We start from the raw sequence: 144179 nt of genomic DNA on the forward strand, positions 1-144179 counted from the left end.
ACCGATACAGCACGTGAGAAGCTGTACGAGTAGGTGAGGCATGTGCGGTCCAATCCACAGGGACAGTCAAAAGAGGTTTCAAAAAAACAGGTATAAAATAACTCTAGTGCATATGTACAAGTGTCTTTCAGGATTTCAACACCAAAGTAACTGAAGAGCTCAACCCAATTTATACGTTTGGGGATACTTATTAAGTTCTCTGTTCTTAACTTTAAAATGTTGAACACTTTGCATTTAAAATCTTCTTTAAAAACTCAAATTAAACTTTTCTATTAGTGATTTAGGGCTTGAGAGAGAAAAGTAAGACGTGCTATATACATAGTCCCTATTCCTACAAGTATTAGGTATAAATAACAATCATGATCAAACTAACATGAATTGTAGCCACCACCTCCCCAAATAAATTTGTCTCCATGTTGCTCCTGCTGTCAGTTCTGGTTTTCCTGCTTCCTTCACGCGGAACAGTATAAGAAACCTGCCATTTTCACTAGAAACATTAAAAGTCAAGGGACACAACAATTAAACTTTTAATTTTGTAGTTTAAAGTTTCACACTACTCCACCTCTTCACCTTCTAAACAACCTGCAGCTGAAAGAAAGGACAGAAGAATCTGGGGACCGTTAAAAAGTAAAAATTAAATCTATCATGTTATTATTTGAGCTCTGAAAGTGTTGCAGTTTGTAAAATTGACAAGGTTCTTTAATTTTTAATGCCTCCCCAAGTGCCTGTCAATTATATAAAGCCATGAGTACTGAATGGCGTAAAACACAGTTCCAAGTTTTATTTTTTAGTGAGTATATTTATTCCATGTTAAAACATCACATTAAAAATGCTACAATAAAACGAACAAAAAATATGGAACTTTTTCCAACTTATTAATCCTTATCTTTGCCTAGGATTTTCACACAGCTGATGTTACTTTTCTTTAATCTATTCTGACTAGTACCTTCCCTTACTCATTCTTTACAGTGTTCCTATATAATCTTCATCCAGACCAGCACAAGCTGCAGATGCCTCTGTTGGTAGTAAAATAAATACTTCTCATCCGGGTTATGGGAGAATTAAGGGGATGGAGTTAGTGAAAATTCCAATTAAGGGTTTAATAACATAGCTCCAAATAATCTCTCCAGGATTCTCCTTTCTCACTTTCTCAAGACCCTCAAATTAATCAAAAGGGGTTTAAGGTTACAAGCTACTAACCAAATTGTTTGAGAGAAAACTGTAATAAGAGTAAAATAACAATTTGGCTATCACTTCAATAACTTCAAAGTCAAATTAGCTTTGTTTTCCACAAAAACTATGTCGTCAGGGTAGTATAAGTGTAAATGTGTAGTGTTATTACGAGTTGACTTTTTTAGTTTTTGTTTCACGTTGTTAGACAAAAATATTTTTAAGATTGGATTCCAAATTTCTACTTGATAATATAAAACAACTTTTACTACATTTTCAATAGTTCCTTATACTTATAGTATATTTGCATATACTATATGCAAATTAGGACTAAAGAAGTTTCAAATCATCTAATTGTTATGCACAGTTGACTCTTGAACAACAAGGGCGTTGGGGAAGTCTACCCTCTACGCAATCAAAAATCTGCATATAACTTTGGATTCCTCAAAAACTTATCTACTAATAGCCTGCTGTAGACCAGAATTCTTACCAATAACTTAATGCTATGCAACACATTTTTTTTTTAGGTTATAGGTATCACACACTGTATTGCAATAAGAAAAGAAAATGTCATTAAGAAAATCATAAGGAAAAGAATATACATTTACAGTACTGTGCTGTAAAAAATCCATGTTAAAATGGATCTGGGCAGTTCCAGGCAGTTCACACCTATGTTGTATAAGGGTCTACTGTATATGTATGCTATATAAAACAAAAGGACAGGGAGGGAAGAAAGAGACAAAGAGAAAAGGGGACATTTTTTTCTTCTGTTTTAAACAAGAAAACTTGAAAAAGGTTTTTTTTTTTTTAATTGGAATTGAGTTTCTCAAAAGAGGAAATATAAAGTATGTTTTATGGGAAATCACTTGTTTTAATAAAAGGTAAAATACTGATATATGAACCACAAGGTGGTGCTATAATTCCATGTTGGTACTGATATTTTAGAATATAAAAGCAGTATTTTTTCTTTTATGACTGTAATATCTTGAGTTTTATAAATCTTTTATAATTGAAAAATATAGCTAATTGGATTCACCAATTCTAGAGATATCTAGTTAATACAATTTTTTAAAGTTGTAGGCTAACTTTAAAAATTCTTAAAGTCTAATAACTATGTACTAGAATACTAAAAATACTGAAAAGTTATTTCCACAGAGAATTTTAACGAAACGTTAATATTTCACGTGACAACTATCAAATTGAACATATAGACTATAAACAGATGAACAAATAAAATCTAATTAGATAATCTAAATAATAATAAAAAAGAAAGAATACTCCTTTTTTCCTTCAAAATAATGTAGTCAATTTTCTTATAGATTACCCAGGGGTATTATTACACTTTCTAATTTATAGAGATAAAAAAAGATAATTTCTCTAGTAATTTCAAGTGAATTTCATTTTTTCTCTTGGTTTAACTTCATCTAAGACCTTTTCTCTCTCTAGAAAAATATATAACTTCCCATCACCTAAAAAACCCAAAAAGACCTTACTGTGTACCTTGTAATACTGGATGGCCACCATCTGTGTCTGCGCTGCTGGTCTTAAAATGTGTTATGGAATAGAGCACTAAAATACTCAACACATTTCTCATGGTGAACTTTCTGACCTATTTCCAAACACAAAAGGAGAATCATACCCTGACCTTCTCAGTGTTAACTGAAAATGTACTGCTGCTTTTTGATTAACATTAAAATTATATTTTTATTTAATTTGCAATGAGCATTTTTGATTTTTCATTACAACATATTAGTCAGTACAGATGGCAAGATGGTATGCACGAGAGCCTCCTGGGTACAATATGCAAGTCCCAGCTGGAGTGTTTCCAACAGGATGTAAACCATGGTCCACAAGCCTCTACTTTAAAAAACATATTACTTAGCACACTGCCAACAAATGTCAACACAAAAATACAGTGCTGTAATGACTTCACTCTGTAAAAGACACGTACTGGCACATAAGTTTTCCTTAAAAAAGTAAAATACAGTAAAGCAGTGTAATCGTAGCATAAAAATATTTAAGTATTTACTCAATATCGAAAAAAACTCATATACCAAATGGAATTCAAAAATTCTCCATAAAAATATTGCAGTATGTTAAATTTATAGAAAATCCTTAAAATATACAACATGTACAGTAGCCAAAGTCCTAGAGAAGTTCACGCAGAAAATTCTATAATTAGTGATTTGGACATTTCAGTAACTCTGCAGTTTCTTCAAACCTGAAATATAACAAATAAATAATATGTTAAGTAAAAAAAAAGTCATAATGAGGCACAGGATTTAAGTGGCTGAAAATTATGCTTTTTGAGCCCAAAATAAATTTCAGTACTTTTCTTATTTACAGGTATAAAAGATAAATTAAGTATATACCATGGCCAGAGGGGAGAAATACCACTAAAGTCAATTTTGAGTCTTTAATTCTTAGAGCATGAGTTATTTTAGTACTTATGAAATTTCAAAGCAATATAGTCCCCTGAAGTAGGATGCTGCATAATCATCTTACACAAGTTCATTTCATATTTCCTTTCAACTGCTTTTACTATTTCATATTCATACAAGACACAAGTATCATTTTTAGTATTATTTTACCAATAACTGAAAGACTAGCAATACTTTAACAATACTTAAAATGTCTCCAAACCATCCACCTACATATATTTAATATTTTGATAAATCAGTTATCAAAGGTAGATAATACTTTTGATTAACTTCAACCAGAAATATCTCTGCACTGTTTAATCCTACAATTAATTCCATTAACAATGTTTTACATCACTTGTTGGAAACCAAAATAGTGACTCATCTCACAAACACATAACTGTAGGGGGATTTATTATCCACTGGAGTCCTGAAGGAAATTCCACACCTGATTGAGAGACCTTTAAGGTTTGAAACACATATGCACTTTCTATATATACTGTAATCCAATACAACTCCCTACAGAGAAATGAATTTCTGTTCCCCCTTTCTGTTACTTACATTTTTTTCATCCTTTCCATTTTCTGGATTGTTGTTTCCTTTAATTTAAAAAGCAACAAATTTAGGCGATTTCTCAAAGTAAACCATCATCAAAGATGGACCGTGAACATATAAAACAGTCTAAAACATTGCATTAAGTACTGTTTACTTATCATAAAGAATTTTTACGAGAGATTAAGATTTACAGTTTCACTATTTTTCTTGCCAGTGCATCTACAACCAAATCTAGTGCTTGCTTATTCTCCTGCCCTTAGAAAGGAAATCATCTAAGCAGTTGCCAGTTTTTCTTACCTCTGAATTCTCTTTCAGACCACAGTAACAAACCATTGGGGTTCTGGGAATTGAATCTGATGACACTGTACTATAACCAGAGGATAGAGGAACACTCGTTTGCCTCTCCTCTTTGCCTTTTCTATCTGTGGAGAAATTAATATTCAGGTTATCTTCACAGTGCAGTCACATCTAAAAATTTTATTTGTAAATGGAAGAAAAACAGACATTTTAATATAAAATGGCTACTGGTATTGACCCAGATAAATTGTTATTATTCTTTTAAGATTATACCTAGAGATCTAGATGTTAAAAACTGGCCAGTAAATATTATAAAAGGTACTACTATCTTTATCCTGATAGTCCTGATAGCAAGTAGGCAAGCTCATAATTTATTTTTAAGTATCAGCTACTGACTCATGAATATTCTTTTCTGAAGATGGTTGCAACTATTACTAATGCTGAGTATACTTTTGAAAAATCAATAAAGATTCCATCCTAAGTTAACCTGTATGGAAAAAACAATGCCTAAAATTCAGGGTTTAAAGATTTTTTTTTTTCTAAAGAAGTGAACAGCTTTCCACCTCGTACACTGATACCATTCATGCGACAAAATGATGGCAAATCTTTCCTATGACTAAATCAAATATAGAACATCACTTATAAGACATGCTACTATTAAATCAATCCCATTAGCCCTATGTTTTAGTCAAGATACATATGACCGCAAAATCAAGGCCAGAAAAAAAAAAATAAGTACCCATTTAAACTGGTTTATATGAAGACAGTTTTATTGTAAGCCTACATAGACAACCTCAATTAGGGAAAAGGTATTACCACCTGAAGACTGAAACAACTGGAAAGACTTCTACTTTCATTTCACACAGAGCCAGTCTCTTTTGTCTACTTTTCTCACCTATTTACTCCATACATCTGCTTACTTATCAGCATGAACTTGGAAGAAAAAGGCCAGCCTAGCCCAGGCTCAACATCTTGACTGACTCGGTATCCTAATTCCAAATTCCCAAGGGAGAAAAAATGCTCTGGCTCAACACCTTTTGAATTGGCATTCCCTGGATTAGGTGTTTACTCTTGATTCAGTTGGTCAAGCTCAGGGATCAAGATCACATAGTACAATTTTGAAGATTATCTATACCCAGCTCTTTTAACAGGGGCTTTTGGCAATAGGTAATTTCAAGGAATAACCTGAAACTAGGCAGGAACTATATCTACCATTCCCTAATCTTGTATCATTTTCCATGGATAGAGATGAGTGTCCTTGGAAAGAGCTGAACATTTTTTAAGCTGTTCAAAAATAATGAGGTTTTAAGTCCTAGGACAGGAAATAAGAAGTGGGAAGACAGAATGGAAACTGAATGGAAGGTGAAGGAACAGCTTTCTGCTCTGCTCTCTGGGGCCTAGACTTGGAAGTATCTATCTAGCCTTCAAGGGTATATACCTCACAATGGGAAAAAGCTGGTATTAGGCAGGCTATGGAGGCTATTGGGAAAGCCACATAGGGCATTCCAGAGATTACAGAATGGGACATATACAGAACACAAGCCATATTTTAATAGCCAGATCAATGAAGTGTGTATTACTTTCTGTGATGATTTTTCCTATTGCTTTCCTAAGTCTTTAGTATACAGTCTTCGTTGTTTAAACATAATGGCTTTTAACTGTGCTATGGGAAGTTGAGAAAAGATTTGGCAACTAAGTTCAGGTTGGAAAAGATGGGGTGCCTGGGTGGCTCAGTTGGTTGAGCATCCAACTTCATCTCAGGTCACGATCTCACAGTTTGTGAGTTCAAGCCCCATGTCGCGCTCTGTGCAGACAGCTCACAGTGGAGCCTACTTCAGATTCTGTGTCTCCCTCTCTCTCTGCTCCTCCCCCACTTGTGCTCTGTCTCTGTCTCTCTCAAAAATAAATAAACTTAAAAAAAAAATTAAGCTCAGGATGGAAAAGAAAGGGAAGAGTAGTAGTCCCTAGGGCAATTATTGTTTACAGTTTCAGAGTCATTGCCAATAGATCTCTATGAAGAAAGGGGATCTGTAAGATCTAGATTTTCTAGCCAACTTCCCATGACCTTTAATCTTTAACTGACAACTTTGGAGAATTACCTTACTGCATTAAGAGAACTAGTTAGGTCCTTTGCCATTTAACTATACAGGTATCTCCCACTTATCAAAAGTTCACATTATGCCACTTTGCTTTTAAAGAAGATCTACATTAGTGCCTGTTTTTGCTAACCAAAAGAAATCAAGGAGGATTTTCACTTTTTTTGAATAAAGGAAAAAAAATGAAAATAGCATTCAGCACTTGTTTCACAGCAAGTTATTTTAGAGGCATCACACACCTGGAGCAGCGAGAGTGGCCCGCAAAGCTCCTTCCCTGGGAGTTACACTCAGCATCTCAGCATCAAGCCGCCATAGCTTTGAACTGTTTCTGTGAGCAACTGCTTTATCGGGACTTATTTTGTGCATTCATTGGCAAGATGTGTCCTAAGGCATCAAAAAAGCCTACAAAAAGTTATTTTTGAGGTGTGGGAATGCTCAAAATATTTTCCCTATAAATTCATGGTACTACTTTGCTTTATGCATTTAGGCTTATGAAAGGTTTCATGTTAATGCTCCTCTTTCCAATAGCAGGGAAAACTAATTTGTAAACCAGTCCTTCCCAATCAAGGGAAAATATGTCCGATTGATTTTTGGATATTTTGTCTTAAGTATCTCATACATAATTTCATATTTTCAAAAGTGAATCCATTTTTCCCCAACTTTCTCCTTAATTCTCTACTAAAGAGTACAGACTATGTACCCAATCACACAAGTCAAATACAAGTGGTCCGTTTTGACTTTTTCTCTCTCTTTCACCACAACTTCTATCAGCAATCAAGAGCTATCAATTCTAACAACTAAGTAATTTTTTTCTTAATCCTTACTATCATAGCCTTAGCAGACACCCTCATTATTCTGAAATAAAGGATCTGAAAGACGCTTCAAATTACCGCCCTTTCCTGTGTTACTTTCCTATAATGAATCACTTTTCTGTTTTAAGATGATTTCTCTGAAATATAAATCTGATTGTATTTACTTTGCTAAAAACCTATGACCCCATATAAACTCCATGATTTTATCTTTCTACTCTTCTGTTTCAACTTCCTTCATATGCCCACATGTACCCTTCCTTCTAGTCATACTGGATCCATACACTTGTGACACTATGACTTTATTAATTTTTTTCTTATGAGGAAAAAGGCACAAAAAAAGCAAAGCAAAAAACAAAGAGTGTTCATGGTCATGGCCTATCCAATAATTAACAACCAGGTCACTGTATCCCCAACTGAACATAATTATTTATGTTCATAGAAAACCATCATATGAGGTCACTTCATTACCTTGATGAAACAAAACAAGACCAACTCTGTCATGTCTGAATACAGACAAGGACACCATGTAAGCAGCAAACACACAAAGGACCAGCTATAGTGCTCTCCCGACTAATATCAAGTACTTCTTTTCCACTGAAAATTTCAGCATTCATTCTTATCATCATCATCAAAGTGTTCCCGCTTCCTAACAGAACACAAACTAGAAGAACGCTCATTTTAAACAGTCTCCAAAATCTCCCAGTGTAAGCGCAATCCTTATAATAAAAGCCTCTCCTCACTGATTTTTTACCAAACACAGAGACGCCTTACAGCCCCCCATGAAAACACTATTTCTAATAAAGGGAAAACAAATCTGAAACTTCTCAAAAACCATTCCCAACTTAACATAATCCTAAAATGAGATTGGTGAATTATTGCTCTCAACTTCCAAGTGAAATCAAACTCTCTGGTTCCATGTAGCATGCATATTTAAAGGACAAAGTGTAAGAATTTATAAACTTAACTCTTTTAACTGATCACTGTTAGATTACAAACTTCTTGAGACCAGATATTTATCTTGTTCATAATCTACAACCCATTTCAGATGATGGCCTATCTGCCTATCACTCTAAGTCTTAGTACATTGGCTTATGTTTGGTTATGTGTTAACTCAATGGGTTAAAGGTAGGTCTGTAAAAATGTTAATAAAATTATAATTGTGAACATGCAAAACCAAACTTGGAAAAGGCAAGCGTTTGCAAATAGCAGGCATTCAATACTCTTACACTACATACAAAACTGAACTCCATTATATACAGATATTGGAGCTAGAAGTACAGACCTAATTTCTGTCTGCTATGCAGATCATAAGGTAAAGATCCTGACCTCAAAGATCTCAGAGTTGAGCTTTAACATTTGCTGAATAAATGAATGAATGATAAATTTGAAGAGGAAACATTTACCAAACCTGAAATCTGTAGTCTAATAAATTTATTGCCTGAAATAACACTTCAAATCATTATATAGTAACCTAATCATTGAAACTGTCCTGCCATAAAACTGACATGTATACTAAATATGTAGTAGTTAAGAGAAAACTTCAGAGCCAAGTTCCCCAGATTAAAATATGCTCCATTATTCAATTGCTGTGTGGTCTTTGGCGTATTTATTTAATCTCTCTGTACCTCAGTTTCCTCTTCTGTAAAATATGGATAATTACAGTACTTGAATGTTTGAGAATTAAATTTGTTAATACAGCAGTTAAGGACAGTGTCAGGTACATAGTACTATAATGTTGGTGTTGTTATACACAGTAGCTGAAAGATTTAATGATATTAAGCATCCACAGATTTTAAAATGTTTTTTTGTTATGAATTCTCAGTTGGACAAAATATCTCTTCTGCAAATATGATTTAATTATTAGCATAAGACAAAATCTAGAACTTTGTCTATTCAAAAAGTATAATAAAAAAATAAAAGCTATCACCGAAAAAAAGCCCAGAAATATTACCTTTGCTGCTCAGTCACAATGAAAATGTCAGTAATCCAGTGGAAGTACGTGATATGGAGAAGACATTATCATCATTTAACTGATTAAATTCAAGAGGCTTGTAATACATTACAGGTTACTGACAAATGTTTTTTTTACTTATGTTATTTACAGAGGTGGAAGCTATCATAAGTTTAAATTAAAAACTCTGGAGTTCCATGTTTATTCTAGAGCATTTAGCAATTAAAAGAGTAAAATAAAATGCCTCTATAAAAGTTTGCAATTTTGTACACGGGACTTTATTCAACCACTACCTCGTGTAAGATATGTAAACCGGCTTTATTAAGCAATCCTTGGCTTCAGTAGTCCATAATTTCAATACTGTCTTTTTTCCTAGGAGATTTGCAGCTTCTAAAAAATAAGGCTTGGGACTATTAAAATTATCAAATACCTATAAAAATCATCTTCCTGAAAACTCTTTACCTTACCACCAATACCACTGCCATAATATTACAACTTACCAGAATTCAGAATATCCAAGTCATTACTGGATTCATAGTCTTCATTCACTTGACCAAAGTTTATATATTCATCATTCTGGAATAATATAATTTAGTATTTAGAATAAAATGAAAAGTGTTCTCATTTTATATTCTTACTATTCTATACTATATTCTTACTATTACTATTCTTACTATTAAGCATAAAAGATAACAAGATAAATGTTTAAATTTTAATTGTTTGTAAAGCAATACATAAATACCACTATGAATATGAAATAACCTTTCAAATGTGGAAGCAGAGGTAACATTCTTGAATCAACTAACTTTACTGTTAGGAAGGAAAGATAGACTAGAACCAGAAATTGAAATCCTAAGCAAATCAAAACAAATTTCTCAGACTTCATAAGGCAATGGCAAAGTTGGTAACTGTTTCCAGAAATTTATAACTTGTAAATAAGAAAAGGAAGTCATAATTTTAATTGTTCCTGTTCTGTCCACTTTTTTCTTTTCACTATAAAAATAGGACCTTTGTACAATTAAAGAATATAATTTCAAGCTCTTCATAAAAATCAAACATTATCATACCTTTTTTTAAATGCTTACAGTATCAACAGCTCTAAAAGCTGAACCTACAGAGGCTTGCCAGATTATCTCAGTTGCTAAAGAGAAAAACAATAACCACAATAGCAGCAACAAAATGGGCTACATCTAAATAGGGCCTCATTTCAACTAAACACTTTCCCATTACCTAAATATTCTTTCAGTTTTTCTAAAAGAATACACACTTAACAATGTATCTGAGATATCCCATAAATGTTAAAGATAGGAAATACCTTTTTAGACAAAAGCATTTCTGTTTCAAGAAGAGTGACACGACTTAGAAGATTAGCCCAGGTTTTTTCATTTACCATCACTTTTCCTTTCATTTTTTCTTCCAAAGAGTCTAATCTACTTTCTACCAAAGTCAGTTTCTTAAGTTTTTCTTGGCATTCAGCAAGCATAGTCTGTAGTGCAGTAATCTCATGATTAATTTTAATATCCTAAAATGATTAGAAAGGTTAAAAATTGTATTAGACAGACTGAAATTGTTTTTAAAATCAATGTATTTCCATTTCCACGGCGTTATTTCAATAGTTATAACAGGCATACGGCATGAGAGTTAAAAGACTATGATCTATACAGGCAGAATGCTCAGACACTGAAACTACCTCTTCTGAGATGTGTGACCTTGGTGTTTCAATTTATATACAAACATGTGTGTGTGTTTGTGTGTGTATGTGTTTGTATGTGTGTGTATATATACACATATATGTGTATATATACATATATATATCTCCAAGAGTTTGTACTTCATATAGTTCATCTGAAGATTAATTCTGCATGAAGCTATTAGAAAAGCACCTGGTAGTATAATAAAACTACCACTAACTAGCTATTTGTAACAGCACCCAGCACAAAGCTAAGAGGGAATGACCAAAATATGATAGTGCTTTGAAACTGTTCAGTTTGCTATTAACAGGAAATCAGCCTAATGACCATGTGATAGTTTTTATAAATGCCAATTATAAACTGCGGTGTATAGAAGTTACAAGAAATAAAAGATAGAAAAGGAAGTCAGCAGAGCAGTATAGATAAGACACTATAAGAAGGTCTGTGGCAATAAAGTAATAGAAAAGGTATTCTAAAAGTAAGAGAAGAAGATAGCAAGGTCCCAAAAAAGGAAATAAAATGGCAGGAGGGAGTGTGTACCAGTTTTTTCCATTCTTTAATGAGAGGGATAGATGATACAGAACCTTCACTGTACAAAGCAGTGTATTTCTGTCTCTAACCAGACTTTAAATTCCTTGAAGCAAAGTACTGTCTCTTATTCATCTTTGCATTACCCATAACACCTGGCCCTGTACCCTAAACATAAGCAGCAAATAGTATCTGTTGAATTATAAACAGTAGACTTACTTATTCTTAAATAAAGTGTTGTGTCATAAGTAATAATGCAAAAAGCTAGAGATATTCCAAAGTTTAGGTGCTGAAGTAATCATGTACATCAAAGTAAGAAATACAGGCATCTGTTAAGGAAGTCCAAAATTCTTACTTGTTGTTCAGACTTGATTTCAGGGAACTTTACTTCAGGAACCTTTATTTCAGTAGTCTTTAAGTCACACACATCAAATGCTCCACTAACATCTGTTACTGTACTTCTCGTATCTTCAGGAATGTCAACACCATCTTCATTATACAGGTGACGGATCACCACAGCTTTTGTCTGCATAGAGAAAAATATGTCAGAGCTGCTTCAATGTTCTCCTCATACAATTATTTTCAACATATACATAATTTTGCAGAAGAAATACCTTATCTTCCGTTTAAAATTTATGAAAGTTTAAATTATAACAGTAAGGTATATATCAAACATTGATTAAACTGTTAATATTACTAATATTTTATGATGAAATTGCAGTTATTATTTTTGGAGCATTCTTACATAATAGAAAAATTGAAGTAACTATTTAATAATGTCTGGGATTTGATTCATACTGTTTCAGAATTGGGGGGAAGATGTTGGAAAAGTGGTTATAATAAAGATGAAACAAGACTAACAAGGGGTCGATAATTTGCTGATACTGGGAATTGGTACTTTTATAAATGTTTGAAACATTCTATAATAGGTTGCCACATAATTCACATAAATAATCAAGAATTGGCTCCGTGAGTAGGACCCATTACAATTTTTTTCTATTAAACAAACCAGAAAATATCAGCTCTTCAGCTAACAATTCAAAATTAATAATGACAAAAGTCCTGAGAATAAGGCATTAGGTCAAACTATGCATTCAGACAAGACTCTCCTGCCCACTTCCTTTACCTTAGACTGCATATGCACTATAAAAATATATAATGTAACACAGAATTCACAAATCATACTCTACAGAAGGAACTGGGAAAAGAGATAATTTGTTTTAGTACTGACTTAATCTCTAACTGTAAACAAAGGAATGTACTTACTGATTCCAACTTTTAATATTAAAATTTCTGATAGAGATCCGATGCAACTGATTAAAATTTGACTAATAACAAACAATACTTTAAGAAAAACAAGTCTAAAATGCCATGAAATTTTGCACCTTTCCTTGTTAGGACAATATATATTACTACTCAGCCCCAAAACTGAAATAGAAGATTGAAAAACACATTTAGTTATATCAGCTTATATTTAGTAAGTGCTTATAGTGCCTGTACTAGGAACAGGAAGGTTAAAAAAAAAAAAAGCAGTATAGGGACACCAGGGTGGCTCAGTTAAGTGTCCAACTCTTGGTTTCGGCGCAGGTGATGACCCCACAATTAGTGAGACTGAGCACTGGGTCAGGGTTTGTGCTGAACATGGAGCCTGCTTGGGATTCTCTTGGTGCCAGCTTGGGATTCTGCCCTCTCCCTCTGCCCCTCCACCACTTGCATGCACTCTTTCAAAATAAATAACAAAAACATTTTTAAAAAAGATGTAAGAAATTTCTTGTTTATATTAATTCTTATATATTGGGGAAAGATACTAGATATAAACCACTTAAAAATTAGAAAATCATATAAAACTAACAAGAGTTAGGTAAGAAAAGTTATTGATAGGAGGCGCCTGGGTGTCTCAGTCGGTTAAGCGTCCGACTTCAGCTCAGGTCATGATCTCACAGTCCGTGAGTTCAAGTCCCGCGTCGGGCTCTGTGCTGACAGCTCAGAGCCTGGAGCCTGCTTCAGATTCTGTGTCTCCCTCTCTCTCTCTGCCCCTTCCCTGCTCATGCTCTGTCTGTCTCAAAAATAAATAAAAACATTAAAAAAAAAAAAAAGAAAAGTTATTGATATAAGAATGCTTTTCCTACAGTAAAATGTCATTATCTGTTATAGAGGCATAAAAGTAGCTTTTTAATAGATTGTGATAACTCATGTACATTGTACTAGGAAGAAATAATTCTCTGGATTTTACTTCCACCAGAAACTATTCACATCCTTTATCTAATTGCATGTTGATTATTTATCTGATATTCTATGCTTTAATCTCAGAAATGGTTTGCCCCAAAAGGAAGATTGGTAAAAGTATACTGATCATTATAAAGTAATACCTTGAACTCAATTTCTCTTGGAGATAGAAAAGCTATCCCTAAATGCATGGGACTCATTAAGCCACAAATGCTCAGAGGAGATAAGGGTAGGTAAATATTTACTAACAAAGAGAAAATATTAAAAAAAACTTACCCAAAACCAGATTATAGATTTAGAGACTATCAATCACTGGATAATATACACTCATGGTACAGAGATAGGAATTCATGCAAATGAATTATCATAATGTATCACTATAACTAATGGTATGTTCCTCATACATTTCCATGTTTTAGGAAGACTAGATACATAAATAAGAGTACATGTCATGACCACATTATACAACCTTCCCAAATCATCACTATTCTATCTGGGAAATGAGGCAGATTTAGGAAATAGAAATGTAAAAACAAACCTTGTTCATTTTACATTTCTATTTTATATGAGGACTGTTCTCCAGGTAATGTACAGTATACATTGTCAAAACTCCTTAACCAAATCTGACTAAAAATGTTTTACCAGCTACTAGTCAGAAAAGTGAATCCGGTACATTTGATTAATTAGGTAGATAAATCTTTAACACCTACGTATTTTCTTAGTATCTTCCTACCTTTCCTGAAGTCATAAATCTGCCAGTGATATCAATGCCAACGGATTCTGTAGATGTCTTCTCAGTGCTTGAAGAAGGTTCTGACTTAACAGAACTGATTTTCTTTCTTTGTTGTGATGGAATCTAAAAAAAAAAAAAAAAAAAAGTACTGAGACTAAATGTATGTGAAAGCTGACATTAAAATTATATTATATTTAAATTACATTATTTGAATTTTCATATATGAAATATGACTGCCAAATAATAAATCTAATGAGATATGTCTCCTGAAAACTAAAAAGTAAGGAAAACGCATTATGTTTGAACTGTTACCTTAGCTAGTAGCTCAAAGTCACAAATTTGTAAAAACAAATGACCAGTATTTAATAAACAGGTCCATCTGACTCCAAAGAATGATCTCTTTTTTTTTTTTTTTTTTAATTTAAATTCAAGTTACTTAGCATACAGTGTAGTCTTGGCCTCAGGAGTACAACCCAGGGATTCATCTCTTACATACGTCACCCAGAGCTCATCCCAAAAAGTGCCCTCCTTAATGCCCACCATTCATTTAACTTACTGCCTCACAACGTACCTCCCCTCCAGCAACCCTCAGTTGGAGTCTCTCTTTTTCAAAAAAAAGTTTATTTATTCTGAGAGACAGAAAGAGCGAGTGGGGGAGAGGCAGAGAGAGAGAATTCCATACAGGCTCTATTAGTGCAGAGCCTGACGTGGGGTTTGAACTCATGGAACTGTCAGATCATGACCTGCACCAAAGTTAAATGCTTAACCAACTAAGCCACACAGGTGCCTCGGAAGTGACCCGTATTTAAAGCAAACATCAGGCATAAGGTTGCCTAAATCTGTGAACAATGCAGTAATTGTACTTATGTGTTAGTTGGCTATCTAGAGTACTGAATTTGTCCGCTAAAATACCAGACAACTTAGAGTAAGTTAAAATCTATTAATAAAATTACCTTCTCAAAACTACTCAATTCCTTGTGCTTTTTCATCACACAATTCAAAATATCACAAACAATTTGGATTTTCCATTCTGCAAACCCACACTGGAGAAACTGCTTTTTTGTCAAAACTGGTTTATAATTAAATTGATCACGAAGAAGCTGTAAAGAGGAAATAGATAAAAATCCAAAATGATAAATGGTCACCTGGTCAGGAATGTAATACCATCTTCAAGAAGGAGGAACAAGGCATTAGATGGAGGTACTAAAGAGATTTGTAGGCATGGTGGTAGTCAGAACCAGGTAGGAGGTATCCAGGTAGAAAATGGGCAGCTAGGAAGTAGCAGGGAATAGATGCATGTCCAGGGAGATAACAAAATACAGTCAATGATCAAAAGGTTCAAATATCCTCATAGGTACTAGAAAAACTCCTTAACTTAGTAGAAAATAAAGAATGCCATACCAGATGTTAGAAAACAACAGTTGTTTAGTTGTTATTTGTTTGGTTCTTCCACTATATGATTTCTTAGGTCAGTAGGCCTCTGAGTTCCAATGTTTCATTTGTAAAATGAGAGAAACAGACTAACTAGACAACCAATTTTCAAAGCCTATGCTCTAGAACCCTAGGATTTCTTAGAAGTGCCTCTTAGTCTTTCAAGGAAGCTGCTGGTGTTAGAGGCAAAGACAGGGAAGATTAAACAGAGACTCTACACATAGAAAAGATCCCATGTCATTAAATGTAAACTCTCAAAAAAAAAAAAAAAAAAACAACTTGATCTGATAAATGGGTTTTATTATTTTAACAACAGTTTGAGATAACCACTGCTTGACTAAAAATTAATAATGATCAGAAGGAATTTTTTAATCATGAGATTAAGTTCAGTCCCAATATAGTACAAGTATAGATACTAGAATAGATAGAAGATATGGTCCCAGACGTCAAGGAACATGAAATCTCAAAGCTATAGTTCTTTCTTACTAACAACTAAGTTACTCATAATTCTACAAACCACAAAATTTACTCAACAGTCACATTTCTAACTTATGCCAACATGCCAAATTTTACTAAAATTTGATATAAAAACAGTAAATGGTAACCACAGGCAAATGTTTACCAACTGCAATTTATTAGATTATAAAACATAAAGGGGACTTAAATTATATTTTGATTATAATAGGAACTGTCTAAATGAGAAATGCAGATGAAAATACTGTCAACTGTATGTGCTGTACATATATTTAAGGAGTTATTATAAAACATTAATCTTAAAAAAATCATTATGACTTCTGAAATAATGTTTCATACAATCAAGTACCTTGTAGACAGTATCTATAAAGCGTAAGTCATTCTTCGCTATGAGCTCTATATTGGATTCCATCAGAAGTTCTGCTACATAAGGTGAGTATGAGGTAAGGGAATAGCTGATGATGGGCAAAGATGCAGTTGTATCTCCCTTTACCAAACTATTCGGAAGAAAAGAAAAAAGTTTTAAGGAGCATAATTCCACAAAGTTAGATAGAAAGGGAAATAAGATGCCGATAATTTGTAAGTTAACGTTATAGCCAAACAATTAGGAGATACACAAAAGTCTTTTGATTCCATCTCCTACTCTAAATCAGTATAGCCAGATTGCTATGAAATAATAGCTCATTTAACTTATTAGTTAGCATTTCAGTCATAGTACGGTCTATTCACCACAGTATTTGATGTTCCAAAGCTTAGCCTTATTTGAGCAGTCCATTTTCTCTGATTAAACAAATGTACCACCTTATAGTGCTCCAGTACACTTTACAGTTTGGCAAACACTTGTTACATTACCTCATTTGCTCTTTACAATAAACCTGCAAAGGTAAAATATTATGAATTTTAAATTACAGAGAGGAAAATAGGGCTAGAAACTGTAACTGGGCTAATCAGTTTGCATCTTCCATTTATATCAAGCTCATTAGAAATCTGTGCCTTAGATTATGTTAATTCTTCCAGTCTAGAAAGGTATCCCATTCTTTTCTACTTGTCTGTTATTCACTATGAATTATTTGTCAAGTTTCAAGCCATCCATAAAGCCATCCTCAACTTTCTGATCCAGACTGATCTCTTCCAGAATGAGTCCCAGGGTATTCAGTGTTTGATGCCTCAGGTTTTGTCTTGTACTGTTTTCTAATTGTCTACACATATGGGCATTATTTTCTCAATGTGAAATACCTTCACTGATTCTGCCACAACAAAGCAAGGAGGTATTTGTTCAATTATCCAGTTACATCTGTTCAACTGAAGTAAAAATGTGCTTACACAAAACTTGTTTTTCCACAAAATTCAAGACATAAAATTCCCCATCATCACCCAATTTTTTTTAAGAAGGCAGAGAACAAGTACATATTAAAATTACATTTTATTTTTCAGTACAAATATAAATCCTCTTTTATATTTACGGGTATAATAATATTTTACCCAATGATAAAACTGCTGGCAATATTGTCTGTCAGTTCAAAACAGGAAATGAGAACAATACTTTTGAACAGCAAAATCTGTCCATTTTATGCACGTTATGACTAGATGACAGCCAGGTATACATTTAATACCTCTTGTTTTTTGGTTGTTTTTGAAAATTCATTTTACTTTGAAAGAGAGAGCAAGGGTGGGGCAGAGAGAGAGAGAGAGAGAGAGAGAGAGAGAGAGAGAGAATCCCAAGCAGGCTCCACGCTGTTAGCACAGAGCCTAACATAGTCCTCGATCTCACAAACCATGAAATAATGACCCGAGCTAAGACTAAGCGTCAGACACTTAACTGATTGAGCCACCCAGGTGCCCCTAATACCTCTTGTTTTAACTCAAAAATCTTTGTTATCTAGTTTCTGAGAACTTTGATTAGACACTGTGAGAAAACATATTACAAGTTGGCATACTGGCCCCCCAAAAAATCAGATGCTGAGAGAAAACATTTTCAAAAAATGGATAATAGAAAGAATCAAAATATGTGTGGGGGGAGTGTGTATGAGTGTGAGGGGGGCAATCTGAATAAGCAGCAGCAAGCAGTGTTATCAATCTCAATAGACTCTGCAGAGTTACTACGTTGTGAAATAGTCTAAAAGCAATTGTTCTTAATGATACTCCTGAGACAGAAAATCAAATGTTTAAATGCTATACTCAAAAACAGAAGAATTATCAGTATATTTTAGAAGTATTCCTATCCAAAATGTGTCTTAAAATGATGCTTAAAAGTAGTAGGAAGAAAACTTGGCTACTCAAACTGGTTAAATCCCAGAAAGACTAGATTTCCCTGTTTAAGGAACCAAGACATGATTAGTACATACTATGGGACACCTTCTGTTTCTCACACAGAAGGGCTATAATAGGTCATCAGAACTCAACTTTCTCCCCACTCTCCTCACTATCCTTTCATTTGTAGCCATCTCTTGGAGTTAACTCTCCCCAGTGTCCAACAGAACATTCATTCTTGTATGTAAAGCACATTACTCCAGGATTCTCTTTTTTATTGTTTTAACCAAGTTTCACTCCACTCCTTGAACATATACCTAATCTGGACTTGTCCACTGTCATTGAATAAATGTCTAATTACCTGCTAATATGTACCAGGCACAATTCTAGATATGGGGATACTGCAGCAAACAAAACAAAGTACCGGACTTCAGTTGTATTCTAGTGGGGAATATTTTTTTAATTTTTTTAATGTTTATTTATTTTGGAGAAAGAGAGAGAGCATGGGGGGTGGGGGGTAAAGACAGAGAGGGAGTCACAGAAACCGAGGCAGGCTCCAGGCTCTGAGCTATCAGCACAGAGCCGGACATGAGGCTCTAACTCACGAATCATGAGATCATGACCAGAGCAGAGGTAGGACACTTAAATGACTGAGCCACCCAGGCACTCCCAGTGGGGAATATTTTTAATCAATAATCCCAGATAAGAAGAAAAAGGAAATATGGGACAGAAGATGACAAGAGTACCATTAGGTTAGCATGAATATAGAAGGAATGCATGTTGCTACATTTACAAAGGAAAGCAGTCATATTAGAAAAGCAGAAACTAAAGCAAAAGTTTCAAAGTGGCGTCTATTAAATGAGTTAGCTTGGTAACAATCTTTGAGCATGGTGTAAGTTCTCATAAGCAATCTATTAACTAGAATCTTCCAAATCAAAAAGAAATATCATCCAACCCAAAATGTGAGAGGATAGAATACCGTATAATTAATGAAATCCATTATATTATTTTTTATGAATTTAAAAGTTCTACAGAAACTATGCCTTATACTGGGGTATATGTTGTGGTTCTACTTCTAAGAACATATTTTAAATCTCTTGAGTTAGATACAATTTTTCATTAATTCATACTTAGTGAAAAAAAAAACCTCCTGTAGTTACTTGCTGTCTAAAATATTTTAAATATTAAGGGAAAATTTTCAATTGACCCAGATAAAACCTGTCTATTTAAATACCTCCCCAATGTCAAATCTTACCTCAAGTCATTGCCAAAAAGAACACAAATAACTTTGATACATAGCTTACCCTACACAATCCACTTCTTTAGGATAATTTAGCGAGCGAAGCACTTGTTCTAAGTTCCGTAAGCTTCTTTTTAAGTCACCAGTTGCCATTATTTAACATCACATTCAGCTCCAGCTTTTGAAATGATCTGATTTTTCACCTAAAATTAAAAATCCATAAAATGCTGGTTAGGTCTGTCTATTTCTGAATCTTCTATTTTATTTGCATCCCTTATAGGAACTAACCATATTTATCTTAGCTATTTCCCTACTAATTTGACTTCCCTACTGGGCTAGTACTGTCTTCTATTGACAGTATAGTATTCCTGAATCTAAGATATGTTTTACCCTAAATATTTTTTCCTTACAAAAAATGTTTGCCTTATGTTCATGTTTTCAAAATATGTCCCATGAGGGACACCTGGGGGGCGCAGTTGGTTAAGCGTCCGACTTCGGCTCAGGTCATGATCTCACAGTCCGTGAGTTCGAGCCCCGTGTCAGGCTCTGTGCTGATAGCTCAGAGCCTGGAGCCTGCTTCAGATGCTGTGTCTCCCTCTGTCTCTGCCCCTCCCCTGCTCATGCTCTGTCTCTCTCTGTCTCAAAAATAAATTAAAACATTAAAAAAATAAAATATGTCCCATGATACTCTACCAAATACTGTATTTTGAACAAAGTGCCATTTGGGAGGAAACATGAACTTGAGATAATCTCCAGAAATGACTATTTTAGATGCTTATAAAGGTTACATTTGAAAAACCCATAAAAAATGGAGACAAGGGAATTTAGCACAGATTTAGTCATTATTCCTAGGGCTTTGACCTCACATAGTCGCCAATAGGATGCTTTGTTTAAAAAATAAAATGACAAGTTAAAAAAGATTCAGGATTCGGCTGGTAAAATATGGCAGATTAAGTGCATGTTATCTTCATTTCTTTTCTTTCAACACTACTAAAATGAAAGTAGATGATTAAAAGCCATGTATACTCACCAGGGCAAAATGAACTAGAGGGGATTCCACATGACAGAAGTACTAACAAAATTTTGAAAGACTGAAAGCAGATGAAGGAGTGATAACCAACCTAGCAGAGCAGAAACAGGCTAATCCTATCTATTTACAAGGAAACCAACAGCAGCAAGATAGTTTTAGAAATAAGGGGCCCTTAAATGCTTAAGAAAGGCTAAGGGATAAGGCCAAGGGGGTTGAAACATGGATGATGATTTGAAAGTCCATGTAAGGAGCTGCTAAAGCTAGAATTTTACTCCCCCTGCCCTCCCATAATTTGTTCAGGTGAGCAACTACCTGTTTCCCTGGGTTTAGCAATGACTTAGTATCAGAGCACAATCAATAAAGTTTTAAAAAATGGTAAGTTGTACTTCATTAAAATTTAAAACTTCTGTTCTATAAAAGACATTATTAGCAAATGAAAAGATAGTCCACAGACTAGCAGAGAATATTTACAAAACAAATACTGAATAAAAGAAGTGTTTCCAAAATATACAAAGAACTCTTATAAGAGTAAGAAAACACCCAGTTAAAAAATAGGCCAAATAGCTGAACATACATATCACCAAAGATTATATACAGATGACAATAAGCATATAAGAAAACACACTCAGTATTACATATCATTAGGTGACTGCACATTAAAAAAAAAAAAGATACCAATATACACCTATTATAATGGCTATAATCCAAAAAACTGGTGATACCAAATGCTTATGAAGAAACAAAAGAGACTCACTTATTGTTATCATTTAGTCATTTTGGAAGACAGTTCAGCAGATACAAAACTAAATGTAGTCTTACCATACAATCAGCAATCATGTTAACAAAGTTTTCACCAAATAGAATTGAAAACACAGGTACATATAACATCCTGCACCTGAATGTTTATGGCAGCTCTATTCATAATCACCAAAAAATGAAAGCAGCCAAGATGTCCATCAATAAGTGAATGGATGAAAAATGTGGTACATCCATACAATGGGATATTTATTCAGCAATAAAAATAAATGAGCCATAAAACCACAAAAAGATATGGATGGACCTTAATGTATCTTTCTAAGTGAAAGAAACCATCTGAAAAAGCTACACACTGTATGAGTTTAATTATATGGCATTCTGGAAATGACAAAACTATAGTGAAAATAAAGACTATAGAGATCAGTGGTTTCCAAGGATTCAGAAGGAAGAACACAAGTTTGAATAAGTAAATACAGGGGAATTCTTTAGGATAGTGAAACTATTCTGTATTATACTGTAATGGTAGATACATGACATTATGCATTTGTCAAAACCTATAAAACTTTATAGCACAAAGAGAACCCTAATGTATATGACCTTAAAAAAACATGCAAAAGCTATGAAACCCCAGGAAAGGATGCAGACTGTGACGAGAAAATCAAACTATATTACCAATGTGTGAAACCACTTCATAGAAGGCATTGGATGGAAAAGGTGCTAACTTTGGAAATGAGTGGAGCTTGAGAGACTAAAGACAAAATCAACTGCATGTAAACACTCTACTCTAGTTTATAAGATGTTCCCCAAGGACTTATGAGGTAATTCTGATACTTCTATGCATATACACTGGAATTGAAAAATTAAGTAAATAGATGGTAGAATAGGAGTCTGGTTTCTCACTGCTGGAGTGGGAATTTACAGATTAGCAAGGAGAGGAGACTAGAATGAGCCATGCTTACCTAATGGATTAGTTAGAAACATCAGTATGATGAACTCATGTTTGAAACATCAGTACGATGAACTCATGTTTAGCTTTACATAGATACAGATAGTTATATATTGAAGTATTTCAAGACAGCTTAGCATACACATTTCGTTTCTCTGCCAGCGGGAAGTGATTGAAAGCAACAACTCTCCAGCAGTAAAGAGCACACCTAGCATTCAGGTCTTGGTGTGTAACATTGTTCTCCAGTAAAAGGAACCAGGACTCCCTGGAGAAATGGTCAATTCTAAGACTGGGACAGAAAATCTGTAAGATAAGCCTGAAACTTTATGTAGTTCCGGAAAGTAAGAAAGTATACACAAAACAAATCAATCCCAAATTGGTGGGGTATGCCAAAGGGACACAGGAGACAAATGAAACAGTTCCCAGTGGTCAAAGGTGAAACTCTTTGAAAGACAAAAGTAATTTAATAATACTGGATTAAATGCAAAGTATGAGCAACACAAAAATTGAATTACTACACTTCAATGCATCAACAAATAAAGGACAAAAGTGTTATTATTTAAATACATGCGGAATAGGCATTTCATAAAATTCAACATTCACTAATGATATAATACTTAGGACGTTAAGAATAGAAGAGAACTGCCTGCATTTGATAAAGGGTATCTACAAAAAAAAAAAAATACAAGAAGAAATAAAAGGAATAAAGACTAAAGAGGAAGAAATAAAAATATCACTATTCACAGATGACATAATTGTATATAAAAGAATACAAAAAATAAGTGAATTTAGGATGATTGCTGGGTACAAGGCCAATATATAAAAACCAGTTGTATGTCTCTATATTCCTCAGTTAAAAAATTTATTTTAAAAGTTATATGTGTAGAAATCAAGTAGCCACAAACATCACAAGCATGTGACTAAGTCTAGAATAGATGTATAAGACCTCAAAACAAAAAAACATAAAACTTTATTCAGATATATTAAAGAGGCCCTAAATAGAAAACTATATACTTGTTTAAGGATTGGAAGACTCAATAAATTGATCCACAGGTTCAATGCATTCTACCACCCCCACCCCCACTGAAAAAAAAATATCTAAAGGATTTTTTGGTAGACACTGATTTGAAAATGTATATAGAAGTGCATAAGGTAAAGGATAACTAACACAATCTTGAAAAAAATCAAAATTGGAGGACTAACCACTGGATAGCAAGACTCATTGTATAACTTAAATTTGAATTCGTGAAAATATGTACAAATAGAACAATGGAATGGAAGACTCCAGAAAAATGACCATGCATTTATTGACACTAGGATTATGACAAAGTTGATTCTTAAGAAGCTATGAAGAAAGGATGGTCCTTTTCCATAAATGGTTCTCTGTCAACTTAATATCCTGATAGAGTAAATAAATCTTGACCTCTTGATGTAAATGGTACTTCACATCTTTTACAAATTAATTCCAGGTTTGTTGAAGATCTAAACATAAAATGTAAGACACCTAGGCTTGCTGGAGATCACAGAGGAGAATATCTTTGATCTTCAGATAGAGAAAGATTTCTTATCTTAATGACTATTAAAATGAACCTCATTAAAATTAGCAACTCTGTTCATCAAAAGACATCCTTGAGCGTGGAAAGACAAACTATTGAGAGAAAGTGATGTTGTGGATAATGTAAAACCAACAAAAAGATGTGTATCTAAAATATGTAAAGAATTCCCTTCAGAGCAATAAGAAAAAGAAAGACAACTCAATAGTAAAAAAGGAAGGAGACCTGAACAGGAACTTTACGAAAGAGTAAATGTGAAAAAAACATTCAGTCACATTTATCATTAGGAAATAACCAAAGGAAGCCCAAAATGTGGAGCTCTAGAACATTTGAAACACAGTGCTGGGAAAGGGTAAATTGGTACCACTACCTAGGAAAACTTAATGGTGATATCTACTAAAGTTGACATATACTGGGACTATGAAATAGGAATAAAACTCCAGAAAATATATGTTACAAACAGTATGTGTGTATATATATATATATATATATATATATATATATATATATATGTGTGTGTGCACCAACAGACTAAAACAGTATTTGAGATTTTAAATAAAATAGGTCATTTTTGTAAATCTCAAAGAAAATATCACGTAATTATATTTTTAAATGACTCATTGCATACTTGTAGGGCTTTCATTAGATTCTCAAAAAACATTATTCCCAAAAGAGACTCATAAAATAAATAAATGTATGGTAGGTAAATAAATGTTTATGAACCTTTGCTAGAAAGCGCTAAAAGGCTTCTAAACGGTAAGTAGTCAATCAGTAAGGCAAAGGTCAATAAGGCACTTGAAAATATCTATTTGTAACTGACCGTGGTCATTTCATAGAAGGAAAATATATAACAATACCTTGAAAAATGAATCCTCTGGAAATGAAGCTCCTTTAAAATGAAGTCATTACATTAAAAACAAAACAGAACAATTTATAAATCAGGCAGAGATAGTATAATCTTCCCCCTCCCCGCCAGTCAACAGTCCAGCAGTTGCCCAGGATACAAATCATCTCCTTACACACTTTCTCTGTTATCTATGCATAACTATATTTGCAAAATCCTAAATTTAGTAGGTTTTCTATTTTAAGCCCCTAGCCACACAATTCTGTCCCCTTTTCTCCCCTCTTTAGGAACACAGTAACTTCCTGTTGCAAGACTCCTCTCCTTTAGCAACATGGTAAATAAGATGTTTTTGAATACAATTTTATACACTCATACTTGGATTTCAGTTTGTGTTTTCTAGCCAATCAATTACTTCTAAATATTTCAATTTTTAGGCAGAGGGAATTTCAGGTACCATCAAATGAGAGATAACTAGAAAAAGAGGAAGTGATCCTGAAATCACATTATACAAAATACTGGCCAAGAAAATAAACCTTATTTAACATCTTTTAGGATGACCTGGGGATAAATAGATATAGGGAAGCAGTAAGAGAGATGACTTCCAAAGTCCAGCCTTTACTTTCCTGGGACAGAGGAAGTGGTAACTAATCTGCTTGTAACTTCAAAAAAACAAACAAACAAACAAAAAAACCACATTCTTAGGTACTGTATAGGCCAGAATATTATTGCATTAAGTTCCAGACCCACCTATTTTAATATGATTCTTCTCCTGGTAACTTTTCCTCTAAGACATTCTATAACTTTAATATAAATATATCTCTTTTCAAAAACTTCCTTTAATTCTTCTAGATGTATATTCCATCTTTCTACTACATGCAACTTTGCTTTATTTAACACTTTGTGGTATCTTTCCTTTCTCTGAAGTCCTGGAACATATCAATGTCTCATATTATTTCTACCTCTGATAATGGAATTTCTGACAACAAAGTATGTCCTTGGAACACATCCTCTTCAGTACCAGCAGAATAAATATTTTGAAGAAGAGTAAGATACAAGTACAGGTTGGATCTGTAGGTGAAGGAGATAAGTAATAAAACGGGATAGAAAAAATACAGGGATAAAAAATTGTATTACACACACAAAAAAATCACAGTTACTGCTACACATTGTCATGAAAGACTGCTAAATCTTTCATTTATAAAATTTATAAAATTATAAAATTTTCATTTATAAAAATGAAAAACACTAAAATTAGGGTATTAAAAGAAGCCAATCTACAACTTAATCACAGTTTAGTATAGTACTTTCAGAAATGGAAAATAACTTACTTTTTAAAAAACTGATTAACATTTTAAATTTATAACCCTTAACAAAAGAAATTAACAGAAAGGATCTATTACTCTGCTATTGTAGTATAAATTCAATCATTAAGATGGAATCAATGTTGCTTCCTCCAGAGAGTTTCTCTACAAGTCATATCTGCCCAACAACTACATTTATGGGGGGGAAGGTGATGAAGGCATCGATGGCAGTTTATGATTTTTAATCTAGTTTACCCGCATTGTTCTCACAGGTGTTAAGTGATGCCTCCCAATGGAATGCCATTGAACTCAGTGATTTTTGTTCAGAATGAACAAGTACACTAACTTTAACGATCGTGGTCCATGGCTAAGAGTTTGTGACATAGCTTACAACACTAGATAGTATCTAAAACCGTGAATCAAAAATAAAAGGAGGAGTACATGTGAGGAAAAGCTAGGTTTATGAAATTTTAGCAAAAGATATTAAGGGAAACGCTGCTCTACAACAGGGAGAAAGATCTGGAAAAGGGAAAACACTAAGAAAACACAGAAAAACAGGCAGTACGGAACAAGAATAGAGCTCTGTAGGACTGCTGTGTTCACAGCTAAAACTGTCAGAACGTTTGTGGGTTATTTTAGCAAAATAGCGTACCCATAATTTCGGAATCAAATGCCAAGACTGATATTTTCACTGAGGGGAAAAAAATCGGAAGTTGCCTAGAAAGATACGGAAACCCAGGGAAATGCGAGCAAAGAAAACTCAACTACCTTCACCTCTTTCTTCTAGCCAGCCCTTCGGAGGAGTGGGATCAGAGTTCGGTGGTTCTGAAAGAACGAATCAGTCTGTAACTTCCCAGCCCAGACCCTAAACTGTAACCAAACCTGAGAGAATTAGCTTCCGCGATTCTTCCAACTTCGCGGTTTATCATAAGGGTATGCCAGTTGAGTATATAAGCAAGGGGTCTCCTCCCTCCATTTGATTTAAAAGGATGAAAACGCAGACCTGGTCATTCGCTCCCGCCCGTGGTTTCGGTCAAGGCAGCAGGAGAGGCTTCCCCTGCTTAACCTGGGGCGCAGCCTCGCCAGCAGCCGCCAAGCAAACAAGTGGGCCCCGACGGCCTCTGGCCCCGCACAGCAAGGACAGAGGGAGGTAGCATACGCGACCAGAGGTAGCCAGTGGAGCCCAGACTCCAGCAACGCGTCGCTGTGTCCCGACGCCGGCACCGAGGCGCACCCCTCGCGACGACCGTTTGTATTTAAACAGTGGGTCGCGGCGCGCCACGCGCCCGGCCAGCCCTTCAAAGCGGCAGACTCCTAAGTGCTTCACGATTCCTCGCTGCAGATTCCACACTACTTTTGTCCAGACCCCTGAGGTGACTGACTCTGCAGAGGGGCTTTTCAACGGCCAGTCCGATCCCAAGTTACGGATTAAAAGTTTGTCTAGTGTTCAAGCTCAGAGGGGCTCGGGCTGCTAAGCGAGAAACAGGGAATCTATAGCGAATCATAAACATCGGGGATAAAAATGCTTCTTCTTTAAGGCTCAGAACCCGAACGTCACTTCCGGCAACAATAGGAAACGTCAAAAGTCGGGCAGTCCGCAGCTCTGGCTGCTACAGCTTGAGGCGAGCTGAGTCCAGAGGAATCCTGTGCTGCTTCTGATATCCTCACTGCTGTCACCACTATCGGCGTGAACAAGTGAAGTTTGAACCGGCTTCTCCATGGCCCGGGCACCGGTTCCCGGCTGAGCCATTTTCTTTGTGACTAAAAAAAGCCCCCGCCCAGAGACCGATTCGTCGCGGCGGCGGTGGGGATCGCAGGTCGTTCAGGTACAAGCATCAGCCTAGATATGTCAGAGCTCTTGCCTCTCTTCTTTGCATACCCTTACTTTTCTTCTCGGAAATAGACAACGGGTGCTTGCCAGTTGGCAGAAACTTGCCAACCAGCGAGACTTTGGGACCAATAGCTGTGCAGAGCATTTAGAGTGACAGCTGTGATGGCTTATTAAAATGTGGAATCTGTATCAGGAGGCGGGAGTAGGTGTGTTCCTTGTGTTTCTAGGCCACTGGAGTGTAGGTGAACTTGGGACCCCAGGTGATGACCCGGCCTCATTATGAAATAAAGGCAAGAAATGGCAAGGAATCCTCTTTCTAGCCCAAGTGTTGCTTTTCAAACAGTGGTTTCTTGATGCATAGGTACCATTTTCGGTTCTTTACTTACTTTTCAGTAATAAGAATGCAAACACTTTTTAGTTAAGGTTATGATGGATTTGCCAGTTGCTCCAGCAGTCAAACTTGTATTATAAATCTGGCATATTTTTTAATCTATCTCTTGTTTGTGACTGGGGTCTACTCTCTTACGGTGAGCGTTCCAATGAAATATTGTTAGGTGAAAATACATAAATTAATTCCAATCCTCAATGAAGTTTTTGTTCTTGTTTTTAGGATCTGTATGTATTAGTAATTTAATAACTGAGTCTACTTATTTTTTTAAAATTGAACTTTTATTTTCTTGGATCCTAGATGTTTCTCTCCAATACAATATATCATGATCTTTATTACTGCAAAGTGAAGCTAATTTATGTTTTGCATTTGAGCTTTCCTTTTAATATTTGGAGTTTGGCAACCGTATTTATGAGATAGGAGGTTTTTAAACCCCCCAAGAAAATGGTTTACAAAAGTGAGCAGATCTGAGAATGAAGAAAAAAATTTATTCTGTTTTTCAAGTTGAGTTAAGAAACTTGCCATTTTTATTCACTTTAACTTGATATTTTGTCTGATGAGATACTGTATTAGTTATCCATTGCTGAGTGACAAATTACTCAAATTCAGCAGCTTAAAACCACAAACATTGATTATCTCACAGTTTTTGTGGGTCAGAAACTTGGTTACAGCTTGGTGGAGAGCCTCTGACTCAAGGTCTTTCATGAGTTTGTAGTCAGGCTATAGGTGGGGACTGGTCTTATCTGAAAGCTTCTCTCAGGGGTAGAAGGATCCGCATCCACGCTTCCACGTGCACTCACATGGTTGTTTACAGACCTAGGTTCTCCACCACATAGAGAGTACAATAGAGAGTCTTTTGTCAGTAGTCTTTTATAACCTAATCTCTGAAGTGGTATTTGCCACATTGTAATAGAAGTGACTCAGTAAATCCAACCAAAAGTCAATGTAGAGAGGAATATATAAGGGCACCAGTTCCAGGATGCAAGGGTCTTTGGGGGCTATCCTCAAGACTGCCTAACACAGACAGCCTGGCTGATAACTTTTAAGAGTTAATGGATGGGCGGGGGGCGGGGTGCCTGGGTGGGTCAGTCGGTTAAGCTTCTTCTGACTTTGGCTCAGGTCCTGATCTCGCGGTTTGTGAGTTGGAGCCCCAGGTTAGGCTCCGGGCTGGCTCAGAGCCTGGAGCCTACTTCAGATTCTGTCTCTCACCCTCTCTGCCCCTCTCCTGCTTGTGTTCTGTCTGTCTGTCTCTCTCTCAAAAGTAAACAAACATTAAAAATGTAAGCGTTAATAGATGGAAATAACTGAGCAAAAATGCATCCACGTGAAATGCAGTCAGAGGAGAGATGTCAACTTGTAAAGAAATTTGGGCAAGTATTACCTCTCTGCAAAAAGTTGGGCTTTTGTTTGTTGTCTTTTGGTCCTTCTAATTATCTGAAGAGGGGCCTACTATTTTTCTTGGGAAATTCTGCCTGAGGGCCAATGTGTGTGAGAGGAGTGTTTGTATTTTTAGGGTCTACATGAGCAGAGCATATCACAGCTGGAGATTGTGTACTCTTTACCCATTACCATCTTATATAGTTGAAACCGTATCAAAATACATGTGAGCAAAGATAGCTCTCAAGGAGGAAAGAAGTTAGGAAAAGCTAGAGGTGTGCTTTTCTGGTATAGAAAGAATGCAAGTCGGTGGCCCTCTTTATGATGGTGGAAGATCAAGTAAGGATAGGAGAGGGGAATCTGAGAATAGAAGTGTACTTTGCAGGTCTGTTTTTCAGCATTATTAGGTGGCAGGTACCTCCTTCTATCAGCATTTCCTGGCTGTGCACCACCAGCACAGATTGTGTCAATGAATCGCATAAGCTTATTAGGAATGAAAGGTGCAGGCTTTCAGGGTTTGTTGTGACACTCTGTTGGCTGTGATCTGCTGTAAAAGTGCCTGTGCTCCTTCCAGGTTTGAAAGATGTTGTAAATCCTTACCCGCTCGTAAAGTGTAATTCAGGTTTATCTTCTATACCTTAAGTGTTTCACAGTAGCCTAAATGTGTCAATTCTCAAATTACAAGTTTGGCTTTTAAATTGGGATTCTCTGTCAGGCTAGTATTTCATTTATAGTAGGTTACAGCCAGTTAACTAATGTGATGTTGGGCCCTTAGATATATGCAAAATTTTAAACAGACGCTTGAGAAAATAATACAGTTGAAACACTTCCACCCACAAAATACCCTATAGTAATAACTGCTAAATACGCTGAAACAGCCATTATAATTTCTTGTATGTGATCAATTTAATAGGGATTTTTTTATGTGTTTACTGTGCTTTTATATAGGTTAAAAGATAGTCATTTTCCTTACTTCACAGTGTAAAATAAAACCATTGAGTCACCAAGAGATTATCTTCTTTGATCGCAGTGCATTGAAATTACTGAAACGTCTGGTTTTATAGTTCAGTACTTAACCAAGTTGGGTACAACTGTCTTTTTTCTATATTTTGATTCAAATTTGGAAACTGAGGCTAATCCCTTGGCTGGCCTGTGATAATGCATCAAGATCATTAATACTGAAGTCCGAAATACATCTAACTCATATTGCTTTTTCATTAAATTACTTAATAATTTTAAAATGACTTTAATGAAATATAGCTACTTCTAGAAATTGCTATTCCTTATTTGTTTTTTCCTCATCACTTTGTTTTTCTGACAAATTTATCGACATAGATTCTATAATAAAATTAAAACATCTTGGCTTGAATAATTTACATCGTACTTGTGGCACATACTTTAGTGACAGAGATGAAAAAAGATTTGTGGTTTCAGGTTTAGGCATTAGGTTTAGGGAGTTTAGCTCTGTGTTCATGTGTTAGTCAGGAATAGATTCCATAAGATTTCATAAGCTCTTTGAATGAAGAAACAAGATTTTAGTTAGTGAGCCGTATTAGGAGAATCCCTATCTGCCCATACTGAGTAGTGATTTGTAGAAGTCATGAACACAGGGGAAAAGAATGGAAAGAACAGATGCTTAGACACACACACTCTATCACCTCTTCATTTTATTTTATTTTTTAGGATTTTTTTCTCATTGTCAGAGAAAAAAATTTTTTTCTCATCTCTATGTCTCAGAATCATAGAATTTTATAGCTAAAAGAGACCTTAGGGATCGATCATCAGGTTCAAAACTCTTGTTTTACAGGTGAGGAAACTGAGACCTCGAATTTAAGTGACTTTCCCAATACAGCTAATAAAGAGAAGGAGCCCAAATAAATCTATATTTTCTGTCTGTCTCTTTTCATGACTGGATATTTTCTCACCTCATTTCTGTCTTTCCTTGTATTCTGGCTGCCCTCAATATTTTGATTTCTTGTTTTATTTGTCTACAGGCAATTCAGTGAGAATTAGTTTTTGTTTTGTTATTTTAATTCCTCAACTGTCATAGCAATGGACATTTTGGTCCGTGGGCACAGAGCATGGTGTGCCCCAAGGAGGTGGGTTGAGATATGCTGCTGTGGCAGTTGCTGATTTTCAGTGGGCTTGAGTAAATACTGCGGTTAAGTAAGAACCAGCGTAATTAACAACAATACTGATGAGGAGTGTAATAATTCTTTTTGTTTAAAAGTTAAAACAGGTGAGGTATGATAAATGTATTTTATTTAAAGGTTAAAATAAAACAGTGGAACATTTCTTACAAAACAAGCCAAAGAAATTAAATAAAGCTAAAATTCTCAGCTTTTTTTGGTCACATTTAAATGACACATTTTAATTTTTAGATTTGTTTAGATGCCGTTTGGTGGCCCTCATTATAGAATCAAATTAAAGAACTGGAAAAAAGCTTCAGAAACCAAAGTGATATTGTAAATCTTTTTGAATTAAAAAAAAACAACTACAAATGGTATGCCTTTTAGTAACAAAAACTGCTCTTGCAGACCAGATCTTTAAATTTAATGAGTGTGGGTTTTTTTTTTTTTTTTAATGTGTTTAACGTACCTTGTGACCTCTTAATACTTAGCTATTTCCCTTTTCTTAGAAAGACCTCCTTGTGGACCTACCCTTCTTTCCCTCAATCGTTGCCATTCAGTTTTAGGGATGTGATTTTGGTTATCACATTTTTTTTTCTTCTCTTTTTTTTCTTTTCTTTTTTTTAAATTTCTCCACCCAGTGTGTTCTGAACTACTTTGGTGGTCCATTCTTTTGGAAGTGGAGAAATAAATGCTGGGCTGCCACTTGATTCTAAATGTCTTAGAGAAAATATTTTCTCACAGAATTTCTGATGTTCTTATGCCATTGAGTAGTATCACATGATATCATTGAAGGATAAATGATAACATAATCAGAAAACCTAAAATAATCAAATTCTAGTTGTTACTATCTAATTGAAGAATACCGAAAATTTCTAAGAAGATAAAAGTGAATTTCCTCATCTTTAAGTCATAATAAGATTAACATTTTCGGACTAACTTTTCTGATATAACATTTTAAATCTTTATCTGAGATAGGAAATCTCTCATTTCTGAATTCCACTATTCAGATGTTTAGGAATTATTGAGGAAAACTAACTTTCTATGGTGAGTTATTTGAATGAGATTATTTATATGTCAATCATCACAAACCAGTGATTCACAGTGTTTTCTCAGGAAGAAATTTATGGAATTGGTTTGCTTCAAACCAAAGTATTTAAAGAAGTAGGCGTTTTTGATGCCTCCAGACTCATTTCTGTTTTTCCCATCTCCCACCGTGTATTTTCTACCTAAATGGTATGTAAGCCATTCTTTATTACGTGGAGTTATCTCCACAGCATGTGGAATGTTTACTGCCATGGAATTACTAAACGTACTAATTCATTTACCTTTTTCTTATAGAATAGTATTTCATTTGATGTTTGTTACATAGGGATGTTTTGATTAAAGCTGCTTAACATTTTACAGATAAGCTGTATATTAGATATAGCAACAGCTATTACTAAAATAAATAACTCTTACTTTTTGTGGAAATACTCTTTTGAAAAGAGAACAAGACATTACAAATACAGTCAGTCAAGAATACTGTCTGTTTTAGAAATGTAGCCATCTACTAGACTAGAAAAGTATTACGGTTCTCATACCCTGTACTAAGTTGGTGACTAATATAGTTGATGATTAATTTATTCTGGCCTCTTGGTGGAAGTGCCATTGTGCTCTGTTTTGACTGAAACTGTATTTCATTTGGTAAAAATGAGAAAATTACATCTAAAATCATGTCAGAAAAGTATTGCTATTTCTGTAATCTTTGCATTAGAAAAAGGTCAGGATCTACATACTGCTTTACCAATTAAAAGATGCTTTTATGTCACAGATATATATATATATATATATATATATATATATATATATATATATATATATATATATCTGTCTCATCAATTAAGACTTAAAGCAATCCTGTAAAATAGACAGGAGTGATTTCCCATATTTTATAGGAAACAGAAGCTCACAAACCTTGTTTGAAATATCTAAGGTCATACGACATATGGCATAATTGGAGCTGTAACTTTAAATTCACTTTCCATTGTAACAGTGTCAAGAAAACTTACACATTTCTCTCAGGCAGACATCATATAGCCTACATTCTCCAATCTCAGCATAATAAAACCCAAAGTTTAAAACCCAAAGAGGCCTAAACACTTATTTTTTTAAAATAAGCTTTTCCAAATAACCCATCAATACATAATAAAAGTATGTATTATTATTAATGTCACCATTATTATTTTAATAGAAACAAGGATTTTTAAGAATATAAGAGATGTAGGGGCACCTGGGTGGCTCAGTCGGTTGAGCATCCAACTTCGGCTCAGGTCATGATCTCATGGCTCATGAGTTAGAGCCCCAATGTCAGGCTCTGTACTGACAACTCGGAGCCTGGAGCCTGCTTCAGATTCTGTGTCTCCCTCTCTCTCTGCCCCCTCCCACTCACTCTCTCTCTCAAAAATAAATAAAAATATTTAAAATTTTTTTTAAATATTAAAAAAAGAATATAAGAGGTTTAAACAAAACTTACTCTGATTTTTAAAATCATAGTATTTAATACTTATTATTAAAATCTTCTTAGTAAATTATCAGTATTTCTATATATTAGAAATAAGCTTATTTGAAGCAATCCGAATTAAGTTTATGTACTTTGATTTTTAATAAGTAATTATACCAGTTTTCTCTTTAATGTATTTTGCATTTCCATATTTATTAGATCAAAGAGGAGACACACAAATACCAGTTCTTTAGCATTTATACCTTTGCCCAATTATTTTTTTTTATTTTTTTTTAATGTTTATTTACTTTTGAGAGAGACAGAGCATGAGCAGGGGGAGAGGCAGAGAGACAGGGAGATATAGAATCCAAAGCAGGCTCCAGGCGCCAAGCTCTCAGAAGCAGAGAGAGCAACACGGGGATCGAACCCACAAACCGCAAGATCATGACCTGAGCCGAAGCAGGACGCTTAACTGACTGGGCCACCCAGGTTCCACTTCCCAATTATGTTCTATCCAATTATTGATGCATCCTATGTAAATAGTCAGAACATAGGATTTATATCTTTCAGGATTTGTATTCCTTGATCATGTCTTCTTTTGACCCATATAGGAAGTCCCATGAAGTCAGAGATGATTCATAGGTTATAGATTTTTAATGATTAGTTGAATTTCCTGAAATTTAACATAGTTACTATTTGTCAAATGACACTAGACTTGCTGCATCCTCTGTCATTCTCTTTAGAGCAGGCATTAGAGTTTCTCTCTGATTCTTTTTTTAAACCAGTTTACTGCTTTATCATTCACATATCAAAATTCACCCATTGTAAGTGTACAATTTTACCCTCCCCCTTTTTTGAGGTGATTGTGGATGCACGTGCAGTTGCAGGAAGTATACAGAGAGATCTTTTGTACACCTTGGCAGGTTTACACGGATGGGGACATTTTGCAAAACTGTAATCTACTATCACAACCCAGACATTGATATGAATACAGTCTGTCAATCTTATTCATATAACCCCAGTTTTATTTTCACTCCCATGTGTAAATAGGTATATGAAATTATTCACAGGTTCTACTATCCAGCACCACAGCCAAGATACTGAACAGTTCAAGCACCACAGGGATTCCTCATGCTGCCCTTTTATGGTTAGACCCACTCCCTCCTGGGTAATGATATATTGAATGTGTCACCATCTGCTTACGTGCCATTTGTTATATCCTCTTTGGCAAAATATCTGTTGCTTCTTTTTAAATTGAATTTTTTTTTATTGTTTTGAGAGTTGTTTATGTATTCTAGATAGTGGTCCTTTGTCAGAATGTAGTTTTCAAATATTTTCTCTCAGTCTCTACACAGCTTGTGTTTTCATCTTCTTTACATAGGGCTTCAAAGAGCAAGAGTTCTTGATTATAGAGATATATTTTATCAGTTTTTACTCTTACGGAGTTTTACTCTTATGGATCATCCTTTTGATGTCAAGTATGAGAACTCTGCCTAATCCTAGATCCTTAAGATCTCCTTCTATGAATTTTTCTAAAAGTTTTACAATTGTACACTTTACATTTAAGTCTGTGATCCAATTTGAGTTAATTTTTAAAAGATACGTGAAGTTTAAGTCAAGGTTCATCTAATTCAGTTTTTTATCATTGCATGCCACTCATCCATTTGTTCACTCAAAATATTTACTGAGCACTTTATAGGGATAAGGCACTGTATTTGGTACTGGATTTATACATGTAGCCTATTGATTGCAATCAATTCCTCGTCTTAGTACTTAAACTCAGTTCCTACTTTGCATGGTACCGTTGTAACTGAAATGTGCATATTAGAGCTTTTCACAGTCCCATGGTCACTGTTAATAGTTAGCACAATGTTGTACAAAGCAAGGACTGCCTATATACAGGCCTACCTCGGAGATATTGAGGGTTTGACTCTGGACCACAATAAACTGAATACCACAATAAAGCAAATCAAAGGAATTTTTTTTGTTTCTCAATGCATATAAAAGTTATGTTTATACTCTACTGTAGTCTATTACAGTGTGCAATAGTATTATGTCTAAAAAATGTGCACACCTTAGCTACAAGATATTTTATTGCTAAAAGATGCTAACCATCACGTGAGCTTTCAGTGACTCATATTCACTGATCACAGATGATAATGAAAAAGTTTGAAGTGTTGCAAGAATTGCTAAAATGTGACACAAAGTGCACAAATGCTGTCGGGGAAAATGGCATTGATGCACTTGCTTGATGCAGGTTTGCATCAGTCCTTCAATCTGTAGAAAACTAAGTATCTGCCAAGTGCAGTGAAACAGAGCATGATAAAACAAGGTATGTATACATTTTTAAATATTTATTTCTTTTACTATATATAATATGATAAATGTGAAAAATAGCACAGTGTAATAGGTTGTTCCAAAGGTATTGTCTTAACGAACATGTTTGAATAAATATTAGTATTCCGTAATTAAGAAATACGCTTAAAAATATGAATCTCAACAATTGTAACATTAACTTTAAAGATCTAATGAATTACCATGCTATTCACAAAGTACTTTAAAATTTAAATTACTGGTGATTGCTGATGTTCTAGAGATCTATAGTAGAAATTTCCTCTTATTAATTGACAGATTTATTTTGTCATGCTACCAGAAGTGACTTTGACATGTTGAATCTTCCTATGGAGTCTTAAAGTTTTCATTTCTAGAAACATTGATGATGATTAAAGATGATGGTAGTGTTTAACTGCCAAAAAAGTATCTCTGTTACCACTGACTGATGACTAAGTACTTGGCCTTAATTGTCAAACTTTGTTTTTATATATAGTGTTTCAATCTAAGCAAAGTTAGAATCTTTTTCTTACTTTATATATTCACCTAGCAAAGGTAAATGGCATCTCTCCCAATTTCTCAGATCCTAAATTAATGAAATTCAGAAGCAGGACTATAACCACTCACTAATTAAATCCAAAATAATCAGGTTAATTTGAAATGGAAAAAGCAACGTATGATTATCATTTAAAGAAGTTTGAAAGATGGCCACGAAACTACCTGTTACTCTGAATTAGGTTCTTTAAATGTTATCCCCTGTAAGTCCCATGGGATAAGAATTATCCATTATCTTACTGATGAGGAAAATGAGGACCACAGTCTATAGGTGAATCAGATTCTGTGTTGGAGTTTTAACCAGATCTGTTTTCTCATCAAAGCCTGTGAGAAAAACTGCAGCCGGAAACAACAATGGAGGTAATAAGCAGTAACAGGAAAAAGAGATGAGAGCCAGCGCCGAAGAAACAGATGGGAGATTGCCTTTGCCATCTGTGGGCTCTAACGGTTCTGGGCATAAGGTTTGGTGGTTGAGAATAAAAGCTTTGGACTCACATAGACCTAAGCTTGAATCCTAAATTTTACATTCGCCAGCTATGAGATCTTGGGCAAAGATGTTTAACCTCTCTGGGTCATAGTTCCTCAGCTACAAAATTAGAATAATAATCTCTACCTGTTGTGGTTGTTGTGAGGATTAAAATGAGGTAACATAGAAAAGCTTTAACAGAGTATTTAGCATAGAGAAAGTACTAAATAAATGTTTCATGGTATAAAAACAATATTATGTTTAATATTTATATTATTGAATATTATCCACATAATGTTATGTACAGAAGGAGAGAACACAGCCATGAATGCCAAGTCTTAAAGATGAACACAAAAAGAGTTAAAAGGGGCGTTTCTTTCTACTTTCTTTCAAACATTTTCTCCATCCTTTAAAATAAAACTTTTTGTCAAAAATGGCACATCCGTTTTGATGTTTTCCTTGACAGGAGTCTCCTACTACTGTTAATCCATAATGCTGGGCATTTATCTCCTGATTAGTGGTTTTCAGTCTGTATTACAGTAAACTCCAGAGCAGTAATTTTAAACCGAGTGCATATCAAACCAAGAGTTTTTTTCAAATTGACATGCCTGGATTCCACACCAAATTTCTGTTTACAGAGATAGACGTTACTATTTTTCTGAACCATCTGAGACTAAGTTACGTATGGGATGTCTGAAGTGTGTTTCCAAAGAACAATAATATACTGTGACAGAGCCACTGCACAGTTATCAAATTCAGGAACTTTAACAGTGATATGATATTTGATCCAATCTTTAGTCCATGTGTTTAGTCTTTCGGTTATCCGAATAATGTTCCTGAACTGTTCCTCAGCCTTTCTTTGACTTCATAGCATTTGTGAAGGGAAAAGTCCTATCATTTTAGAGACTCCATTTGGTTTCCTCTGATAGTCCTCATGGTTAGCTGCAGTTTATACATACATTTTTGTCAGGAATACTGCACAATTGATTCTGTGTCCTTCTCAGAGTATTGGGGCCAGAGGCACATGATATAATTTGTCTCCTGTTGATAAATGTTAATTTTGGTCATTTGGTTATATACTGTCTTGATAATTTTTTTTGTAATTTAGGAGTCATATGTGAGGAATCTTGGGAAACACTATAAATATTCCATTCTTTTTCAAATTCCAGATACAGCATCCACTCATAATCTTTGCCAGAATTATTTTTCCTATGATGCTTGTGAGATGATTCTTCTAATACCCCTGTATTCCTTTTATCTGTATAACATTTTTCTGTAAAGAAGAGCTTTTTGTCTCCTTTATTTATATGTTTATTTATTATCAATGTAAACACATGGATTCTTTTTGTTATGTGATGGATTATAATCCATTAGTGTGCTTATTATTTGGATGCTCAAATTTTCATATGGGTTGGCCAATAGGAGCTTTTTCACATCCGCTCCTAATATTTCTTTTGATATTATTCCATTGCATTTGTTTTGTGTTGATTATCTTCTAGCTCACTGGACATTCATAATCTGTATTTAAGAAACACTGCTTTAGGATTTTCTGGGTAGCTCTTGAGGATGTCCCAAGTGGACTGGAAAGGTTAAAGTTGGGAGAAAGATGTACCCTTCTGCCATATTTATACAATGCAGAACTTCAGTGGGTTCCTTCTGTAAGCCAACTCTCAAATATGTAATATGTAGAGTTTATGATTTTATTTATTAGATCAAGATTAAAATTAACTTTTAACTCTTGTTGAAGAGTCACTGGGTAAAATAAGGAAAATAAGCCAAGTGATCATTGTGCAAATGCTTCAGCATTTGAATATGATTCAATGATTAATGATTGAATGTTAGATCTTTGAGACAATAAAAAGTTGATTTGTAGATGTATGCACCTATATAAAGTTGGTGGCCCTTGCTTTGGGATGATTGGTTTGATAGCCATTATGTTGGGCTGCTTCTAAATGTTACAAGGGGAATCTTTTCTCTAGGGTTCAGTTTCTTTAGAAGAAACACTTCTTCATTTAACCCAGATAAGGGAAAGGGGTTGGAGTAGATGCCTAATCATTCAAGACACTTGTTGCATGTGTGTTGAAGGATAGCTTCTGTTGTCTGTTGTTCCATTTTACTTCTTAATAAGATTGTAAAGGGGCTAATTTTTGTCAATATTGTGGAAGGAAGGAAACAGTGACCCAGTGATCCCTTGATTTTTGTTCCTCATTTTACTCTGAATTAATTCCTTACTTATGCTGTGCTTTGGACCCTCAAAAGACTTTTGAAGATTCTGCAGGATAGATAAGCTTCTGTTTAACCCCATGCACTATTCCATACTATCTTTCTCCTTCCTCTTCATGGCTTCACTAGTAACCACTACTCCTTCCAATGTCATGTTACAGAAATCTGTTCAAATGTTTTGTTCACTCAACAGCCTGTTTTCCTTCTCTTTCAGGTTTTTAAATTTCTCTTTTTTATTTCCTCTCATTTTAATAGGAAGGAAAAGTGATAAATATACGTATTCATGCTTAAACTTTTAACAAGATGCTAGGAATTGACCATAAAAGATTTTTCCAAAAATGAGTTAGAACATTCTTTCTTTTATCTACTATCCAATTGATATCTCACAAACCATGTTAATGAGATGACACCCTACCATATATATTTATCCTGCTGCTGGCTTAAAACCTGTTTCTGAAACCATATTAGCATGCATCAAAATAGTGTTAGAGTTGAGAATACTAACATCAAGCGATGTAATACCAAAAAAGCTTTTTTTTGGAAGGAAAAGCAACATATATACATAATAACCGTGGATGTAACATGCCTAAAATGTTGTCAGGTAGAGGTGCAACAGATGATTTAGAGGTGATAGTGGCTATTTTCTCTATAAATGGACCTTTGGCTAAGCAAGAAGTTTTATTCATGCTTATTGCTCAATATTTATCAAAGACTATTTTTGAAAAATGCCGGAATCTTCCTAAAGTAATGTTAATTTCCATTTTTTTTATTCCAACTACTGTGCCACGGTAGCATAGGACTTTAGGAACACAAAGTTAAATTTGAAGTGTAAGATAATAAACAAAAATAGGAAATTCTTATGCATGCAATTAAATTAATAAAACGGTTGACTCTTTCAGCTAATGTGACATATTTATCCACAGTACCACTGAGTGTTCAAAGCGGCTCAGGTTGGTTACCCATCCCATAACCAGTAGTGCCAGGCTTCTGAGTTTTCTGTCCACCTGAGACATTTGCATGTATATGAACTCATGTACATGAGTACATCTGCAAATAGTGGAGAATTGAACATAAATCTTTGGCCCTTACATGAAAACTGTATGTAATAGCTCTGAGATGTAAGGAGCATTACTTGACCACTGTATTAAAATAATCAAAATTAATTAAATTGATAGCTATGTTTGCATAATTTCAGGAAAAATGAGATTCTTGAATAATATCCACTTGCATGTTTGGCCATTGCTTCATTTGAGAGTCTTCATCCAATTTAAAAAGGAGTTCTGGGATTTATTTTATTTTGCATTGACCATTTTCTGTAAAATGTAAATTCACACTTACTAAATAGTATCTAAATTTCTGCTTTTAAGTGTCAATTTTATTATCATTCTGAAAAATAAGACACTATAGCATCCGATTTACCTTGATTTTTTTTCCTATAATTTTTTCTCTTTTCTAAAAGGAAGAACTTCAATTTTGAAATCTTGTATGGAATTTTTATCAGTATAATTTCTCCTGTAACCTATGTAATTATGGCATTTTTATTTCCATCGGATGGTAAATAATGAAGCACTGTTTCTACCTTTGGAGACCAAGAGAAAATATCTTTGGTTTCATTTTGAAGGTCCTTAGAAAAAATCTTCTAAGTCTCCTGAACATGATAAACTTTACAGAAAATAAATTCAAATCTGGAGGAAAAGGCATGGGACCTCTTCAACAGTATTACAGCAATTTCCTAACTTGCAGATTTTGTATCTGTGATTTCTCCTACTTGCTAAAATTTATTTTTTGATCCCCCAAATCAGGACTCCTGGCACTGTCACAGTCATTCTCAGACAAGTACAGACCTGTAGAAAATTTGCATCTGTGAGGTGCTGTTCCCAGCTAAGGTTAAATTAAGGCAATGCTCTGTTTTCCTGTTGTAGCTCTGATATTATAAACAAGTGTCCTTTTTGTGATCTGTATAGTGGCACATTTGTACGTTTTTGTCCTTTTGTGTTGATGATTTCACTGTTGAAAATGCCCCCCATAATTGCTACTCACGTGCTGGGTAGTGTTCCTAACTGTAAAAAGGCTGTGATGGTGCTTTATAGAGAAAATGCCTGTGTTAGATGAGCTCTGATCAGGTTTGGTGAGTTCAATCTTAGTGAATCAACAATGTATATTAAACAAGATGTCTTTAAACAGAAACATGCATAAAGCAAGATTATGTATTCATCAGTTGGCAAAAATGCAGCCAGAGGCTGTAGTAACCTAACGGCATATATCTGCTAGGAACAATGGTTTAGTATTTGCTAATTCACTGTATGCAGTGACTTTATCCCACCAAACTACCACAAATTACAAGAATTGACCATATTTCTTTTATTTGTACATAGAATAGACTAACTATGCTCTTAAGAGTGCTGTTTCCTAGGAGTAAGTATCTATATTTCTCAACCTGTTTTGAGAGAATAAAATTATCAGCAGTGATTTCATCACAAAATCTATATTTATACCCAAACTATTTATTTCAAATACACAGACTTCTTTGGTGGTTAATTTTTTTCAATTTTAAACTCTTTGTATATTCAGTAATCCCACTGTGCAACTTGATATTTTTTAGACTGAATTGGCACAAATGACAGAGTATTGTATCTTTTATGATGCTGTTTTTAAATTGTGAAAATCTTTATACTAACATTTATTAAAACTTTAAGACAAATCTGAATATTTTGTACTTTGAAGTCAGTCCAGATAACTATTTTCAGGAATTTGACATCATGTAAGACCCCAGCGTGAAGCTATCATATTTTATATCTCTTTTAGCACCAAATGTTGACAGATTACTAATAATAACACAAGGACCTGTTTCAGGCCTTGTTAGTGGCACTATCATAAGGCATGCCGAGGTTTGAAATTGTTTAGTGGACACAACACAGTCTTCTTTGTTTTTCAGGTTTGGGTTTACTTGGTTGGTTGGTTGGTTGGTTTGGTCATCAATATAAACAACTGCATTTATGAGGGAAAGAATAACCATGGCCGAAATATGAAGTAACTAAAAGAGATGAAGAATAGTGTGCATCAGCATGAACAAATGAGTTTATTAAGCAGGCATAACATCTGGACAACTGCAGTGCCATTAAATAAGTTTGGCCAAAGTGCTCATCAATTTCACTTTATGAAAATCTTTTCACAACAAACTGATAGCTGATATTTTCTTGATTATTAGCTGTGGAATGAACTTTATAAGCATTATCTCATTCAATACAATGATCTTTTGAACTATAGATATTACTATTATGTAATATGCAAATGATCACATACATATAAAGAAGCTAAAGCTTAGAATAGTCAAGTATATTCCCCCAAGGTCCTCTGTAAGTAATAACTAGTGGAGTCCAGATTTTAAACTCAGGTCTGTTCAGTTTCAGCGTCCACAACATTGTGTTCCCTCCATGACTCAGTTCACAGCTTCTGCAATGGATATCGTGTTGTTTTGAGAGTTTTAGCACTTTTCTGACAGTCCACCCACATTCCACATCTCTGTTATCCTAAGGAAGATGGGGAATGGGGATGGAACTCTATAAACACCCTTTCCTTTCTCCAAAGCATAAATTTATGATATGAATCTTCCCCAAGTGGTTTATCGTTTTATGTTCTTTCCCAGTATGAAGAACTGCCCCTAAAAGAAAGGGACATTCCAAGAGGGCAATTTGTGGCATTATTCAGTAGGAGAATAGAAAATGCAGTTTCCTTTGTCTGAATTATGCTTATATGAGCCTCAAATTTCAACCCCCAACCCAAGAGCCAGCTGCTAGCTTTACCTCTTTCTACCTGCCGGATGCTTTCTGAATCACATTATCCAGTGCTCAATTTAAGCGATCCCCATTAAAGTCCAGAGCCTAGGGAAATCACCCTGATTCTGTGTTCCCTAGCAACATCCCTGAGACTAACAACAGCTGCTTAACAGCTGCTTAACCAGAAAGATGCTGTAGGGAAAATACACAGAAATTGGTATTAAATGCCTTAAATCTTGAGATTTCAAACATTGTAGTTACCATGTTGTATTATTTATGTTTAGTGGTACAAAAGCAAAAGAGAAAAATAAATGTAAGTAATCATCAAAAAGGATAAGATATGCTAAATGACCTTGGCAGGCAACATGATTTTAGATATTTTCTTGCTAAGATAAACAGAAATAGCCATGATGGAAATAAAATACCTTTCTTTATGATTTTGAGTCATTTTGAAACATTTGAACATTTTGAAATGTTATGGTTGTCAAAATTAAGTTATGCTTACGTTGTTGTATGGCATGGCATACTTAAACATTAACCAAAATTAAAATTCCTTACAAATTTTGTTGATATTCTTTATTTTTCTGTGTTAATCATATTTATTCTCTGTAGTTTGCCTTTTCCAGAATGTCAAATTATTGGAATCGTACATTATGTAGCCTTTTCAGATCATTTTCTTCCACTTAGTGATACGCATTTAAGTTTCCTCCCTGTCTTTTTATGGCTTTGTAGTTCATTTCTTTTAGTCCTAAACATTTCAGTGTATGGATGTACCACAGTTTATGCACTCACCTTGGTTGCTTACAAGTTTTGATAATTGTGAGTACAGATGTTATAGACATTTGTGTGAAGGTTTTTATGTGTACATAAATTTTCAACATATTTGGGTGAATACCAAGGATCACAAATTCTGGGTCATATGGTAAAAGCATGTTTTGCAAGAAACTGCCAAAGTGACTGTCCCATTTTGCATTCCCACATCTTTGCCTGCATTTGGTGTTGTCAGTGTTTTGGATTTCAAGTATTCTAATATGTATGGTATTTACTATCTCATTGTTTTGATTTGAGATTGTAGAATAACATGTGGAGTGTCTTTTTATATGCTTATTTGCTATCTATATATCTTTTTTTTGGTGAGGTATCTGTTGAGATTTTTTGCAAATTTTTGCATGGGCTGTTTTCTTATTGTTGACTTTAAAGTTCTTTGTATACCAGTACTTTGTTAGATAACTGTTTTGTAAATATTTTCTGCAGCTCTGGAGCTTGTCTGTTCAATCTCTTAAGAGCCTATATAAAAAATACAAATTTGGGGTGCGTGGGTGACTCGGTTGGGTGTCCGACTTCGGCTCAGGTCATGGTCTTGCGGTTTGTGGGTTCAAGCCCCGCGTCAGGCTCTGTGCTGACGGCGGAGCCTGGAGCCTGCTTTGGACTCTGTGTCTCCTCCTCTCTCTGCCCCTCCCCAACCTGTGCTCTGTCTCTCTATGTCTCTCAAAAAATAAGTAAATGTAAAAAAAAAAAAAAATTAAAAAAAATACAAATTTGATTATTATATTCTAATCACCAATTTAAGCACTACCGTTATTGTCGTGTGTGTTATGGGGATAAAAGATTATTTTTTGTGGTTTCTTTGTAAATAAATCTCCCCACGTTTGAAAATTATTAATATGTCCCTTCTCTTTGTACCCCTCATTCCTTTATACCTTAAGCTGTTGGGGTTGCAAGCAGTCAACTGTAAGGAGGAAGAGTGAAAAATTATCCTGGACTATTTTTCTGTTTTGATCAATGAGTAACCTATTACAGTGTCCATTATCTAAATAATAGCCAATAACTCAGTAAACATAAATGTGGATCATGTCTCTTTAAATCCTGAAAAAATATCTTTGACATTCTTTGAAATTCTATTCAATTTTCAAATTCCTAAGAATTTTCAAAATTTCTATTCACCCGTGGTGTTTTTCTTTCTTTCTTTTTCTGTTAATTCTCATTGTAAACAGCTCATTAAAACTATTTTAAGGTTACATGATGCTATGAAAGTTACTTTAATGACTTTATATGAAAAATAGTTTTTTCTCCCAATTTTTAAATTGCATGCACATACATATATATTAGCAGTCAACTTGGGTTTGTAAAACAAGAATATTTTGGAAAAGAGATCATGGAATATTTGTGTTAGTTAAAAGCTCTTCCTGATTTCATTTTTCTCAATAAATTTATTAGCCTGGGAGAAGTTACTTATTTTGAAGCCAAGATCAAATAGGAAGCCTAGGCCAGTAGTTTCCTAATATTTGTATAGTGGCAGTCCAATATTTCTAACAGATAAATGTAGAGCTGCTCTGGTTTGGAGGTCAAGTGAAGGTAGAGGAGGCCCGGGGCACATCTTCTTCTTCTCCTACCTTTTTCCAGGTGCCTCTGAGGAATCCATGGGTCTGGAGAAGAACTGGAAAATCAGTTTAAATTCTGATTTTTATTTAAAGAAACAACAAAACCAAATAGTCATTACTAAGCTATTTATCACGGAGTTCTAGGTGTCTAATTTATAAGGTTTCTGAATTAGACTTCAGGGCCTATGTTACATTTTATTACAGTCTACAACTTAAGTGTAGACTGGCAAGAATTAAAGGAAAAGCCTGTTTCACAGCTGTTATGCATCTGGGAGTTTGGTTAAAAGGGGCTAGCTTAGCTTAGCCCGAGTTGTGATAAAAAGCAGGGTCTAGAGGCCTTTTAACTAAAGTCCTGTGCTCTGATCAGAGCTGCATTTAATACTGGCCCATAAGTCCACATAATTATAATTTGTAAGAGTCTTTAGGACATCAGTAACTTTTAAATCTCACCATGTGAAAAATGATTATGTCACCTGTGGACTTTAAAAGCAGCTAGCAAACTGGGATAAAGGTGATTTGATATCGAATCAAATATTTCTGCAACTTTCTCTGTCGAAGTTTTGTACTTAGGAGGTTCCAGCTCTTCTTTGTAATCTACTACTCCTTTTAACATGCTTTAATGAGGAAGGCTAATTCTGGTAAATTAGTGCTTCGGGTCAGAGTTAACCTTCTTAATACATTCTGGCTTTCTCCCAGGCTTGCAGATGGGTCAGGGGCTGTGGAGAGTGGCCAGAAACCAGCAGCTACAGCACGAAGGTTACAGTGAGCAAGGCTACCTCAGCAGAGAGCAGAGCAGGAGGATGGCTGCCAGCAGCATTTCTAACACCAGTCATCGGAAACAGGTCCAAGGAGGCATCGATATATATCACCTCTTGAAGGCACGGAAATCTAAAGAACAGGAAGGATTCATTAATTTGGAAATGTTGCCCCCCGAGCTAAGCTTTACCATCTTGTCCTACCTGAATGCGACTGACCTCTGCTTAGCTTCATGTGTTTGGCAGGACCTTGCAAATGATGAACTTCTCTGGCAAGGGTGAGTTCAACCTAACACATTTGATTCAAGCATCTCTAAACACAACCGTGCTTGCATGTTCTCTTTGTAATGGATGTATATGTATTATGAAGTATTTCTTTTAAACCTGGTTTGTAGTTTGGCCCTTTATTAAAATCTGGAAAGACAATGGAGTTATCATCACAGTCAGGTTTGGTAGTGGGAAAAGGACAGTTTAAAAGAAAATTTTACAGTTAGAAGTAACCAGTCAGGAGGTGGCAGTTATTGTAAATCAGAAATGACCAGTTTAATCTAAAAATACAAGCTGTTGCGGTGCCCGACTGGGTCAGTCAGTAGCGCATGCCCCGCGTCGGGCTCTGTGCTGACAGCTCGGAGCCTGGAGCCTGCTTCAGAATCTGTGTCTCCCTCTCTCTGCCCCTCCCCTGCTCATGCTGTGTCTCTCTCACTCTCAAAAAGAAACACAAAAAAATTTCTTTTAAAGAAAAAAACCCCATGGGTAAATAGAAATTTTGAAAATCTCGGGGTTGTAAGTGAATGTAGAGATTACCTTAAAAATTAAAAAAATCTAAAACTTACAAATTAAGTGAGAATTTATAATCCAAAATTTAGAGTGTTTACGTCCCTGGTATAGTTTGTGCTTCCTGTATGAAGATTGTGTGTTTACTTATTTACGTATTTCCTCTATCATAGGTGCTCGCTAACATGAACTTTAAATGTTTCATCTGCTTTTTATTTTTTCTAACCAATATTTCATCAATGAAGTAGTCAGATAGTAGAAGGCAAGGAGATAATCTCCTTGCTGAAGTGAGGGTAGATGATAGAAATTATAGCAGTGATTATATCAGTTTAAATTTAACCTATAAATTTAAGAATGTTTGGAGTAGAATCTGTTTTATGGAACTGACATTACTCCTTACATAGCATCATATACTTGGGTGTGAAAATGTTACCAAACCTAAAAGAATCATTGGCTATTGAGCTTTCTAGCATTTTTTACTAAGGTTCATTTAAGTCTCATTCTTTTCTTTTTTTCTTTCTTTAAGTCTCATTTTTTAATGGGACTTTAATTATGTAAAACATATCTGAAAACAAAGGTCTTTTTGTGACTATAAAAAATTTCTAAATGAAAATGAAAATCTAATGAGAGAATTAATAAATTATCCAAATAGTCAAGCTTTAATAAAAAGGCATTACCAACAATGGCATTTCTAATAGAGGCTTTCTCATGCTACAAAATTACAGTATTATATAATTTCTCAGCCTCTACATAGATAAAAATCATCAGCATCATCTTATTCTCTCATCGTCGTGTTATAGTTTAGGTACTGTGGACGTAAGAGGAAATTCTATTAATTCGTAGTGTTTAAATTATAGTTATTAATTCCCTAACTGGCAAAAAAACAAATAAAAATACTTTAAAACTGGCTTATTATTTATTTAAAATTTCTTTTCTGCATTTTAGTATTCCTAGCAATCTTAATGTGTAATTCTGTATATGAACTTTGAAAAAAAAAAAAGTTTATTTCTAAGCTTATCTGAATTCAATCAGAATGTATTCTTCATCTGGGATTTAAATCTGGTGTTCTTTTCTGGAAGAAGTGCTTCCTTTATTCTTACCACATTGTTATGCCTGTTTTTATGACACTTGGATTTTTTTTCCTAGTGATAAATTGCTTCAATTTTAAATTAAAGGCTACCTTAATTTTATTTTAACTTTGGATGTGTGGAATACTTAATATTGAAAGGTTCTGTTACATAGCTCAGTAATAAAGGTCAAAAGCTAGAGGATTAAAGAAGCTGCTAAAATATTGATAATTTTCTGAAGTTCCTAAATTCACTATTTTAGAATCAGTGACTACGTTTGGTTGCTAAAAATAATGCAAGGATATAAATGACCTATTAAGAAGTTACTGTCATATTAAATTGCATATTTTACCCAGTATCCTCACAATTTTGATGTTACAGGTTGAAACAGTAACTTTTTCTTTTTAACTTGTACATTATATGTGTGTGACAAGAAGTTTGAGCCAAAAATCAATTGAATGTCAGAAAATGAAAGTATTTTAATGTCTGTTACTAAAAGTAGGTGTTTTTGAGCACACAAAATCCGATAATTTTGAGATAGTCATTAAAAGTGCACTAAAATAGAATTTCAGTATTCTGTGTGTCTCTAGAGTAATGCACTTAGATTTCATGATCTATGGCATATATCCAGAATGTCTGGGCATTGTAATTATATAAAACTTTAGCTTTAAAATAACCAGTAGCTAATCTTTGCACAGAGTTGGACACAACTATCCCAGTCCTCAAAAATAGTGTGTTTTGATATGAACTATTTGCATTTTAGGTTTCATAGAATTTTTAAACAATCGTGTTATTGTGATAGTAAAGAAATAGTATTTTGAAGCGGGATCTTAAGCAGCTAAGCTTAATGACACACACAACTATGTCTGTTCTGAAGCTATAGCATTATAATTTCTATGTTTAGTTTGCCTGCTATCACTATATGTATTAAAAAAAAAAAAAAAAAAAAGGTTCTCTCCCTACCTAGCAATCTTTACCCCCACACAATTTTACTTTGTAACGGAGACATAGCAACTTAATCCTGTTTAGTTGTTTTGATTAAGATTGCTAACTCTGGAGTAAAACTCCTTGGATTCAAATCAACTTTTTAATCTCTTACTGTGTCTGTGTTTCTTTACCTTTAAAACTAACATCATAGCATTGTTGTAAAGATTAAGCAAGTTAATACTATTTCAATGTTTTAAATAGTGCCTGGCATCTACTAAGCACTCTGTAAATGTTATAAATAAATATCTGTCATTGCTATTATTAGCAATAGGTTATATTTAACTTCAGATAAAACTCATGAATATTAATCTTTATAACTCAGAATCTTTATCAGAATCGCCACATTGAAGGCATTTGTCAATCATACTCTATAGGCAAACAAACAAGTACAGAAGTTAACATTTTCAACATTAGAGCTATAAATTACAATTTTATTGTATGTTACTTTTATAGCGTGTATATACATATTTAACTTGCATAGTAATGTTTTCTCATCTGATTTCATCTTATAGGTTGTGTAAATCCACATGGGGTCACTGTTCCATATATAATAAGAACCCACCTCTAGGATTTTCTTTCAGAAAATTGTATATGCAGTTGGATGAAGGCAGCCTCACCTTTAATGCCAACCCAGAGGAGGTAAGTGGAGAACTTGAATATTTATAATAGTTGAACTTGATTACCACCTTGTCTCAGCTTTGCTGCAATATAATATAATAAACTTGCAAGTAAAGTAACAGGTCGTTGAATGTTTGAAACTATTTAATTACCTCTTATTGTAATATATTAGAATGATCAAAATGTGAAAACAGTGCTTTCACTGATTTTTTCCCCTACTTTCATTTTGCTATCATTCTAGAAAATTTCAAATTCTCGGAAATTTTTTTTTTCTCAGAAATGTTTAAATGTCTATTAGACTTATTCTTAGAAATATAATGGAGGGGCTCCTCGGCCGCTCAGTTGGTTAAGCATCCGACTCTTGATTTCGGCTCAGGTCATCATCTCAACAGTTGTGAGATCGAGCCCCGCGTTGGGCTCTGTACTGACAGTGCAAAGCCTGCTTGGGGTTCTCTCTCTCTCCATCTCTCTATGCCTCTCCCCATGTTGGCACTCTCCCTCTTTCTCTCAAAATAAATAAACATTAAAAAAAAAAAAAAGAAATATAATGGAAATTACACAGCACTCAGAACTACTGCTTCTAGGTGACTTATTTTCTGTGGAATAAAATAACTGGCAGTGATATTAATTTAAATTTTCAAAAACCAACTTTTTTTCATCTCTTGTAGGGGTATTAAGAACTATTTAAATCATGTAGCCAAATACTTTTTATACACTTTAAAAAAATTTTTTTTAAGTTTATTTATTTTGAGAGAAGCAGAGACAGCACAAGTGGAGGAGGGCGAGAGAGAGAGGAAATGAGAGAGAATCCCAAGCAGGTGTCATGCTGCCAGTGCAGAGCCTGACACAGGACTCGAACCCATGACACCATGATAACATGACCTGACCTGAATCCGAGTCAGACGCTTAACCAACTGAGCTGCCCAGGTGCCCCGCAGCAAAATATTTTTAAAAATATCTTAACTTTTGCTATGTTAGAATTAGAAAAATGTTTCTCCCCCATGCACAATATTTTAATATTGGACAAAAATACTGATTTTATAAATGTGCTTATCATAATACAAATGACATGTTTTTAAAGTTTATTTTGAGAGAGAGAAAGAGAGCAGGGGAGGGGCTGAGAGAGGAGGGGATAGAGAATACCAAGCAGGCTCCGCGCTGTAAGTGCAGAGCCCGACATAGAACTCAATCTCATGAACCAAACCGTGAGATCATGACCTGAGTCAAAATCAAGAATGGGATGCTCAACCGACCAAGCCACCCAGGTGCCCCAATGCAAATGACATTTTTTTTTTTAATTTTTTTTTTTTTTTTTAACGTTTATTTACTTTTGAGACAGAGAGAGACAGAGCATGAACAGGGGAGGGGCAGAGAGAGAGGGAGACACAGAATCCGAAACAGGCTCCAGGCTCTGAGCTGTCAGCACAGAGCCCGACGCGGGGCTCGAACCCACGGACTGTGAGATCATGACCTGAGCCGAAGTCGGACGCTTAACCGACCAAGCCACCCAGGCGCCCCAACATTTTTAATATTAAATTGATTTTCACTTATTACAAGCGATTTCTTAAATTTTTCTTGTACACAAGTAAAAAATATAACACCATGCATACATTATCAGTTATGTCTTAGCACCACAAATATAACAAAACATATGTATTATAAAGCCTGATATAAATATTTAAATTAAGAAATTTGTTCTCACTACTGTTTGTTTCGACTTTTCAGTGAATAGAGGACTCTTAATTTAGAAGGCAAATGAATGGATAAACTAAACTATCATAAATTTAGGTTTTGTAACTTGGCCCTTAATTGCAATTTTGTTCTGATGCATTTTATCATAAAATACATGTTTTTACTTTATTTTTGGTCAAATCCAAGTTCTCTTCCATCTAAATGTATAGCAATAGTGAGCCTGTCACTTTTTGATTGTGCTCTATGGCATAGCTACTGTGTACGAGAGATTCTTCTATACTGACATGTTTGAAGAATGTCATAGTTTCAGAGACTTCATTATTCCTGTTTGTTCAAATTAGACATTACTTGTAGCTAACTAAAATAGTTCTTATGACGAACTTTATAATAAGATACACATTTTGCATTAATCTCTTAAGTTTAATCGAATGATGATTTCTGGAGAACTGAGGCAGAATAGTACATAAGGATGACGAAAGGCAGCTAACACCAGCGCCAACCCTTTATGTCCAATTTATCAAGGCATTCTGGTTCCTGTCATGAATTATGCTGATAATGAGTAAAACTGTCATCTCCAATTCATATCACTTGCAAATGTTACATTCTAAGGGAAATATAACTTGGTAAGTACTGAGTTTTAGATTTACAAAGTCAGAAAAGTTGGATGTAACTGCTGATGTTGATTATGGTAAGTAGTCATGCCTTGCTAAAGGAGTATCAATTTTTAAAACAAATTATAAACCATCATTTTTATGCAAAGATTAAACCATAGATAGGCCCTCATATAATAGACTATGATATCGATAGTTTTAAATATCTAAATTGGAAAAGCTAGATGTCAAAATATGTTTCCATCTTTGCAGCTACATATATCAGACTACAGAGTTCTTGTTACACCTCCTCTACTGTGTTTGGAGGGGTGGGCAGAGAAAATAGGGTAAAATTAAAAGACCTCTTTTTATCTCACAAAACTTAAAAAAAAAATTTTTAAGTCGAATGTTTACTAAGAGAGGGGATTGAAGTTATTAGGTAAAATAAGATTTTAGATCTTCAGATTTTACTTATCCATCCTACCTTCCATTATTATTGAGAGTTGGCTGTATTTTCTTTTTCTTCATTCCCTTGCCTGATATCCTGGAGCATTCCAGAAGTATTGAATTCACTATTCTGAAAGGGGCACATAGTGCCAGGAGGCATAGAGCTGAACCTTTCAGAGTGACTCATGGTTCCAGAATTCTGATTCTATGCTTTTATGAACATCAGTAACTTAGCATGTGTTGCCTGATAGCAAAATAGAATCCCATCTTTATCAGAATGCACCCAGGTTGTAAATAGACAAAGAAGGACATTGAAATATACTTGTAGATACAGAGAAATGAGGGAAAGTATTTTAATGACTATAATCTTTATTTCATTGACTAATATACACAATATCAACTTGGTTGTTTATCTGAGTCAAGCCTTCAGAATTGGAATCATGTAATTCAAAGAGTTATCCTAATAGATATTTTTATATAGAATTATCTGTATGAGTCATACTTTTAGCCAGGTCTTAGAATGACTCTTGCCAAGTTTTTTGAGTGCTAGAAATCAGAAAGTACTTTCTGGATGTTTTTTTCTGCCCTCATTGGAGCACTGTCATGAAATGTGTTATTTTGGGTTCATTTAAGCCTGAGAAGTAAATTAGTTTTGATGATATGTTTAAGTATGTGTTGTTTATTGTTAGTACCTGAGATATGATGTGTGTAATTATTCAGTGTTATAAAAACTCTACTTTTCCATAATTTCTAGTTCTGTACTTATCATTTTGATAGCAAGCATCATTAAAATATTATAAAAATAAGAATACTTACAGCCACAGGGAACAAGATTCTCCAAAGGACATCGTTCATGTCACGGATATGGGTAACCAAACTCCACAGCAACTGCTGGCAGTGGCTCATGGGGTGGGGGAGAACATCTGCACAGTTTGTGGTACGATTATCTAGCACGCTGCTGTTATCTGCATGACATTGTGATCTCAGCTGTATGTAAAGTCTTGATCTTGTGCATGAGCTTGTGTACTTTGTGGCAGGTGACCACATTCTAGTAAAGGAATGTGCTGAAAACCATCCATTATGTTAGGCTGTTTTCCCCCTGCATGTACAAGTTACGTGTGTTGATTTTATTCTGCTAGCAGTATTATAATAAAGTAATTTTTTCTTATCCCCCAATTAGCTATATTCCTTGAGCTCCATTTAGTATGAAACATTTTCTTGACTTAGCAAACATGATTTAATTTCAAGATATTATAGGTTTTATTTTTGCTTGTGTAAGCATGTTTTTAAAAAGTCTTTTATATTCTCATTGGGGTCAGGGAAAAGTAGTCTTTTTTGTAACTATACAAGCACATTTTCTTTGTGTTCATAAAGGATGGCCCACAAGCATACAATTTTATGCATAGTTATTCGTGATGTGGGGTAGATAGAGTCTATTATGAGAAGAAATATTTTAAATTTGACCTGTGTACACATTTTAGAGGGAAATGCATAAGCAGTTTATTTTAAAGATAATGATTCTTTTTGTTGTTTGTCCAGCTAAAATATAAACAGGAAATTGTAGTTCTCCATTATATAAAGGAACTCAGAAGTTTGTACTCAGATATTAAATCTTAGTTTTTGCTCTAATATACAGCAACAAAATGCTCATTACCATTACTTCATAGCATAGCAACAATGATGAAAATTATTTTTATTCCTAAGGATAGAAAACCCTATCAGAAATTGGTGTCATCAGAATGTACAGATAAGCATTTCCCAAATGTATTCTTTGGAATAATTGTTCCACAGGATAATAGATAATCAAAAGAGTTCCCCAATCTAATAAATGACATGTTATGACTAGCTGGCTTATTTAAAGAATAACTTTTCAGAGCCTTTATTATATTTATATACAGTTTGAATATGAAAGAGGAAGTTATTGTATACAGTATTATTCAAATTTATCTGAAATAGTGGCTTTTGGAGTTTTTTGTTGTTTGGTTTTTTGATAAAATAACATTTGAGGGGACTCATTCTGTACATGCTAGTATAGATTATCGGTAATCTTACTATGTGTAAATAAATATGTGTTTCTAACTGGATAGACACCTAGCTTGAATAATTGAAATGCCCTCTTGTTCACTGACAGTTAATCTGGTACCTATTTTACTTGTAATCCTTTCTCTTTTTGAAAGTCTATGAATCTATATCTGTTCTGTTTTGTATGATAGTATTATAAAAAAAAAAACAACCTTAAAACTGAGAGTTGTGTCTTGAAAGATTGAGAGATTTATCTATGTTCTGGATTTTGGTTGTCATCTAATATGTTAAAGAAAATGTTACTTTGGAAAATAAGGGCAGGACAACAAACCTGATAGACATATTGAATTCAAATATTCATATATGATATGAGCAGTTATCCCACAGTTATTTCCATGATACACTGACCATATCATGGACTCTCAAGGTGTGTTTACTTTTGCCTTCTTTTGATAAAAAGTTGTCCACCACCACTCAAAACATTACATGCTCATATGAAAGTATCCTCACCACAAAGAGCACAAAGAAATTCTCTTCAAATTCCTTACGCTTATTAGGAAGAAAACTATCCTTTCAGGTGCCTTCAGTGTACTTCTGTTGATTCCTAATGGACATACTGAATCACGGGAACATTCCTAGACCAGTTAGGAACAGAATAGAAGGGATTGCATGATTGGCTTGGAGTTAATCATGACTGAGCAACCGTGGCTAAAATTCTAAAGACAAGGAAAAGACTGAGATTGCTTTGGGCTAGGTCTCCAAGCACCCGCAACATTAGTTTTACTAGTGAGCCACTTGTAAAATTTGTTATTCTGCCTCTATTATTTCTGGGCTCTACTGGTTTAGAAGTCTTACCCAAAGGAAGAGTATTGATAAGAGGCACAACAATTCAAATCGGTTGCTGAGACGACCTTCTTGCCACTTTAGGTCCTCCTACCACTGAGCAAAGAAGATACCCTTCCCCCCAAAAAATGAGGATCAGTAATTATTCTGTGGTTGAAGTAATTAAGCCTAATTATCAGTGGGAAATAGTTTCCCCCACAAAGTGGGGAAAACAGAAGGATATAAGTGGAACTCAGGAGATGTCTTCAAATTCCTTTTACTACTGCTATATCCTATTGTAAAAGTAATTTTTAAAAAAATCACACTAACCCTATATGGGGAAGGTTGAAATCACATCACTTAGACTACTCGCTAGGTAAAGAATTTGAGCCAGCTGAAAGGATTGATCCATTTTCAGCCTCAGAAGTTGAATACAGATGATTCCAAAACCATCATGTTAATTTTATTTCCCTTGGCTCTCATGGCATCCATGCAATTCAGTTCTGGCCTGTAAATTGGAGGAAATATGTGCAGAGAAAATTTTAAGTTTCAAAAAGAGACAAAAAAAAAAAAAAGTAGTACTGTGGAGTATCTATGTGTATGTGTACATACCTGTCCGTGTGTATACTTCTGGCACTAATATATGAGCATATAATGACGGGAACAGAAGCAGCCATCTTGCAGCCATGAGGGCTATTAATAACAGTGCTAGTAGCACATTAGGAAGAAAGAATTGGGTCCATGAGGCTAACAACTGTGGAGCCAAAATACTTTACAATTTGTTTGTTACACAAGGCAACAAATCCTTTACGGTTTTGAATTGGGACTCCTGTTGCTTGCAGTCCAAAGGATTCCACTGCATCGTCATCACCGCCATCATCGCCCAGACCCATTAAGAGTTTTATATGTAATCCTGAACAAATTATTTTTATAAAAATAAACAATACTAATTTTCATTAGCAAATTAATTTTATCCCCGTTTTGCTGATGAGAATTTAGTCAGAGCAAAGGAGCTAGTTGACACTGAGAGGCATCCCTCACTGAATATAGCTTAGAAAGCTTTCTCCTCTATTGGAATGATTTACCCAAAACAGCTAAAATATTCATGCTGATTGGCAAAACCCCTTCCCCTTGATTAGCATTAGAGTCAAAGTGAAAAACTATGCCTCACAGACACTAAATATTATCCTCTGGCTAGATAATTATGACTAGTCAGGTTGTACTGAACTGGAAGCCATTTACTTTTTTGCGGGCAACGTGGCATGTGTATAGGTACGTATCAATATATCTGTTTTTAATCTGATCAATCATGTGTTATATTTAAGAAGGTAACGTTATCCTATGTCATTCAGGTCAATACCCTGCCCTGACCATAACATATCTTGGCTACCCTCCCATTCCTTTGTCTTCAGGAGTCCTTGGAGTACCTGCTATAGAATCACTCCATAGAATTACATGGACTCAGGGTAAACCTTTTAGAAGCTTCATAGGGAAATAAATTTCCCAGCCCCTTTTGTCTTAATGTAATTGAAAGAGAGATTCAGACCTAGAGTATCCTATAGTTTATTCATCAGGCAAACCACCTGATGCATTTTGCTTTTGTTTTCTATAGTTATCACAGGGGATATTGTTATTTCATTTAGTGTGAATTATCTAAGGGAAAAGTAAACAAAAATTAGTGGAAAATGTATTGATCTAGGACCTTTAAACCAGAAGAAAGAATAAAGTTAGAATATTTTAGTACCACAGCACCCATACTACAAACTCTTAAATTTTAAAATGTGCAAAGCTAAAATGAGCAAAAATTGTTCTTTGTTTGAATTTTACTTTTGTTGCCAATTTAGATAAATATATCTGGAAAGTTTACAATATTGTGTTAATATTTTAAGAACATTTCAAAGATAAATCTGTTTACCTCTTACTTCCTTACCATGTCCTGACAACCTCAATAACCTCCATGTTCTTTGTTATTTGATGTGTCCACAGTTTCAGTGAAATTTGACAACACTTTCTAGATCTAAGTTCTCAATCTTAATGTCCAAAGTAGTTGTCTCTCCTACACGTCTTATCTGAATTTAGCAATTGCTAACACCAATGTCACTCTACAGTATGAATTCTTTATCTGAAACCTAAAAAACAATATATCCTCAGTTGTAGAGCATCCTTTGAAATATTGGAGTATAAAAGAAACACTACATTAAATGCAAAAGTTTGAACCAAAACTATAGTATACATTTATTCCTAATGTTATATAACATTTTCATGTCATAAAATTTTTGAAGATGCTTTTATTATAAAAGTGATAAGATCATTGTAACCCCTTGTGGCCATTTGTTAGCAGGTAAATATAGAATCATAATGACTGTTGCTTTTTATTATTTGTACTGGTGACTCTGACTTTTGAGAGTTTACAACGTGAGGCATTTCAAAGTATACTGGAGTTTTGATCCAACTCATAGGTTTTTGTGGTGGTTATCTTCTTTTCTTTTTTAACTTCAGTTTAATTATGTAATCCTTAAAAGTTTATAGCTTCTCTTGAAAGCCAGCTAGAGGCCTTGTACAGATTCATTCATTTTAAAAATACTTATTAAGTATCTCTCTAGTTACTAATTATATGACTTTGACCTTGGCAAATTATTTAATGTCTGCACTCCAGTTTCCCCGTACATAAAATGGGGACAATAATATTACATATGTCATGGTGTTACTGTGAATATTAAATGAAATAATAAATGTTAAATACTGCCTCTAAGTGCTTCCCAAAATGTAGGTTTCATTTATACTAGAGGTACAACCATAACAACTTACACTGTCAGGAGCCAAGTACTGCTGTAAACTGTGAGGTTCTTCCTCTCTTGGAACTTTTGGATTCTAGTAGATAGATATTTGACACCTGAGTAATGGCCCTTCATAATGTATGTATTGGTCACACCAACATCTCCTAGCTTTAAATGGTAATACCATTTGCCTTTAATATCATTTCCTAGTATGGGATGAACAATCTTTTGCATATACAGTAACCTTTGTGCCAGTGGTGATACTTAGTGTAATGGTTTTTTTAGGACATTTTAAACAATAATTAGGTGTCCAATATTATGTTTAAATTAAAACATGTGTCGTGGCTGAATATCGTGATGAATAGATACTTTACTTACGTGAGTAAGTACACACATGTGCTGGCAATAAAAGTACCATTTAAATTCCAGCTTGCTTCTCTGCTTGTCTACTCTTAAGATACGAGGTTTTTCTTAATGTGTATTTCAAAATTGTTTCAGAGCCGTCAAAATATATTTATAAATGTACATGTGAGAATCTAGGTAATATGAGAAAAGTGCTTCTTATTTACCAAAGTGGAGTTTGTCATTTAAATATATACATATACACACATATATTACTGCGAATGCAATATTTACATGTAGTTTTTATAAAGTGGGGATTTAAATTAGCCAACGTTAGTATTCAAATGGATCACTTTCTCATTAGTTTGAGTTGTTATTGATTGTACCTTAATCTAATAGAGTTTTATTTCCAGATTTTGACTAGAATGCTTTCTTTTTCTGATTTACAAACAGTTTCGTGAAAGAAGGGGCTTTTCCCAAAAGCTGAAGCTTACGTCAGCTACCAGCAACTTGTCAATAATATTAGCTATTAGTACTTACTTATCATTTAAGAATTACCTTCATGTTCTTCACCTTATTTACTTATCCCTGTCATGAGAGTGATACTTTTGGAGACTACTAGAACTCAGTGTGATTCTTTTTCTGTTTGAGTGTATTAGAATTAATTAATAGGAACTTTTAATTGTTATTTAAAACCTAGATAATGACATTTATGTTATTTTGTCTGATGTCATTGCTTTCTCTCCTGTGAAAAAGAAGCGCAACGATCTGTCTTACATTTCTCCTCCGTTTTCCCTGGACTCCATTAGAAGTATTTTCCGTTTTTCTTTTGATTTTCTTTGAACTGCCCCTCCTTTATGTAAGATTTCCTTTTGACATCTTTTGGCTGCAAATAATTTAGGGTATATATATATGACTATTCTTAGCAGTTCATCAACATTGTGCACTTCGATGTATGGAAAAGTCCTCCATAAATTTGTTCCAGGAAGCTGAAATCCAATCCAATTTCATTCCATATTCCATACTTAAAAAAATGAATAGTATGATTCTTCACTATTCTCTAGAATCTTTTATTCTGAGCAATTTCAGTAAGGAATTGGCTGCAATATATCAGCATTTTCTCTTCACGCCTATCACTTCCTCCACATAAGCATGGACAATGTGTGCTCTGTTTTTCCTAGGGAAGAGATAAGACAAATCTGCAGTTCAGATTTCAAACTGACATCAACATTATCTTCACATTTCTTTCCCAGTTGTCATTACCTCCTTTCCTCTTATTTATAGCTAAGTCACACAGAGGCTTTCTGTGAATAGCCTACTTACAGGCACCTCAGTAAGAGGTAAACTTCATTTACTACTCTTATAATCTTTTCATATAGGACAACTTTAACAACTTGAGCCTAGTTTTTACTTTAGTCTTTGAATCTAGTAACTAGATTAGGAATAATGATTATAATATGTATAAATAGACTAAATTTTAATGAATAAATGAAATAACATTACATTTCTAAAGTACATGTGGTAAGTCCGTGTTACAACAGAGGAGAGTGGTGTGGATACTTCCAGAAGAAAACACTGCAAAAGTTAGTGGGTAAAATGAAGTGAAATGACACAATAAAAACATTGATACCTAGTCTTAAAATGTGCTCATTAGGTAATCTTCTGCATTTATTTTGCTGCAGCTAAAAAGCACCGTGTTGATTTATTACTTGAACAGTATATATGCCCAAATGAATCTCACCTGTTCAAGTTCTATGTGGGTTTTTTCCCCCTTAATTATAAAGTGAATACATATTCTCTGATTAAATATGGAGAGTGAGAACTGCTGATTGAACAAAAATTAGTAGGTCTTATATTTTGCTTCAGTGATCCTGAAAGTACTGTAAAAAAAGAAGAAATAATATCAGAGCAGTCGTCTGAACCATTGTTGCTGTTTTCTAGCAAGACAGTGGGGTACTCCATGTGACCTATGGAGGGCTGCCCCTCTGAACTAATTATTTTTACTATCCAGAAAATAACCATCCATAATAGTTTCTGTATCTCAATTTTTACATTACTTTTAATGCAAAACGATGACATTTCAATTGCTCATTTCACTGAGGTTAAAATGCATATATGAATATTATTATGTCAATTCTTACTGAAAGAAAAAGTAGAAATCTAGATTGAACTCTTCTGTCTTATAAAAATTTATCGTTAAAATTTAAGGATCAGTATTTTAAAAGTCCTCTAATAAAGTCCTCTAAAAAAATTAAATGCAGTGTCCGTTTTGCTTTCCATTATATAATTATATTAACATTATATTATGCTGTAAGGGCAGATTTATTGCCTGAAAAGTAGTAGCCATGGCAAATTTGAGCAAAGGCAAATTTGAGCAAAATTAGCTAGAACCCATCTTTTTTCTAAATTTCTTTATTAGGCTGTTCTGAAGGATACAAGGGTACCCCTTTGTCACAATTTTGCTATATACACGATTGTTTTTTTTTTTAATTTTTTTTTTTTTAACGTTTATTTATTTTTGAGACAGAGAGAGACAGAGCATGAATGGGGGAGGGTCAGAGACAGGGAGACAGAATCTGAAACAGGCTCCAGGCTCTGAGCTGTCAGCACAGGGGCCCGATGCGGGGCTCGAACTCACAGACCGCGAGATCGTGACCTGAGCCGAAGTCGGCGCTCAACCGACTGAGCCACCCAGGCGCCCCAACACGATTGTTTTTATTGATACAGGCTGCTACACGATGTTTCTGCCAAGCGTCTATGCAAATAGCCAGTACTGTCGGTACCAGTAGTCAGTGTTTGGTTTTTTAAATTAAGACTTTATAATTTTTTAAGTCAGTTTTAGGTGTGTAACAAGAGTTGATTCTTTTGCATTTGGCTTTGCATACCTAGTGTTTTAGAATTCACTCTGTTCCTAAATGTATGATTTCTGACCCTGAACATAAGTATGGTAGATTTGGCTTTTGAAGTACACCATGGATAATGACTTTAATCGATAAGTAAGGCTTTATTAAAAGGGGAGAGAAAACGTGGGTATCGATGTAATAGAAGAAATGAAACAAAGTAAAGGTATCTTAAAATGAATTCTGTGAAAAGAGCCATTCTTACAGTCGTAACATAGATAAATTACATAGGTGACTAAGCCCCAACACATCGTTTTCCTCATTTTGAATTCCTTCTTAATATTGGCGTAAGCTGTCTATTCATGATTTCTTGAATTGTTTGTTTGCCTCCTAAACAAATTACATCAAAACAGCTCACTACTCTAATTTGACTGTGTAAATCTTGGGGCTGTCATTTGTATAACCATTTTTAGTGACATATTCTGTGCTGTCTACTTTACAAAATTTCTTAATTGTTCTCTCTTGGATTACTGTAAACATGCGTTCTATTAAAGAAAACGTAACATGAATTGACATTCATGTCACCTGGGTTCTGGCTGCCGCCTGGTGCTCCTTTTGTTTATTCCCTGTTGTGCCTGGACCATTGTAGATAGACATCTTCAGCACTTCACTGGGAGATCCAATTCAGCTCTCTTTTCCAACTCTTTCTAGATGGTTCGTCCACCCGAAGAAGAAAACCAATATGCACTCTGCTTTTTGCCTTTATCACTTTCTTAACGTAACCTGTCTCCTAACCGTTACTACTGCCCTGTCCTCCAGGCTCAGAAAGCATTATCAACTCCCTGTGTCTGCTTTTGGTCCAAGATTTTTCTTTCCTTCTTCTGATCAGCTTCGTTATTTCCTATTATTCTATCTTCTGTCTCACTTTTTTGTTCCTTTGCTTTTTCCATCTTTATGGTCTTTGCCTCCCGTTGGTTTCGAATTTCGGTTACCGTATTTTTTACTTCGGCCTGGTTTTAAGCTCTTTTATCACTGTGGTAAGGGACTCCCTGATGTCTTCTGTGCTTTTCTCAAGGCCAGCTAACAATCTTATGACTGTTACTTTAAATCCTGGATGAGGCATGTTACTTGGATCTATTTCAATTAGATCCCTGGCTGTGACCATTTCTTGTTCTTTCTTTTGGGATAAATTCCTCCATCTTGGCATTTTGTCTAGGTCTCTTTCTTCTTCTGCATGTTAGGAAAGCTGTTATGTTTCCTGCTGCTGAGAGTAATGGTTTTATGAAGAAGACACCGTACGATGTCCAGGGCCTGGCGCTTCAGGAAGTGTCTCTGGAGCATGTTGTGTGTACTCCGCAGCTGTGTTACCTCCGCTCTATCCCTCAGGCCGGTCCTCCTCTGCAGGGATTCTTCTTTCCTCCAGTGGGGAGTGTTTAGACCTCGGCCAGCATGGCGAGTTGTAACTTTTTTCAGTCCTTTCCCCTGCTCCCCTTTTCTCTACCTTGCTACTCCCATTATCTCCTCCTGCTCCTTACGTCAATCTTTTACTCACTCTGCTGGTTCTCTTTCTTTCTTTCTTCTTCGACGTGCATGGGTCAAGATTTTCTTGAAAAACCGTGTCTCCCTTATTGACCTTTAACGTTGCCGTTTATTTTTCCCATCTTTATACTAATAAATTTTTCAGGTGAGTGGGCTATCAGTTTCATTACCTTGAGCTCATTCCTTAGCTTTCTTCTTAGACTTGAGCCCCCATTACTCTGAGGAAAGAGACCTTGAAAGGTACTACTTTCTCTTTCTTTTCTCCCTGTCACCAAATCCATTACCCTCTTTCCACGTGTTCATCTCTTTGAGCTCCCTAAAAGAAAAAGGAAACCAGCCTTGTTTTATGCCAGACACTTTCAAATCTTCACAATAGCCACTTAAATAAGATTTTTACTGATTAGGAAACCGAGGTTCCAAAAGTTTGCGTAAATTATGTTCACAAGATCATGAAATGGCAGGGCGATGATTTGGTCTCTCTTGGAACAACTAGGCTCTTTCTCTTTCTGTACTTTGGAATTGCACTGTATACCCTTTTCTTTACATTTCAAAGACTTTTACCCCCGGGACATTATTGTATCCCTGCGTTATTCATTACCTACTCCTTTACCGATTCTTCTTATTCAGGATCCTTAATCTGTACCTTCAACCCTCACTCACTTTTTTCATTATCTTATTACATTGCCAACTGCTTCCTCTGCCTTTCTAGTTGTACCTATCATCACCTGAAATTCAACATTTCAAAGTCCACACTCATTACTCTTTCCTTTAATTCAGCACCGTCTATAAACTGTGGAGTTTTTTGTTTTGTTTTTTTACCCCTGTCAGGCATTTCCCTTTTCATCTAAGCCAGAAACATCAGTTACCTTTATCTTTCACTTTTCATTATTCATTGGCGCATGGTTCCATGTGCTCTCACTTCTCATTTTTATATATATAGCACATGGATTTTGTATATATATGTGTATATATATGCATATATGTGTGTGTATATATACACACATATATATGTGTGTATATATATGTGTATATATATATGTATATATATACATATGATTTTAGAATAGAATATTTCCTTTGCATTTCTGTTGCTTTTTCCACATGTTTAAGCCTGGACAATTGTAGTAGCCTACTGTCTAATTTCCATTTTATTACTTATTTATATTACTGTCAAATTTATATTGCAGGCCATTGCTTCATAATGTTAAAGTCTTCAGAGGCTTCCAGTTACATATAGGGTAGAAAATACACTTTATACCCTAAAACTCAGCCCCATTTCTCCTATAGTCTGATTCCAGACTTGCTCTGAAGTCCAAGATAGTTCGCCTGTTTTTTTGAAAATAGTCTGATTTTGGGGCACCTGGATGGCTCAGTTGGTTAAGCAGCCGACTTCGGCTCAGGTCATGATCTTGCGGTCTGTGAGTTCAAGCCCCACGTCAGGCTCTGTGCTGACAGCTCAGAGCCTGGAGCCTGTTTCAGATTCTGTGTCTCCCTCTCGCTGACCCTCCCCTGTTCATGCTCTGTCTCAAAAATAAATAAAAACGTTAAAAAAAAAATTGAAAATAGTCTGATTTTTTTTTTTTAACCTTCTAATGCTTTGGCTCATATGATAGAATATCGACTAAAATATTCCTCTCCAGTGTTCTTCTCATTCTGGGCTATGTAAACCCCTACCATTCCTTCAGAGTAGATATTCCAGGAAACATGATTCAAATACCCTTTCCTACAGTGATTTTTTGTTTAATTGAACTACTGAAATGCTTATTTTTCATACCAGTTCATTTAGGCCTTAGTTGACTGTCTTGTGTCATTGATTTGTCACACATGGCTAGTGTGGTTATTTGTGTACCTGTCTCATCTCCCCAGATAAACTTTAAATTTGCTTAATGCAAAACTTTCATACTTTTCAGTGTCTGTCACTGAATACCTTGCATATTTACCATTTGCTTAATACATTGTAAATGAAGATGTAGATGTAAATGAAGATGTAATTTTAATAGGTTTGTTTTGATTCAGTGTTTCAGAAATGCTTTTAAAGAAGATGCATAGCTATCTATATGAATATATACACATACACACAGACATACATATGTCAGTTTTACAAACTAGTCTCTGGGTATTCATCTTTATATTTAAATTTAAAGTTAAATGGATACTTTAAAAGAAATCACATTACGAAGGAATTTAGGATTTGTAATATGAATATTATTTATGTTTATGATTTTCTGGAGAAATATGAATCCTAATGTCTATATGCAATCTATCTTCATAATAAGAATTTTATTTATCCCCCTGTAACTTTCCTTTAAAAATTTTTTTTAACGTTTATTTATTATTGAGAGACAGACAGAGACAGAGCATGATCATGGGAGGGGCAGAGAGAAGGGGAGACACAGAATCTGAAGCAGGCTCCAGGCTCTGAGCTGTTAGCACAGAACCTGACGCAGGGCTTGAACCCACAAACTACGAGATCATGACCTGAGCTGAAGTCAGAGGCTTAACCGACTGAGCCATCCAGGCATCCCACTGTAACTTTCCTTTAATACCATTCATTAAATAAAATCCATTTTGGTCAATAGTTTTCTTCCAGATGACAGAAACTTCCCTTTATGCTATGGAGCCAGTTCATGAAAGGACTGACTCCGTCATGATTTATCTTTGAGTTATACAGCAACAAAAATTAAATTAACCAAATGACAAAATATTAGCCTTGAACAGCTATAGCTCAGAAGCACGATCTTCCTTACATGGCACAAGCCTGCCTCCTTATTACTGACATTTAGTAACCATACTCCTACATCATCTAAAATAGGATTTCTAACCTGAAGTTCTTAGATGGGCTTCAGGCATAAATACATATATGTATGTATGTACGTACGTATATATGTGTATATATATATATATATATACGTACGTACATACATATATGGGCTTCTGAGTGGCTCAGTGGGTTACGCATTTGACTTTGGCTCAGGTCATGATCTCACAGTTTGTGAGTTCAAGCCCCACATAGGGCTCTGTGCTGACAGCTCAGAAACTGCTTCTGATCCTCTGTCTTCCTCTCTCTCTGTCCCTGTCCCTTTTTCTCTTTCACGCAAACACACTTTCTCTCTTTTAAAACAAAATGTTTTAAAATGTGTGTGGGTGCATTATTCTGGGAAGACGTTCTATAACTTTCATCAGCTTAAGATCTTCACTGAAATTACAGGGTCTATCTTTTTTCCTTATGATAAAGCCTTTCAGGTGTCTTAATCTTAAACTTCTTTCCTAAGTATCTTTTTTAGGCCTAATATCCCTAGATGCCTCAACTCTTCATTATCTAACAGGACTTCTAGACCGTTCAACAATCTTATCAGGTCTTGATTTCCTTTATCCAGATAAGTTCTAGTTTATCAATATGGCCCATAAAATGTGACATCCAGAATCAGACACTTTTATAGTGAATTATGTAGACAGTAGTGAGCTACAGACTTCTTTTTTTTTTTTCTGGAAACTATGTTAATATAAACTAACATTAATGTTCATGATTTGCTTTGTGAGACACCACATACATAGCTCACCCTGCTGAGAGCTCTAGTCCTGAAAAGTAACTAACATGCTATGTGGTCTGAAGGGAACTCTCTGTACCATTCTTCTAAAACTATATTGAAAATTAAAAAAAAAAATAGTTATACCACTTATTAAACAAATGTACAGTTATTCAACAGGTCTCATACTATGTTTTCTTTTGTGGTTCCATGCTTACATAATAAGATAGGAATTCGAATGGTTGCTAGCTTGCTTATTGAAGAAAATTATAATCTGTCTCATGCCTTTTCCCATTTCACATCCCTTGACCCTTCAGTCTGATAGCCTTCTAAAGTAATCTTCCTTTCCAGAGGAATCCCAGGCTTGAAAACTGATGCCTCCTCTCCTCATAAAACCAACAGAGTTGGCTTATTTCAGGTTGTGTCCCTAGTTTTCAGGCTTCGGTTTAAAACTGACTGAGTTCATGCCTACTCCTCTGTATATGGTTGATTTTGGAGACTTCAACATTCTTAAAACATGTGTTCCTTAAAAAAGGAAATTGTCAACAGCATATTTTTAGGATCTCACATGAGGTAAATACCAATGTTCATTTATAACTAAGAAGCATTAACTGATGTTAAAATGCACATATCATATAATTAGAGAATTATGTACTATTTAATGGATCATGCAGTGTTTTTTAATATTTTGTATCATTTTAAAAAGAACTAGTTTTACATGTCCTAAATATTGGCTTACAAGTAGGTATAAATAAAGAACCTATTACATAATATTTAGTTGGCATTCCTCTTTGAATCACTTAGATTAAAATTAAGCACTGGTAATACTTCTGAAAAATTGCTATTCTTCTAAGTGGAGGAATTTTGGAAAGAAATCAAACCTGGAAACTTTTGCTAAATAGATCATTTAAAACATACAGTCAACTCTCGATTATTCAAACTAATGGAGGAAAGGATGGAACAAGCATTAATATTTCTTTAGTTCCTGCCCCTCAGATAACTGCCGAGAGCTTCATTCCAAATTCTTGGGCTTTCCATCTTGACCATGTTACATTTCCTAGCCGTGTATCTAGGATGCAGTCTGAAGTGTGGCTTACAATTGAGTTGACACGAACATCTCATGTTAGATTCTGCTTTTATATACATTTCTTTAAATCGGTGCTTTAGCACTGCCTTTTACTATTAAAATTCACATGAGAAACTGATAACATTGCCATTAGGATATTATCCTGATGGCTCATAAACTTAGTTTTATATTAAAAAATCTTTTGTTTGAATTACAACTTACAGATAATTATAACCTTTCAAAAGCATTACCTCATGGTATCAAATTGCTTTTTAATTTTTTTAATATAAAAATTTTATGAGACTTTTTATTTTGAAGAGTCTTTTATAAAAATTCCTTCAACTTTTTGAATTCTTAATGGGTGCAATATTTCTGAGTACTATATGTAAGTGTTTGTAAAAGGGAAGAAATGCTGAAGGAATTTATGTGTGAAAACAGTATGTTGTGTGTATATAATACATCATTTTCTCTACTAATTAACTGCACACAGTGTGCTATTATCCAGACATAAGTATTCATGGGAACGCATGTATCTGGATAACTACGAGTTGAAATAAACACACCTGCCTTTTATTTCAATAACTGCACATTCAAATCCACATAAGGTATTTATTTGAATGTGACCTCCACATACATGAGAGAACATTGGCTTCAGTGTTCTATTTTTTTGTTGATGTTTTGTTGTTGTTGATTTAAATCTAAAATAGGTACAGACTGTGGATAATGCTTCTCTGGAAAACTTTGCATGCAGGGAAAAGGAAATTCAAAGATAAATCCTATGAAAAACCATTGAAACTGTTTTGTTTTATTGTATTTTGCCTCACTATGTATTGAAGCTAAATTCTTGTAGAATGTAGCAATGCTTAAAGCCAAACTATGTGTACAGACCCTAAACCCACCTGGAATTGTGCCTACTTTAAGTTGAATAATGTATTTTTTTTTTTTAATTTTTGGTTTTCGGTTTGTAGAATCTTATCTCAAGTTATTCCCTTGAATAGTGTATTAGAGCATGTCTTTAAGAAATCATGTTTTCTGTTAGGCAGTGGAAGTGTTTGTTAAAAGGCTTAAAGTCTATAGCGTAGTTTCCCCTTGCCCCCACCATTTACACCATATTTCCGTAAAGTTAGTTTTAACTGACATGAGCCAGAAAATTGAATTAGGATTTCTTTGGAAGTCTTAACTTTGAATTTCCTACTTTTCATTGCATGTAAACTATCAACCACAAGTAATAGTTTTTCAGTTCAAGTTCTAGCTTGTATTTTGCATGTTAAAGCTATAAAAAGTCTATTAATGCTGGAAAGAATTTATGGCTATTGTTCTGCTATCGCCTGATTGTTAAAATTTATAAATAAAGACCGACTTTATTTATGTAAACTTGTCTTTCTGCCATAGGGAGTGAACTACTTTATGTCCAAGGGTATCCTAGATGATTCACCAAAGGAAATAGCAAAGTTTATCTTCTGTACAAGAACACTAAATTGGAAAAAACTGAGAATCTATCTTGATGAAAGGTAAAAAAAAAAAAAAATTAAGTCTTCTTTAGAATTAGCTAAGTAATGTTTTTGATGAGTTAAGCTTTTCTTTAAAAACTATACCGCATAGCAGTCATCTAGTTGAGAAATTTCTCTCGCAGCTATTTATAACTACCATTGCAGCCTAAAAGCAGACAAACAGTATGTGAACCGATGGCTTTTTTTTTTAATGTTTTTTTATTTATTTTTGAGAGAGAGAGCGAGCGAGCACGAGTGGGAAAGGGGCAGAGAGAGAGGGAGACACAGAATCCAAAGCAGGTTCCAGGCTCTGAGCTGTCAGCATGGAGCCTGACGAACATGGCTTTGTTCTAATAAAATTTTGTTTACAAAACAGGTAGTGGGCCCTATTTGGACCACTAGCTATAATTTGCTTACCCCTACCATAAACAATTGATAGAAATTAAAGATGATAATCATACAATCATGATTGAGTTCAACAAGAGTTGAAGCATATTATACCAAAGTGTGACTATTAGAATGCCATTGATAAAAAATACTTATAATTATATATGTACACACATATACTTACACAAGCATTTATATAGTTGTAAATAATCTAAGTGTTCATAAGTAGAAAGAAGGGTACTGTGGAGCCATTAAAAAGAATGCTTTAGATCTGTGTGTAAAGATACAGAAAGATATAGAAAGCTGTTCACAATATACCATATGAACTAGGAAAAGCAAATACTAGAAAAATATATAGTACATGTTGACATTTTTAAGTCCACATAAATAGTTGTCACCTCTGGTGGTCTGGACTGGTATGGAAAGTGAAAACTCTTAATCATTTTCATAGTTAAAAGCATAAAGAATTTTGTTCTTATTTGGATTTAGTCAAGAAGATGCTTGAAAAGAAGCTGTCCCTTCTAATGTTGCTAAATTTATTTTTTCTTCATTGTATAATTAGAATTTCTAGTTTCAGTTGCTTTATAATAACCCATTCACAAAAGATTTTAAAATTAGTGTCTTAAGTAATCATAATCGGATTTTTTAATTTTAAGGATTATGTATTACTTTGTAGGATTAGCTGATCTCATAATCAGTAACAAAGTATTTTCATCCAAACAGATGATGATTTATGAGTGCTTATCATTTTCTTAGTAGAGAGATGGTAATTAAAGCTGTATCTTTTTCTTTTTCCACTAGGAGAGATGTCTTGGATGACCTTGTAACATTGCATAATTTTAGAAATCAATTCTTGCCCAATGCACTGAGAGAATTTTTTCGTCATATCCATGCCCCCGAAGAGCGTGGGGAGTATCTTGAAACTCTCATAACAAAGTTCTCACATAGATTCTGTGCTTGCAACCCCGATTTAATGCGAGAACTTGGCCTTAGTCCTGGTAAGAATAAATATAGTGAATTCCTTCCATCTCCCTTCCTGCCTCCAGGTAAAAATAGTAGTATATGAGACATTTTTTCTCACCGTGGGGAAAGATAGTTTGAGTAATTATAAATAACTTCTCTTAGTACTTGTAGCAATCACTAAATACACAGAACACTACATTTATGTGAGCTTAGAGGAATAGTTTGTTATAACTGTCCTTCATATGTAGTAAACATATCATTTTATTTTTTTAAGTTTATTTATTTATTTTGAGAGAGAGAGAGCAAGCAAGCAGGGGAGAGGCAGAGAGAGAGGGAGAGAGAGAGAATCTCATGCAGACTCCTCATTTGTCAACGCGGAGCCCGAAGCAGGCTTGAACTCACGAACTATGAGATCATGACCTGAGCCGAGACCAAGAGTCGGATGCTTACCTGACTGAGCCACCCAGGCGCCCCTAAACATACAGTTTTAGAAAGAAAATGAGACTTAGGTATAAATTCTTTAAAATGATTCTGGCCTGAGCATTGCATATTATTATTAATTTAACTAAAAACTTGAGAAATCATTTTTAAAGCTTTTCATAGTTCACATGTTACATAGGTAACACCTAGAACTTTTCTACTAAAATTTAATTTTAATATAACGAATCTTTATCATCTGTGTCTGAGTATATGTCTGTGTGTGTGTGCAGTATAGGCCAAGTATCCTGCATATTTTTTCATTTGACTGAGCTTTACTTATCTCTTCATATCAACGACTTTATCATGCTTATTAAGTGGCGATTACAAAACATTCACCCATCATGAAATTTGGTGAAAATCCTTTTACAAGGCGTACTATTTAACTTAGCTTTCTTAAGATTTCAGGATTCTGTAATAAAAACACTATAGTAGTAGCAAGTACTTGTAGCAAATAATACTAGCAAGTATCTTGAGGCTTGTTACTTTTTTGATAGGAAGCATCAAATACTGCCTTGGGCATATAAAGTCATTTTGTTATTGTCTCCTGCTGCTCAGGTTTAGCAATCTTTTTCCCTAGAAATTTACATTCTAATCTTGATTTCTTTAAATGGTGACAAGTTTTGCATTATAGGGTGCCTTGGGGACCACATTTTCCAAAGCAGCTAATAATTTGAGGTGTTTCTTTTTAATTCCAGATGCTGTCTATGTACTGTGCTACTCTTTGATTCTACTTTCCATTGACCTCACTAGCCCTCACGTGAAGAATAAGATGTCAAAAAGAGAATTTATTCGAAATACCCGTCGTGCTGCTCAAAACATTAGTGAAGATTTTGTAGGGCATCTTTATGACAACATCTACCTTATTGGCCACGTGGCTGCGTAAAAGCACAATGGCTAGGACTTCCACTATTAACTTCAAACTAAAGTTACCCAAGGACTTATTTAGCAGTTATGGGGGTTACATTAGTGCTGGTCATCCTGGCCTCTGTATACAATCAAGCTTGAGTGTATACCTTTTTTTTTCCTTTTACTCTTTTCTTTTTTAGTAATTTCCTTGGGGAGCTAAAGGATTTTGCAGAATTTTTCTTAATTTTGCTTATCATGTTTTGCACAAAGCAGAGCCATTGTCTGACACAGCTGTTTAAGAATGTTAAACTGACATTATACTCCAAGGGATGGTATATTTGTGCACTAGATTTGCTTGAAAAACTATTCGTTTTCATTCTTTTTAAAAATACCATGTAATGTGTACATATTTAATGAAAGAGATTTATAATCATAATTATTTTATTGTAAAGATTTTAACTAAAGCCTTTCCTTTTCTCTCAAACTGAGTTCTGAAATTTATTTGATTCTGATCTGAGCTTTTTACTGTCTTCATAAAAGTTGGATCTGACTTGGATGAAAACCAATACCAGTTTGTCTTTCCTTTGAACTTTGAAAAGAGTATTTATTGTTTTGTTGCTAGTAACAAGCAAAACAGGCACTTATTTTTATAATATAAATTCATCACTTGACTTTCCATTTTTAAAAGTTTCCTCATTTGTCATGTTTTAGACTTGTCTCAATAAGTCCTTTAAGCCATTTGAGATAGCAAAATGTATTAAATCTAAGATTTACATACATAGGAACAGAATGTTATTAGAACTTATATCTGATGTCATTTGTCAAATTTTACCGTTCTCTTAACTTGATGATTTGTGTTTAGAACCAGTTGAGTAAGGGATGTTGTGAATGAATAAAGGTTCTTTATTCATTCATTCATTCATTCATTCATTCAATAAATATTTACCAAGGGCCTTCCGTGTATTAAACACTGTGCTAGGTAGTAGTGATACCTAGACATGGACCCTGCCTTCATAGATGTTACATGACTAGTAACAAAAGGAAAAATACAGCTTCGTGGAGAGCAAATGTATGAAGAATAGCTTAACTAATAATCATTTAATTATGAACCACTTGGTATTGAAATGGTAAAGACTAGTATATTTATATGGTAAGTCAGAAGTTTCCTGGAAATACTAAGTGCTAAGTGAAAAGCATCAGCTTTGAAATGAGACATTATGTGATGGGTTGAACTCTAGTCTTGGGGGGGGGGGGAGCTTGGAGGGGCAGAAACTTGGGCTGGAGGTGTACAATCCTGGCTTCTTTAGAGATCTGATCCTAAGTAAATAGCGGTCTGGTAACATCTCAACTACAGTGATGTCCTACAGAATTTTCAGCGACACGACATAAGGTGATCAAACGATGTCAGAAGTCAAAGGGACTTTTAGACTGGGAGTAAACAAGTTCTCAGATCTTGAGGCAAGTATCTACATTTTCACATGTGCATAATTTCAAACTCCATGACAATCCTTTCTAATTTTAACTTCAAAACTAATGTATGGAAAAGTTTCTAAAGACACTAATGATAACATTATTGTTTCTATTTTCCAGTGAATGGCAGGCATCTTGCCCTCTCTAGCTCCCCCTATCTTGTCTTTTTTTTTTTTTTTTCTATCCCCAACTCTCCCTTACCATTAGGTCCTTTCTACATCTCTGTTTTAGCTTTACTCTCTCTTTTCTTTCCTTCTATTTCTTCTTCTTCTTTTTTGTATCTTCCATTTCCCAACTTTTTCTCTTTTCCTGGTTTATTTTCTCCACCCTGACCTGATTACCTGATTATAAATGTAGGCCGGCAATATTCTTTTTTTTTTTTTTTAACATTTTCTTTGAAATTTTTCGAACGTATAAAAAAGATGCATAAAATGCCTGTATAACCACTGTGTAGATTCTACAAGTACATTGTAATTTTACTCACTTCACCACATATTTGTACATCCCCCTGTCCATCAATCAACCCATCTTATTGTTTTGATACAGGTAATCCCAAGTTTCAGACATCAGTACACTTCATTCCTAAAGCCTTCAACTTGTATATTGTTAGCTAGAGAGCTACCTTGTTTAAAGTTTTTTCTTTATAGGTAAAATTTACATTCAATCAAATGTATAAATCTTAGGGACATGAATCCATGAATCTTCATAAATGCATATACGTGAGTAAACCAAGCATGTATCAAGATAAGCAACTTTATGCAACCTGTTTATAGGTAATATTTGCACCCTTCACATAAAGTATAAAAACCTTGTAACCACATACAGTGTTTACCCCATTCTTCCATTTGTTGTCTTACAGTTGTCATATGTGTTACATAGAGTGTATGTTATAAACTCCACAATATGATAGTTTGCTTTGAGTAGTCGTATGCATTTTAAACAAAAAAAAACCCTCCTTCATATTTACACACATTGTCATTTCGAATGCTTTTATTCCATCCCGAAAATCTAAGTTTCCTTGTAGTATCATTTATGTCAGCCTGAAAAATTTTAACATCTATTACAGTTCAGATCTCCTGCCAATTTATCATAGTTTTCTTTTACATGAAAATGCCTTTATTTTGTTTTTCTTTTTGAAGAACGCTTTTGCTGAATATATAATTCTGTGTTGACAGTTTCTTCCCCTGCCCCCTTTGATACTTTAAAGCTATTCCTCTACTGTCTTCTGGTTTCCTCTGTTTCCATTAAGAAGTCAGTGTAGGGGCACCGACTTGGGCTCAGGACATGATCTCGCGGTTTGTGGGTCCGAGACCCGCGCCAGGCTCTGTGCTGACAGCTTATACAGAGCCTGGACCCTGCTTCTGATTCTGTGTCTCCCCCTCTCTCTGCCCCTCCAGTGCTCGTGATCTGTCTCTCTCTGTCTCTCAATAATAAGTAAACATTAAAAAAAAAAAAAGTCAATGTATTCAACGTGTTTTCTCCCTGTGTGTATAATAATGCCATTTTCCTCTCACAGTTTTGTTTTGTCACATATTTTTCTGCCTCATTTTCTCTTTCCTCTCCTTTACACATGTGCTAGAACTTTTGATATCATCTCACAGATTTTTTATCTTTTTTTTCCTCTCCAACTGGATTATTTCTCTTGATCTATATTCTAGGTCACTGACTCTTCTGTAATCGTCCTTCTTTGAAGCCCATTCAATCAACTTTTTTTCTCTTAATCATGATGTTTCTTGGTTCTAGAAATTCCTTCTGGTTTTTTATAATTTACATTTCTGTACCGAGATTTCCTGTCTTCGTTTACTACAAGCACATCTTCCCTTACAACCTTGAACATAGTTAAATAGCAGCTTTAAATCTTTATCTGCTCATTTCATCCTTTTGACTGTCTCTTCTTTTGAGAATAGATTGTATTTTCCTGTTTGTTCAATATGTTAGTAATTTAGTTTTTGTCCTGGACACGGTGAATAAAATATGGTGAAACCCTGGATTATGATATATTTCTCCAAATAACTTTTTTTTTTTTTTTTAAGCTGGGAGTTAACTGGCAGAGCTCAGTTGCAAGCTCTCACTCCCCTGAAGTTGGTGGCAGCTCAGATATCAGTTTACTTCTTTAACCTGGCATCTTTTTTTGTCTGTACAGACTTCAGAGAGAAGCCAGAGTTTGGGGCACAGTTCCTACACAGAAATCAGGGCCCTCTCTGGTTCTTTTCTTGCCATTATTTCTTTCGTAATTTTCTAGCAACTGCTGTTGCCCCAAACTCTGTCCCCTGGTTCTTCAAGTCAGTGAAACCATAGGCTATGATGCAGACTGGGGACTCACCCTCATGCAGAAAGTATAAAAATGGGAAAACTCATCCAATGCCGCCATCTTCCAAGCATTCTCTGCTCTGTAGGATCAGCCTGTATTGGATTGCTTTCCATAACTTTCAGGTAGTGGATTTCCATATTTTGTCCAGAGTTTGTGGTTTTATCTGTTCAAGGAAGAGCTATTTGGCCATCATTTGAAGTAGAACCCTCTTTGATTGGGCAGTATTCTTTTCAATATTTTTTAATCCTTTTAAAAATGATGTTATTATTGATGGAGAACACAAGCAGGGAAGGGGCAGAGGGAGAGGGAGAATCTTAAACAGGCTCCAGGCCCAGCATGAACCATGAGATCATGACCTGAGCCAAAATCAAAAGTTGGACGCTTAACCAACTGAGCCACCTTGGTGCCTTTTTTCTTCTATACTTACTGAATAAGGATTTATCCCTGGCATTTTAAAACATAAGTATGTTTAAATGCTCTAGTAAAGAAAAACTATCATAAGAAATGTTTACTGAATGCTTAACTCAATTAGAAATTCAGTGTTTTCCAGGGGAAGTCCCACTGGCTTTTGGGGAAGGATATTCATTATGGGAGACTGCTCCCTATAGCATAGGAAAGACATCAACATTCCTGGATTTTGCCTGCTAGATGCCAGTTCCATCCCTCAGTAATTGTGACGTACAAATAATGTTCCCCACGTATTTCCAAGTGCGTGAAGTTGGGAACTGGTGGACCTTCTTTCTGATAAAACAAGTTTACCTTTGTAAAACACAAACTCCTTATGGTACATCTGTTTAAAGTCTTTGAGTGTCTCCGTTTCTACAAAACTTCTGTACAACCTGGCCTCAGCTTATCTTTTTTTAAAGCCTCATCTCCAACATTCCTCAAATGGGGTCTGGTCTGTCTTTGCCTTTTACAAGCTGTTCTTTCTGAGATATCCTTCTCTCCCCTCTATATCTAAAGTTCCCCTACTCATCATCTAAGATCCACCTCAAATAGAAGTTATTCATCAAAGCTCTCAAATACTACCTTTCTATTATAAGGCCTGAACTAGGTAAGTGGCAGAGGATTTAGAAAGGATGAAGGAATAAATTTAAAAAATACTGAAAATTGACAGGATTTAGTGATTTTGGAGGAAGATTTTTGATTTAAGGGTCTGGCTGTCCGCTATCAAAGGTGTAGCTGCTAAGAGAAGCAACCAGTGGAATGAAATGGAACAGATGAGGATCCCAACTTTTGGATATTTTGTATTTGAAAGCATCAATAGAATGTTGATCGCAGCTGGAGAATAAGACTAGAGTTTCAAAAACTCAGGGCTGGATATGTAAGTTTGGGGGTCATATTAGCATGTAAAATGTGTTCGAAGTGAAGTATTGGAGAAAACTCTAAGAAGTTTGAGTAGAGAGAAGCATTTGGAAAAATGGCATTATAGGTTTTGGTAGAGGAAAAGAGGGTTTGTGAAGACGATAGAAGGACCAGAGAAGAATGGTATCCCAAGAGCTAGGGCAGTGGAGTTTCAAGAAGGTTGTTGAGCTTGCGTTTGGTGCAGCCCAACCAAGTAGTTTTTTTTTCCCATCTACACTCAAGCCTCTTTGAGTCCACCTTTTCCACTTGAGGCTGAGCTCTTTAGTTAGTAGCAGTGCTAATGGCTTTTATATGGTCTCTGACCAAATATCCTCTTGCCTGGTGTGTAATCTGAGCTCTTCTGAAACCCACAAGAGTACATATGGTCCACTGCAACTCAGGCCTGTCTACACCTTCCATCCCCACTAAGGGCTGTGCTGTTTCAAGCCCGGAACACACCATATCAACGGGGTACTGCTAGTGCATTTTTCCTACACACAATCACCAGTTATGTTTTCTAATATACAGATTTTTTTTTTTTTAAGAAAGGAAGGCAAGGAAAAAATGCTTAAAACCTTTGAGTCCTCCAAATTTATCATCAACAGGATTTTTCGTAAGTACATTTTAACACTCTCTAATCTCGATGAACCCTGTATTTTCACCTTTCCATTAATTTTGCTCTGTTTTCTTCTGGAAAGCGTGTAACCTCTCCCTCACATTTACCTGTTGAAATGTTATTTGTCCCTCAAAGTCCTCTTAGACTCTTTTCCCTCCAGAGACAATTCTTGCAAGTGGAAATTTGATTCTTATATCTCCCTCAGTACCTAACACAGACCTTGGCCCAGAACAGTTCCTCAATAAATCCAACTGAATTATCTTAGATCTGGTTTAGTTTCTACATAAGCACATAAAAAGATGGCTTTGCTATGCCCGTTTAACAAATAGATATTTGGAGCTTTCAGTTGTATGCAATTTATAAATTGGAATATATTAGAGCTCTTCAAAGTATTTAAAACCACAAATTCAACTATGTATTCTAGATATATATTCATTTCTAGAGGGCTTCTAATTTTAAATATTTCAATGAATTGCAATAAGATTGTCTTTTTTTTTTCAACTTCAAGAGTTTAAGTCATTGAACTTGCCTACACGGAGCTTTGACATTTTTTACAATAGTATAAATACGGTGCTCCATGAGAGTAAGCTTATTCAAAAGTCAACATTTAAAATAATAACTTGTTTATTGTAATTGGAGTCTGTTTTCCTGTGTTTAAAGTGAACTTCTTAAATAACGCTGTTCACTGCCTACTTTCTTTGGAAGCATTCATAATTGAATACGTCCACTGTGGGAAGCCATCCTAAGGAAATAATCCAAAATAGGGAAAGGGCAGTACTTACACCATTAGTTCTGTCATTGTTTTTAATTTAAGAAAAAAAAAAAAAAAAGGAGCTAACTGTGGAATGCCCAAAACTTGGGGCTGTTAAAACAAATAACTAGAAGATATTTGAGTGCACAGCATATCTCAGAACCTATGCTAGCCACTGGTCAAGTAGACCAAAATACATCCTTACCGTGTATTACTGTGCAGCTATGATGTTTATGAATAATATGTGAAAGCATTATAAATAATGATAAATACCAAAAGGATATGAAATTATATGTATATGTGTTCATATATATGTGCGCGCACACACACATTAAGTTACGGTGTAAAACCCTGAAAAAATCTATGAATGGAAAAAGACTGGAATAAAATATATTAAAATATGGATAATGCTTTTTTTTTCTTATTTCCTCTTTCAAATAGTATTAAGGATCATATATTTTAGATAGAACTAAAGAAATTCATTGAACTGTCCAGAAGATAAAGATAAATGGTGTCCCTAAGTCAACTAGTATAGTTTCCCCTCAAAATGTTTCCATGTATTTTTACTCAAAATTTGTTTTATTTTTAAAAGACACTTGGTTGATCTGTTAAATCATTTCTGGACAAATGTTTTGTTTTCAAGCTTAGAAAAGTGGATTGTTTTATATTATTTTTGTCTCATCGAATTAAAGACCAACAAGAGAAAGATCCCAAATCTTTACCGGGAAAATTTTCATTTGCTTAAAAAAAAGAAAAGAAAAGAAAAGAAAAGAAAAGAAAAGAAAAGAAAAAGGCTTTCTTCTCAGCATGGTCGGACAGGAAGGTTGGATTTAATTTAAAATGATTAATGAGATTTTGTCAGGCTCCTTGACTTTACCACCGCTGCAGTTTGTCAGTGCAACAACCTGGGAAGCCCGGACGCCACTCTGTCGCCCAAAACCACTCTCCCGGGAAGAAATTAACTGGCGAACCTAGTGTCAGGTACACGTCAGTGGCGTTGTCTTTTGGGTATTGACAGTTTAAAAGTCTGAATCAGAAATATGTAAGTTCTGGGGACGCACGTCCCTGAGATACGGTTTTCACTCTCTTTGCAAGTGGCTACTCACTTTTTCAATATGTGAGCTGTTGATGCTTTCCAAAGGGAACCTTTTTTTTTTTTAATGTTTCTTTTTTTTCCTTTTTTTTCAATATATGAAATTTATTGTCAAATTGGTTTCCATACAACACCCAGTGCTCATCCCAAATGGTGCTCTCCTCAATACCCATCAGCCACCCTCCCCTCCCTCCCACCCCCCATCAACCCAAAGGGAACCTTTTTAAGCCAACCTCTTTACTAATGTCTCTCCTCCCGGATTTGTTTTAAAAATGAAGATAAACAAGAATTGTAGGATCTCAGGTTACGTGCTGTTTTCTTCGTTGGTTGGTTGGTTTTTAAGAATTAAGGTGAAGTGTTTTTTGAAAAATGAAATAATTTTTCACTTTTGGAAAATACTTCTTAGCCATCGGCTTGACCCAATTTTATAATCAAGTTTTTAAATTAAGTTGAAAGGTTGTGATCTGACTTAACCCACCCTTTTATACTTACTTATGTGCTTATGTTTAAAAATACAATGATCAGCTAAAACCAAGCCACTGAACATGGTTAGTTATTTGATGGTAAATGCAATGTGTAGTTTTGCTTTGGTGTTTAACTGCAAAAGAAAGCAATGCCAGACTTTACTGTCTTATGTAAAAGCCTGTCTGAAAGAGTTCAGGCAAAAGGAATTTCTTCCAACGAAAGCATAGTGAAGGTTTGAGCGTATGAGAGACACCTGAAGACTACCTTTGTAATAATTTAATATAATGCATATTTGCCAATTTTTATCGAAGCAAAACATGAACAAAGAATGCTTTCACGTTAAATGATTTCAGAGGAGTCATCTCTTCTGAGCCGTGAATTAGGCAACCTGAGGAGAGAGACACTCTGACCAGCACCAGATTTGCAATGAATCGGCTTGTGCTTCTGTTGGGGGCAGCCGGAGAAAAAGCACAGAAGAGTGGACACATCTAGAAAAGTTTATCAAGGCCGCTGCTCTTACTAAGAGGATAATAAAAAGGGCAAAACAGAGTAGCTGTGTGTATATACCTGCACACTCTCATATCACATCGCTCTGCAGTGAGTATCTTCCAAAGCGAATGTCATTTTCAGTCCTGAGGCCATGAGATCATTTATTGCATCTCTAAAATTCTCAAAAATTATATACGCCATTTTTAATATGTGTCCATTTTTGTGTTATTGAAATTTAGCAGCTTCATTACGGGTTTCCTCTAAAAATGGACTGCAGTATCCAATGTAGGTAATCATATTTATGAAGGAATTCAGTTATTCATTTCATTTCACTTTGGAGAGATTTGTTTTTACTACATACCTCAAAATATATATACATATTTTCTCCTTCCCTTAATCTTCAACAAAGAAAATAATACACAGTATTTTCCAAATGCCATTCAAAAAAGATTATGGCCCTTGTCAATAATAAGCCAGAAAAATGAAAAACTCTTGAGTGAGGTCAAGCTCAGATTAGATTAGTTGAAATCCAATGCCTTTGGAACAGTGTTCCCAGGGTAACATTTATTACCATGATGAATTTGTTGGTTCTGGGTCTGGTTCTAGCCTCAGAAATGTGGTTTTATCAACAGACCTCAAGCAAATGCATTCTCCATGGCATTGATTTTTCAATCTAGAACTGAAGGAAATGCTGCAATGATAACTTACTGAATGTGAGTTCTCTTTACTAGCCTACAGAAAGTTGATTGATGATCATGGACTCAGAGCGACAGAAGTTACCGGAATCAAACACTTTATGTATCATATCAAACAGCATAGCCAAATGCATCACTCTCTCGATAGAGATGATTGTCGCACATTTAAAATTTGATAGCTTAAGTCACTTTGCACTACGTACGGCCAACAGTTGGTTCCATTTTCCTTTTTATTTTATACTGTTCAGGGGAGCGATGTTTTGCCCTAGCCTTCCTCACCAGTTTCCCTTTTCATTGACTCAAAATGTTTCTCATACTTTTTCTTTTTTTCAAGCTTTTATTTAAATTCCAGTTAGTTAAGATACAGTGTAGTATTAGTTTCAGATGTACAATTTACTTTCTAATACTTTCAATGACTATTACATCAACTTATTTAAAACTTTCATATAGCTGATCATGTTACAGGAATGGCCTAAAGTCATTCTGAAGCATTTTGCGCTTTTCTCACCATTTAAGGGAAATCTCATTTCTCACATATTCAAGTTCACTGTACCTTCCTTCCCCCTCCTCTCCTCCCCAGTACCTAATTTGGGGCATTATATTACATTACAGTGAAGTTTTAATTTAAATATTCAAGTAAGCCTTTAAAGACAGCTCATTTTGTGCAAGGAAGGAATTAACTAGGTGCTAGGAAGGAGAGAAAAATGAAGAAAACTGTCCCTTATGATCAAAGTCTTCAGTGGAGGAAGGCAATGATAATCCATACAGTTCTGTAATACTTCATATATAACACCACAGTTTGGCAGAGGTCTGCAGAAGTTATGAGACTTTTGGAGGTTCGCGGGAACATTTACAGGGATCAAAAGAGGCTGACCTCCAAGTACATCTTGTATATTATTAACTTCAATGAACAGAAGAAAATGTGTTAAAAGATCTTTAAAAAAAAAAAAAGTAGCAGTTTAGAAAGAGTGAACAATTAACACTCACTGGCTGAGTGTGAAGGATGAATATTACTTCAGTAAGTATCATGCTGGGTGGGGGAGGGGGACAGCATGATCAAAGGCATGGAAACATAAACGTGTAGGAGGGACACAGAATGGCCACTAATCTGCTGGAACTGGATGGCAGGGTGCGAGCAGTGAGTTAGCAGCAAAGAGGACCGGAAAATACAGATTGGAGAAAGTAAGCTAAAATAGAGAGTCGGCACTTTATTTCTGTAGGCAATTGGAAAGTCTCGTGAAGAACGGTATCATTTCTGATCCCTAATTCAGGAAGATCTTTCGAAAGCCAGTCTAAACTATGAAGTCGAAATGCAACAGAACGCGGTACATTCCAGGCAATCAGTGACGAGGCCACTGTAACCATGCAAGTGAAATATGGTGGATGGCTGACCTTCAGCGTCGTGGGGCTGGGGAGGGAGGAAAGATTTGGGAGACATTTTGAAAGCAAACCACCTTGGGGAGCTACCAGCTGTTGGATGTAAGAGGAAAGAGGTAAAAATTACTCCAAATAGTCTGAAGAACGTATTGCTGTTACGGATAGATGGACACAAATCAAGGACACCTTTGCTTGGGCTGGGGGTAAAGTGGTGATTAGAGGAAGAGAATGAGTTCCCTTTTGCTCGGATTTAAAGTACATAGAGGACAGTTATGTGAATTATTATTCAGCAGTTAGTTTGGAAATGCAATATAATGCAGAGCTCAGAGATAAAAGCTGAGCTAATATTTTGGGAGAGTCCTCAACAAAAAATGTAGAAGAGGGGCGCTTGGGTGGCTCAGTCGGTTGAGCATCCGACTTCGGCTCAGGTCACCATCTCACTGTCTGGTGAGTTCAAGCCCCACGTCTGGCTCTGTGCTGGGCTCTGTGCTGGTAGCTCAGAGCCTGGAGCCTGTCTCAGATTCTGTGTCTCCCTCTCTCTGCCCCTCCCCCACTCATGCTCTGTCTGTCAAAAATAAATAAACATTAAAAAATTGTTTGATGTAGAAGAAATAGCAGCATAAATACACATATTGTCATGATCACTTACACAGTGCATGAAAAATTGTAGGATCTAAATAAATAGTTGTTGAAGGAACTCGGAGATTGATAAGTATTCTCAAACCACATATCCAAAAACCTCTTAGTACTTTAATAAAATGCCTTGGATATAAAAAAAAAAATTCATCCTGTTTCAATTTTAAAAATCTTTCACAGTACAATTTTAGAATTAAATAACTGCCTGTTCAGAAAATCTTCCTCTTACCTGTCCATGTCCTTGCTAGGACATGAGGTATCCTATTTATCAACTATTCTTTGTAAATTGATAGACTGTAATTGGTCTTATAATTGGAATTATCAAAACTAAATTATCAAAACTAAAATTATCCTATACCAAATTAAATCTTGTACTGCTGATTAAGACCCATACAAATCCTCCCCTAGCCCCCACCTGAATATTTCTCAGAATCCCTAGAAACTCTGGTTCATTGTTTTCACACCTCACTGAGGTTAAGGGCTCCAAGGCATCTTCTAGGTTATGCCTTCTTGCCCTCATTTCTTCACCAGGATGCAGGTCGCTAATACTTTTCTGTCTTCAGCAGTTCTCACAGTCTCGGAAGAGGTGTCTTTGTAACAGACATGGGGGGAGGAATCCTCTCCCCAAAGTGCTTAGCCACAGTCTTTGAGGCCCTTCTTACTCCTCCACTGATTCTGCCTTTCGCCATCCGTGCCTTAGTTTCCCCCCAAGGCCTTCTCTGTGTGTGACTCGGCCAGACGTCTTAGTGCCACCGGCCTCACCAATTTCCCAAGCAGACCCACACTAGCCTCAGGACCACCCCAGTGCTCCTCAGCCTCTCCAGCCAGGCACCTGCCTCATAACTTGGGGGACTACAGAGTTTATTGTCTACACCAGGACACTTTGGAGAGTGCTAAAATGCTAAACCAGATGGTACTTCAAGACAACAGGCATAAACTAGGAAGTATGGTCACCCTACCCGTGACTATAATACAATGTGATAAATGCAATAATAAAAGTTTAAACACTTTTCAGTGGAAACACTGTGAATGTAATGCACCGAAGGGTCAAAATTTGTTTCCAATAAAGAACATCTCTAAATTATTTTCCACTTGGTATTCATGATAAAAACCACACCATGAAGCTGGGGCTATTTGTGCTATGCTGCACTGCAGAGCACCGGCTCTAGAAGGAAGTAATCTTGCAGCCTCTTGGAAATGTATTTTGTGACTTAGGATTCTTGCAGAGAAGCTCATTTTGTAGTTTGGTCACACCACAGGCAGCTGAGCCTCAGAAATCTCTGGGAAGATTGTGAAAATATTTAATTGACAAGAATGATAATAAAATCAAAATGATGGTTAACATTTGTCTTATGGCTCTATCACAATTAGAGGTAAGGGCTTTGTATTCTTTAACTCATTCAGCGTTAACTCATTTTTTTTTAATGTTTATTTATTTTATTTTGAGAGGGAGGAGGGGGGCAGAGAGAGAGGGAAGGGAAGAATCCTAAGCAGGCTCCATCCTCAGCAAGGAGCCTGAGGCCAGACTCCATCTCACAACTGTTGAGATCATAACCTGAGTCTAAATCGAGAGTCAGACGCTCAACCAACTGAGCCACGCAAGGCTCCCTGAACTCATTTCGCCTTTACAAGTACACTCCAAGAAGATCAACATGGCTTTAGAAAACACAGGCTGGAGAGTCCTAGGTACACTGGCTATAATGATAGATATGTACATGCATATCTGTATCTATCTAAATATAACTGTCACTGATAAAGAATATCCCAAAAGCAGAGGGAGAAACAAATGCAAAGACTGTGAGGCGAAAACATTCGTGTACAATCAAATTAAGCTTCAGAAAACAAGGTACTGTTGTATTCATTTCTCTATCTTAAGCACCTTAAAAAGTTACTGAAACTGGGTAGCTCAGTCGGTCAAGGGTTCAACTCTTGATTTTGGCTCAGGTCATGATCTCACAGTTCGTGAGTTTGAGCCCCGCGTGGGGCTCCGTGCTGATGATGCAGAGCCTGCTTGGGATTCTCTCTCTTCTCTGCTATTCCCCTGCTCATGCTCTCTGTCTCAAAATACATAAGTAAAGTTAATTTTTAAAAGTCATGGAAACATAAGAAAACATCAATAACTATTTTGCATGAATGAATGAATGAATGAATGAATGAACAAATTCATAGAGGAAGATGGGTTTCGAGAAGAAGGCAGAGCTCATATCTTACATGGCCTGGTAAGTGTTGGTAAGGAATTTGGATCTTATTCAAGTGCCACGGACAGTTTCAGAAGACTTAAAAAGAAGAGTGATGTGCGATTTATGTTTTTGAAACAATATTTTGATGGCTGTGTGAAAAACGGGTAACTAACTGGCTGGAGCAAGAATGAAGGAGGGAGGCTGGTTTTATCTGGCTTCTGAGGTTGTACAGATAAAAGCCAGGGAGGCTCAGAAAGGACAGTGGCAGGCGGGATATTAAGAACTGGGTGCTTCTAGGTTTTTGGCTTTCAAAACTGGGTAGATTGTGGTGCCATTTGACTGAGATGAGGAAAATTGGGAAGGAGTATGGTTAGAGAAGAAATCCAAAGGAGTTTATCCATTAAAAGAATACAAAAACCAGTTAAGAATCGGGGAACTGTTTATGATAAAATGTTAAGTAAAAAAACCAAATCACTATTCGTTATGTATACAGTAATTATGGCTCTGAAAACAATATGTTTGTGTATTGAAATAAATGAATAGAAATTATGGTTGAATAAAAACTTGGATTTATTGAGAATTTGGGTTTTTTTTTAATTTTTTAATTTAAAATTTTACTCTGCTTGTTGTAATATTATAAAATACAAATACAATTCTGTAAAACAAAACAAAACAAAAAAACAAAACAGTAAGTCCATGAGAAAAGCTTAAAATGATTGCCATCCAGAACACAAATTCATTATAATAAATTCATTAAAGCATTTTGTAATGGAATTATTTTATTTTATTTTATTTTATTTTATTTTATTTATTTTATTTTTGAGAGAGAGAGGGTGCAAATGAGTGAGGGGCAGAGAGACAGGGAGAGAGAAGTGGGGCTCGCTACGGGCTCATGTTTTATTTATTTATTTATTTTATTTTATTTTGTGGGGGAGAGTGCAAGTGGGGGAGGGGCAGAGAGAGGGCTACAGAGGATCCCAAGCAGGCTTCTCACTGACAAGCTGATAGCACCAAGCCGGATGTGGGGCTCAAACTCAGGAACCAGAAGATCATGACCTGAGCTGAGACACCCAGGTGCCCCACCGGGCTCATGTTTTACCCAAAGTGGGGCTCATGCTCACCCAAAATGGGACTGGAGCTCATGAACTGTGAAATCATGACCTGAGCCGAAGTCAAATGCTTAAGGACTAAGTCACGCATGCTCCCCTGTAGAATTATTTTAAAACCACTAGAAGCTCTATTCTCAGGTCTTAAGATCCAAAGCAGTAATAATGAGGGTTTGAGGGAGAAGAGAGGTAGAGAATAAAAAATAAATAAAATAAAATAAAATAAAATAAAATAAAATAAAATAAAATAAAATAAAAAAATAAAACTCAGGTTATTGATATAACATTCTACTGGTAAAGACCTCAAGAGAAGGAAATTCCATGAACTCCCATGGCAATCCATTCCATTACTTATAACTTTAATTTTCTTAAAATTCTTCCACCTTCTTGTAACATAAGGTCTCCAAATCTCCCTATGCTGAACTGTGAGTTAAGCTGTCAGTATGGATAACAGCCAGCTGTCTTCTTCAGTTTAGAAGCACTTTATATACACAAACCCTTTTCAATTGTTCCTTCTTTTGTTCATACAATCTTTTTACAATGAAAATTACATTAGGAATAGATTTTTCACTAGTAATCCCATACTATACCTTGTTATGACTACATTTTTTTAAATGTTTATTTATTTTTGAGAAAGAGAGAGACAGCGCATGAGTGGGGGAGGGGCAGAGAGAGAGGGAGACAGAATCCGAAGCAGGCTCCAGGCTCTGAGCTGTCAGCACAGAGCCGGACGCGGGGCTCGAACTCGCGGACCATGAGATCATGACCTGAGCCCAAGTCATTTAACCGACTTAGCCACCCAGGCACCGCCCCCCTTGTCTTAACTACATTAAGCGCTACAAATAAACTTTATCCAAATGATTTCTGCATGAAATAATCATTGTTTTCAATCAATAAAGTTATTACAATTCAACTATATCATAGAGCCCCCATGTCAAGCTAGCAGATACAAATTGATGCCAGTTGTGTATTGAAAACGCTAAGCTTCACATAAATGTTTTCACTTTCCATCACACCATAGTTACCCTAGAATTCAGATTACTCTAAAACAATCACACCTACCAGAAAACTCATTCATATTTCCAATTTCTGTATAAAATACATATTTTTTTGCTTATTTACAACTGTTATCAAACCTCCTGGGTATGATTCATGCATTTCAAATGTAATGAACATTACCATGGCCAAAGGGAAAATGTAAGGAGAAAACTTTTAGTTGTGCATATTAACATGTTAATGTTCTACTAATTATATCCTTAGGAAAAGAACACACAGACTTGTGTGTTAGAGAGAACATCTTCACATAACGAAATACTTATCTTTAACATCTCACTTTCATATTTAAAGAATACTCAGCTGGAAACAAAGATCCTGACTTATTATATAGTAGATAAGCACAAGAAAGTCTTCAACTCTATTTTCAAACAAGTCTACAAGTATTGCTACATGTTATATAAACCATTTTTCTAATAAGAAAATTATTTTTATCTCTTTAGGAGATCTAAAGCTGACAAAGATCTAATTTCATTTGGGAATAATGTCTTAATTCTATCCCAAAGAAGAGATCTGATTAAATGAAATAATTTTAAATCTTCACTATTAAGTGTGAGGTCTCATTTAAGGGGTCTCTGAAAACAAAATAAATGCATGATTGCATGTATGTACATATTAGCATATATGTTTGATTACTCATCAACATGGATGTTATTCCAATATGTTAATGTTTTGGACAATAACTCCCCAAATTTGCAATCATAGTATGATACCTAAGTTTACCTATGTAAATTTGAAAAAACCGACCCAAGGCTTTGTGGGACCCTATGCAAAACCAGATGTTCAGATCCTTAGGCAGATTTCTATAAACCACAAACCTAGGAGTACAGAGAAGTATGGGAAGGGAAATAGCAAAATTTCTTTAGATAAGCTAGGGGATCTTGTAGACAGACTTCTATGGAATGCAGCTGGCTGTATTCTTTCCTTGAAATGATGAGCCCCTAGTAAGGAATGCTTTGTAAACTGAACACACAATGTTTTTTGACAATTAGCTACTATTTGTAATGCTGAAAAAGAGACGTTTCAAGCAAAATATGGTGGAAACTTTCATAGAAATACTCTATCCTTTGCACCAAAGTTTGCTCCTCCTTGTGGTCAGTTTTGCACATTTTGCCACCTAGTGGACAACGTGAAAACTACAGGATTCCTCCCCACTCCCACCTTCCTCCAGCCCTCCACCCCGCCCCCCGCTCCCGCCCCAACCCCAGCTATCGATTTCCATACTCACCAGAAAGAACTGCCCAACTACCTAGGGCAATGATTTTGTTTGTTTTGTTCATTGGTGCTCCTAGAACAGTGCCTGGTACTCAGTAGATGATCAAAAAATAATCGGAGGTAACTCCATTTAAAGACTATTCTTACGGAGAATGTAATTTAAAATATAGTTACAGTATGATATTGGCGACATGAGTTTCCTAACTAAATTGGAAGTTCCAAATTATTTCAAAAGTAAATGGTGGATTCTATATTGTCAGGTTAGAGATGTATCTACTCTTCCACCCCAACTGCTCCAAATAAAACTAAATCTACCCTGGAAAATGCCCTTTTGTCTTTGTCTTAAAACCACGACTGGTTTTCTTCTTGCTTTGGGCTGTGATGCTCACTATTCCCTTTTTCTGTTGCCCCAAATTATGAAGCCCTTTCAGCTCTCTTTTTAAAAAAAGTATATATGCATACATATGAATATGTATATGTATATATATATATATATGTATATATATATGTATGTGTGTATATGCTTTTTTTTTTTCAGAATAGCATTCCATGTTTCTACTCCACTGGGCCTAAAGTGTTAGTGATTCTTAAACATATTTCTCCTGGTGTAAAGATTGGTGCTTTTAAAAAATACAGTAATGATCATAATTTTTAAATAGAATATTCCTCTAATGTCTTTTTGATTTTGAGACTTTTTTTGGAGATTTTTTAAAAAGCAAAGCATATGCCTGTGTTTCAGCATCTTAAAATTTGAGCCAGAAAAAAATCATTAGGTAATCTACCTCAAATTTCTTTCTCCAGAGGATTATATTCCATTCTAAAATCAGCAAAATATATATACATATAACATATAGCAGTATGCTAGTAGTTCATTAAAAGAACTTAATCATTTTGTTTTCAAATCAAGCTGATCTTTGACAATAGTCTAACACAATAATGTATTGTTGAGATACAAATCATTTTTTAGCTGAAATTCTATATTCCTTACATAAAATTCATTTATGTTGCATAGAATTGAAACTCTCTCCAGGGTTCATAGTTTTAAACAACATGCACACAAATCCAAATAAATATTAAGTCCAAAGCAATGACTTCATTTTGACCCAGTCAATAGGAAATACAACCTTACATATATAACTTGCCAATACATTTAGAATGACATCTTTGAAGAAGCCTACTTTTTTTTTTTTAGAATGCTGAAGCTATGTTATGAATTAAAATATGCAAGATTCAAAGACTTTGAAAATGGAAGTTGTAATGCAATTGCTTTCTAAGGTATTTTTGCCCTTCTAGGGGGACAAAAGGGGGTTTAAGTAACATTTTATATGGACAATTATTTCTTACCTCTCTGTGTAACTGAGTGTAACTAACATTCACATGCACATGTAAAATAACATACACAAGAAAAACAAGTTTAGAATACCATTTTAATTATTTTTTAGTGTATGTGGAATTACTTGCCTTTCTCAGCTATATCCCCAGGTCAAGGTCTATAGCATTTATTTGAACCAGCAATCTATCTTTTATTTTCATACAGGTCCCAGGAGGCAATAGTCATACATTGTTACTCCAGCCTTCACAAAGGCAAAACAGTACAGAGCCCTGTCCTGTAATAGACAACAAGGGACACACACACAATTTCAGTTCCTGTTACGGTGACAAGACTCCTTCAGGTAAAAAATGAAAACATTCTTTTATCATTATAAGGTTAGTGACCATTTTAATAGAATAAAAGGATTATTTCTGCTACATTGAGGATAGAAAGTTTAGGGTGTGAATATGTAGTAAAGATGTCTTTTCCTTTTATGCTTGTGCTTATAAGCTCTCTTAGAGCTTATTTAGTTGAAATAAAGCTATCTCCATAATTTCGATATTTATGAATAAAGCTAATGAGGACACAGATCATATAGAGAGCCTGTCCAAATAATTCAATGTACATTTTTTGAAACATCAAAAGGAGGTAGGTAGGTGATTTTCACAGGCCGAGAGGTTTTACCTTTGAACATCAACAATATAGCATTACTTATATTTGCTTTACCATGGTGACGAAAGAGAAATTCTACATTTAGTTTACTCACCTTGTAGTAATGATATGTAACATTTTTTAAATAAATAGGAGTTTCAAAATTAATTTTCATGCCTAATATGCACAGTTTATGTGGGGAAAGATCATGAAGGTCACCCAAATATTCACACTTGTAAATTATGGAAGAGAGACAGAAGAGAAAGTCCAAGAAATATAATCTCTAAAGTTTTCAAAGCGCTTTCAAATAATTAATTACTTTAGATTTTATACTTTGATAACATTTTCTGCTTAAACAAACCATCCCTCTTTTGAGAGGGAGCCTTTTAAAAGATAAAAATAAATCAACATAGGTGATTACAATATTTGTTTAACTAAACAACAATGCTTCCATTCTGCTACAAAATAAATACGGCACAAGTAAACTATTTCATAAAAGTGTAAAATGTATAAGTGGGTATTTCATATGGTCAGATATAAAATTTATTTAAGTTATGTTTTACAAAGAAGATTATACAACATTTTCATATTGATTTTTAATGATTTCTTGCAAATATTCATGTATTGCTTGCCAACCCATGTCTAGGAATTAAGAAGAAAAGATTATTTAACCCAAAGAGTTAGTTGTTCTTTCTTGGCTTAAATGGGATAAATTCTGATTTCATCGAGGGGAATGTATTATGATAATTTCTAAAATATAACCTGTTTTATGTATGTGCCAGCAGTTAAAACATTTCATTTTAAAATAACTGTGTATGCACTTCACACACTGTACCTTAGCCAATTTGACAAGAAGTGATATTAAAAAATAAATAAATAAATGAAATAACTGTGTATTTTTAAAAGTCAAATATACTATCTGCTGCCATAGTGTTATAATTTGATAGGGAAGCAATACTTTTTTCTGCAAAGTTTTACAACAAAACGTCATCAATGTAGGAAATCTGTGCAAAAGACTAAAATACATTTTATTAAATTGGAAATGTAATTTTTTCATTATAGCTATGCATATAACTCATAAAAATTAGGTGGACAATTTCTATATGGTTATCTTAAATGGTACGTGTGTCTTTCTAAAAACTTTTAGTTCCTTCTTCTTTTCGCTTTAAGGGTGCTCTGGCATGTGTCTAGCACAAAGCATCCCCGACCTTTTTCTGAATCTCAAGTGTACCACGGGAGATTCCAAACGGAATTAAAAGATCACTCAAAGTCTTTGACACAATTGGAGTAATATTTATGAATAGGAGAAGGTTGTCTCCTTTCAGGCTTTGTTGAGCAGAACCACTGATAGATTTTAGCATCTTAACAGACTGCCACCAGAACTAGGCATGTCGCGTGGCCTTAGGAGATTCTGAGTGTGTTGCGAGGGGAGGGCGAGGGGATTCGTAGTCTTGGGCAACTACCTCCCCGGGCCACTGGCTACACGTACAGGTGTGGGGGGGTGGGGCAAGGAGGGAGGGGGAATGGGCAGGAACAGTGTGATAAAAACAAGAGGCAAGTAGAGAACAAGGCTAAATGCCTCCAAGATTCCGGGATCTTACCAACGAGGAACACTTAAGGCATCCTTTATATAAGGTCTTCCTACTGCAGGGCCTGATGCCCAGACACAGGCCGCTTTTCAACGGGGCGGGGGGGCGGGGAGGGGGGTCGAGATGGTGTTCGGGGACCCAACAATAAAAGGAACGCGAGACACATGTTGCGTCCCATGCCGTTTCAAGACCATGTCCGCGTAGCTTTCTGGCATCAAGTAGATCACAAAGTGGGAAGAAATAGAAACTGCAAAGGGGGTGGTACCCTCCCCCCAACTCTGCCTCAAGGGAAAATCCAAAACACTGGTGCCCGACTTCAGTTTAATTCTTTGCAATCTTTCTAAGTTTTGTGTTTTGTTTGGAGACAGTTTAAAAATAAATGTTTGAACTGCTGGGCTAGGAAACAAACGGGAACGAACCTGAAAAGGTCAAGTCAGCTTTCACGGTCCTGGTCAGTTTTCTCCCTGGCCTGTTACCCGAGGACTGCCTGGAGGAGGCGTTTACTCGGACGCCGCCTGCTCGGGTGAGGTACCCTGCTGAGAACCGTGAAAGACGAGAGAGGCGCTCTGGGATCTGATTGCTTAAAAAAAAAAAAAAAAAAAAAAGTGTATTTGTAACCGGATGGAACCAGTCTCGCTCCTTCGTGGAGAGCGAAGTTTGGCCGCTTGCCTGGCGCTGGGGCTACGGCAGCAGTCGCTGGTGGGTTGTGGAGAAGTTCACGTCTTAAAATAAATGATCAGGGATAATTCTTTCCCAAGGCAGAAGGCCCGTCCCCCACCCCCGCTAGCAAGGCGATTCACATTGAACTCTAGGGCGCTTTGTTCCCACCGACCGGGTGCGGGTCTCGGATTTGCACGCGCCCTGGCTTCTCCACCGCAGCCCCCCGACCCCCACCCGGGCTCTGCTGGCGCGCGGCCCCCAGGACCCCCGCCAGCCTCAGCTTAGAGTTCCCGGAGGCCCGCGGGCCAGACAGGTCAAAGAACGCATATACTTTTCAATTAACCGAGGGGTTTGAAATTGAATCCAAGCTAGCAGGAAAAGCTGCCGTCTCGCTGTGGAGCTGCAGAGCGTCGGGTGCGGAGGTTGCGGCAAGGTGTGCAGGTATCCGTCCCCTGGGCTGAGCAGTCCTGCGTTAACTCTGCCGCAGCTCCCAAACACAGCCTAACCGTCCAGGTTTACGGCCGACTTGTGTCACCAGCGCATAAATTACTGTCAGCCCGGACGGAGGGTGCAGAGCGATCCCGCACGCCCTGGACACGCCGGCCGGAGGCAGGTTAACTGCCGGGGGGCTCCGCGCGAAATTTCCGGACCCGGAGTATTTGCCCCAAAGAAATCTTTTCAGCCGTGTCACCTTGACCCCAAATACGCGCTTTGTACAGACACGCAAAAGGCGCCGGAGCTTCGAGAAGGCTCTAGCAACAGATCGCGTCTGCTCCAGACGGCCTGATTATCGTCCAAAAATCAGAGCACATCACCAGATCTCATTCTGTGCATGGGAAACCCTGAGCCCATCAACATTAAAATGACATTCTCAAGGTCACATCAAGCAGTGGTAACACTGCTGCCTGATTTCTTGATTCCCCCTTTCCCCGCCTGACCCCCTCCACCCTCCTGCCTCTCAAATTTATTCCTTTAGAGATGACAGGATCTAAGGCTGCCTGTAAAGAACGAGTCACCATTTGCTGTCATTGCAAATTATCAGGATAATTTTCAGTGTGATATCTCCACTTATCCTCCCAGGAATGAACTTCAGATCTTTTCTCGTGCTACCTCACAATTCAGACAAGAGGAATCTCAGGCAATCTCAGATAAGCGGGGTGCTAGACACCCAGTTCGCCTCCTGGCCTCTTGGGCCTCTGGGCGAGGGATTACCAGCACCCATCTTTGTGAGGGAAAGCATTCCTGCAAAGCGGGAGGACTAGGAGAGATGAGGGTCAAAGAGGGTGGGTGCGGGCTTGGAGAAATGCTGTAGTGAGCAAGTGGGCAGGCAATCAACTTTCACCTTCTTGTAGCTATTAGAAAAGGGACTGGTTTTCGTCCAGCAAACTGTACCCTCAGGCGTTCAGGGCTTGACGTTATCGTGATTATTGCTCACTATTCACATTAATTATTTTAGGAAAATACACACACACACACACACACACACACCCTCCACGCTTTGAGTAAAGGGGAACACGAGCCATTTCAGATTCTTTGTCCAGTTTCCTTTTTGTTGTTGTTTATTTTTTAAAAATCTGGGTTAGATTGTTGGTAGCCCCCAAAGCATTGATTTCTTACGAGGCCACAAGGTAGTGGTCTCTCCCTTGTTCTTCTCATTCAAATTCTCTTTCTCTGTCTCTGTCTCTGTCTCTCTCCCAGTCCAAGTAGAAAAGTAGAAAAGAGAGAAACCTCAGCCTTCAACTGTCAACTGTTTTCCAAACACCAGATTAATGTTCCCCAGGACTCAGTAGTAACGTGACCTTTCTGTTTTCAGATGTGTTTTTCAACATGTAATCGTTTGTTTGTTATGTCTCTCAGCATGGAATAAGAAAAGCTGGGGGAAGGGGTGCCTGTTGCCAGAGGGGGGAAAAATGGATTTGGAGCCTGTTTTTGTTCTCTGCTCAACACAGGAAAGCTCCAAGGGTTTTTATTTTTATTTTCCAGAAGATAATCCCCAGAAAAAAAAAATCCACAATACTGAAACTGAAAAGAAATCTGAGCATTTGATGAGCAACAATTTAAAAGCAACATATTCCCAAATAAAAAATCTAATAAATGGCCTTTTTTTTAATGAGGGGGGACTTCTGAGATGTGGGTTAACCCGCCCCCACCCATTTTTTTTTATTTAGATAGTTACATAAGAAGTATTTTTAAAAATTATTTCAAGCTTTTTGCTTATGATTTATGTCCCTTTTTGGATTGCTATAGTTCAATAATTTTTTTTAATCTGAGAAATAGGAAACCTTTGAGATGTGTGTCTATATGTCACTATCTTCTAAAACTTACTCCTAAAAAGTTTTCAAAGCAATATGTTTACCAACAACTTGATTTCGAAGCCATAGGTTCTGAATGAAATTGACAACAACATACTTGAATTCGTTATTTGGCAGCCAGTGTAACGATTGGATCACCGGTTCCTAACATATTAAAATATTAAACAAGCAATGAGAGTTTAAGGCTTGTTATAAGATGTACCTGAAGAAAGTTAACAACGACAACAACCAGACTTCACATTTTAAAACAGTATTTAATCGAGACGGACTCCTATTAGAAAAGGTTTTATCCCAAATGAGAATTTAAAAAGCATATCACCCATCCTCAAAAGTGAATTCCTGCTAGAGAGTGGCCAGTTTTAAGCTTGTTTTCCCTCCATAAAAGATTATTAGGCTGCTTTCATGGTTGGTGATTAAGCATTTCACCAAGAACCTAAGACTAAATGGCTGTCCCCACTTAATCAATAGCTTTTATTGCTGGCATCAACTTCACTAACGACCCACTGTTGTTCCCCTACTCCTTATTTCTTCCTGCCTCTCACCACCCGTTGCCAACGCACCCCAAGTTCCCCCTCCACGCCCTTAAACTTGGAGAACTCGCGGTTCCCAGTCTAGGAAAGTATTTCCCGACAAATGGCTTTATTGCTGACTTTCACCCTCTTCCTTCTCTCTCCTTCCCTAACGGATGCTCTATCACCGGGCACCACTGCTGAACCCTCACTGCCCACACGGAGGCTTCGCCGCCGCACGACTTTATAGGCCCTTCCGCGGTTTTATGATTGGTTGCTGCGGTTGGAATGTTTATAGATAATAAACAACTAATCCATTTCTGGCCTAATGAATTGCCCCACCCGCGTACCACTTTAACACCCGTAACTAGCTCCAGGATCGATCCGAGCAAATGAGTTGCGGGACCGAAACCACCCGACCTCTCTGGCGATCAGCATCCAAGCGGAATAACCCAAGGTCAGCAGACGCGTTCACCCATTTTCCAATTCTTCTCCCTCGAACCCCCCCCCCCATCAACTCGGGCCCTGCTTCGCCCGCTCCTCTCCCCACAGGTGCCAGGGACGGACCCCAATGAGGGGATGCTTCTGTGGGCTCTCAAAAAAAAAAAAAAAAAAAAAAAAGCGACCCCGCAGTCGGGGAGCCTAGGACGCGCTGCGACCTCAGAGCACCCTCAAGGACCCGGCGTCCGTGCTGGGGACGCACCAAAGCTGGCGTCCGCAGCAGCTCAGTGTGGCCAGATCAGCCGCTCCGGTGTCAGGCAGCACACAACCTAGGGACGGTGTGAACCGTGCTCGTCCCGAAAGCGGTTCGCCCGCGCGCGGGGAGGAAGGCGCGCGTTCGCCAGAGCGCTCAGCCCTGCTCCCCGACGGCTGAAAGGGGAGGCGGACAGGTAGTGTGGGAAGTTCCCAATCCAGTTAACACTTTGGAATCTAGTCCGAAATAAAGAAAATGTACGTTCAGACTCCCCAGAGACCTGGAAAACGTGGAGGATCTGCCAAAAAGCATTCCAAGAGCAGAGGAAACCAACGTCTGGCTGAGATTCTTTTATACACATTATGGCAGCTGCGCATGGCCCCCGTCAGTAGCCAGGGCAGGGGGTGTGATGACTGTGACGGGGGCCGTGCAGGGGGCCGCCGGCACCAATCGCCGGCATCTCCTACGGTGTTGCGGTGGGAGAGGCAGCTGTCTGGTCTGGTCTGGTCTGTGAGCGACCCAGACAACGGGGACGTTCGCCACGGGCCATTCCCTTTCCTTTCCGTAAGCACCCAGCGGAAGGGAGCCGGGTGAGAGTCTCCAGAGGAAGGGCCAAGAGCAACAATCCTCTCGCGAGAGCCCTTTCCAAAGCCCATGCATCAGCTGCATTTTGAATGAATAGATTTCTTTTAGGTAGACGGCAGTTTGAAAGCTCTGCAGCGTGGCGTTTATGAACTTAAATTTCACAAAGCGAATGTTTACGGCGCCTTCCCTCGGCGCCCCCAGTTCGCAGGATCTCTTCTAAGAACCCAAGGAAGGATCCTTAGAAGCGCTCACTGCCCTGCGCACCCCAGGTGTGACTTCGCTCCTCTTTATGAATAAAAGAGTAGGTGAAGGTGTTGTCGAGGCCGAATTTATTTTCCTGGGCGGCCTGGTCTTCTTGCTTTCACTGGTCATGATTTGCAAATCCGTCTGTTCCTTGGGGGGGAGGGGGGGGTGGCTGCCGCGTGCGTGCGTGTTTGTAGGCGGGGAGGACTTCCATTGTTCTATCATTCAGTCGACAACTAGCTCCTGAATGCCCACGGGTCCGGGCATTGGGGACGCAGCAGTTCACAAAGAACAAAAACCTTTCCTGGAGCTTTCACTCTAGCAGGGAGGGTTAGGTGTGCATTAGAACTCACTTTGGGCTGTACACTGAGAGAATGTGCTTTTAAATAAAAGCATAGGGCACAGTCCCAGCCACCTGGTTGGAACCTCTCTTGTTGTCACCTAAGAGGTTTCTTGATTACGTGTAGTTTAAATCACACTGCCTCCCTTTCCCCAGTCCTTCTACAATGCGCCTGAGGCACTAAATAGCAGACAGGACCCTCCATTTCTTTCCCCTCACAGGGCCCATTTCCACATGTGTGGTATTGGGGAGAAGGGCACTCCGTGCCACTGTAGACTAACGTTGGTCATTATTCAAGCCATGAGGTCAACAATTCAATATTTTTAGTGTCCCCGAAGGAATCTTGGCCCCGTGAATCTTCAGTGACACGAGGCCAGCTTCAAAACAAAAAGCAGGCCATGTTCCCTGGTGACAGAGGGGATTTTCTGTTTTCATCAGCATCCCTGTTTGGACCGTCCATCTACCTGGGATCTCACTCTCCTCCACCCCTCAGGGGATATAAGTGTTGCCTAGGGAAGAATTAGCAGCTTCTCACGGTCAGCCAGAGCTGGCCAGGTTTCTGCAGACAGTGGCTGATTCTGCTGGAAGGTCTTTCAGTCCCTCTCTCTTTCTCAGCTGAAAGCCTCCCCTTCCGAGGGAAGGAATGTTGCCCTTTTAACACCAGGACAAGGAAGCTTTCGGGATCCAGGGGTTTGGCCGGGCCTCCTTGCCAGTTTGTACTCTGGCTTGCGTGCAAGGATACTCATTTAATTGCCCCTGATGCAAAGAGGATTTAAAAAGATCTGCAAAGAGAAACTCGAATAATAATAATAATATATATTTTTTTTAAAGGCAAAAAGTGCACCGCGACCTGTTTGATTATTTTCTCTGACATTGTTGTTTGATTTGAACCCGCCTCATCAGGAATAAAAATAAATAAGAACACAAAACGTTGACTGGTTCTCCAGCACTGAACCACTGCGTGGTTGTTATAGAGAAAAGAAAATAAAGCCCGGTTAGTTAATGAAAGGAAGAAGTAATTTGCTTAAATAGATCTTGAGAACAAGAAACAGAACGCGCAGAAAAAGCCTGCCGCCACCGGCAACCACTGAACCACCGTACCTTCGCAGACTCGCGGGGACTGGGAAGCGGGGAGTGGGTGAGTCATCGAGGACGCCCCCGGGTTCGCACAGCCTTAAAAGCCTGGATGGAGGCGCATATCAAACAGCGGGGAGCTGGGCTTCACTTTATTTGATCATCAAAGGAATGGATAAATCAGCAAGGCGTTGATGTCTGCATTCCAGGTAGCTGAGACCTTTGGAAAGGTGTTTGCACTTCGCTGTGGCTTTTTCTGAAAGTGACCGACAGCAGCCTGCAAAAGAAAGGCTCTTACCTGCTGGCAGGCACAGCTGTTGCTTGTGCCTGGACCGGTAGAGATGGTGGGAGCGCGAACACTCTCACGGGCCTGGCACCTCCAGGCCAGGGGGCGCGCCGGCGGTGTCCTTTCCCACAGAGGTGGTGGCTGAAGACTGCTGGGGTCAGCAGGGCTATTTATTCTTCAGCTTCAGAGAGCATCCCGGGTGACTCTCCGATGGGTCCGCGAGAGTGTTCAGGCGTCACAGCCTGCAGAAAAGGGAAATGCCCCCTGAAAGTACCTTTTCAGCTGCCAAGGGATTAGGTTGCAATATTGCTGTGTGCATCTGCAAATTTCATACACAAATGGGGGGACAACTGGTAAGAAAATCTTCTGTAGAGCTCTTATTTCATTTCATTAATATTCTCTGCCACCTCCCGGTTAGCTCCCACGCTCACCTGAAGTTGACATTTACTGAAACTTTACACAGTCTTTATAGTATCCAGTCTTGTTGTCTTCTTCCTTCCTAAAGTTAGGCTGCCTGCAAACTTGGCTTTGGAGTTAGCCAAGGATCACTGTCAATGCCAAAGCACAAAATTACTGTGTGTACAGAGGTATGCTTTAAGGGAATCTTCTGCTAGGGCAGGCCTGGAGATGTGGAATACTAATTTGCACATAGTGAGTCATAGATATAGCTCAAGTTTACTTATCACTTGAATGTAATGTAAAAACTAGACCTAGCAGGCTTTTTTCTTCTCCCTTCATGTTACAAGTTGTGGAAATTAAGTAAATATTCTGCCTCTACCTTGCTGCAGGGAGAATATCATTAGAGAATTTATGGCATCACATTTTACCTTTGTACCCTAGAAGAGCCTTTAGCAACATCTTTCAGTGCAAAAATAGGGGCATAAAATGTCAGTGTGTATTTAAAAAAAAAAAATGGTGCATAGATTTAAGAACTTCCTTACCTGAATTTGGGGAAGAATGGATGTGTTTTATGAAAGAAACAGAACTCAGGGTGAATATATGTTAGGCATTATTTTTGGTATTGGTGACAACAGAAGGCTTTTCGAGTAAAATTCAGTTAAAACAAAAATATTTATCATTGACATGATCAGAAGAATACAGTATTCATATCAGAAAAGAAAATTTCTGGTGATCTGGAGGTAGGAGCTCTGCTGACCCAGGGGAGGTTCAGATGAGGGCTGTCCCCCACTCTTCACTAGACATCAGCCCCCCCCCCCCTTGACTCACAAATCTCAACTTTTCAGAGCCTGGGTTTCCTATCTCTGTCCTGTTACTCAGGATCCCATTCCTTTTCTTGTTATCCTCTCCACTTGCCAGCCACCGGGTAACTTACAGTTCCCTGAAGGGGTAACTTAGGAAACATTTCTCTATCCCCCTCCCCCACCAAAACTTATCAGGTTTTCTCCAGGCATCATTAGGTCCCAAGGGTTGATAGACAAACTTATTCATACGAAGTGCTAATGGATGGCTTAATGTGTTCTCCTGTCCAATCTATTATAGTTCCTCTAAAGCTGATGTTTCCAATGCCTTCGAAAAAGGGGGAACCAGAAGTGGAAATTCTAGATGGCTTTGTCACAAGGAGAGATATTTTGGGGGAGGTTGCTAATAAAGGGCCTTTCAACTACAATAATGTCTTATCTGTCTATTGGTTCCACTGGCCAGGAGCCACGTTTAGTAGTGAGCGAGTTGTTGTCCTCCATATGAACAAGTGAAACCCCTTCTCCAAAAGGACTTTTACTTGGAAGTCTAATATGTGAAATAAATTTAAAAAGAAATGCCTTGGGCGATAGGATGGTGGTGGACTTATTACCTGAAAATGAAGCTAGTAGCAGCCCAGCATCCTTGTCTCTTTCACTTCTTGGGAGTACAGCTTGAAAATCATTATTTTGCATGAGGCCAATATGGAAGATGTGGACATCACTGTAGACGTCAGAAACAACCAGTTGGAGGTAGGGAGAAATTGTGTAAGAAGCATTATCAGTGGCCATGAATGGAAATAATCCCACGTATGTACATAATATGTATAGAATTAATAGGTCCCGCATTCATACATAGATTCATAACTATGTTCATAAACAATGATTGCTGGAAAAGGGTTCACTTTTACGTCTTCCTCGAACCAAGGGTCTGGTAATGTCACCATCTGTGTTGAGGAATGTACACTAGAAAATCAAGGTCTGGGAAGAGAGCCACGGGAATGAAATTCTGTGAAAGTCGTGGAGATATTTTTCTCTGTTATCCCCATTCGCAACAGGTCAGACCGTACTGATAACAGCTGCAGAAACAGTTGGGGACCTTATTCATAAAATCAAAGGCACAATGCCAGATGGCGACCAACCAAAGGAATTGGGGATGGAGAGGATTACAAAATGCTGGTGAAACAGGGAACAAGTCCTCTGGGGAATAAACATCCCTGTGTTTTTGCTACAACATAGAAATCAAATATTTTTGTGTGGAAAAGTGCAATCCATACAGTATAAATTGAAAACAACAAGTGTTTGTTAATTAGAAAGTTTATTCATGGAGAAAAACAATTTTCTTAGTAGAGAGTTTGACGGGCTGTTCAGGCTGCTCTGTCATTTTTCTTGTCTCTCTTCATAATCTCTATGTAATCCAGAAACAGCCAGTAAAAAAAGAGAATCTCTGCTTCTTTAATTACTTCCTGTAAATTTGACAAGTACCACCTCAGTCTCATTGGCTAATCTACGTAGAAATAGACCACTCTTTCAAAGACAACATAATTATTTGGGTACACCTACTTCCCCAGCTATATATCATGCCTATCAAAGCTAAGTGCTTCCAACCTGCCTTAACAGTATCTTAACATCTCACTTGAGCAGTAGCCTTACCCGTTAAATTTACTTAATTCCTTAGCTGGTAAATGTTCAAGCCACTGATGATAATATAGACCCACGGTCGGAAATAAAACCCAAAACGAAATCTATCAAAATAGAGGATAAAAAATAAAATCGGTCTTTGTGATGAATCAGAATTATTGAATCCTACTTAATCCCACTCAGTCTTGAATATTTTGTAACTTACTACGTAATACTTTATACTTTACAACTTTATACTTATGAGACTCTTCTTGGTGAAAGGCCCATAGGAATAAAAGTAAGCTTATAACAATTTTATATGTGTGTGTTTAGTTGGGAAGGAAATATACCATTAAGAAAAATAACCAAAACCAGAAGTATATTACAATTCTGGTGATTTAATGAGTTACTAAAGTTCTTAATCCTGAAATACTAGTATTTTCCATAGAGTTCTGAGATGAAAAAAATCAAATATTTTAAAGTGTTAGTGCTGATAGATAAAATAATTTAGATTAACTCTTTAAAACTAGAGTTTTACTTGTTATAAAGTTTATTTATTTATTTTGAGACACAGAGAGTATGAGCAGGGGAGGGGCAGAGAGAGAGGGCGAGAGAGAGACAATCCCAAGCAGGCTCCCTGCAGTTGACATGGGGCTTGAACCCACCAACCAGGAGATTATGACCTGAGCCAAATCAAGAGTCGGACGCTTAACCGACTGAGCCACCCAGGAGTGGCTAGAATTTTAGTTATTGGTTCAAGATCCTATTTCCTAAGAAAAATTAGACCATTAAATTAATATTGAAACTGTGAGCATTATTTTCAATGCAAGGCTAGTTAGAAATATCCCAACTGAAGGGATATGTGTGCCATGTACATTAAAGTTCTGTTTTGTATACTGTGAACTCAGGGAAATAGCTGGCACCTATGACACCAGTTTGATCCACCCAATGTGATAGTTAAGACTCTTTACTGGATTTTGAAGGATTCTAGCTTATCTCCTTTGGCTCTCTATTGACCCTGTAAAGCCTTTGATGACAAACATCTACTTGATTATGTACTGCGTTTAGGTTAGTATTGCGAGGCATAGTGCTGGGTTATGGATTCCAGCGCTTGACCCCTGAGTATTACTTTATAGCTTTATGTAAAAAAAATTTGGGTTTTTTTTTTTGTTTCACAGTTTGGTATATACATTGAAAATAATAAGAAGAAGCTGGGGGGTATCAGGAAGCAATAACAAGGTGGGTGGGCTCTCATGTCATGTCTAATATGTGCTATGTGAAGTGGAGACGAACACAGTTACGAAACGAAAGTTTCACAAACATGCCTTCAGTGAATTTGGAATGCTGCAGAAATGGGAGATTTCTAAAAGGAAACAGAATCGTCCATTACAAATCCGTGATTCTGTTAATCTTTGTATCAGCAGATGTATCAGAACCAAAGGAAATATGGTAATATGTGCTCGTATCTGGAACACATTAAACTATTGCAGTAAAACAATGCACATCTGCATATGTGATTAGTCATGCTTTAATTTTCCTTTAGTGGCTGTGGATGGGGAGGAAGTGTTTGAAAAAAACCTACCGCTTACTTTTTTATCCTTCTTAATTGAGGAGGAAGGTGGTGGAGAGTCAGTCTTACCATTGAATAGTCTATCCCAAACTTGAAAGAAAGAATGGCACAATCAATCAAGGAATATTTGTGTGACAGATATTTCTATAAGGAAGCGAAGGCACACAGTCTCCATAAGTGGGAAGATAATATGTAAGTACTCAAAATGTTAAATAACTATAAAGGAGATAAATAGATACATATTTGCTTGGTACAAAATGCTGAACATATCAAAAGTCAGTAAATTTTGGGGCTCCTGGGTGGCGCAGTCGGTTAAGCGTCCGACTTCAGCCGGGTCACGATCTCGCGGTCTGTGAGTTCGAGCCCCGCGTCGGGCTCTGGGCTGATGGCTCGGAACCTGGAGCCTGTTTCAGATTCTGTGTCTCCCTCTCTCTCTGCCCCTCCCCCGTTCATGCTCTGTCTCTCTCTGTCCCAAAAATAAATAAAAAACGTTGAAAAAAAAAAAAAGTCAGTAAATTTTATTTGCTTCTAATAAAATATCTCTAGAAGGATACACAAGAAGCTGATAATGTTGGTTGCTTCCAAGAGGAACTTAACTGGCTGAAGGATGGGGTTGGAAGAGAGACACTTCTCTTTATATACACTTTTGCACCCCTTGCATTTTGAATACCAAGAATGTATTACGAAACTGTATCAAAACTAACCAAATAAAATAAATACGTTCTGAAATAATGTTCAGATGGACACCATATACTTGGAATTCTTTGTTGGGTCTTAATGAAGCAATAGCATTCGGACTTAATATTAAAAGATAGATATTTGAATGGGCTGAAATGAGGGGGTAGCATTCCAGGAAGGGCAATTATGCAAAGGTCCTAGGAAGGTAAATATAAGACCCTTGTGGTCTCAGTAAGTAGATCAGGCAGACTATAAATAATTTGGGAGGTATGGCAAGAGATTAAGGTGCAGATTATGAAGGGCTTTGAATGCCAGGATAAGGCATTAATAATACAAACAGCAAGAAGCTTTTTTAGTGTGAATTGAGATGGGAAATATTGGAGCCAATGTAACATTCCAGGCAAGGAAGTTGGGGTGTAGGTGTTGGGGTCAGTTTGTAAAGCTCAGAGCAAAGAGATGGAGACAAAGTCACGGCGACTGGAGCCTGAGGAGAGGGGGAGGCTGAATGCTGGAGGCTCCCCAGAGAAAGTGTCCTCATCAGTATCTGATTCTTAAGGATCAAAAAAAAAAAAAAAAAAAATGAGGGTTGAGAAAATGTTATTGTATTTATTGATTTGTAAGTAGTTGTTGAGAAAGTATAGACCATGTATTTTTTGAGTGTACATTTTCATGAGAATGGAGGGGTGGGAGTAGTGGTAAAAGTGGTAAGAAAACAAAGGAAGCACTCATTAAAATGAAATAATCCAATACAAGCAGTATTTTTTGAATGTTTACTATGTGCCAGAAAATGTATTAGGCATTGAGGCACAGCCTGAAACAAGATGACCTGCTTTATGGAGTTTAGGGATCTCTCGTGAATATAGACATGAAACAGGTAATTAAGGTGAGTGGCTTATGTGTCACAGAAGGAGAAGACTGGGTGTTCGGGAAGTTTACAGCAATGAAAAGAAGGATAGAAACAGACAAAATAGCTGGAAGAAGGTGGCAGGGATATATGAAGTGTTGTTGTTTTTTTTTTCTCGCAACTGGATCCATCTGTCTTTGAAGGTATATTGGAAAGGGTCTGCGGCAGAGGCAAGAGCAGACCATTGATGATGCAAAGTCCTTGGGAGATGGGATTAAGCGCAGGTAGAGAAGAGGTAGAGAAGTTTATCTGTGGAAAATAAGGACTTTCCCCCCCCTAGTAGGAAGGAAGAAAAGAAAACTACAGTGTAGACATAATGCTGCTTAGAGGTTGGGAGAAAGAAAACCAGCAGTCTTCAATTCTGGGTACTTCACCCTTCAAGTATAGTTGGGGCCTCAGGAAAATGACGAACTGGTTTCCAAGGTTGTAGACTGCACTGTTAACCCCACGTCAACTCGAGGCAGTGGTATGGCGAATGGGTGACGTGCTCCCATAGAGCCTGGGGTGGTGAAACGGTTTGATATACCTCAAGACAAATCTCTTACCACTAACTGAAAATCCTCACAAAATATGTTCTAAATGGAAGCTTTGGAAAGCAGTACGATTGTATAAAAGGCATTTTATTTCTTTTTCATACTATGTGAAAATAAGTTATATAATTTACTCATGTAGGTAAACCTCTCACACGGTAAGCAGTCCTGGTATAGTAAAACAGAATATACTTTTTATTTTCTTACTTTTTTAAAAAACAATTCTTTTTTTAAATTTTTATTTATTTTTGAGACAGAGAGAGACAGAGCATGAAAGGGGGAGGGGCAGAGAGAGGGAGACACAGAATCAGAAGCAGGCTCCAGGCTCTGAGTTGTCAGCACAGAACCCCGCAGGGGGCTCGAACTCACGGACCGTGAGATCATGACTTGAGCCGAAGTCGGACGCTTAACCGACTGAGCCACCGAGGAGCCCCAAAAGAATAAACTTTAAAAAGTGTGGGTTGACCTGAGGCATCTGGGTGGCTCAGTCCATCCAGCCTCTGACTTCAGCTCAGGTCATGATCTCGAGGTTGGTGAGTTCGAGCCGCACATCCGGCCTCCTCTTGTCAGCCTGTCAGTGCAGAACCCCTTTGGGTCCTCTGTCCCCCTCTCTCTACCCCTCCCTACTTGCATTCTTCCAAAAATAAACAAATATTTTCTTAAAATTTTAAAAAAAGGATGGACTGAGTCAATACAGAGATGTTCAGCTAGCTTGGGAATCTCCCTAAACGTGTGTTATCAGAGTACGGGGGCAACGGACCTCTCAATGAAAGGATATGCTTAAGAGTGCGTTAGGTGGCTTTTGCCTGAGGTGTCTTGGAAGGATAAGAACTCGGGAGACAGAGTACTTTGGGAGCCTGAGTCCGGGGGCTGAGTCCACAGGTTTCTATTCCCAGCCCCAGTTTCAGATAAAAGCAACTGTGAAATGGGAAAAAAAAAAAAACAAAAAAAACAAAAAAAAAACAAAAACCCTTCGTGACTGGTGTTCCCCAGGGATAGACAAGACCGAAGTATCTGGAAGGTCCGCACTAGTGTGTGCTGTGGGGCAGCCCTGGAAGGAAAAGGACAGACCAGCGGCCAGGTGACTGGCCATCTGCTGCCCGTGGGTCCCTCCCTCACATCTGCTCTCCTGACCAGGGGACCCCTTCTTCCTCTTTACTTCAGCCAAAGAAGAAAGCCCTCCTCTCAACAGGCCAGGAAAGATGAAGGATAGGGATCCAAAGCTGTGTAGATGATAATCAGGATTTATACTAGTACATTTAACACATTTAATAGTTTGGGGAGTGTAATCCAGATTTGAGTATCCAGAAAAAGGATAACTTCTGGCTAGAGATTGGACGGTATAAATCAAGTGTTTCCCTGGAAATACAGTGTTGATGGGGCCACTGTAGTTCATGCATAGAAATTTTAATGAGAAAAAGCTACATATTATGTTGTCATACACTCCCTGGAAAATCTTTCTTTGCCATTTAGTTGTGAATGCATTTCCATTTTATTAAACCATGTTGCCTATCATTTTATATCATGTGATAAACTGCAGCTAAATATAAAAAGTTACTGCAATTTAAAAATGGATATAATTCCATTATTGCCACATTTTACAGGGCATCAGAAGTCAATCTGTCCTCATTATTTTTTTTTTAAATTAAATCTATCAGATAACCTAAGCCTTTAAAGCCATATATCCTATTTTAATTAAAAAAAAATTCTGGTTGTGATCATTGTATAGAATTAAAATCCCACGTAAAATATGGGAAGAAGGGAGGTAAGGGGAGGTCATCTAGTGTTACCTGATAAAAGGAGACAGTAATATTTAAAATGAGGTAAGTGTTGCACCGATTTATGATGTATTTTATCTTCAGGAGAAACCATAGTTTATCGTGGTGCCGTTCAGCTTGAATCGTCAGCTGTATATCTTTGACTTTTTGAATGTAACTGTTGAAAGGAAAAGACTTTCAGAGATGTGAGCTATGAGGCAGATCAAAAGCTTAAAGCAATTTTGCTTTGCTAGCTCGAATATATTTTTATTGAAACATATTTTGTTGTCATGTGTGCATAAATATTATATAGCATCAGTTAAAGAGGGTGAGGGTTCCTGAGTTGCTGGGTGTTGTTAGGAGAAAGGCAAGTAAGAATTAAAATATCTTTATAACTTCTATTATCTCAAACACTTGGCTCTATTTTTCTTTTTTTAACATCTAACTTTGCAGTAGCCACTCTTTTCCGTAGGTGATTCCTATTGTAGAAAATAAAATAAATTCCTGATGTTAGAGTCACAGACTAAATTTAACATTACATTTAAGGAACATAAATCCTTATGAGATAATAGTAAACATTAATTGGAGACTTTTAAGAAGTGTATTATAGTTCCACATTCTACAGGAACCATACACATAATCTATACTGTTCGTTTTTGGTTTTCAACTTCTTTTTTCTTCTGTCATTTTGTTTGTATTTCTTTGTTGTTTCGAACTGTTAACACTGTAACCAATCATTAAACAATTAAAGCTTGTTAACAATCAATAATCTGACAGCGCCTTGTGGATTTGAGTTAGATCATTTATTTATTTATTTATTTATTTACTTCAGCTTCAGATTTTCTCACGATATTAACATTTTCCTTCTCTTTAAATATCTTTAGAAACCAAGAAAAATATTTTTTCTTTAACTATTGGAATTAATTTCTATGATTTTTAACTTTTCCCTTTTCGGGAGTTGGTTTGTTTAGAAAGGAATAATAAAAATAAGCTATTAAAAGTCAGGAGGGTCACCAGGAATAGGATTGAACTAGCAATGCTATAGTCTGAAGACAGGAAGGAATTTAAGTTATTTAAACAGTCTGTGGAAATTAATCACAAAGGATTTAAATTATTGGGTTCAAAAATATTTATTAGAAAAGACAAGGGAGAACATGAGGAGATATTCTGCTGTTTGTTCTATGCTTTTAAAATCTATTTTCTTTTCATTTCAGTTTTTAAAGACTACAGTTGATAAACTGATCAGAGGTTAATTGGCTTTTCTGTGCCCCCTTCACAGATGTCTTTTTAAAGAATAAATGCCTAGAATGTGCTCTTGCTAATGTCATCCTTGGTACCCTCAATAGAGCTAATGGTTTGAGGTTTTAGGGGGGAAAACAAAATCAGGGCTCATAAAGTAAATGTTCTGGCTCCTTCCTCCAAAAAGCATGGACATCTTATAAAATATAGATTCTTCACTGCTGTGTTCTCACCTCTCTGTGAAAACAGAAGAGTAACACAGGTTTTCATAAAGGGATTTAAAAAATGGTACAGCAGCTTAGTGTTTTCAGTTGGTGTAGCAATTTATACAAGGACCTTGGAGACTCTCATACAATTCTTAGTATTATTTAGAGAACAGCAGCTTGAAGGGTTCTGATGTCTTGTGTATCTTACCCAGACTTTATTAGAATGTTTACAAAAGGACTCACTTCATAACTCACATCCTTTCTTAAAGCAGTAACTATAAAGCAGCAAACATATGACAGATGTGTGTCTGTGGGTCTTTTCTGTCTTGTTTAGGCTTTATAGAGAGTTTCTTTTTTTCCTTTTAAGAAAATCATTAGTGGAGGATCAGTTCACATTAACATGGATTCTTTTGTTTGTACTCTTTTTTTTTTTCCTTTGGCTTGTTTGAAAATGTATTTTCCTAAGGTCCATCAGAGAAAATATCGTGTAAGTTTCTGTATTTAATGTAGGTCACTCCAGACTAAATTCACATTCACTACACTTTATGGTAACAGAATACCTTTTAATATTTTCCCCTTATTTTATCCTTTGCTCATTCAGAGACTTTTTTTTTTAAGTCCGTCCCCTCCTACCCCCCCCCCCTTTTTTTTTTGGTACTTCAGCAAGGTGAACATCTGATTGAATAGGTTTTAAAAATCAAAAAGCATCTTATGAAAACATTTGAGAAAAATGAGTCCTAGAATTTCTTACAGTTAAACAGGCAATTATTATAACTGATGTATATACAATTATTACAATATATAAATACCCCAATATATATACTGAATGAAAACAATGCATGAGGATAGGTTAAGTAGTGAAACGAATACTGAATACTAGAATTGTAAACAAAAATAAATCCATTTATTGGGAAAAAATTTATTCATGATATTTTGTAAATATGTTATTGGCAGATATTGCATTAAATATTTTAATTTTACAACCTAACCGACACTATCAACTATTTTAATTTCTCATTTTTCAGAAAGGACTTGAATATACCATATATGATAAAATAGCACTAATCCATATTCCACTCATTTATCCTTTTGTTTAAATGGCAATAAATTAGTTCCACTAGAGAACACTATTAGTGGAATTAAAAACAATTTAGAGAAAAATAAGTTTATTAAAATGATTACAGTAAAAAAATTATTTTCTGAAAATATTTGAGTCCCAAGTGCAAAGGAAAAAAAGAAAAATTTAAAATGAGCTGTTTTTACAGTGTGTCCTCAATGTTGAAATACAGCACATTCTTTCCCTGTAAAATATTTCTGTTAATTATAGTTCATGTGTTAAATTCTAATGGGCAAAAATGTTTCATTATAGTATAGTTATAGTATCATAATATTTTAGTATATATTTAATATTTTGATCTATTTAGACTTGTTATCAATTCTTAACGTAGTACATTTCAATGTATCCTGTATTTTGGAATCATAAACCACCATTTCTTAAAACATGGTATAATTTTGACTGCACATGATTGAACTGATGTCTTTACTCTGCCTCCTTTTCCCCCAATTTTCTCTTGTTTCTCATTTTCTGGGAAAGACATTTTCCATCATGTTTATCATTGTGGTCTCATTTATTAGGCTTTTGCTTTTCAGATACATTTTAAGGTTTTTTTCTCTCAGTAAATTCTTCTTTGACATTACAGAAAGTGTCAGTTTATATTGTTTTAGGAGCTGCTTGATGGTTTAGGAGGGACTTTTTCTAAATTCTTCCTAACAAGTTCATTAACTGCCTTCCAATTAACTGACCCCTTCAGACTTTTGATAACCCTTTACTACAAGGGAATAGCATTCAGAGCTCATTAATTTTTTTTTAAATAGTGAGTTGGTTAATAAAAAATAATAAGGGGGTTGTAATGATTTTAATGATCATATTAATGTATTTCATTACTAATTTATAATCATCTTTTAAAGTGTTTTTCTTAGAAATTTCATATCTTTCTGTCACCTACCTTGCTAGCTATCAAAGTCAATCATTTGCTATTATGAAAAAACTATTCAAGTCTTCCAATGTCCTGAAATCTGACTTTATTATTTGCATTTTACTGTAGTAGTGCTATATTTGAGAAAAATGTCACTATACCCTTGTAATTCAAAAGCATTCAGGGTAAAAATTCTTTTATTTTAAGTCATATTAAAATTATTAGTTAAGTTTTTTAATAACCAGTATAAAAATATTTGCAATAACTAAGCATGGTTCCCATTAAATTATTATTAAATTTATAATTAGTACCGGATGTCAAAGTAAAGCTTCAAGTCTAAATGGCACAAAACGAAAAGTTACCTGAAGCTAACCAGTTATTATGGGACTTACTGTCTTTTCCTAGAAGCCAAAAGCCATCGTGTTGACCGTATTATTTCATTATTATGTATATTTTTCTGATCATTAAACATACATACTTTATAAAGAATGGCATTTTATGAATTGAAGTAAGTCACTGGTAAAAAGGAGAAGGCGTTGTCAACTTTCGGTCGATTTAATAGTTAAGAGCGATTGTAAAAGTGCATTATCATTTTGAATTCTGATCATGTGCCTTTTTATTGCCGGACAAAAATCAAGCCTTTCTGCCTGTTACATTGCTACAATTCTTCCGTCAGAAGACAGGACTGTGAAAATCTGCAATAGCCTTCAATGTGACTTGATGAATAGCGAGAGAGCTTAGTGGAAATGTTGAACTCCTTCATGATTAAAAAGCAAACCTTTAATGTAGTTTTTGTTTACCATGTCATAAGTGCAGCGTTGGAAGTTACTGCCAGAGAGTCATTGGAACAGGCATCAGTAAGGCAATGTCAGCCAGCCAGTGCTTTGAAAATGATTCAGTTCCTCTAGCCTTATGACTAAAATAATATCCAGTGGCTCCAGCCCCAAGCCTGGTTAATGCATCTGTCCAGAACACATAATTACTCGGTCATAACATTCCCCCGGCCACCAGCCAACAAACCAATCAGCATTTCTTCCTAACCTACCAGAATTTTTGCTGTGTCAAACTGTTTGATCTCTAGGTAGTAAAAATGCAAAAAATGGAAGGACACTGCACTGGAAGGTTTTAATTTAGAATAGTTTCTCATGGAAATTAAATTTGAAGAGAAACATGTTTTTGTTGTCTTGACTGAAGTTGAAATTTTAATTTGGTATCCCTTTGCATATCGTGTAGTTTATTTTTTTCTTTATAAACTCACGTATTTCAGTCATTTCAGTGAGGAAATCGTCTAACGACAAAATAATGGTAAATATATCTCCAGTTACTGCTAAAAATGATTTTGTTTCCAAAACATTACAAATATAGTGGCAAAATTTGCTTTTTCATTAACATAAATATCGTACGTGCACATATTTGTGTATACAGAATGCCTCGTATCATCTTCCGATGGCAATTGCAAAAGTATGTATCTATTCACATACATGTATGGGAGCATATACTCTAAGTTTCTACATAATCATTACATGTGAATAATTGTTCATGAAATCCTTAAAATTGCTCTAGATTAAGTTATGTTGTTATGTTGTTATGTTGTTAAGTTATGTTGTTTCCCATGTTTTTCACAGACTAGTCTAAAATGTTTCAAAATGGATTTCAAAAATCATTTTTTATGAGGTGAAGCTTCACTGAGGTGTGAAATACAAGCTTAGCCATAAAGAACGAATAGATTTAGGCAACCAGAGGGAGTGAGGAAGAACACCCCAGATAGAAGTCAAAGCATGTGGAAGAAGTGTTACGTGTGAAAGAAAACGGCGTGTGCAGGACAGTATAAGAAAGTTGCACTTTCTGGAGTGCAAAGGCCACGCGTGAAGGTAATGGGAGATGAAATTGGAATGGTTGGCACGAATGAGGTTGTGAATGACCTTATATACAAAATAGAAGCATAAATATTAGGGCCGATAATTTGAAGAAATGGCGCTGGGATACGGCCAGGGGTTAATTCATGGGCACATTTGAAATTATTTTCTCAAGTATCTGTCCCCTCTCGACTTCATCCTGTACCAGGTGGAGATGGCAATGTGCCAATTGGATCATATTCTTGGCTTCATGTTTGGTAGGAGTAGAAAGAAGGGTAGAACTACATTGTTCTCACGAATAGTTGGTACATTTTCTATAGCACCACTTCTTTATCTCAGGCACCTCACCCACAAGAGAACAAGAACGAGACCCGAAGATAAAAGATCATGTCGCAGAACAAATATCGTCTCCCGGATACGTGGTTACTGAACGTTCTGGAGGAAGAGCACAGTAAATGTCCCTTTGGGTTTGAGAGGGGAGAATTATCATATGCATATTACATATCCCCACATACAGACGCATAATGCTTTTTGCCTCGTGTCTTTGTGTCCTCTGTGGTGCCATCATGGGTGTGTGTGTGTGGACATCCACATTTGTAGTTTATGGGCTGGTCTTCATGGATCATTTCATGTCCCATGTACTGTTCGCAGTGCTGTTCACATGTCAAAACCTTGAAGTATTTGCCAAGATGCTGTAATAAATAACAAACATGAACCATCTCTAAGACATACCTCCCTTCCTTTTTTAGTAATTGAATATTTTATAATTCCAAAGGTGACTTGAGCTTCCACTTGTGCTGATAGGATGAGCTCCTACCAAGAAGGTGATTCCGTGGGGAGAATGTGTAAAGTGCGAAGCTGCTCCTACAATTGAAAATCTGCATTTTTCCATCCAACTATATATCCTTAAAAGTAGATCTAGTGTTTTGTGTTTTTTTTTAATGTTTATTTTATTTTTGACGGAGAGAGAGAGACAGAGTGCGAGGGGAGGAGGTGCAGAGAGAGAGAGGGAAGCACAGAATCGGAAGCAGGCTCCACGCTCTGAGCTGTCAGCGCAGAGCCGGACGCGGGGGTCAGACTCACAGACTGTGAGATCATGACTCAAGCCGAAGTCCGAAGCTCAACTGACTGAGCCCCGAAAGTAGATCTAGTTCTTAAAGATCTAGTTTTATGTCGACCCATCTTGTTTGCCCATCAAACAAGATGGGTCGACATAACTCTCAAAGTGATAAATAAATTTGAGAAACTACCTTAGAGAGAAGAAGACATAGTGTTCATGAATTACTATGTCTCTACTATTAATAAACTCTATATGATTTTAGTGATTCAGTGATTTCAGAGAGTGGGTATCAAGCATGGAACTTTCCATTTTGAGGTAATGGAATTCATGCTCTAAGGCAGCAGTCCCCAATAAAAATAGAACAAGAAACTTATATGTAATTTTGAAATTTGTGGTAGTATAATGGCTACATTAGAACAAATTTAAAAAAAAGCAGATGAAATTAATTTTAATAAGATTTTATTTAACCCAATATATCCATAATATTGAATCAATAAAAGTATTAATAAGATTTTTATATATTTAAAAAAATTAAGTTTCTTAAATCCAATGTGTCCATGAGATTCATAACAAATCTCAATTTAGAATAGCCACATGTGCCTAGTGGCTACCGTATTATACAGCAGAGCTCTAAGGTGAGAGAGCTGAACTCATTATGGGATGCTAGCTTGGAGGCATGTTTGAAACTGATGTATACCTTTATGTTTTGGTCCTTGGATAGCAACATCACAAAGACATTCACTGTAGAAGTTTTTTGTTTTTTCAAAAAAAAATTTTTTTAAGTTTACTTATTTATTTATTTTGAGAGAGAAAGAGACAGGGCAAGTGGGGGAGGGGTAGAGAGAGAGAAGGAGACAGAGAATCCCAAGCAGGCTCCGTGCTGGCAGCACGGAGCCCAATGCAGGGCTCGAACCCACAAAATCATGAAATCATGAGCTGAAACCAAGAGTTGGAGGCTTAACCCACTGAGCCACTCAAGTGCCCCACTGCAGAAGTTTTTTTTATCAGATACTTTATTCATTTAGATTCACCCACATACTTACCATATTTGTTTATTATATCTTGAGTTTTTGAATTTCTTTTTGGATAAATTTTATTCAGCCTGAAAAATATTTTAAATGCAAGTCTGCTGGAGATGAATTTTCTGTTTTTGTTGGTCTGAAAAATATCTTAATTTCCTTTCATCTTTATCTTTGGAGGACATTTTGGCTATGCATATAATTCTAACTTAAATCATTATTTTATTTAAATATTTTAAGTATAGCTTTAAACATAGCTTTCTGGATCATTTTTTGTTTTTGTTTTTATTTTTGCTTATGTTGTTGTGTTGAGGGCTCAGATGTCAGTCTGTGGTCTGTTTGAGGGTAACCTGTTCCTTTTTCTGAAAATTGCTGTTAAGATTTTTCTCTTTGGATTTTTTTTTCAGCATTGTTTTCAATGTCAGTTAAACCACAATGTGAGCAGGTGTTGATTTCTTCTTAGTTTTTCTTACTTGCGCTTTGTATGGTTTCTTGAAAATGTGGCTTGATTTTTTTGATCAATTTGGTTACCTTCTCAGCCATTTTTTCCTTAACTATAACTGCTGTTATATATCCGTTCTCTTTCTGTTCTTCTGGAATTCTCATTATATTCATCTTAGGCTTTTATACTGTATCCTTTTATAATTTATATTTTTTCTTTTCTGTATTTTTCATTCTTTAGTCTCTCTATGCTTCATTCTGAAAATTTTCTTCTGACCTATACCTCAGTTTGCTAATTTTCTCTTCAATTATCTTAAATTTATTGTCAGGTCTGTTCACTGAGATCTTAATTTTGGTAATTAGTTTTCACATGTTCTGGAATTTCTATTTTAAGAAGTAGATTTCAGTTCTTTACTAAAACTTATAATCTTATCTTATGTCCTTGAGCAGAGTAAGTATTAACTCCAAATTTGAAGTTCTTGTGGGTCTGTTTCTATTGTTTGTTTTTGCTGTTTTTCAGTAGCATTGCTTTTCTGTGGCTACTTTTCCCCAAACCCCTGCCCCAGATAATGTATTTACAGAGCTCCCTTAAAAATATTCTAGAAAAGAAGATAATGTTTTAATTTCTAGAGAGGATTTACTTTTCTCTCAACCAGGCATCTGGAAGCATTAGCAAGATGGGGATCATCTTAATCCAACTTCATGTATTAAGATGATTTGAAGCTGAGCAATAGTCCTGCAAGTCCTATACCCTTCATTCTTATCCTTGTCCTTCACCCCTATTATCTGAACGCCCATTCCTCCAGAGTTCCAAACCAAAGTAAGGCATTGAACCGGAAACTCCCTTTGGGAGTCTCTGGACTGTTTCTCTTCTCTCATTCAAAGGTACTACTCACTCTCTCACTCTTCCTCTTCCAAACTGGGTGAGGTGGGATGGGGGGGGAGATAAAAAGTGGTTACAAAGCTGGGCACACTTTTCTGGTTCTCTTTTGTACCTCAGGGTCTCGAACTAGTAACTTTTCACTAACATGTTAGCTCCCCCATGCCTTAAAGAAAATATGTCTTGTCCAGCTTTTCTGATACATAGCAGAGAACTACTCCAAATTATCTAGCCTACCATTGTCCTTTTAAGTCTTTCTAATTTCTAAAACTGATGTTACTTTCGTCCATTTTATGATCAAACTTACCTCGCTGTAGCAGCAACTTATCTATCTTTGGTTGAAGCTGATCTAACAGATTAAGGCAGAATCCCTCTGGGCTAAGCATCATATTTTAAATACGTTAATATTTTTCACCCCTATTTCTTTTTTCCATTCAAAGTTAACCAGAATATACCTCAAATGCTTTCCCATTATGTTATATTTTCTTTGAGATAAAGTAAATATTTTCCAGGTATATGGTGTACCCCCAAATAGGTCTGGTTATATCTTGAGATTGTAGTATCTCAGTAAAATATATGTTAAATATTAACTTGTACAGAAGCCTCAAAGGTACTTCTGTTTACAAATTGTTTAATATGAGCAATTTTTAGCATTGCTTTTGAAGACAATTGATGTGTTTCTTTTCTTCACGTGTAGCATGTTTTCTAACTGCCCTGTTACTGTTTCAGCCACATTTTTGGGTTTGTGTTTGACTTTTTTGCTAATTTACTTGCCAGCGAAGGAAATGGCATTTGAAAAAACAAAAAACAAAAAAACAAAAAAACAAAACCCTAAGGATCAGTTACAGTGGCAGAGTTCTTGGAGTCTAATGGAGATGTTCATATAGTTTGTTTGTGAGTGCTTTAGATATTCGGAGAAACTTGATATAGCCCAGGCCCGGCTAATTTAGAAGAGGAAGAGATATGATTTGATTTGTCTAGGAATTCTCAATCCTATTTCCCTTAACTCTGAGCTCCTTTAGCTAGCGTATGTATATCAGAGTCAATTTGTGCACTCCAACTCCATATACTTGCCTTGCTGTCTGACAGGAGAGGTCCCTGTTTCTACAGACAAACAAGCTCACTGTGGTAGCCGCTCACTATTTCCTCATGTTGTTCATGGGCATGCCCCTAAAACAGCAACTCACCATCCTCACTGAGCATCTCTTTCTCTAGCCCTGTGCCTTCCCTATCCCAGAAGCAAGATACTAAGGTTTCCACTGGGAGCCCATGCGTGTGCAACCGATAAGTGTTAATAATGCCCTTGGGACAAATTTTGAACAATGAAAGCGCTGGTAGATAAATTCTACTCTCTTCCTCCATTGTAAAACGACTGTTTAGAGACTGAGTGGCTTCATAAATGCACACTGAAGATATCTTGTGAAAATGAGTGATTAGCTCGTCGTGAGGCTGTGTCCAGCATTACTTGGTTTTGATCTCCCTCCCTTTACCCCTCATGCCTATGTTTCTGGATAGCATTCCTCCATAAAGTGTTAGCACATCTGTTTTTGCCTGGGCTCTGTTTCTCAGAAATGATCCTAAGATAGGCTGTATCAGCAACATAATGAATATTTATGACTGTGATATTGCTAGCATAGTAGTAGATTCTTGGTAAACCCATGTGGGATCTTGATTAAAGACTTACACTTACCAGAAGATACTTTGATAAAGATGTTTAGCCAATTGAAGTTTAAAATGGCAATAATAGCAAAGATTTAGTGAAAATCTACTGCCTGCCAGATCCTGTGATAAATGCTTTCCAACCGCTATCTCGGTTAGCTTTTAACAGTCCAACTAGTTGGTCCTACTATTAACCCAATTTTTACATAGGAAGAAAGTCAAGTTCCTAGTGGTTAAACAACTTCATTAAGATCACAAGTTAGTGTCAGAGCTGGATTCAAATTAGACAATTCCAGAAATTCTTGACCACAAATTGTGTTGTCTGCCCGAATTTTTATTTTTCTTTGTATATTTCTATTTTATTTAGGTATGCTGGTCATGGTCATCGGAAAGTTTAAAAAATCTATTCCGTTTCACATATTAAACAGCTGAGGAAATATAAAAAATGATGAATGTTGTTACTACAACTAATGAATAAGACATTTGTTAATTCAGGTTAATTATCAAAGTCACAAAACACGTTTTGCTGAAGGAAGAAAAATGTGAATACAAGTAGGTGGTTAAAGGCAATTCTTATACACTATCTTAATCATCCCAAGAAATACTATACTATTGCATTATATTATCAAGAACATTCAATCTGGTTTTCCACTTCAAGTCAACTGACTTAAACAGATAAAATTTTTTACATATTAGCAAATTAAAAAAAAATAGTTTGAAGCAACGAGAACAGTACAGTCACATGACTAATTTATTATTCTTTTTCTTTAGGTGAGAAACATTAAAATGACATTATCTTAGCAAAATCTTGCTAAATCAGGATATAGATGGTATAAAATCATTAGTAAATGTTCTTAGAATCTATTTGACTTGAAATGGATTCTAAGTAGATAGGCATACATCTCAGCAGGAAAGCTGACATACCAAGTATTTTCATAATTAAACTAACATTCAACAAGTTTGATCCTACTCTCTGTTTGGCACTGTTTTAGGTGCTAGAAGCTTGGAAGTGAAAAAAGACACAAAATTCCTGCCCTTGTGAAGCCTACTTTCTACTGAGGGAAATAAACAATACAAAAACATAAAGTATTTTTTCAGAATGAGAGAAGTACTATGCGAAGTAATAAATCAGTGTGGGATAATAGCCCTTGTTGAGGGGGTCATGGTGGAAATCAGCCATTTTATCCAAGGGAGTCATTTTAAAGAGTCTCGATTCTCAAATACAGAATGTTGGTGATGATAAGGATCTAAAGATTTACTCTTCTGTGCCATGGACGTCTGTAGGTATAGATCAACTTGGAATCACAGAGGTAGAAAGGTCTTTATCAAGCCCCTTCAGGTTGTAGACAAGATTGAGAACAGGAAATTCCAGTTGATTTTACCCTACTTTACACAATAGTTAGGAGGAAGCCCAGCCCTCTAATTCAGGTTTCCTAGTTCTCGGTCAAGTATTCTTTACAATGTTTTATTCACTATGTCTTTGTATGAATAAAAAAGGATGATTCAACTCCAGACGTCCACAAAGCTTCTTCCAATCTCACATTTTTCAGGTCTTTATTCAACTTCTCAGTCTTCCCCTGTCATTTTAGTATATGTCCTCCATGTTGAAAAGTGGGTTTGGAGGGACTGTCATCCTATGCTTTGTCACTTACATAGGTCCCACTTGGAGAACTTTGATAACTGCAAGCAACACTTCCTTTCCAGGGGGACCACATGCTCTGAGAGCTATACTCATTGTGTAGAAGCCATTAACTTGCTTCTTTCTCTCCCAAATGCTAAGTTGCATCATCAGGGTGATCATAAATGACCTTCAAGGGTTTAAAGAAACACCATCAGTAGATTATGTATGTAGCCCTCAGATTACAGTGAAGGATCCATCTCTTCTAATGAGACTACTCTTTCTTGGAAGTATCCTAGGGGGATAACTGACTTCTTATTATAACTGAAGCTATTCCTACCTTGGGGATCATACCACTTAGAAAAGCTGGTATGAAAATGGATGCTTAACTTTAGCAAAAGTGACTAATGATGCCACTTTTTCTGGAAGTCACTCAAGGTTAGCCTCAACTCACCGATCAGAGTGGTTATACAAAGTCGATGTGCCCTAGACTTCTCTTTGTACCTGGATCCCTGCTTTGAGCAAAGTCGAGAGGCCAAAAAAAATTTAGGAGAAAATCACCTGACTTTCTTGGTAGACCTTGATGGTTTCTGGAATTTGTTCATATGGTTGGATCTTGGACCCTGGGCAGCATGGTTGAGATCAAGATTGGCCTCATCCTGTACCTCGGCATTCTGTTGGTCGTAGCCTTAATAAAAATGCTGTATGGAACAAATTGAATAGATTTGGTAGAAATGAGGAACTGATATTACTGGGAGATAATTCTTCACGTGTCTGTCATGTTTCTTTACATCCTGTGAGTGAAATTCTGATAGCTGTTTATTCTTGACTATCTTTTTAAGAATGCTTGTATGGCTAATATCTTTGGAAGAAGAAAGAGTTTTGCCTTGTAAAACAAAGAAAGGCATAATTACTTCTGATATAAAGAAGGTAATATTCCCTCTGGGGAAAAGATCAGGCAGGTTCACTATCTGTTTTAAAAGATTCAGGTTCCCTAAGTTCATTGTTCCTTTCGTATAATGTAACCCACTACATGTGCAGGCATTATCTGGCCTTCTTCTCATCACCCTGTAGGAATGCAGCTGTGAGGAAATGTACAATTTGATACTCTGGCTACTGCTTACTCTAGGTAATAAAGTCCTTTGTCTCTGGCCCAGGAGTCTTGTGTCTTCTGCTCGCACCCAGCAATCTATTGCAGGTTAATTGTCAGCTTGCCAATAGGGTGAATTCTCAGACCCTTTGCAGTTCTTGACACTACCCTTCTTATCACTTTCCAGGTTTGTTTTTCTTCATCTTCGCCTCCGTCTCCATCTTCTTTCTCTTCTTTTGCTTTTTTTTTTTTTTTTTTGGTGTTTTTCTTTTAAGCATACATCATGATCTAAGATATCACACGTATAATTTACCTATCCTGTTTATTATTTTTCTCCACTAGTAGGAGATTTGTCTGTTTTGTTCACTGCTGTAGCCCCAATGCCTCGAAGAGAAATGGGTCCATAGTAGATAGCTCACAAAGATATATTGCATCTTTGGCACCCATACAGATAGAAAGTAGCTAAATGGATTATGCTGTGATCCAGACTCATGATCGATTTTGTTGATAGGGCTCATGTGTGGACAGAGTTAGTATGTATGCACATGAGCTGATAGTTCCATTTATGCAAAGAAAAGTGCACCATACAACGTAAACTCCTTTGTATTCTCTTTATTCCCCTTAAATAATCTGTCTGTAGAGAATTGCCTTATCCTTTTGATTATGTTTGGGGGGAAAATGTTTGCTGACTGCTTAGAGAGGTTAAACTTACCTATGCTCTTGTTATCATCACTGCCTGCTTCCTCTAGGTTTTTTCTCCCAAATTATTTTCCATCTCCTATCTCCTCATTTTTAGCCTTTTTTTTCCCTGCATTCTACCAAGGGGCCATTTATCCCTTGTTTTAAAACTATGTGACTACTTCAAACTTCTTTTTACTGCACTTTTATTTGCCACTAAATTTCTTACAAGGATGGTCTATGCTAGGTGCTATTCCCTTTCTCGACGTTGGCTTCATTTTCAACCTTTTGCTATCTGATTTCTTCACTCACCACCATTGAAATTGTTCTGTCATTATTGATGATCTGGATTTACTCAATCCAAAAATCTCTTCTCAGACTCCTTCCTAAAACACTTAATGGCTGTGTCAATTCCTATCTACTCACTACTTATTATATTTCTTTTCTTTTCTCTTTTGTTTCTACCACATAGAGTGATCTTGTGTTTATCTTCCCATATTATGATTGTTCTTTTGGGCATTTCTCTTCTTTATTGTTTACTGTCCTAAATATACATAGGTGTTCATTAATTCAACAAATATTTATTGAGTGTTTGCTATGTTCTAAGTACTTAGACTGCATTAGTGAACAGAATGTTCAGAGATCTCAACCTTCATGAATTACATTCTCTCTTTTTTTTTAATTCTTAAATGCTTATTTTATTTTTGAGAGATAGAGAAATGAGCAGGGGAGGGGAAGACAGAGAGGGAGACACAGAATCCGAAGCAGGCTGTGAGATCATAACCTGAGCTGAATCGGATGCTTAATGGGATGAGCCACCCAGGTGCCCCGTGAACTTACATTCTAACAAGGGGAGTCGGGCAACAATAAATATAATAAATAAGTTAAAATTATGTAATATCTTAAAAGTCAATAGAAAGAAAGAACATTCAAGCAAGATATGGGGCATCCTGAAGGTGAGTGTGGGTGCAGAAGATCGAAAGCAGGAAGCAGGTTGTATCAATAACAGGCCCCATTGGGAAGAGAGTCTGCCAAGGGCTCACCTCTTTTTCCTCTGTATCACATCCCTTGGGGAGCTCATTTACTTCACATTCTACAACCGGTACCTGTATGCTGGTGATTTCCTAATCTATATCTCTAATATTACCTCTTCTTTGAGGTGTCATCCTGTTTAAATCTTAGCGTTACTCATTGATTTAACCAAGTTTTGAGGACCTACTGTGTTCCAGTATTGTAAAAGCGATGCAGAGATGAATAAATCAGTGCCCCAGAATTCAAAGAACTCCCATAGCAGGACATATTGTGATTTAGCAGCATCGTTTTAGAATCACCGGGAAGGGCATTAATAGAAAGGTGGGAATACTAGGGGAAGGAGTCATGGAAAAATTCCTGGAGAAGGTGACACCTCATTTGAGACTTAGCAATAGTAGGAAGGAAACAAGCAGAAAGGAGGAGTCATAAGGCCTAATGTGCCCAGATACCATGATTTTTTTTATTCCATCCCAGCTGAATAATACCAATCCTGCCTTTGGACCCTCATCTCCAACCCAATAGCACTTTACTCACATTTTCTTCCCTCTCCTAGGAGAGACATCGTGTACTCCAATGTGTCATAAGCATCAGAATACCACCAGGTTGTAATGGCAAGTCTGACTTACCCATATTTGTATTTACTGTATGTGTATACAGTGCTTGTTTATGGGATCAAATCCTACAAAGAAGTAGGTTAACGAACCAAGTGGAAAATGGAAAATTACCATGTATTTTTGACTTGTTTGTGCAAAGGTCCAAATGTGCTGAAAGGGAAGGAATTCTGTGTAATGTAGAAAGGATGTAAATTTAACGTTACACATCCCGAGCAAAGAGTTTTCGTTTTTTTCTTCTTTCGGTTCAACCTCCTCAGACATCATCACATCCCCCAGCAAACCACTCTTTTTTGCTGACTCTTTGACTATTCCAAGGTCCTGCCTCTATGACAACTACCTCTTCGGGATCTGGCAATTGTAAATTGCCGGTTACGTATCTCCAGACTAGAATAATGTCTAGGATCATTTGCATGGAAATCGCTTTGATTACATAGCTCTATTTCAACTGAGAAATTCCATGTTATGTAATAGTTGTTATTATTGATAGTAGCTGAACCTGAAAGTTATTCCGAGCTGGCTTCACAAATAGTACAGCTAGGGGAGCAATTCGTCTTGGAGAAAAATATCTAGGCATGACAATTATTGTTTTATTTGAATAAGGAACCGCGTGGATGGCGACACCAAAAACAGCATCCGCTGACACTGTCACCAGCCAGCAGCACCTACGTGTCCCCTGCCCTTCACCAGAGTGTGCACAATGTTATGGGAAAATGTTAAGTTGTAATAAGTGCTAACTCCTGGGACCTACCCATGTTCCCGTCTACCTTCTCCCTGGCCTTCCCGGGCTGGTAGCTCTCTCTGCCTTTAGTACCTCTGAGTACCAATGGCCAGAGGTCTTCCTTATGGTATAGCCGGGCTCTCAGGAGTCTGTACATCTAAGTCACAATGTCTAATGAACTTAAGATAATAAAGAAAGAGGCATAAAAGGATTTCTGTGACCACCTTTGTCTTTAGAAATTCATGTCAAGTAGTGCCCTGGGTAAAATTCTCAATCCTTGAAGTGTTTAAGAGCACTTTTACTTCCTCGTTGTCACCATGAAGTACCAGACCGTACTGGGATATTAAAAAATTAACAAAAAATTCTAGAGCATGGTATTATCTTACATTAGAGAGCCAATGTAAGGTTTGGGAGCTTTGATTTGGGGTTTAGACAGAGCTGCATTTGAATCCCTAGGAAGTCACACACTATCAGGGCACTTTGGACAAGATGCTCTACTTTTCGAAATTTTGGTGCTCTTGGGGCGCCTGGGTGGCTGAGTCAGTTAAGGGTCTGACTCTTGATTTTGGCTCAGGTCATGATCTCACAGTTTGTGAGATCGAGTCTCACATTGGGCTCTGTGCTGACAGCTTGAAGCCTGCTTAGGATTCTCTCTCTCCCTCTCTTTCTTTGCCCTTACACCACTCGCACTCTCACTCTCTCTAAATAATTAAACTTAAAAAAAAAGACAAAAAACTTCGGTGTTCTCATTTAGGAAATGGGGGTATTAATAGGACCAACTTCATAAGGTTGTTTTCAGTATTATATAAAACGATGCTGCTTCCAAAAACGACTTATCTTTTAGACATTCTATAGTGAAATATTTATGGATGAAATAATATACAGTTTAGGATTTGCTTCAAAACAGTACAGCTATGAGGACTCCAATGATTCTGAGTTATTCTGGAAATAGGTTGATTGGCCACGAGTCTGTAATTGTAGAGGATGTGTAGTGAGGTGCCTGGGGGTTCATTGTACTGTTTTATTTTTGTATATGTTGAAAACTTCCCTAAGAAAAAGTTTAAAAAGATAAGAGACGATGCAAGTAAAGCTCTTAGCACAATGTTTAGCATAGAGTATGCATGAAATAAATAAATTATTGTAATGGCAATCTTCACAAAGTAATGACCAGCATTATTGAAACGGTGAAATAAATATTGATATAAGTACGTCTTCAAAATCAGTGTTCTAACTTTTACAGGTTATGGTTTTTAACAGTATAACATCGAGTATGTTCCTGCTATTTATGAATTTTTCCCTCTGTTTTGACCGAATCAGATATAACTCATGATTTGTCACAAACAAATAAAAGAACTTAGTCATCATTATTTTTTTCATCTGGTCCTAACTAGGTTTGCTAGAATGGGTGAAAAGAGGAAAAGGGGCGAGTTTTGAATTTTATGATGTGATAGAAACAAAATTAACACCTGCAAAATTCAAAGCCAATCAATAACTAGTTTTATTTGCCTAAGTACTAAAAAATAAATTCAATAATCACATGATATGTTTTAGCAGAATAAGGAGATTTTTTTTTAAATCTATTTTGAGAGAGTGAGAAAGTGCACATAGGTGCATGCAGGAGAGAGGGAGAGAGAGGGGGGAAAGAGAGAATCCCAAGCAGGCCCCACACTGTCAGCCCAATGGGGAGGTTGATCTCATGAACCTGAGCTGAAATCAAGAGTCAGACATTTAATGGACTGAGCCACCCAGGTGCCCCAGAATAATGAGATCTTAACATTGTTTCTAAGAATGTTTAAGTTAGTGTCTCTTTGTTAAAGTCGCCTTTCCCTATTCCTGTGGGACTTGTGGGCAGCTCTATGCCCAAACCAGAACCTGCCGTGCTCCACTATTCTCAGCATTGAGGCCACGCCTTGCTCTCCCCGTCTGGGTATCCACACAACTTCCTGCAACATCACATTGACTGCAGCACAGTATGCTTCCCGCCCTCGTGGATTTTCTGACCTCTCGTAGATTTCTCCTCCTCTCACACAAAAATTGGACTGTAAAACACATCCTCCCTGCAGAATCTCACAAATCCTTCTTTTTAGAGATTTTCACTTTTTCTTACTGTCTGAAAGGCAAGCAAATCCCTAGCACCCGTGTCCTCCAGTGGGCTTCCTCTTTTCCATGACTTCTGGAAATAATTATCTTTGCACTTCAGAGATGAAAGCTTCGTTAAATATGTGAGAGACCAAGCAGATGTGGCAGAACGGATTATGCTGCACATTGTCTTGTGTCACAGCAGTACAGCTGATGAAGAGCTTGCCCACGATGGTGTCTTTGGAGAGGTTAGGAAAGACGGTTGTTTGGTGGAAGAAAATTAACATCCCTGTTATCACAGGATCTAGTAGTGAAACCTAGGATACATGTGCCCAAACGATGTGGGGCTATTTTTTTTTTCCTTCAAAACTTCACCTAATTAAAGCATGGACACCAAAGAAAGCAAAGTAGAAAAGACTGAGTGTTTAGAGAAGTTTCTTGGTTAGTATCCGTAATGACACGCGAAGTAATTATTCAGTAAGAGACAACTGTGTCGTGAGTTTAAGAAACGGTAGTATGTGGCCATCCTTGCACATTTACTTCTCATTATCAGATTATTTTATATTTATTATTGAGCCCATCATACAACATTTTTATACTTGTATTTTTTATTCTTTAAAGAAAGAGGTTGTCATTCTTTGAAGGATTCGACACGTCAATAATAACATAGAGCTAGATAGTGCTTTACATTATTCAAGTAATTTCATGCCTACTATATTACATGATGATTTTAAAAATACCTTTTGAAATGTGATACAGAGTAAGGAAGTGTTCCAGATGTGCCCTTCACGTCACGTAACACACAGCAATCCTGCACACTAATTCATAAGTCATTGATGGCTGAAATGAAATGAAATGAATCCTTTGTTTTCTCAAGGCTGCAAAGATGTAGGAAACATACATAGTTCTCATCCTGTGATTTGGAGGTCTGGTGGTCCCTGTTTTAAAGGGCAACAAAACTTTAACTAAAAGGCCAATCCAGAACCCTGGAAGATGTTCACCATGGGCCTTCACATGTTCGGTGGAGGGAGAATAAACCTTCATTTTGTTGGAAGACCAGGTTGTGGGAGCAGGGTTCATGATCTTCCTTCTCTAGGTGACAGCCAGAGAGTCACTCAGCAGATGGATGACCACATTCAAATTAGAACTGAGTCTACCGACCTTAGTCCATTTCATTGTGTTCACATGAAAATGAACATTAATTATTTCTTATGCTTGGTAGTTAGACCAGAGAGTTAGAAAAGGTTTGTGTTTCATTGGCCTTTCTTTTAAATGATTGTTGCTGGGTGCTTACGTCTTTAATCTACACTTTAAAAAGGACCTCCTTTGCTACAGTGTTTGCAGGATTTGTCAGCATTTGAGGATTTTGTGATTGAGGGCACTTTGCAATTTCTAGATGAATAACCTCACGTTCAGTCTCCCTCCTCCTCAGTTCTCTGTGCTGGAAATGGCCTGCTTTACCCCACTTAACCACATGCTGACCGTCATGAAAGCCCCGCGAACTGGAACCTGCATTATAAAATCATCTTGATGCCCTTTTTGGCAAAATTTATGTGTCCTTTTAGGCTCATGTAAAATTTTGTCTTCACTGACCTTTATTCAGTTTCTCCTTTATAATGATCATCCATATGTTATTTTCTTTATATCTTTTCTGGTGACAGTGTATTTTTATGTGATCCTCCAGGATTTGTCACTTTAGTAGGTATTTAGTAGGTATAGTATATAGCTCTACCTATATAGCAGTATATTTAGTAGGTGCCAACATGTATTTGTATTTGTTGCCTAGATATAGTGGAGAGATCGCTGCTAATGTATTTTCAAGAACTAACAGAAAGACCAACCATGTTTCTGCTTTTACTGTCGAAAAGTTATAACAGTATCCACAATCCATAACAAATAATAACTCAATTATTTGGGGAATTTAAAAGCATTCTGGGAAGCATTTAGTTACAGGATCAATCTTTTTCTATACTTAACAAGTTTAAATGAGAATGAGGCCAGACTTTCTATGGATGTTTCTTTACTGGATAGTAAGTTATATCTGCTCTGGAATATTTCTTAGCACTGAGACATTTAACATATCTTACAAGTAAACAATTACATTTTTGGTAAATGTTTTGATTTTTTATCATGATGCCAGCTTTTTTCTTTGGCTTGTGGTTTGTCAGCAGTTTGGAATCCTTTTTCTGGAATCCTGGATCTTCTCTGTCACCCCTTGTTTCAAAGAAGCAAACGGATGGGTAAGTATAGAAAAGAGGAATAAACTGAAAGATATAGAACTGGTTAATTTTTTGTGATCCAAATTGTCAGGAACCGTATAAATTTTTTTTTCTTTTTCTTTCTAATTATTTTCCTTTCTTTTCTTCTTCTGCTATCTTTGCATACCCATCCCATTCTGAAAATGTGAAACAGTGTGACTAATGAAAGACCTGAGAAATAACATTTAAAGATGAGATTACGGGGGTGCCCAGGTGGCTCAGTTGGTTAGGTGTTCCACTTGGCTCAGGTCATGATCTCACAGTTCATGAGTTCGAGCCCTGAGTCAGGCTCTGTGCTGACAGCTCAGAGCCTGGAGCCTGCTTTGGATTCTGCTCCCGATCCCTGCTTCGGATCCCTCTCTGTCTGCTCCTCCCCCACTCATGCTTTGTCTTTGTCTCTCTAAAAAATAAATAAACATTAAAGAAAATTTTAAAAAAAAGATTTAAAGATGAGCTTATCAGGTAAGACTTAGCACCTGGCATATATATAACACATTTCTAAAATCTCATTCTACTCACTGTTATCAAGGCAACATGTCTCATTAAAAAAGACATGGGATTTTGCATCAAAGCAGAAAACACTTAGAACTCTTTATATATTTGAGGTTTCAGTGAACTAATGTTAATGGAGATGAGAGATGATTTTGACGTACATTTGGTTTGACTGGATTTTTTTAAATAATTAACTTTTAAAGCAATGTAATGGATCAATGAGATATTTGTAGACCTAACACTGGTAATTATAATACAATGGGGGAATCAAAAGACATTCTATGTAATTAAGATACATCTACATGTTCTATTCTGAGATGACTATATATTATATGATGTAAATTTAGTTTCTTTCGGAGCTTTTGGCTTTTCTGTAGGGATAAAATTTGCCCTGATAATTTTTAATTACTTTGGAAATTCTGAAATACTTTTATTTCTTTCTAAGTAAATTCCCACCATGACATATATTGTATTGTACAAACATACAAAAGATTAGCTGCATTAATGTTCCTAAGTCACAGTTAGGAAAGCAAGTAAAGTTAAAAAAAATACTTACAGGAGAAAAATGTCATATCTTCTAATGCTTTAAATATATTTAAGTTCAACTTGTATTCAATTTTCTTTTTTTATATTTATTAATCTCAGAAAACAGTTGCAGCAGGATAATAATTCTGAGATATTAGAGAGATTTTTTTCACCTTACATTACTAAATTTACATGTCCTGGCTCCCCCCTCTCCCATTCTCCCAAGTAAGAATCCCTCCTTCACTGCCTCTTTTTTTTTTTTTTTTCTTAATTTTTAAGTGTATTTATTTTGAGAGAGAGAGAGAAAGAGAAACCACAAGCAGGGGAGGGTCAGAGAGAAGGAGAGGCAGAATCCCAAGGAAGCTCCACACCATCAGCTCACAGCTTGATGCAGGGCTCGAACCCAGGAACTGTGAGGATCATGACCTGAGCCCAGATCAAGAGCCGGTTGGTCAACCAACTGCACCACCCAGGGCCCCCCTCTTTGTGAGTTTTGGAAGAGATTCTTGAAATCCAATATACGTCTCTTTTTGAACATTTGGAAATTGAGGTTCGGGCACTAAAAACAGAAGCTTTGAGAAAGTTCAATCTGAGCAAGTTTCTGTGCCTCTTAGACAGTGTTGGGGGAGGGAAGGACAGGGAGGGAGGCTCAGAGAGGAACTCAACAAGTTAGATGCAGGACAGCCCCTGCACCTTCTCCTCACCCATGGCCCTGGGCAGTGGGTCGAGGGCTGAACATGATAAAACTGCCTTTGAGGTTTCAGGACTCGGACAGCATAAAGGCCTGGTCTCTCCCTCCTCAGGCAAAGAGGGGGACCGAGAGCCTCCCTGAAAACGCCGTGCACCATTTCTGTGATTTAGTGACTTACACTTGGGAGGGCAGAGTCGCCTGCTCAGCTTCCCAAAGCTCTGGAGTGACCTAGGAAAGCATCTGCCTACCCTAGATGAAGACATAGAAGGAGGGAGAGAAGAATGAAGGAGGGACAGACGGAGGTAGCCAAGTGGCTTCTGGGGATTCTTCTGTAGATGGAGGACAAGTGGATTAGGAGTGATTATTACCTTACTGGGAACTGGGTGAGTCAGGGTTCCATCTCAGCAGGGGCCGGTATCAAGGGGGATCAGCGTCTGTGAGGGACAGATGGGGGCCTTAAGTACTACAATAGTTACATTTTTGCACTTTCCATTTTGTGGATGAACCTTATACTGCCCCATATCTATACTTTAAAAATTTATACATCAGATCATCTTTTATTTTTTTAAAAGGTGGATGAAGGAGAAATATGGTGCGAGCTCATAAAAGAACAATAGAAAACCATGGACACTGATGAACTTTAAATTAATTTCAATTTCAAATAACTTTAATTTCAATTTAAATTAACTTTAAATTAAACTTAAATTTAAGTTTTTAAATCTTTAAAAAAATGTTTCATTTTAGCTTAATGTACAATGTCAATTTTGTTCCATAGAAGTTGTCAAGCTAGAAATATGCCATTTTCTTTGAATTTATTTTTATCATCAATTTGGAAATTTTTCTAAACATTAAAAAGCTTTTTTTTAAAATATAGAATAAGGATGAAATGATACCTTTTTCCAATAGAGGTACTAGAATCATGTTATGCAAAATAGTTTAAATAGGTAATATCATGAGTAAAAAGTTGCGATAAAATTAATTATTTTTAGTTTTCTCCATAATGATGCATGTTTCTAATTACTGTGGTTAATCTATGAACTGCTCTTGTCATCATGACTAATGGCTAGACATCATTCCATCAAGGTATAAAATTTATTTGACTGTAAAACTTGTTACTAAGAATGACAAAAACAGAGGAGCAGTTAGGTAGCTCAGTGAGTTAAGCAACCTACTTTGACTCAGGACATGATCTCACGGTGCCTGGGGTTGAGCCCCCGCACTGGGCTCTGTGCTGACAGCAGAGAGCCTGCTTTGGATCCTCTGTCTCCCTCTCTCTCTGCCCCCTTTCCACTTGCACGTTTTCTCTCAAAAATAAATAAACATTAAAACATTTTTTAAAAAAGAATGACAAAAACAGAAATAAGCTATTCAAGAGCTAAAGGAGTCATATTGCATATATTTTTTAGGCTAATGTTATACATTAGGGTGTATATATGTGTGTGTATATATATATATATATATGTACTTATATGTAAGCATATGCTAATGCTTACAAGTACTTATGATGGTAAATAACTACCATTATATTGATAATGGTAGATTTATGTGGGAGATAGATTTTCAATAATGTTGAAACTGGATGTTAGGTCATGAAATTAACTTATAACTGTAATCAGTACAACAGATATAAATTTCTTTAGGCATCAAAGTTTTAGTCATCAGAGTAGAAAAACATAATTTCAGTGGTACCTTGCAGAAAAGAGTGCACTAAAAGCCTTGCTGATGAGTGAGTGTCCAAGATAATATTCTTTTAAAAATGGAAAGAATCGGGGGTGCCTACGTGGCTTTGGCTCAGGTCATCATCTCATAGTTCATGAGTTTGAGCCCTGCGTTGGGCTCTGAACTGACAGCTCGGAGGAGCCCGGAGCCTGCTTCAGATTCTGTGTCTCCCTGTCTCTCTGCCCCTCCCATCCTATACTCTCTCTGTGTGTCTCAAAAATAAATAAGCATTAAGAAAATAGAAATAACAAAGTAATATGATTGAAAATCACCTAATGTATCTCAGCTAGAAACAGTTACGTGATAATGGAAAATTAATATTGAAACTTAGTCCTAAAAAGTGCACAAAGTTGTAATGAGGCTACTCTTCCCGCGTGTGTCTAACCTAAAACCAGTACGGCTTCAAGTGATGTTATAGAAGAGGGAAATCCGAATGAAGAAGTTTTAACAAACTTCTGGCTCTTAAAACATATTACAAGCTCCTGTGCACCACGGCTTCAGGGATGGCATTTAAAACCTGAACGTGAATATCGCACTTTTGCTGCTGTGCCAGCTAAAAATATTTGCAGCTGCGTCTGGAAGATGTAGGAAAGCTTCAGCCATTTGATTTATGAACCCTCCAAGTGGAGTGTCTAGGACAGGGGCTTTTAGTCCGCAGTAAAGTCTTTGAATTCATAAACATTTTGCAAAACTCTATTCACATGCACAGAAACCGTATTTAATCAACACTGGTTTGCAGGAAGTGGAACAGAGCAAAAGCAGTTATTGAATAATGTAGGGCTCAAATACTCAGAATCGGACAATGGTGTGAAGTTGTGACCTGTCGTGAGCATTTGCTCATCTGAACTTCCTTTGGTTTGAATTTGCCTTAAGTTTTAGCCAGAGAGCCAAACATTTGATTTAACGGAATTGTTTTTTGGGGTATGAAATCTCATGGCCCTACTAACTATCGAACAAATTCCGGAGCTTAACTCGCCACGATTTTTGTGTTTTGTGAAAACACATTTATGCCTGGTGAGAAGTGCCATTGCCATCAGATGCCTCAGACATGTTGAGGCGTCTGCAGGTGTTACGAGTCAGCAAGTGAGAACGCACATTTGTGCGAGTTGGAAGTTGTCCTATGAATAAGGACACCCATGTGGTCAGCTGGTGGCTGTTTAGAGGGAAGATTCTTAGGATACGTTAAAAACAAAGTTGGGTGGGACGGGGCATCCTGGGTTGTCAAGAAAGGGAGTCATTTAGTGGCTAGGAAATCAAATAAGGATGTTTGCATATATGTGGAATCAGAAGGAAGTCCTTTAAGTCAATGAGAATAGGAGAAAGATAGGAAAAAAAGAATGGCTCAATGGACGTCAGCTCTACCGATTTCTATATGGTGGGTTAGGGCTTCTGGGTCATTCTGTGTGCTTCTTTTTCCCTTTGCATCTTCCATATGTTTCCATTCTCTGTCCTGGATGAGTAGCCACACCAGTACAGGGTCTCAGTTCCCTATCTTTATTAGCCTCAGGAATTTCACTGTCCTTAATTCATCTGCCTTGGAATGTTGGGCTAGAGTGTAATGATAACAGGCTCAGAATCTGAAGGAAGGCAGATCAGGGTTGATGCATGGTTTAGCTGCTCCTTTTCTGTAAGATCTTGGGCAAGATGCCTAACCTCTATGAACCTCAGTTTCTCCTGAATTGAAGACAATGCTAATATCCATCCCCTAGCGTCACTAAGGGTTATTAAATACCATAAAATATACAGAACGTTTAATTTAGCAGTCTGACACAAAGGGTTGCTCAGTTAATGACACAAATTCCTACTCCTTTTCTCTCCTTAGAGCTGAAACTGTCTTCCTTCTCTTGAGTACCTTATATCCCATCCTCATACCCTGGCCCAGAGGTGATTCTCCGGGGTGAACTCAACTGGCTAGCGCTTCCTACTTCCCTTATAGCCGCCTGCTTCTTCCTGACAAATTCACCGTCCTACATCACTTTCTGCCTTATCTTGATAACTGGTGCTCATGTGAGTTCAGATATCTGGGTAGTTGGTGTGAACCCACTGAAAAGCAGCGTTACAGAGAACCTTGGAGATTCCGGGCAGTGTAGGAGAGAAAGAAGAGGGCAACACTGGAAAGACTGGAGCAGAGGAGAACAGACTTCAATGGAGTGAGTGCGTATTAGTTTGTTCAGGCTGCCATAACAAAGCACCACAGAATGAGTGACTTGAGTAACAGAAATTAATTTCCTCACAGTACTGGAGCTGGAAGTCTAAGATGAAGGTTTGGCAGAGTTTGAGGCCTGTCTTCTGGACTTGTAGATAGCTGTCTTTTCCCTGTGTCTTCACATGATCTTCCCTCCAGTTTGTGTAAGAGTTTCCTCTTCTTATAAGGACACCAGTTATATTGGATTAGGGCCCGCCCTAACCTTCATTAAAGATGAAGTCAGTCATCTTTAAAGATGGAATCAGACATCTCCAAAGTCAGTCACATTCTGAGGAACATATGAATTTTGTGAGGATATGATTCAGTGTAGAACAGGGGGCAAAAAAGGGGAGAAGGGAATGGATCAGGGCCACCTTGGGAGAGGCACAAAAAAAGCCTCCAGTGAAGGGCTGGTCCAACAAACCTAACCTGAAAACAGTCTCTATAGATTGTCTCAGCAGGAAAAGTAAGTGAAGAGCTAAGCACTTCAAGAACTTGCCAGAATGGGTTACATGCCCCAACCTAGCAACATGTTCTTCAAGTCCTCTTTGCTGCTCTCAACCTCCCACAGGCAAGGTCGTTTCCCGCCATATTCTCTCTCCTCTTCAAGTGCAAATTTTCCCAGCCTCCATCCCAACAAGATCCATACTATTTTTGTCTCTGTTTTTTCACTTCCCTGGCTAATCCCGTTATCCTATTTTTTTCTCTAGTAACTATCAGCCATTTCGAATGTTATCAATATGTTCTCTATATCTTCCCTGTTTTCTCTTGATTAGCATAATAAATGGGAGCCAAATATGCAAAGTATGTAAAGAAAGATGAGACTTCAGATCTCCTGCTGCCCCTCCCCCCATCACAAGGGACAGAGCAGATGTCATTCGATATTATTGATAAACAACGGTTTCAACAACTGTTTGTGAATATTTGTGCTTGATGCTGACTGGGTTGATAAATCTTCCCTTGGGAGAGCCTGTCTCTGGATACGATCAAACTTATAACTACTGTAAAAGCTGTTCCCATGTTCAAAGAAAAAACAGCTGTACTTGCTCTTTATTTGACTTCTTAGAAGAGGAGAATCTTAACATTTTAAGTGAAAACAATTTAAGAAGGAAAATAATACTTTGAGTTCAAATAATTGCTTTCTTTTAAAATTTTTATTAAAGCACAAATTATTTTGCCACCAAATGTAAATTGGGGACTTTGAAGATTATTTTCCTCATCCTACCCTGGCCCCTTCCTCCAAACAAACAAACAAGCAAAAAATAAACCATCCCAATTCTAGATTTCCAGCAACATATAAAGAAGTTCTTATCTGGTGTTTTTGCCTGAATTGCTAAGTAACTGTCTAACTTTTTGTATTGACACATCTTGTATTGGGTAAGAATTTTTTCTGCTAAATCTTGTGCCTTGAAAATGTAATTGATATAATGATTATTTTACTATCCAGTAAAATCCTGGTAAAAAAAAAGCTGAGCAGAATTAAAAAAAATCAAAGCTACCATTGGACAAACAATAAATTATTTATTGTTCGTATTTTGATACTCATACTCACTGAAAATTTCTATTATATTGATGTGATTAATAGAAATTTTAGAGTTTCTAAAAAGTTATCCATAGGTTGTGTTTTAAAGTGAACACATCACTTTTTGATTGTTCAAGATTGAAGAAAGCAGATTTCTTAATAGGACGTACACAAACACGTTTTACATGACCTGGTGTTATTTTTACACACATTCAGAAAACACAACTAGTAGCATTTTGTAAGAGGATTTTCCCCTACCTCAGTAGACATCAATATCCTTTAGCTTAACAATATATGAATACATTTATAATGAATAAATTTATTTAAGGTGATAATAGTATCCAGTGAATACTAATTTTTGTTAGCACAGTAGTTGTTGAAAATGTAGTGAGAAGGTAATATCTTAGCTTTTGATAATGTACCAGATATCATAACTCCAGAATTTTAATAACGTTAAGACTGATTATGTTCTTTTTAACTTTATTTAGTTATTTTGAGAGAAAGAGAAAGCTCCAGCAGGGAAGGACAGAGAGAATCCCAAGCAGGCTCCACACCGTCAGCGTGGAGCCCGATGGAGGGCTCGAACCCACAAACCGTGAGATCATGACCTGAGCCAAAAGCAAGAGTCAGACACTTAACCGACTGAACCACTCATGCACCCCCAGATTGTTTATTTCTTTGTAGAAGAACTTATAAAGGTGATAAAGTGCAACTATATTTTTAGGAAATGAAGGGAGTATAGTATTTGGGTTTAAAGACACAGTGTAACTTAAAAATGTTGAGATCTTTTGGTATTTATCTCGTGCTATAGTGTGTAGAGAAGACATTACACCAGATTTGAAAATGTTTGTTGCTTTATCTAGCTACTATTTTATCTTTAATTCTTTGTATATGGTTTGACTTGCTGAATTTTGATTCCTATAAACACTGGAGATTATATATACACACACACACATACTTATATAAGCACAGTCTTAATAACCATTAGACATAGCAACATATTGTGGATATGTGTTCCCTGCAAAGTTATGTTTTCCTCATTGATGGAAGATAAGGCATTTTTTTTTCTGTGGATTAGAACTTTTGTTCAATAGGGGCACCTGGGTGGCTCAGTCGGTTGGGTATCTGACTTCGTCTCGGGTAAGGATCTCATGGCTCGTGGGTTCGAGCCCCACATCGGGCTCTGTGCTGACAGCTTGGAGCCTGGAGCCTGCTTCTGATTCTGTGTCTCCCTCTCTCTCTCTGCCTGTCCCCGGCTCACGCTCTGTCTCTCAAAAATAAATTAAGGTAAAAAAACAAAAATTTAAAAAAAAAAAAACCTTTTGTTCAACTAATAAATGCATCTCCTTCTAAAAGTTGAAGGCAATAGATATTTTTGACATTCAAATTATTTAAATCATTTTATACCTTTAAGGTAATTTTAATTTAAAATATTTCCGTTAGACGCATTTATAACCAGAGTATACACTCCTCTCTATTTTGGAGAGATTGGTTCCTAAACTTTTTTCAGCCTTTGCCCCTTGGGGGTGGGGGTAGCAAGAGGAAAAGAAGCCACTCAAGTCAAGTGCTGGGGACTGACCCGTCTGCGGTGCACCTGTGAGACATGGCCGATGTTCCCCAGGGGCTGTGCACATAGGACAGCTTGTCCCCCTAGCTGAGCTCTCTTCTTCATTCGTTCACTTCTACTTGTTTGGAATCTTATGGCTTGAACTATTACTCTATTCTTCCTGCCCCCTTCTTGCTTCAGTCTGTTTGACGAACTTCCCCCAACACTTCCTTTCATTTCTCAAAACCACTTCTTCACAAACCGTTTTTGCCATCTCTGCTCTTCTTCCAAACTCAGGTCTTTAGAACAAGCGTTATTTCTCAATTTCCTTATAATGATAAAAAGAACGTTTGATTCCCATTAGCTCCTTTCTTTTCATTTCCCCCTCTTGTTTGAAGATTGCCCCTCCCTAAAAGATCCAAGGTATGCATTTACTATTTATATTATTTGGTTAAGAAGTCATGGCAAATGAAACTTACACTTTGCAAGTGTCAACGACTTGTTCTTCTGCCTGAGGTCCTTGTTAGATGCTGGGTGTGGAAAATGTAACTGTTAAGACTGATTGAAGATAATGAGATAAAAATCTACAGCTGAAATACCGCCTGTGGATCTGTTTAGATGAAAGAAATTCACTGAAAGGTATTCACTGGACAGGCAACAGTCATGCAGTTTCTATTTGTGTCGTTTCCGAAAGGACTACAAACAAATTTGAAAACATAAAGGTACAAAATGATGATACAGATAGAGGCATGCTTCTCGGGGTGTGTGTGTGTGTGTGTGTGTGAACTGCAATGTTTGATCTGTGTGTGTGCCTTGTTATAAGGCCTTGCAAACATCAAGCTGTTTCATGGGGTGAAATCTCTTTCCCGGTACCACAGTCCCAGACCCGACCAGACCTATGCAGTCAGCCTGCACTTGGACTGATTTTTAAAATCAGTCAAAAATTCTTGAGTATAAAAAGGGGGAAAAAAAAAGGCTCCACCACATAGAAGTGGTCCCTTTAAGACCTCCCACATGGCTCCTCTGACTGACAAGTCTGACATCTCTCATATTCCCCCAGCATTCCAGCTAATTACTTAGAAACAGATAAACCCACCAAAAGCCAACCAGTAAGTAGGAACGTATGTGAAGAGTGATCTCATCCTGGGCTCCTCAAGGAGACGGCACAGGCATGGAAAAAAAGAGAAAGGCAAAAATAATAATCAGTGGTTTTTATTCCAACCATCTTCCTCCTTCCCTCCCCACCCCTCTGTTTTGATCGTCAATATTTCATAGTAAATGCACACTCTGTGAAAGATACTAGTGCGTATTCACTGGACAGATATTTGGTTTTAGGAAATCACTAAACTGTATCAGAAACTAAAGCATCAAAATTTTAACAGGCATTACCCTGGAATGATATTTGTACTATTGGGAACATTCTAGAAAAATTAAAAAACAATCTCAATTTTAGGCAGTTGTTTAGGGCAAGATCTTCTGGAGGCAGTGGACAATGGATTTCAAGACATTTTACCAGAGAGGCTTAAAAGATTATCAGCATTTCTCTCTTTTCTTTTCTTTCTTTTTTTTTTTTTTTGTGCCTCATTTAAGAAATTCTTTCCTATCTAAATGTGTCATGAAGATATTTTTTTTTCATTTTATTTATTTTAAGGGAAGAGTGTGTGCAAGTGGGGGGAGAGGGGCACAGGGAGGGAGAGAATCTTTAAGTAGGTTCCATGCTCAGCACAGAGCCTGATGCAGGGATTGATACCACAACCCTGGGATCATGACCCGAGGCACTGAGATCAAGAGTTAGACACTCAACTGACTGAGTCATCCAGGCACCCCATAAAGATATTCTTATATTATCTTAAAATTTCGAGCTTTGCCTTTTCACATTTAGGTATTCATAACCTAGAATTTGTTTTTGTCTGTGGTGTGAGATTCTTTTATTTTTTCACCTGGAAAGGAAATGGTCTCATCAGCATCATTGCTCCAAAGATTTGTTCTGCCAAAGATGACCCCCCTCTTGGGAATCCATTAGTGCTGTTCTGACATTAATCTTGGAGGCACTGCAAGGAACCTCAGCTCGGGGAAGAAAGTCTCCCAGGATGCTCTGCCCATTCTCTGTCCCCTCAGTTCCAAAGATACTGTATACCCCCAACATCTTCTTCCCCAGGTTTATATTTAAATGTCCCCACTTTTACCCTGAACGTCTCCTATAGCTGTTTTTATTTTTTTATATTTTGGTTATTCATTGTATGTTTCTGCCCTTATAAGTATTGAGCAGTCTCTTTCCCTTCAGGAGGTCAAAGTGAATTTGCTATAATCTTACCTGTCAGAGCTTTTTCTGAGATTACATCTCTCGCTTTAAGGTTGCCATCTGCAAATTGAACAAATGTGTATTTTTACCAGTGAAAACAAATGACATTCTCACTAAGACAAAACGCTTTGTCCCCATAGGCCAAAGGTAAACAATCTACAAGACTGAGATCTATTTCTGTTTAAAAAAAAATTCTTCAGAATTTTCTAATATTTGTGGTCATTTCACTTGGTTAAAGTTCTATGAATTTTATATTTGCATTATTCTTTCAATGTGTGCAGTATCCAGATACTTCTAAAAGTGGTAGAATAAAAAATTGTTTTCTTGTTCTGAGTGGCCCTTTTGCCGACTATATTTGCCAGGATCCACATATATGCTATGATATATAGAAAGATATCAGAAAATAAGAGATATAGTTAGTCATTATCTTAATCAGAGTTTTGGGCTAGTTTTGATGTATCTGCTAACCTGATTAAGAGCTTGAGGTGGTTATTTATTTTGTGTTGTTTTGGGGATGGTTGCTCACCTCCTCTGAATATCAGTTTCTTTGCCTAAAATGATGACAATTGTGACTTTACAGGGTCCCTGTGAAGATTAAATAAGTTAATTTATGAAAAAATTTAGCAGTACTAGAATTGTCATATAATCGATGGTTAAAAATGGAAGGCAGTAGTAGTAGAATGTTTTTCCATTTTGTTACAAATATTAGGATTTGAACCGTTTGTGTATTATGTTCTTCTACACTTGCGGTAGGTGCTGACTTACTGAGAAATATTTATAAGTGTCATAAGTCCATTTTGATATTTTAAGTTATTAAACAGAGCCCAATATCTATTAATCGCATCAATCGACCATGTACATTATTCGAGTTCCTAATGGTGATATTGACTTTGTAAAGAGCAGATTGCTTGTCGAACAGCTAGACTTTTTATAAGTGAAGCTGACTGAAAAATTTCATACAATAGGTAAGAATAGAATGGGGTCGAAAGGGGCAAGTTTGTAGAACAAGTAATGTTCTGTACATGTCTTCCTGACCTCAGCTCGTTTAACGAATCAAGTACAGTTGTTTCCCACAAAATGTAATATTAACTTAATTTCTGAAAAATAGCCAGTAAGGCATTCACGTATTCTTAAATACAAATTAAGGAGATAAATTTTGCTGTTACCCCTCACTCATATTGAGTTTCAAAGAAGTATGTTTTCCTTGGTAAAGATTTGGGAGGCGTGGAGAGAGAGAAACATGGCAGAAGATGTACCGTGATTCTAGACCACAGGCCTCGTAAAATTGGGATAATCCTCATTTAGCATTCAACAGCAGCTCTAGTGACCTGGTCATCCTTGCTGAAGAGGGCACCGGTAGCTCTCTGCCGCTGTCTTTTTAGCCTCCTCTGTGTGGATCTTGCATTTACACTCCCCATAATACAGGGCTTCTAAAGAGAAAGAATGGAGAACAAAGAAGCGAGCACTTCATGCAGCAGAGGCTAACACATTCAAGGAAGACTTTACATTAGCTTTTCCCCCTCTGGAAAAGCAAAACCGGAGATGAAACTTTGAAAGGAAAAATAAATGTAAAGGTAGCATCGTGGGGCCAGCATTCAGATAAGATTCTACAGCGACTTTTTCAACTCAGAAAGGTAGGAAAGGACAAACTTCAGGGTAGTAGTGAATGATGAAAATCAAGTCCTTCATACCACCGGCGGAGGAACTGAGAATCACTAAGTTACCACAAACATATGGTTGGAAATGAAGCAAGAGAAAGACTGGGGAGAAAGGGGGTAGGAGAGTTACGAGCAATGTCTGAAGGGAAAGCAATAGCCAGATGTCATTAATTTTAATAAAGGTTCAGTGTCTTCAATCCACATCAAATAAATTCCTAAATTTTTTTGGTGAATAGAAGTATACAAATTAAAAAACAAGTCCTTCCTTTCCAATTTGGACAGCTTCTACCATACTTATGAGGAAACTTACCATAATTTCAATTTTGTATGTTGTCACTGAAGACAATTTTCTAAAGGGGAGTTTTCAATGCTGACAAATGCCTTACGCAGTTCTTTTTTTTTTTTTTTTTTTTTTAAATTTTAGATGAGGAAAATCATGCTGTTGCACGTGCACAAACCACTTTCTAATGTTCTTTAACCTTCTACCATTTGGACTTGCCTCTCCCAAGAGAGATAGTTCAGTAAGTGGCCCATAACCGTTACACAGAGGAAGAGCCTCATTTTTTTCCAAAACCACTGAACCTCTCTTGTTAGACATCCCTGGAGTTTGTACTGATAGGACAACCATGAAGTCCCTCGGCAAATGGCGACTCCAAAGCGGTGCCTGTTGCAACCCTCAATCATCCAAGGCCAGCTCACAGCAGACATTGTTTACACAGTGGTAATCAACAGGGTAAATTTAGAATATCCTAGAATAAATTATGATAAATGTCCTGCTTCGGGATGATAACTTAATGGAGCAGACAGCGACTATCTCGGAGGGAGAGAGTGAATTAATGAACACTCTTCAGCAAACAATTAAGAGAGAACCCTTTGCAGTTGTGAAATTCGATTAGAGTATTTTAAAATAATTTGTACACGTTTCTCTTGTCTTTCTTTTATTCCAAGCTCATGTTTTAAAAGTTAAGAATACTTGTGGGTCTTTCGTGGGTCGAGGAATAAACTGTTTACAGCACAAGAGCAACAAGGTCTCATTGGGAAGATGATCCTCTGTGGTGTTCTTCCTCCCACCAGTGTGACCTATTGATCTCCAGGAAGAATCCTGAAGAGTGTGCCAGAAATGCAATCCTTAAACAGTCTTTTATTCTCTATAGTTAGGGTGACTGGCTAATATCTCTTCGAATCTATCAAAGCAATTTTTTTTTATGTCCTCCTTCTTGGAATTTTATTTCCACATGTGAGACTGAGTAGCCTGTATGGAATTTGTAGTTCACCTTTGACTTCAAAATCTGCACCAGCAGCCCCTAGTGAACAAAATAGCAGCCAGCGGATAGATCTAGTTTATTTCCATTTCCATCCGTCTGTGACCCTTTTCAGTTCCCATCATTTCAGCTTAACAATTTCATTTTTCACTCTAATGCCTTTATCCATTTGAGCAGAGATTACATTTCCCAACATGTATATTGTCTCCAGCTGAGGGATCTTTCTTTCTTTCTTTCTTTCTTTCTTTTTCTTTCTTTCTTTCTTTCTTTCTTTCTTTCTTTCTTTCTTTCTTTCTTTCTTTTTCTTTCTTTCTTCTTTTTCTTTCTTTCTTTCTTTCTTTCTTTCTTTCTTTCTTTCTTTCTTTCTTTCTTTCTTTTCTCTTTCCTTTCCTTTCCTTTCCTTTCCTTTTCTTTTCTTCTCTTTTCTTTTCTTTTCCTTACTTTAAGATTGAAATCACAGAACAATGCTTTTCTTATTTTCAGTTCTTGGTATTCCAGATTCCGGTTGTTGGAACAGAAGCTGAAGGGGATAAAGTCAATATTAGTTAAACATAGTTTCTGTGATAAAACATAGATTCATCCATTTTGGAAATTACTACCTTTGCTGTTTCCTCCAGGGGCTCCCAGGTGTTTCATTTTGCGAGTGGGGCAGAAGTTTAACACAGTGGTTAGATAATTTGATTCTGAACTCAGCAGAACTAGGTTTTCATCTCTATTCCACCACCGTGTTGTCTTGGTTGAGTTACTCAGCATCTCTGAACCACATCTATAGAATGGGATTAATAACACAGATTTACGGAAATGCTGGAAATGTAAATAAGAATAATAAATCTAAAGAATTTGGTGGTTCCTGTTGGAGTGGCCATGATGGAAAAGACAAACAATAACAAATAAGCAAAGAGGAGAAAAGGGAATCCTCATGTACTGTTGGTGGAATTGTGATCCATATGATCTAGCAATTTTACTTCTGGGAAAGTAGCCAGAGGAGACCAAAACACCAACTCAAAACGATCTACATTCCCATATTAATAGCAGCGTTATTGACAACAGTCAAGACACAATGAAAGTGTCCATCAATGAATGATCAGATAAAGAAGTTGTGGTAGATATATACAATGGAATATTATTTAGCCATAAAAAAGGAGGAAGTCCTGCCATTTGCAACAACATAAATGGATCTTGGGGGCATTATGGGGCATTATGCTAAGTGAAATATATCCATCCATAAATGGATCTTGGGGGCATTATGCTAAGTGAAATAAGTCAGACAGAGAAAGACAAATAATGTATAATCTCACTTATACGTACGTGGTATCTAAAAACAAAACAAAAAACAAAACAAAACAAAACAAAACAAAACAAAACAAAACACCACTCCCCCAAAAGAAATAAAAACAAAACCCAAACTTACAGAAACAAAGATCAGATTTGGTTTTACCCAAGATGGAGGTTGCAGGGAGGGAGAATTAGAGGAAGCTGGTCAAAAGGTACAAACTGCCAGTTATAAGATAAATAAGTACTAGGGATATAATGTACAACATGATGACTCTAGTTAAAACTGCTGTATGATATATGAAAGTCATTAAGGGAGTAGATCCTAAGAGTTCTCATCGCAAGGAAATTTGTGTCTTTTGTTTTTTCTTTTTGTTGTGGCTATGTGAGATGATGGCTGCTAACTAAACTTGGAGTAGTAATAATCATTGCACAATATATGCAAGTCAGATCATTATGCTGTATACCTTAAACATATACAGTGATGTATGTCAGTTATATCTCAATAAAACTGGAAAAAAAATTAAAAAATGGGGTGCCTGCGTGGCTCAGTTGGTTAAACGTCCGACGTCAGTTCAGGTCATGATCTCACGGTTCATGAGTTCAAACCCCATGTTGGACTCTGTGCTGGCAGCCCAGAGCCTGGAGCCTGCTTCAGATTCTGTGTCTCCCTCTCTCTCTGCCCTTTCCCTGCTTGCACTCTATCTCTCTCTCAAAAAATAAATATACATTAAAAAAATTTAAAAAAGTAAAAGAATTTTGAGGTTGATGAACACTCAGTATTAAATATAATGACTACTTTTCTGTTTTTAATCCACAACGACCATGTTTCTCTAAGTCATTCACGGCCTCTTGAACTGTTTCCAATAACTGTGAGCTATTTATAAGAAAAGTTTGGTATATAATATAGGCAAAATGTACCAGATGGCACGTATGAAGAGGTTTTGCAAACCATAAAGCAGTGTGTAAATATTATTATAATCGTGAGAACACATGT

At 36.5% G+C, this 144179-nt stretch overlaps 2 protein-coding genes across 8 annotated transcripts; one reads left to right on the plus strand and one right to left on the minus strand.

Moving 5' to 3' along the window:
* Positions 1-1955: 1955 nt before the first annotated feature.
* CEP44 (centrosomal protein 44) lies at positions 1956-27820 on the minus strand. 7 transcript variants are annotated; one of them, XM_042983598.1, is made up of 14 exons: positions 27308-27819; positions 27073-27129; positions 25963-26071; positions 25017-25048; positions 19939-20077; positions 16734-16881; positions 15433-15579; positions 14480-14602; positions 11876-12046; positions 10617-10823; positions 9802-9877; positions 4443-4567; positions 4152-4189; positions 1956-3391 (listed from the first exon to the last, which is right to left on the minus strand). In XM_042983598.1, the coding sequence occupies exons 5-14, from the start codon at positions 20025-20027 to the stop codon at positions 3349-3351; spliced, it is 1167 nt and encodes a 388-aa protein (XP_042839532.1). In that variant the 5' UTR covers positions 20028-20077; positions 25017-25048; positions 25963-26071; positions 27073-27129; positions 27308-27819; the 3' UTR covers positions 1956-3348. The 7 variants fall into 7 exon arrangements, with proteins under 7 accessions (XP_042839532.1, XP_042839531.1, XP_042839533.1 ...); XM_042983597.1 differs by having other exon boundaries at positions 25751-26071; XM_042983599.1 differs by lacking the exon at positions 25963-26071 and having other exon boundaries at positions 27079-27129; positions 27308-27820.
* A 48-nt stretch (positions 27821-27868) lies between these two features.
* On the plus strand, positions 27869-72697 carry FBXO8 (F-box protein 8). Its single transcript, XM_015544268.2, has 6 exons — positions 27869-28130; positions 46940-47276; positions 50339-50465; positions 69501-69619; positions 70787-70983; positions 72124-72697. The coding sequence occupies exons 2-6, from the start codon at positions 46948-46950 to the stop codon at positions 72309-72311; spliced, it is 960 nt and encodes a 319-aa protein (XP_015399754.1). The 5' UTR covers positions 27869-28130; positions 46940-46947; the 3' UTR covers positions 72312-72697.
* The last annotated feature ends 71482 nt before the right edge of the window (positions 72698-144179 follow it).

Source organism: Panthera tigris, chromosome B1 (genome assembly GCF_018350195.1).
Source record: "Panthera tigris isolate Pti1 chromosome B1, P.tigris_Pti1_mat1.1, whole genome shotgun sequence".
NCBI lineage: Eukaryota > Metazoa > Chordata > Mammalia > Carnivora > Felidae > Panthera > Panthera tigris.

Bases quoted from the DNA above. Each gene is read 5' to 3' on its own strand.
- FBXO8 (XM_015544268.2), top strand. From the start codon at position 46,948: ATGGGTCAGGGGCTGTGGAGAGTGGCCAGAAACCAGCAGCTACAGCAC. The intron at 50,466-69,500 runs GTAAGTGGAGAA...TTTCTGCCATAG, and splicing joins TTAATGCCAACCCAGAGGAG to GGAGTGAACTACTTTATGTC. The intron at 70,984-72,123 runs GTAAGAATAAAT...TTTTAATTCCAG, and splicing joins AGAACTTGGCCTTAGTCCTG to ATGCTGTCTATGTACTGTGC.
- CEP44 (XM_007097145.3), bottom strand. From the start codon at position 20,027: ATGGCAACTGGTGACTTAAAAAGAAGCTTACGGAACTTAGAACAAGTG. The intron at 10,824-11,875 runs GTAAGAATTTTG...TAATCATTTTAG, and splicing joins AAATCAAGTCTGAACAACAA to GATATTAAAATTAATCATGA. The intron at 3,392-4,151 runs GTAAGTAACAGA...GTTATATTTCAG, and splicing joins ATGGAAAGGATGAAAAAAAT to GTTTGAAGAAACTGCAGAGT.